Below are 144179 nucleotides of genomic sequence, written 5' to 3'. Positions count from 1 at the left end.
ACACCTCCAAGCATCTCTGATTTATCGGGTTTTAGTGGTTGAATGTTATTTTTTGTGCAATCTTTCATACGAGATTTTGGATGTTAAATCGGATTACGTGCAAGAGCTGAATTCGAAGGTAATTTAATGGTTCAGGAATGTTTTTCTAAAAGTCATGTAGTACGTTGAATCTTGTGGTATCTACCACAAGATTAGCATTTAGCAGAATAATAAATTCTATGACCATATTGTATAGGTTCATTATAATAATAATAATAATAATAATAATATCAGCCCTGTATTATATACTCGCCCACTGCTGAGCACGGGCCTCCTCTACTACTGAGAGGGATTAGGCCTTAGTCCACCACGCTGGCCTAGTGCGGATTGGTAGACTTCACACACCTTCGAAATTCCTATAGAGAACTTCTCAGATGTGCAGGTTTCCTCACGATGTTTTCCTTCACCGTTAAAGCGAACGATAAATTCACAAAGAATACACACATGATTTTTTTAGAAAAGTCAGAGGTGTGTGCCCTTGGGTTTTGAACCTGCGGACATTAGTCTCGGCAGTCCGTTCCTTACCCAACTAGGCTATCGCCGCTTTTACTAGGCTATCGCCGCTTTTCTAGGTTCATTACTAAGGCATAACATTATATAATATGTAGTAATATCTAAATAATGGAAGTTGATGTAAACTAAACTGATGTAATTGTTAAGACGAAGTAACAACCTTTAGTAGTTAATTAGATTATAATATAGAATACCATCAATTTCATATTCATGTCATATAATTATTCAACATTTTAACAGGCTTTTAAAAAAATTAGGAAGTTCTCAATTCTTATTTTTGTATATTTTAATCCTATCTTAGCCTGCTTTTCAACATTTTATTCGGGATTTTATTTGGTCGTTATTTTTTTATTACTGCATCCTTAGTCTGTTTGTAGCTTATAGGGACTGTGGTTCTAGGATCTGAATGTTCTGAGTTGGATTGGTCAGAAAATATTTAGCGATATTTTTATCACTAATTACAGATTCTTCATTCTTCAAAGATATAATTAGAACGTAAAAGGGAATGATAATTTTTTTTCATTGATAGAATGTTATCACTTCCCTTCTTTGGCATTTGATGACTAGTGTAATAAACCTTCGCTTATATGAATAATGCCTTGATAATATGTATACTGTTGAGAAATAAAAAAAATATAAAAACCCGAATTACGATAAAATTTTTACATATAATTTTATGTTCAAAGTCACCAATATAGGAAACGAGGACAGGTCCGTAAAAAATTATAGCGACGAAGAAAAACTGATAATTGCGATAGCAATAGGCGAAAATGAATGCCCTGGAAAAACAAGCAAAATAGCAAGGCTGATTTTATAAACGACTTGTCGTCGAATTAGCAAGCTTAGCGGTGGTAAGCAAAAATAATGCTTAATAACAAGGACACTCACTACTTAGAATCTTGGATTGAAAACTGATGCATAACCAAGCACTGCACTCTTTAATGTGAGATATCGTAGTCTCGTAAAGTCTTAAAGTCTCCGAGCAGTTATAATGCCTAGAATTAGCTTAAGACCGCAACACAAGAGTGCTTATTGCTGCTTTACGGCAGAAATAGATAAAAGTGGAGTTGTGCTAATTTCTCGGACGAACTTTTGTGCAAGTCACACTCCTTACCTAGTCTAAAGTGACGGTAGTAATTAACATGCATTTTCATGTTATTATAATTAGTAAAATGCATAGTCATAGTAAGTATGTAGGGGTAAAAACAAATCAGGGAGAAAATCGTTAACACCAAATTACTGAAATCTCGGCCTGCAGTAGTTAGGTTTAGCAGTAACTTCGAATCAATGGTCTTCTCATGCCTACTTATCTCAACATAAATTCGTGCCACTTAATTTTATATTCATTTAAGTTTCATGTTCTCTTCTACAAACTCTCGCTAAGGCTGTCAACAATTTAAAAGCAGCCCAAAACATTTTAAGAAGAACAAACTTTGAGCAACTAAAATAGCTCGGAAAGCATCATTAGAACTTCAAACACATTAATACAAACGTCTCCTGTGAATACGTTTTCGTTAAAAGGTTTTTTCAGACTGCGTACATTGATATAAATGAGTGTCGTCCCGGCATCGAACAGTGGGCATAAATCAACCGTAAGGGAATGAGGTCCGCTCGTTTGTTTGTTGTCCGTTGTAATAAACGATTGTGGATCGGTCATTTTCTCAATCAAGCCGTTCAGTGTCTGTCGTACCGAATTAACTGAATGGTAACAAATCGTCAACGACTGAATGTTTTGTTTTAATCTTGTTGAGAGCTTCGGCAATTGATTTTAGTTTTGTTACACTAGTCTTTGACATTAATTAAGGTTCAGAACTCAGTATCAGCTTTAATTAAAATTAATTAGGAGCAGATACAATTTTTGTCAGATAATTGATGATTTACATTCTGACCAATTCCGAGAATAAAGCATTACACAGACGCTGTTTCAAAACACTACGCTCCTATGAAATTGACAGATGCTTTAGCAACTTTAGTAAGGCGTTGCGTTGGGCAACTGCGCGGTGCCTATATTATATTATAACTATTACACATACTTTGCTGGGGGTGGGATATAAATTATATCCGCCCGGATAACGATCACAGTACACAAGGTGCTAAAACCTGCCATAGTAGCACACGTAATTGTGTCGCGTTACGGGATCAGCCCAATGAAATTTTACAAATAGACGCGTCATACACTAACAAAATTGCACATAAAAACAGCGGAGTATTTACTATAGTCACAGCCCTAGCGGCTCGCATCGATACGGCCCGAGCGAGCCCGAATGGTTCCGAGGACGAGGAGGAGGTTAAATAGTGTATACTTATTACTAACGTATGAAATGAAACGTTTATTCATTCACAGTTGGAGTATAATTTGTACATTGTCTAAAAGCACAGGAAGGCATTTTATTTATAAAAATACAAAAAGTTAGTAAGCCGACTTGCCGCGACAGTGGTTGGATGTTGACTAAGTGAATGTCGGGCAGTTACCTTACTTTCGTCTTGCCAGTATTGAGCTCGGACAACGTATCTATGTAATAAAAACATCTTAGGATCAGCCTATGTATATCCGGTTGCAACAGGCCGGCAAAATTCTGTCGATTGGAGGGGTAATCATCCCTCGTCAGTCTACATTCTATTGGACGTGGACCCCACTCTTCTTACCATCAGCCGCAGTGTGGTTACTTTACCGTGCTTATAAAAATAATACCATTTATAAAAAATCGTTTTAAACAAAGACAGATCAAGAATATACCATCGCGAATGTTCGCAAATATTATCAAAACCATGTAAGTGCAAAAAAATCTATACTCTATGTTTACTACAGGACAAAAGGCGTGATATGCAAGATTTTAGTTGAAACAATATTCATCCGATATTCTTCTTAAATGTTTTCACAACCAATAAATTTAACTTACTCACATCCGTAGATAATAATATTATACGTACCTATACGTAACAATAAAAAATTGATTAACTCATTATAAGTATTTTAATTTTATAAGATTTTTAGCTTTACCACAAACGTAATGGAATCATATATCCCATCTCGCAATTAGTTTCGCTTCTAAAACTGGTTTATTTGACATTCAAACTTGTTTGTAATTAAAACCACGTTCCTATAAGGAAAATGAAGAAAGCCGTGAATCAGGATAGGTCAAGTGTATGAGTTACACGTTATAAATTATCTATGTGTTTAGAACTTTCGGTAAAACATTTACATTCTAATTATCTTATTAAATTATCAATCCCGGTGTTAAGAAATGACCTTCCCAAGTATCAAATATCCAATTTTGTTCTATTCGGAATAAATAAAGCCTACAAATCACCTGGAGATATTGGTTGTGACCGGAAAGGCCGAGGGCAAAAGACCCAGAGGTCGAAACCCGAAGAAGTGGTCAGACCAGATCTCCGAACAGCTGGCGATCCCATTACCACATTAGTACCACCCTGCATTAGGCGACGGATCGTATCAACTGGAAACATATTTCGAAACGCAGAAGGAGTCAAGATCCTAAGTAATGGGGGATCAATTAAGAAGAAGAAGATAGCCTACACGTTATATAGGCCATGGTCAAGCTGTGTGCTTAATTTCATTCAAAGATAAATTAATTTAAAAAATATGTCGTTTGTATATATTAGTCCATAACACCTAAATGATTAACATTTAGAAAAAAGGCACGCAGATAGATAGAGAGAGAGTATAAGTACTAAAAGTGGTTATGTATAAAACATAGCCACTTTTAGTATACTCTCTTGGGTTTTCCCAGGATGATTCTACGTAGGAAAAGGACTGGGCAAAAAAAAGCTAAGAATTACTTCAGTATCATTGTGTAGGAAAACCCAAAACGTTCAACTTTCGTGCCTAATTAAGACCCTTCCCTAAGCAAACGACCTTGGGTATTCATTCCATACATTTTCGGCGCACGAGTCAACGCGGGAATATGAAAAAAAAATCGAATAAATTATTTTAAAATAAATTTTAAATCTTTCCTAAGCTTTAAAATACCAAAATATTTCTTATTAAATGTTCTATGTAATAGTGTCAGTGAATAGTGATAGTTACAAATTAAAATGTGTACTTTAAGAGGAGATGGACAGAATCAACAATTTTAATGGCATTTTTATTGTGAATTTAATGACACAATACCCACATTAAACACAAATTAATTTCATTTATTAAAATTAAAATAACATTTAAAAATATAATATTTAATTATGTATACGTTTTTTCTATATTTTTATAAATTTCGAGTAGGCAGCTACTAAGAATACGCGCCGTTTTGCTGGGTGGAGCACCTTAAGAGGTAAAATTTAATGACTGTTCGTATATCATTCAAATTCTTTGAACTTGGTAAATACGCGGTTAGTTCATAAACACAACGCTTGGTAAATAAGCGGTTAGTTCATAAACATAATATATTGATCCCAATATTACCTATAGCTATAGATAATTTCACTTGTTAGTTGTTCTTATTTTTTTACGCTCACTCTGTACAATCTGATTTAAAAAGCATTTTGGTAATCATTTCAGGTAGCCCGTGATATATGGTCACCTGGTTTCATTACGTCATGTGTATGTATCATAAACATAAGCTTGTAAAAAAAATATTTGTTTTTGTAAGTAGTCTCACATCCAGGTTCATTTTGACAATGCGTTACAAATGAAACCTCATACTTATCTTCTTGAAAAGGATACTTTAGAAGAAATTACTCAAACTGTAGACGTAAAATAAATATTTAAGTTTGAAACAAAATACCTCAATGTCAATAAAAATATATTTTAATTTTACACAATCTAATACTTTAGTAATGGTGCTACTACTCGAAGAGAATTAGTCGTAGCGAAATCACACTTTTGCTTAAAAATACACCCTCACGCATCCACATTAAACTACAAAGTAAAAACGTTTGGTAAAGAAAGCCTTCGTTATGTATGGATAACATTTGGCACAATGTTAGCAGACGTAAAGACAATTAATATGTGGTTTCATCTAGTACCGCAATCTTAAAATGACCCTGTATTTGAGACTACTTACAAAAGCAAAGAATAGGTACAAACTACTATCCGTACAAGGTTTTTCTACATGTACTAATAATTTCTAAGAACTAATTATAATCTTATATTTACCCGTTTGTGGAACACAGTAATATCTATTCTTGCACCGTGTAATGAAAACTTGTTATTGGCCTTCTTTGAGTGCATATTTAACTACGAATTTTACTAGCTGTAAGTATCCCAATTATAATTAAAACAAAATAAAACATTTCCTTTCAACATGATATAAAAAACAATTCCTATCTATTATTTTTCTTTAATCATAGCTGCAAATATTATATATTTTTAAACGCCTTTCAATTTAAATGCCAGCGCCTAAACCATTGAGAAGAGAGCAACAAAAACTCATATTAAATAAGAAATAACCCGATTTAGCATAAATGTATCTTAGCTGTAGAAATGAGTATACAAACTGTTGACTTTTAAACAAGTCCTACTTTGGATTTTTTTTTTGTCTTTATCTACCAAAAATTATAATATTTCAACATATTTTGTAATAGTGTACAAAAAGACGTCATTAGACTATCAATAACTAAGGAAACTAAGTATTATCCGATAAAATCTTTCATCTTTTACTACAAAGAACACCAACAAAATATGCTTTGCATTTATCATAACATCATTACCTTCTTACAGACGGCTCATAGCAGTCCTATGCTAAATACTAGATGCTAGGGTTCAGCTGGAGCAACATACTCGTCTCGTAAATCAGTTGTAAAAAAAAATAAAAAAAAGTTATTCTCAAATTGTCAGAGATGATTTCATAATGGCTCGTCGTCTATTTATATATAATGTCAATATGTGGATAGTAATGAGGGTTATATTATTTTATATACATTTAGATTAAGATTGGTCTTCAATATTCCACAACATGTTACCGTTTATTGTCCTTACAAATAAAACACTTATTTCGTATTTTCAATATAAAATCACCACATCATAGCGACGGAACCGTAGGAAATAGGAATCATTATTTAATGTCAATGTTTAACTAGATTGCGCGCCGCAAATGGGCCGGTAATGATTCCAGCCGATTCCAGACCGTAATGTTCGGGTAAACTAAATTAACTTTCACAATTTTTCACCGTTTCTATCAATAAAAAGTTTTTCGTGAGAAACAAGATTGGTTTTATTTTATTCGTAACTTAATTTCGGATTGTGCTATGGATTCATTATTGTTATTAAGTTGCTGTGATTGAGTTATATTTCAATTTATACATTTAATAGAAGTTTTTGACCTTTTATTTCATTGGATTCTCGATTCACACAATTCAAAAAACTCGTAATACTATCGATCTTTATATAAGTGATCGTGTATTCTATAATTCTAGAGAAATCATAAGAGAGTGAGAATTGAAACGGAGTAATGCATTTTATCGATGTAAAGTCAACCATAGTAGTAGCTGAATAAAATCAAAACTTACGCTTGTACACATTAACTTAATCTAAATATTATTTTTTCTTTATCAACAAAGTCCTTCGAATAAAAAGAAAAATCGTTTGTAGTATATTAGTAAAGTGAAACTTCTGAAACATAACTTACGAGAGATTGAAATGGATATAGACTCACCCATTTTTTTTTCTCATTGGACCCTTTCACGATTTTGCTGGTTTCGGTGGACCTTTTTTAGGTTTTGCAGAGAAAAGCCCAGTCATCAGCATTGTCTATTGCATCGATAAGTGAAGTCAAGCCAACATTTTAGTACTTTACTATCAAACCAGATAAACTGTCGTGGACTACCTCTTACGAAATGTGGACCCTGCGACGGTGTCCTTCAATAAGAACGCCTGTAATGCAAAAAGACATTGCGGGAAGTTTCAGAAATTTTAATGATTGGTCTGGCAACAATGTCCCTGACTCCCAAATTGAGCGTCTTGATAGTAAAAACTATTTCTAAATTCTAGTTAGCGATGATACAGCTTACCTATACGGACTTTCGCATATAAGCCTCAAATATTTATCGCCAGTTCGGCATTAAATCTAAAATGAATCTCGTTCGCTGCATGTTACTACCCAATATATGTTTAATATGCGACCTAAAGGACATCAAAAGACGTACGGAGGACGTTATTGAAATCTGATGGCTATTTACCGGCGATCGGTGCATAAAGTAGCTTCCAAAATGTTTACTGGTTGATTTTATATTGCCTATAACATGGCAGCGTTCTTTAGTAATATGGCAATTTTAGAGCCACAGTAACTCCATATAAAGTCGAATTTGGTTGATCATACATAAGTTCACGCCTTTATGCTGAAAGGATCAGGCAGAGCAGCATACAGTCTAATATCTATACCATCATTAAGTAGGGCATTTCGCCATATCAGGTATTTTAAACTCGCGTCACGTTTAAGATAAAAAAATAATAAACCTGTATCGTAACATTATCCCACAGCTGGGATTGAAACTGGTTTCCAAATATTATTGAGCCTGGCGTTTTCTATTGTTGAGAATAATACCTTATTTGTCGTGTATTATGCTTTATACTCACAACGATGAGCGAATAAGATTAAGTGCTCCAGTCAAGTCTCATAAAAACTGTTCTTTTTTTTATACAAACATTACAAAGTGACCCAACTGTACCTGATGGTAAGTGGAGTGGGGTCCAAAAGTCAACTGACGAGATATGATTACCCCCCACAGTCGACACAATTATGCCGGCCTGTTGGAACCGGATATACACAGAAATGCCCCCTTAAACACCTTGTGCACGATGGTCGTTATCCTGGCGGATACCAAATATGTCCTACCACCAGAAAATACTTAAACATTTTTAGGTTAAAGCCTAAGTTTGCAAATATACCTTCAAAGTTCCCCTCACGAATCAAGATCCATACGATTTTTCTAAAAAAAAAATTTTATAAAGAGCACGATCCTTTTATGGTTTCCCATATATCTCATTTAGATCTCAACCTATCTTATATGCTGCATAAAAATATTTACACTTTAGCTTGCGGTGCTAAAACTCCAGCGCGAAATTTTGCATAGCCAAAACAATGTAACACAAACAATAAATTGTCTAAGAACATCCCAAAATCCTTACATCAGGTGTGGGTTGCAATTAAAGGCAAACATTTAAGGGTCTTTTAACACCTATATCTCAACTTTATTGTAACATAAAGAAAGCTAGCTGTAAAATAGAACCGTGTGTGCCGCCAGACATAAAAGGGAATTAATAAGACCGTTTCGTGGAGCGATTCAGACAGATAGACCTGTGTGAACCTTTAGATATCTAGATATTGAAAGTAATCGATTCTAAAAGCTGTTTCTTTATAAACTTCAATTTGCAACTACATTGGTAGTCTTTGAAGTTGCGTGTTTTATTGGGATTCTATTTTAATGACGGCTTTTGTTGTTTTCTTTCTTTGAATGGCATCGGGAGTTTAATCGATGGTTAATGTACAATTTGACGATGTGTACTGTTTTGATAATTATCCCCCCGCGCTTGCAAATTTCGATAGCGACAACGTATGTACTGACGTGCCAGTGCTAAATAATCCCGATATGGTTTTTCCTGAGAAAATCTGAACAGGCATTCGTTACTATGAATCAAAGTCATATTTGTGAGACTTCAATTCAGGAATTATTTCAATTTCCTGAAATACAAAAAAATTGATAAGCTATATATAAATAATGTTGATTGTAAACACACAAAACACCATCCCACCCACGCGTTCAAAACATCGTCAGTTTATGTCACAGCAACAATTTAAAAACACTGTTGCTACAGAGAAATTGCTAGGCGTTACGCTGCTCGCTGAGAAATTGTTATTCATAGCTGTTACCTGGTGAGATAAATAAGGTGCTCGCAAACCTTAAATCACCGGCAAAAATTCAGACTATGTTTGTTTTTAACCCTTTCTTTAGAAATAGACGGGACATAGATTTCAAAATCACTGTATAAGCTGAGTTACTAGTTAGTAGTTAGTTAGAACTGAGTATTATTTCTGATTAACGTGGTTGTCTTACTCCCAAATACTTTGAGAGGAGAGATACAAAATATTAAGAACGCATATACTGAGAAACTTACTATATTTACTATCGCTATTTGTGCACCAGTTTTGGAGTGCAATCTATTGTTTTATGATTTAATTGTAAGATGTATGTGTCTTAAATCTATATATATATACAAATGAATCTCTATTTGCCTTGGTCATGGCATCACGCGTAAACGGATCGAAAAAATTCGCTAATTCTTTTTTATTGTATTAATTATTGTTAGGAGAAGGTTCTTATGCAAAAAACAATTAAAGAAGTTGAGCGGAACATTAGAAAATGTAAGGAAACTTAACGACAATATTAATTTTACATAAATGTTAGTTGTTTGAAATAACTGTCAGCAATTGACAAAAAGCGCGCTGCTAATTCATAGTTAATACAGGACAACGTCTGCAGAGTCAGCTAGTAAATAATAAAATTAAGACAAAATTTCCAGAAGAATGAAACAAATTGATAAATTTTAATATTTCTTTTTTCAGCTTCGCGCAATTCGGAAATCACAAACTCGAAATCTCTGTCCCATCCCTAACAATATCCAAATGCACATTTTATAGGCACTAACTATAAAAGGGGTGTAAACGCGAGCCCTCAATATCGAACGCTTAGATTCGACCATCAAAGTATCTGGCACTCAAAAATCCATTTGAAAAATACACATTTTATATCTCAGTAGCTATCCATAAGAGAATTGGCTTGTAAAGGGTGCGTTTATCTTCCACCAAGTACGGATAGACGTTTATAGTACTAAAATCTAAGGTATTAGAGTTACGAGCCTTATTCTAATGTTGGGTTTACGTTCCATTGTATAACAGGCTAGGGTTGGATTTGTTTAAATAGAGATCGTAATCGATAATCGATTTAGAATTATAACTATTTCCAGTCGATTTGGCCAGTCTGAAATTGGACTACAGCTGTGCCATATGCTTGCAATACCTTTTATTCTTTAAAAAAAAGGTATTAAACACACACCATAAAACATAATCTAAATAAGACTGCTTCTGTTGAGTGGATAATATATCTTGTAAGTGGAGGTATATACGATGGTGGAAAATCCGCAATATTGGCTTCTGATAACTCCGTTCTCAGAGCTCCGGGGCCAGCGGTATTCCTCCAGGAAGGTGGCAGAATTGTGTCGTTGTTCAACTGAACCCATTGGGTATCACATTATTTTAACTCACTAAATATTATAAATGAATATATAATCGTGAAAATGTTTGGATTTTAGAATTAAACGCAGTAACCTCTGAACGGGTTTGGGTGAATTTTGCCACGGACAGAGCATTGGAATAACATGTAGGCTACTTGTAATCAGATTTTTAAATAGATGGCGCTGTCTTCGTACAGGTTTGTTCTTCTCTATGCCACGCGTTGTTTTGATAGTGCGTAACAAGCACTGCATCGCGTTTAAGACAACAGAAATTTGCATAATAAAAAAAACATGTTATGCCAAAAGTGTTCGTCATGACCAATTTAATAGAGAACAATATGTTTGTTTTGATTAAAACTTTTTAGACTAAAATCACACGCTGGTCCAAAATAATGTAATATTGAAATCGAATTAAACCATCCCTACATATTAGCCATAAAGTGATGTTCCCCATACAAGCACAACTTTGTGGTTAGTTTTAATCGTTAGTCGTAAACATTTACAATTGCAATAATAATTTAACTTCGCTGAGGGATCTACTACGAATCAAAACAAGAAATTAATGTTTCGCTACGAAATCTTGTTTGCAATTTGCATTAATGCCATCGCTTTTGATATTGTTATTATATTTTAAATGCCGGTATAAGCTTTTACGATAACTGGTTTATTTGGAAACTGGATTAAGATTGTGTTCTATATAAGCGGTTTCGTAGGGGCGAACTATTGTTACAAACTATAATGCATACATGTAACTATTATGGAACCGATACGTAGGTTAACATAATATTTTTTACGCATGAAATATTTCGTAACTTTGCATTTGGCATGATACTTGAAGTACCTTTAGGGTATGGACTATGGACTAAGATTTAAAATGGCGGGAAAAGTGTTAGATAAAACGACCATGCGGTCTTTACACTTAGAGCCGTATCATTGATACGGCCCTGAGTATTTACGTGTACTAGAGATTCTAAAAAAGTTGCCAAATGTAGAGCAAACAAAGTCCTAAGTCTTTGACTGGACTTGCTTGATCGATCATTCCCGTACGCTTAATTACGCTCTGGTCTCTAAATTCTAACTCTATATTTTATCTGCTCTCTATACTATTGTTAAAGCGGGAGAGGAGGAGTGGGGGAGAAACATGTGATTTCGTCTTTACCTACAATTCATACTTTTCTCATTCTCCATATCAACTTGCTCCCCTGTAGGCCATCGGCTAGCGACGTTCTTGGTATTTTTACATAGATGGCGCTGTTGACCTTAATGTGACACTTTGAATCGTTAAAGTGTTTTAGAGAAACGCTTTTCATACGGAAAAAGCCGTGAGCAAACACCTAGTATCTATAATTAAAAACCACATACTCCACTATAAGCTGTTTTAGGATTGTTAAGAAACCGCTGTTGTACATTATCCCGTGAATATTACCTGTCCTGTGTGGCGAGATTCATCCCTCGGGAACTATTAATTTTCCCGGGACATAATCTACTGCGTATATTTGTGATATACGGAGCTATGAGTCACAGTTGTATGGCTCTATAGTAAATTGATAATTAAAAATGTTACGGGCCAAAATGAGTGCAATAATGAATTAATATACATTTTGTTATAAATAATATTTATAGATGTTATTGAAATGGTATTTGGTGTGTTTATTGCTATATGCTAACCAAGTTCTTGAATTGCTTATATATGTTGTTTCTTTTATAGTTTATATTAATGTTTAAATTTGTTAACCATATTACCTTGATTACATAAGCAGTAATTTTTCAGTGTCATACTATTATGTCTGATCGTAATAAGTGTATTTGTGAATGTTGGTACATCTTTATTTGGTAAGCACATAAGAACAATACTATACTAAGAAAACTGAACTAATATTAATTGTATGTGTAAACTGTTGATGTTCCTGTCTATAATAAATAAATAAATAAATTCGTTCAGAAAAAAAATAAATATATTGAAAAATACATAACACCGAATCGTCATTTTATGATTTCAAGGTGGCTTAAATTTTTACGTTCCCTCATTTTTTTCAAATAATTTAAAATATTTAAAATTAAAAGGGACTATACAACATGTTAAAACTGATAGACCGAAAATAAAAGGAAAATTTAAGCATCAACTAAAACTGCTACAATTAAATTATTGATGCAAGATAATATAAAATGCCCACTACATTTTAGCGAATTTATATTATTAAATTGAAAAACCAAATATTATTATTATCATAATATGATGTTTTTTTTTCTATCGACAATATATTATGTACATAAAATTTTCAAGTAAGTGATACCCTTTTTAAAGTATTTTTTTTTTTATTAGGTACCATAATTTTTATGGCAAATTCTATAATGAAATATTTCCCTATCACTATAAATATTAATATTCCGTCATAATGCTTATGTATCAAACGATGACGTCACGTAGGGGTGCGAGATGACGTCACCCCCTCTCAAAGATGTGAGTCAACAGGTCACACCCTCGAAATCACAGCGAGATGAGATACGAGGGATGATCAAAGAGGCCACTTTGTTTAGTAGGTTTTAAGGTTACTAGTTATAAGCAGACAGTTTTAATGACGTTAGGAGTAGAAAGGACTGCTGAGACGAATGTCCAAAGGTTGAAAATCAAGGACAGACATCATTAACTTCTCTAAAGTTGTGTGTATTGTTTGTGTATTATCGCTTGCTTTGACAGTGAAGGAAAATATCGATGCATTTAACATATTCCTTACAAGTTAAACACATCACATACAAGTGCGCTACAATCTGCTCTGACTAAACCGTCAGGCGTAACCATTTTGAAATACGCGAGTGCCCACTCCAATCACAGCTTCATAGATTTAGTTCTGCAAACAATCAAAGCCAATATGTTTTGATGCGAGGATGAAACTAAACTGATATTTTTTTCGTTTTCAAACACAAAATATTGTGAAACGATACTAGAGTTGAGGAATTGAAATTAAGTGAATGAAACTTTATTTAAAAATATAATATAATAATAATATCAGCCCTGTATTATACACTTGCCCACTGCTGAGCACGGGCCTCCTCTACTACTGAGAGGGAATAGGCCTTAGTCCACCACGCTGGCCTAATGCGGGTTGGTAGACTTCCCACACCTTCGAAATTCTTATAGAGAACTTCTCAGATGTGCAGGTTTCCTCACGATGTTTCCTTCACCGTATTTAAAAAGGAAACATTAAAATTTTATTTTACTAAGTAATGCTAATATTTATTTTGTATTCACAAATAAATTACTCAATTCATGTTTATAAATAAACAATACACTGAAAACTATAATATAAATTCTGTAACTATAAATTCATTGTTTTAATATTTCTCACTTATACACGATTGGTATTAATTAACATTAATTGTAATATTATTTCTAGCTTCAAAAATTTTTTTTAGTATTAAATATTTGCACGTCAATAATGAAAATATGCAATTCTTATTTTATTATATACTGCCTATGTATTATAATCACATTCTAGCAAATAAATTCATTCAACTGAACTGTTACTTATATTCTTATAGATAGTTAAATGGCTGACAATCTCACCCGTGGCTAGAATTATTTTATAAATTAAAATACGTTCATATACGAAATACTACCAAAGTATATAGGCAAGTACTTACTTAATTGTAGTTGATATTTAAAAAATATTTATATATAAAACAGCTAACAATTTTCAAGTTTTAATTTCCTAGCTCCCACTTTCAAATATGTAACCATGATTAAGTCTCGGTTACAAGCGCATCGCAATCCGCATGTCGGCAGCCAATTTTCTCAAATTGCTATTCACATAGTGGAGCATGCTTCCTTCCGTCTACTCTAGCTCAGTTTGTACGTTTTCCATTTGGTCAACGTTAATTAAATTTTTAATACACATTATATTTGTTTTTCAAGATTTGTAAGATCGTGGTGGATACGTATTAATATGATCTATATTTTTTTATGTAATAAAGAAGATTAAAGTCGGTCTTTGTAATCAAGTAAATGTATTATTTATTAATAAATTTCACAACTTTTTAAGATACTTTGTCAGAAGACGATACGCACTTACGTATCATATTTAGCAACTTTTTTTTGTCCTAAATGCGAACTGAGATAATTTTCAACAATATAATGTTCTAATCAACAGCATAGGCTTTATCAATAAATAAGGAACATTTTCCTTCATAAATATTATAGTGAAGTGTTGATCTAATAAGCCCAAATGAAAACAGCACACAGTAATACATGCCCGTCTTCGAAATTCGCATTTCATGTTTCCGAGAAAATATCAAGCAGCATCTCGCAGGATTTGTCGTGATAAGCCAGTTCTCACATGCAAATATTGGTGCTCCTCTCATCACTTTTATGAATGTATCATGGGAACGAACAGATTCGCCGGCTTATTGCATCGTACCTGCCTTTTCGTATGAAAAGCGCCTGATTTCCTCATGTTTGTAAGTTGCTGACTTATAGAATTTGAATTTATATTTTGTAGGCTATGAAAAGATTATGTATATATTTTTTGTCGTTTTAAAAGGCTTTAGGTATAATCGGTTCACCTTAAAAACATTATAATCAGCTAATTAATTAACGCTTCTTTCATGGGTGTCATCATCATCATCAGCCACATAAAGTCCACTGCTGAACATAGGCCTCATTCAAAGTTTTCGAGACGGACCTGCCTTTCATGGGTGTGAGTAATTTCACTACATAGTATAAAACAAAGTCGCTTTCTCTGTCCCTTTGTATGCTTAAATCTTTAAAACTACGCAACGGATTTTGATGCGGTTTTTTTAATAGATAGAGTGATTCAAGAGGAAGGTTTATATGTATAATAACATCCATTAAATAGTGGAGAAATACTGCTATTTTGTTATGATATACCCGTGCGAAGCCAGAGCGGGCCGCTATGTTTTTATATACAACGTTCACAGTTTTTCTGTAGTGTATTTAGTATCAGCATTGCACCCGTGCGAAGCCGGGGCGAGTCGCTAGTAAATAATAAATTAAGAGTTCGGATTTTCTTAATGCCAGAACAATGTAGAATGAACAATGTAACCAATCTTAATGAAAATTAAATTGTACAAATAATTATTAGTTTATATTGAAATCCGGCGTAAATGAATACAAAAAAGTTCCCAACGTTACAAACCGCTTTTAAAAGTAAGTGCGCACCTAGAATCACGCACATTGTTGAGCTTCGAACACGTATCTAAAAGTTCCTAACTAGAGATTTCCACTTTCCACGTCCACTCTGAGCTGACAAACGTTTGGGACTCCAAGAAACTTGTTTGAAAAGAAAGAACTCGTTGAGAACATGTTAAGACTAAAATAGGGTTGTTAGTTTCTCTGGGGACCTTTGAAAAATTTACAGAGATATTTATTTTATTTACTTCAAACATTTTATATACATGTATGTATTCTTGGACTTGCATTCTCACCCAGTTAATCTATGAGGGAGATTTTTTTTTATAATCTTACAAGTTAGATCTATTTCATTTATTTTATTAATACATTTTATATACGTCTTTACCTATATGCATTTACTTCTGGACTTTTGAATTCTTACCCAGTTAACCAATGGTGATACATATTTTTAATTATATGTCTTGCATATTGCATCTTTTTTCGCAGTTAAGTTCGCTGCAATGTAAGCGATATTATTTTCGTTCAATATTTGTTATTTCGTTACATTTTAAACGTGTATGATAACAAAATCTGACAAAACACGAATAAGGGTGCAGCGCATTAGACGAAAAAATAACTCCTTACCTAAATTTAATATTATTATATTTAATCATGTTTTACCTAAGTGTATTACAAATGAACATCGCTGCACGATTTTAAGACTAAATTCACTAAAAGATGCGAGTCACGTTTCATCAACGATCTCAAGTCAAGACGAGAGCTAAAGCTAGAATCCAATTGCAAAATCCATTCTGATATTGCCGCCAGAGTTGAATAATATGACCTAAATTATAAGATGTTTAATAATAAATAGGTAGCTTTAATCAAATAACCTACCTAACTAAACGAAAGCAACTAAACAATAGTTAAAATGTTGTTTAACTTTGTTAGGGTATGGTTTTATTCAACACTCATTCATTTATATCATCAATCCAGCCAATTTAATTGTATTTCACGTCGCAATAGGAACTCTTTACTCTACTACTGTTTACGGAGACACTCACCATATGACGAGTGTCTAACTTACCTTGTTATGAAATTTCATGAATAGATTATCAGGGCTAAGAGCTAAGAGCTTACTCGTCATCTTAGACGTTTTATTATATAAATTCGAAAGTTTGTGGAATTTTTTTGATGTGTGGATGTTTGTTAGAAGTAAACATCAAAACAACTGCAAAGATTTGAATGAAATTTCGCAGATTGGTAGCCCATGCCCTGAATTACCACATAGGCTACATTTAATCCCGGTAATTGGCTCCTATGGGCAATAATGGAATTTTTATCCAATTTTTAAATTAGATGGCGCTGGCGTCATTACATTGTTTTAGCGACTTTTGTGGCGGAAAGGCTTTACATGAAAGATGTCGTGAGCGGTGGTTCGAGAATAATAAAATGGCGACCTACGTATATAGGTTTTTATATTCATTCTTAGTTTCAACGTAATCGGCTAAAAACCCGTGTTTGAACACCGTGCAGCCCTAAGAGTCGAGGAGAGAGTCCCGGGCGAGGTTCAAACGAGGCCCGGTCTGCGACATCCACTCGATTTAATTTACATCTCCGCGCCAATTGTTCCCAACTTCAGAGTTCGTCGAACGGCCAGGCACCGTCTCCGATTTATTTTCCCTCAACATTCACTAAATGGATTTTAGTTCCTTCATATCAGGGCGTTAACTTCAGAGTGGGTTGTTAAATATTTTGTTTTGTTTATTTATAAATTATTTTCGTAAAGCTTTGTTAGTTTAGTAACAAGACTAGTGGCGTTGTTAAGCTGTGAACTGTGACGATTTAGGTTCGATTCGCATGTAAGTCTTCTAAAACAACTAAGTTGTCCTGGATTAAAAAGTTTGCCTGGTTTGTTACACATTTATAATTTCGACATCGTTTTGGCATTCGCATTGAAATATAATTAATTCATTCTTCATCGTCATCTGATGAACTTGTATTTTCCTTGATAATTCTCATACTTTTGTCCATTATCAAAAATTTGGCTACCGTAGTCATATATAACATATTAGTAGTCATGAGATCTTTCGTGGCGGTAATAGAAAATATTTTGTTTGTTCGGTATGATCAATTTAATCTTTAAAAGCCTTTCACACTACAACATTTCAAAATAATGTAAGAATCATGGCGCCACGAGCAAGAAACTAGCGCCATCTACTTCAAAAATCAGATAAAATAATCCATACATTTTCTACAGAACAAAATAGTCGAGATTAAAATAACCTGTGTTAATAGAGGGCAAGATCTATCTGTGTGCCAAATTCCATCCTAATCAATTCAGCTGTTTCTACGTTTATTTCTAACAAACATCCAAACGTTTTTGCAAATGTTCGCAATTATAATATTAGTAAGAGAAGATAATTTATCACTAAAGAATCACAGTTTGTGTACTTATCATCGAACGATATCGATTATATACTATCCCGTCAAGACCGTCCTTTAGAGCTATAATTATATTGTTAGTGGCCATTATAAAAACTTGTTGATGATTAATTTGCGATAAACGGCATGAATGGCTGCACGGAGGCGGCGCAAGACTGACTATAATTAGAAATATTTTAATGGAGATTTTGACGTTTTTTAAGTTTAGTTTCACAATGCATTGGTTTTCTCTTACATTGTTTATAGTTAATGCGCACTTAGTCCGCTATATAAGAAACTTGTAAAAATTTAAGAATAATTAACAAAATGACTCAACAACAGTTTGAAATATTATTTTTGGAAAGTGTAGAAATTTGTCTGTCTTGCTCTTATATAAATTTAAAGGTTAACATAGAAGTATGGAAAACGGATATTTAAATAAACATATTTTATTCCTGGACTCAACTTCGCCTGTGGTTCCAAGTATGACAGATGCATTTAACACAAATAACTATGGGACACGTGTTAATTTTCCTTAAATAAAATTCTGATTTAACATGCGTTCGTTGTTTAAAGTGGAATGACATTCCATTGATTCTTTTGTTTTCATTTATGATTGAACTTTTATGTGTTATTTTATTGTTTATTAATGATGTGAGCCTTGTGTTATACGCCGTCCCACTGCTAGGCACTGGCCTTCTCTGTTACTGAGAGGGTTTAGGCCTTAGTCCACCACGCTGCCTTACTGCGGATTGCTGGTCTTCGGATACCCTCAAAGAAACTCTTCAAGTATGCAGGTGTTCTTACGATGGTTTCCTACACCGTTAAAGCATGCGTTAGTTCACAAAGAATACTTACATAACTTCTGAAAAATCATAGGTGCGTGCTCTTCGGTTTGAACCTACAAACATTCGTGTTATAACTAATTGGTATATAATATGTTCTGAGTTATTTATAAAATGAAGTAAAAAACATGTGTTATTGACACGCGTGTTTATTTCAGAGTAAGTAACTAAGCAAACAACAAAACAACAACATTCAAGTACTTATAAAAATAGAACATATGAAAGATAATACGAGCACAACAAAGGTTACATTCTCCAACAATTCGTTTAGTAGACCGTTCCATTCCCAACTCTTTATCTTGCACTTTAGGGAACAAAAAAAATGGCGAATATGCCTTGATTAGGAGACAGTAATTTTATATTTTAGTACAACTACTTTCGAACTACGAAGTACTAGTACTCCATAATAATTGTGTAGGCGAAAGGGAGTCAAGAATACCCCACTGCCATCACAGATGCATAAGATTTTGAATTTGAATAGGTATTAAAATATCTGACTCATTTGCTTATTCGAAGTGAAATCACTGGTTCCCGGATTAAAACATTATCTCAATTAATGTCTAGACTCGCATAAGCATTTGTAAGCTCGAGTCATGAGAATAGCATGCGCAAAGTACTGTTTGTTAATTATATTGTGGGTGTTGTTCGATTGTACTTTTATGTTGTTTGAGATAGTTGTTTGGTATCATGTTTTTGTAAGTTGGTGAAGTTATCTTTACTATTTACATATTTATATCCTACTTATATTATAAATGCGACAGTTTGTGAGGATGGATGTATGTATGTATGTTTGTTTTGTAAGGATGGATTTATGGGTGTATCTATATTTGTTCATCTTTCATGAAAAACTGCTGACCGGATTTGGATGAAACTTAACAGTAATATTGGTTATATATCAGAATAACACACAGGCTGCAATTTATAATGATTTTATGTAATTTGTCATAATATACATATCAAGTAAGTCGGAAAAAAATGCTATCTTGGCGTACGCTGCCTATACCTTTAGCGTTAGATAAAGATGATATACAGTAGATTTTTTGTCTTAAATAGTTCTAAATAAAAGTCCGCGACAGCATATATCTACCTTTTATGTGGGAGCCACTATGACTAAAATAGTGAGCCATAAATATAATTAAATCGGATACTTTTTTAGTGGGACTTTTATCCCGGAAAATTCCTTCACACGGGCGAAGCCGCGAGCAGAAGCTAGTGCTTTATATGCTTTAACTTAAAAACTATTTAAATAGAAGAAGCGCGTAAGCGACGGGCACTTCGTAGTAAGAAATTAAATTATCAGGATATACATATTGAAAGGTATTAATGGAACTTATTCTTAATGCTGCTTTCAATAAAGGATCCCAATCGCTTTATTTACTTGTTCGCGAAAGTTGACCAATTAGAACAAAGTTATTGTTATGCTTACAAATTATTTATTTTAATTATAATAATATAAACCCCAACTAGAGTAATGTATCTTAAAGGGGCCTCTACGTGTTGGATCCATGTCCCCACGCAAGCCTTCCGAAAAAGACCGGTCTTAATGCCGTGATTTCCCGCAGGAAAGATACAACATAATAATATAACAATAATAAATGTTTTTATTTTTGCACAACAAAATATAACAAATAGGAACACATAAGTAGTTAAATTATTATTAGTATGTAATGTTAGTGCTTATAACTATTTTAAAACAAAACATCAATTGACAGGGGGCCCGAAACTAGACTTGTATCTTGAGGACCAAAATATAATATAATTTAAATAATCCTCTTCCCTCTCAGTAGTAGAGGAGGCCCGTGGCCAGCAGTGGGACAATATATAATAAATACAGGGCTGATATTATTAATCCTGTCCCTCTGTTTTTTTTTCTTTTTACATTTTCACTTAATTTATAAATATTGAAAAATATTTTGATTGGTTTACTTTTGGGATCGGATAGAAGATTAAGACTGGGATCGTCGATATCGGCAATTGATCAATCTAGATTACCTCAACAAACCAACTTGACCGAAGTAAGCAGTGTCTACTAAAAGCTAATGGGAAATAACATCTGTTGCGTTTGGTATGTACAGTCAACCTCAAGAGTAGTTGGAGAAATTAAAATTTTCAAAAGGCCTTGAAACTCGTGTCCACATTAACAAACGTTTTTTATTCACTAAAATAAACTTCATAGAGTTTACTTAATTTAGATAAAGCTAAAAGAATATGGCCATTAAACTGTAGCAGTGTTTAAAGTGTTTCATGTATTCAGCTACTTTTGTGGCTGACTGTACATACATGATAATGACAGATGCCTTATTTCTCTCGCAACCGTCCTTCCTTTGCTCAAAGTTCGGCAATGCATTTACTATCCCGCTATTGAAATGGCGGTCACTCACCAACTGATATAGATCGACAAAATAATAACACTAAAAAAATTAGTCCTTACACCACTAAGCAAACGTAAAAAAAATAGTTTACTTTACGTTTCAAATCTTAATATTAGATGAACTAAATTACAGTGTTCAATGCATTTTTTTTATAACGTGAGTAACGCCACTGCTCCTGATGGTACACTTATCATCTTCATTCTGTTAGTAGACATTGTCTTAGACCCCACTTAATGGAGTAGCAACGAATGTCAACTGACGAGAGATGATTACCCCTCGACAGTCGACACAATTATGCCGGCCTGTTAGAACAGGATATACACAGGCTAATCCCGGAACGCGACACTTTTACGTGGGCCTCTATGGCGGGTTTTATCACCTTGTGTACTGTGGTCGTTACCCAGGCGGATATAAAATATATCCTACCACCAGCATTTATATGCCCAACCCAAAATACCACGTACATTATCTACTCTGTCCCAGACCTCTGCTATCAAATTTCAAAGATCAAATTATAGACCGTAATTCGACTTGTTGTCGCCATAAATCTAAATGATCATAGTTATAAATTTTTAATACTCCAACCACGATTCGTCGCATAATCTTGATGCATGGATACAAAGCTTGACAACGGTTTTTCCTACACGATCTAACTTGAGATCAGAAAGATAACAGTTTGGCTCTCAGCTTAAACAAGCTTGGCTTTTAATGTACTGGCATTTTGTCACGCTGTCTAATGCCAACGTTTTGGCATGAATTGGCTTTTTGTATTGTAAACGAGCAATTTGCAGTAACATAATGCACGAAATCGTATTGAATTTCGTCTTATCTTTATCAATTATCTGGATTTGAGCTGTTCTCACGGCTAATGAAACTATCATTATATCATCTATTTTTATAGCAAATTGTTCTGTTTTAAATCTACATTTCGCCATGACCTCTTTATTACAATTGCCTGGTCGAACGATTGCACTTGTGTTAAAAATATAATCAACTTATAATAATTCGAAACATAATAACTCTAGCAGCAATACGTCTTCTGAACGGCCACGTATCGTATAATTCCTCGAACACAAAAGGTATGTTACTTCCTTGTTATTAGACAACAAACCAGTACTATAAATTCATATTATCACAAAAACAAGACACAAAGAAGCCCATAATGGAAAGGTGGAACATTCTCCTAATGAGTTACGCCTCAGACGATTTCACGAACTTTGCCCGCTAGTAATAAATTTTTTTGAACAAAGAATCGTTTCTGTTCCCATTTCGGTGTTCACAATAAACAACGGGGTATAAAATTTGGCTGTCGCGCATATTTCTTATTTTTCTCTGAAACCGATGCGGGAATGATCCGATATTACCCTAGCGTGCCGTAAACGCCGTTCTATTAATTAGGCACCGTGTTTGAAATAAGTCACAGTTGGGTGTTCAGTGTTACAACAACAACTGATAGTTTTATGTGTAGTAGTTCTTGTTGTATCATTTTAATGTAATGCATATAATAAATATCTGAACTTTTAGTTGGTCCATAAACGGAATGTGGCTACGTACCGAAAACAAAGAGTATCTCGCAACATCTGTTGTTTTGCAAGTTATTTTATCAAGCTGTATCTTTTTTAAACTCCCGAATTATTTTATGACCAATTTAGTACCATATATCTGAGTGTTTGCATATAAGACCATATATTTTAGTACTCTCTTTTTATATTTTTTCGTCTCCGTCGTCTCGTGACTACACAAAATATTATAAAACAGTGGCACTCATTCAACTCTATAACGTTCATCCCACATTGGCAACTCATTATAATTATCGATTACGAGTGAATGCGGCTTATAATTTAAAACGTGAAGAAATACCTACTATTTATTACTTTTATAAGTAAGACATAATGTTATATAATATAGTAACATTGCAGGAAGATCCTTTGAGTAAACTCACAGACCCAATCCTATAAAATCTGATTCGCATTAACCAAAACCACTGATCCAAACCCTAATCCAAATTAAATGAATAGCGCAATACATGCGACTGCTTTTACTCGATTTTATGGAGCAACCACTTTTTGTACGTCAGAAGTTAATGATCATTGAGTGCTGTTTTACCTTCATAATAACCGATATACTAGTTCAATGAATGCTAATATTACACCAGAGTTAATTACTATTCATAAGTAATTTGTTACATGTCATTGTTCTTTAAATACATTATTTATTTTTATTATAATGAACATGAATATTACTCTGTACGTTCATTTGTTTCTTTGAATCAATGGATCAATAAATCATTCGAAATCTGGCACGCTTAATTTTAGCGTAGTGTAGTAAAACATTAGTTATTTTAGGTATCAAATTAAAGTTCTTTAAAAAAGTAATTATCGATTGATTATTCCAGAGCTGGCTTCAATAGCTGTTTGAACAAAGGTTTTAAAATCAAACATTTGCACAAGTGGTGCCTTCGCAACTTCACCACTGCACGCGTTTACACTGTGCCCCAAACGGAACGTATGACATCATCGTCAGCGATTTTCGACAAGGCCCCTTTGTCTCCAAACCGACAGCCACGCTGTAAATCAGTCCTGGCGACAGAACCCGTACAAATCTGAAGAAATATTTTTCGCCTCTCTTTGTCTCGAAGTTGCGTCATTAAACATGCTGCCGTTATGTGCTGAATGATGAAATTGTTTCACGGCAACATTTGTTTGTACAGACTGAAGATAAATAACCGCTCGTGAGATTCAAGAGGCGGTTTGATTAAAAGGAAAAAATGTTGATGGCCCCGCTCATAAGTGTGTTTATGGCTATTGAAATTTGTAGCCGTCCGTGTATTGAAATACTGCTATATTTATGTTCACGCATGTGTTGTGATAGGTTTTAATATTTTTTTATGGTTATGACTTATGGTTTGATTTAACACATGTAGTTAGTAGCAAATATAATAGGGTACCGGACTCATTTTTGTTCTTAACAATTATCAAATATTTACATTATATATATTATAACACAGAAGAAATTATTAAAATCCGGTGAAAAATCAACAAGTTATAAGTCTTTGAATTTCGGTGGAAGGGCTAATTAACAAGAAACAGAAAAGAGACGAAATACCCACATGTGACGTCATCGGGAATTACAACGCGTGCGAAAGAAAGAGATGAAGCGATATCCCCACATCGCGCCCACTTCTGCTCATTACAATATTTTAAATATGAATTACTCGCTCATTTTTTAACCAATTTTTATGCAGTTTTCGCAGAAGTGCTCCTTTTTCATATTAAAAGCCATTACATATAAAATAATGCACAAAATCAAGCATAGGCCGGTCCCCTATTAGAGCCCGTTAAACATTTTTTCTAATTTAATAACATTATCTAAAACTCACAAGGAAATTTAAATAACGTTTTTATTTTAATTTTAGTAACTTATTACTAAAGTAACATAATTTTATTAGTAGACCTGTCCCTTCTTTGCTGGATTTGTGCAAAATTTACTAGATTGTTTAAGCATAGCAGCTTTTCTTCATTAATTTAACTCTCCCGATTAATCTATTTGCCTTTGTATATGACGTTTTTTAAACAAACTGACGATACTTTTTAAACTTAAATGCGTAGTAAAGCGATGGAGTCAGGAACTTGGTACATACAAATACAAATATATATGTAAACAAATTTGCGCGCCAAACACGCAGAGAGCATGCGTATCGAAAATGCCTGACTTCCGGCCGCTTGAATAACATCGTGTGTATACGCTTAATGCTATAAATAACCAAAAGTTATCGCCATATTAAAACACTCATAATATTATCATTAATTTTATAATTTTACTAAAGTAATAGTGAAAACAATCCTTATACTTGAGTTTCTAATTATTTCTTAGTCAAACATTAGTTAAAGTTGTAAAACCAATTAGCGAGAAACATAACCTTGAAACCTGACCTATATCAACGTGGACTCATTTCTCACTCATATTTGAGTTGTAAATATTATTTATTAGTCATAAGTACCGTACAAGAAAACACTTGATGTCACGTATACCTATTGTTTGCATTTCAGATCCTTCGCAAGGATCATGTGTGGCTGGTCAATGTGAAGGTCGAACCTCGAAGGGGAACTGTTGTTTATTCCACAAATAATATTCAATTTACGCCGTATTCTCCAGGTATTAAGGAAACTTTATATCGATACCATTACGTGTTTATTTCAAAGTGTAAAGATATTTCTTGACATATTGTTTATTGTCCCTATAATATCTTACGCTCAGTTGCTATTTTATCGAAACATAACAAAATGGTTGATACTCAAGTACAAGGTTACTGGATGTAAACATTCTGCCTGGTCACAACTTTTCCAGAATGAATCACCATTCTCAGGGTGACGAGCGCAGTACGGCGCAATGCAGTTGTTTGCGATATCGTTCAGTTCTTTCTTTTTGGTTAAAGTTGATTCTGTTTGTTGGACATTGTAGGGTTTAGTAGCAAACGAGCGATTTTTTCTTTTTTCTCATTTATATACCTACTTACATTGTTACTTGACCAGGAAAATACTAAGCGTCGCCATGTTGTGATATAATATAGAACTAATTTCTTGTGCAGACGATACGTGGCCATTTCCAGTACCTAGTAGGAGTTAAAATGAATGAAAAGCTATGAGCATTCAATAGTAGAAGAAAGCCCACGCTGTGCCATTTTCATACCAGGATTATAAATATGCGAAAAAAAAAATTATCACATACATTTTTAGAAGCAAACGTAAACATATAAAACAGACCAGACAATTTGTGTGCAAACCGAGCCGCGAACTCGTAAATCCTTATAAATTGGAACCTATTAAAATTAAACTCCTAAATTAGTGGGTGCCCTTCGAGTGTAAGTAATTATAACAAGTTGCGATGTCTGTAACAAAGACGCGTTATCCTGGGGCGTTGTCAAGTACAGGAATAGAAGCGAGGCACCCCGACAGAGCGTGAACCCGAGGTGTTTCCAATTTAAGGCGACGGTACACGACACAAGATTTACAATCGGTATTAATTTAAAAACGTCTGATGACATAAGGGGCTATATTTGTAAATCTCATTTGAATCCCTGACTCGGCTTCTGTTGCAGTACGTTATATTATAAACGTTTGTGAACAAGTGTTTTATTGCGTGTTCGAGATGGCAAATTTAAACAGTTAAGTAAATGAATACTGGTTTGGGGAAGACAAGGACAAATTGCTAAGTATTAAACAGACTTTTGAAGATATCGAACAATCCAATCATTAATCGCAATTGGTCAAAAGTAAGAATTTAAAATTCACGATAAATGTTTGCAAGTTCAATTGGAAAATTTAAGAGCTTTTAAGAAATATAAATCGCAGAAAGCATAAACAAATAGATCTCTGCAGAAAGGTTCCAATTTCACTTAATGTAATGTTCACATTGCTGGAAACAAAAACAAAACTAATTTAGTGTTTTGTAACCACCCTGAAACTCACCTTGTCCAACACAGGGTAAACAGGTCGTCTAGCACACCAATATTTCACAAAAGTTGGCAGATTGTAAATCTCACAATCATAATCAAAGTGCCAACTCAATTTCGGATTCATATTTCATTGCAAGTTAATTTCGTGTATCACAAAATAATACTAGTTGCCAAGTAATAATACATGATAAATAGTTATGTATTTTTGTAATGGTCTCTTGTAACTGAGAACAGCATCAATGCTAAAAGTAGCTATAAATCTTTTTAAAGCGCAAAATCATCGAAAATCTACATGATATGATATGGTATGGTTTAAGAAAAAACTAAGCGTTGGAAAGATTTTAACTGGTGAATTATTAGGATATGAACTATATTCAAATACATTTTGAAATGAAAACTCGATTGATATCTAAATCAATTTAGTAATATTTGCTTAATCCATGATGATATCAGCCCTGTATTATATACTTGCCCACTGCTGAGCACGGGACTCCTCTACTATTGAGAGGGATTAGGCCTTAAGTCCACCACGCTGGCCTAGTGCGGATTGGTAGACTTCACACACCTTCGAAATTCCTATAGAGAACTTCTCGGATTCCTTCAACGTTAAAGCGAACGATAAATTCACAAAGAATACACACATGATTTTTTAGAAAAGTCAGAGGTGTGTGCCCTTGGGATTTGAACCTGCGGACATTCGTCTTGGCAGACCGTTCCACACCCAACTAGGCTATCGCCGCTTCATCCATAATGGGGCACAATTATATACATGCGACTCGACAGATCAATCAACGAATACTGAAAAAAGGTTTATGGCACGATTTTATAAAGGAAGGCGTCTTGTGGCTACTGAATGATAAAATAAGTTCTGAAACAAAGAGCAATTTAAAAACATTATTAAAATACATAAACAAAATAAATTAGTTCAAAAGCGTAATGCAGAACCAAAGTGTTGATGAAGTCTATCTAAAATAGATGAAAGCACCTGACTCAATACCATAAAAACAAACTGAAAGCGAATCTAAACTAGTCTGGAAGGAACTATAAAAAAGCCTTAAAGTAAAACATTATTCACCGCCGCGCAGACGAATCACGTATCCATGAACCGCCATGAAGACGTTTAATTAGTATCAAACACGCGATCTCCTGATCCCACAATACTGTTACTTGGTTATAAAAGAGGAGTGGCGTTCACCGATGCTCGTAAAGTGGTTGCAATGAAAAAATCGTAAAACAAAAGAGAGTGCTGACGCGAAAATATGATTTTTGTGGCTTGGTTCCTTTAAAAATTATGTCCGCGTATAAAAATGTGTATATGCAGAAGATTGCGGTCTCTTGGAAATGTTTAAGTGTGTTTTTACCTTATGATGTCTGCGTTCGTCTTGTGATTTTATAAATCTTTTGGAAATGTATCAGACACTTGATGATGCTAGATATTCAAATTCACCCTAGAGTATTGATTGCTTGTTACAGACTTTTTAAACAACGTACAAAATATACGAGATTTATACTAATACGCAAAGTTAGTATATATCTCTAATATTTTCCTGGTGTTAAAGACAAATTCACATACAAAAGATTGGGTCTGAAAAGCCGTGAATGTGTTTAATAAACTAAACATCCCGCCGTCCTTTAATAAGAAAATATCAAAAGGTTTTCGAACAAATATTACATTTCACGTTAACCCAATTTCAGGAAGGTAACATTTACAAATACGATATTGACTTCACTTTTAAGATGTCTTTTTGATGTGACATCAAAAGGAAAACTGATCCTTTTTCCAGTCCAATACCTCTCATCATTGTCACAGCCGTAGATCAGTGTTGGCCCTGACTTCCTCATTGTGTTCTACCCTCATAAGTTTTATGAATAGACTTATTTCTTTATTACGCACAAATACGTTTTTTCTAATTCAATCTTCTGATCCCATAACTTCATTTATTTGTTCGTTTCAAAGTAATTCGCTGTAGAGCTTGGATTTTTTCTTATTAATAGTCAAAGAGGGAGTCAAGGGAGGGGGTCATATTGTGTGGCCACCTGTATTCCTTAAGTTCAACATAAGTAAATCTTTATTGTGCGATTGAATAGGCGTCGGGTTCCAGAAGGGAGTTACCTCATTCAATATTTATAACTCGTTTATTATGTCTTTTCAAGTTATAAACCACAAGAAGATTGGCAATGTCTAATATGGGTCTGCATTCTGAGTATTATGATTAACATTATATTTATTGCGAAAAACAATGTTATTTTATTTTTATTAAAGAACTAGCTTTTGCCCGCGGCTCCGCCCGCGTTATAAATTTTTTCAGGCTAAAGTTTTCCGTTATAAAAGTAGTAGTTTCCCGGGAGCCTATGTTCTTCCCAGGGTCTCAAACTGTCTCCATACCAAATTTCATCTTAATACGTTAGGTAGTTTTTGAGTTTAACACGTTCAGGCAGACAGATGCAGTGGGGGACTTTGTTTTATAATACATTTTTTAGAACTTTTTAAGAGGAACAATCCCGTCATAAATTATTGTTGCATAACTTTAACCGTTTAAGCAGCGCACGCAACGGAAGCTCTCAAAACGAATAATTTTTCCCCGTTTTTGCAACATGTTTCATTACTGCTCCGCTCCTATTGGTTATAGCGTGATGATATATATAGCCTATAGCACTTCAGGAACAAAGGGCTATCCAACACAAAAAGATTTTTTCAGTTCAAACCGGTAGTTCCTGAGATTAGCCATTACTGCTCCGCTCCTATTGGTCATAGCGTGATGATATAGGGTGCGTTGGGGTTAAATCGGACACTTTTTCGACGTGTTAAACAGTGTTCTCGAATTATTTTTTCACTAGAATTCTATAGGAGTTATCATAACGAATCAATTACTTAGCTACATGTTATCAAATGTACTAAATGGTATATATTTTTTCAATTCCTTAAAAATAACAGTTAATGTTTTATAAGGCTTTAAAAAAGTAACATACTTTTAGAAATGTGTGAGAAAGATAGGACCTTCACAGGTATAGTTCGGACTACTATCTAAAATCTTCTATGATATAGGTATTCTAAAATCCATAAAAAGAGCATATTCTGATCTAGATAGTCATTTATAAATATTCAAAAATCTTTAAAAATATCGTGAGATATTTATAGAAGCGAAATTTGTTTTTTTAATAGTTCTAGGCTCACGGTCTTACCCCTCATGATTGACACTGTAGATATTTATAAAAATATTCGAAGAAATAGTACATACACGTGTAAATAAATAACAAATAAACAAAATTGATCATTCACCTGAGCTAAAAAAAATTACATAATTACTGAGTTCAGACGTTTTCGTGTGTAAATTTTGACACAAACTTGCAATATTTTACAAGTGCTAAATCGAACGATTTTTATCCGTTCTTTAACGGCAAATAATTGTATGCGTAAAGATCGGATCTCAGGGAATATAGGTGTTTCGACAAATTTGAATAAATAAGTCACAAGATTTATTTCCTTTATGATACTATATGACTACAAAATTAATTGAAAACAGTAAATACTAAACTAAAATTAGGCATATTCTTGCATGGGGTTAATCCGGATCTGCCAGGGAACAACGAAATACCAATATTTTGTTTGTTAGCACCGTAAACATTATTTACTTGACGGAATTATTCATGTGAACTAGTGGAACGTAAGGAAGAAAATGGGGTCGCAGGTAGTGTTGTCCAAAAACAAAAATTATAACACAATTGCGAGTTATTTGATTTATACGATGTTATACCTCCTACGATCTTACCCCAACGCGCCTTATAGCCTATAGCGCTCCATAAATAAAGGGCTATCCAACACAAAACGAATTTTTCAGTTGAAACCGGTAGTTTCTGAGATTAGCCATTACTGTTCCGCTCCTATTGGTCATAGCGTGATGATATATAACTTTGAGCACTCCACAAACAAAGGACTATTCAACACAAAAAGAATTTTTCAGTTCGAATCGGTAGTTCCCGAGATTAGCCATTACTGCTCCGCTCCTATTGGGTATAGCGTGATGATATATAGCCTATAGCACCCCACGAACAAAGGACTATTCAACACAAAAAGAATTTTTCAGTTCGAATCGGTAGTTCCCGAGATTAGCCATTACTGCTCCGCTCCTATTGGGTATAGCGTGATGATATATAGCCTATAGCACCCCACGAACAAAGGGCTATCCAACGCAAAAAGATTTTTTCAGTTTGGACCGGTAGTTCCTGAGATTAGCCATTACTGCTCCGCTTCTATTGGGTATAGCGTGATGATATATAGCCTATAGCACTCCACGAACAAAGGGCTATCCAACGCAAAAAGAATTTTTCAGTTTGGACCGGTAGTTCCTGAGATTAGCCATTACTGCTCCGCTCCTATTGGATATAGCGTGATGATATATAGCCTATAGCACTCCACGAACAAAGGGCTATCCAACGCAAAAAGAATTTTTCAGTTTGGACCGGTAGTTCCTGAGATTAGCGCGTTCAAACAAACAAACAAACAAACAAACAAACAAACAAACAAACAAACAAACAAACTCTTCAGCTTTATATAATAGTATAGATATAGAAGTATAGATATAGATATAGATGGTGAAAATTATCAAAATTAAAATGACGTTCGTTTTTGTATTTCATCACTCTTTAATTATCTTTTATTATCTGAATTATTTTATTTTAATATCAAGTTTATTCCTTTATGATGATTTATGAAAACCCCTTAAAAACGTACAAGAGAAGAAACTCTAGGTATTTGCATTAGAAGCTAAATTATTATATTTGCTATATTCTATGTATTACCACGAAAAAATACTACGATTTACTAACTCAAAATTTTCTTTCGTCGAAGAACACTATATAAATGTTAAAAGAACTGGTACCGCAGACAATTCGACCTCGCATTCTACAACACTGCAAAAACGAGCAACGTGCGCTTTAGTCTCCATACGCACTGTAATTACTTAAACACTCAATATTGTTTATATTTTACTAACAAATCTTTAAGTGGAACACAACACTATCATTGTTTATCACAATAAAGACTTTAAGTGGCAGTTATGCTTTATTCATTATACGGTTAATGAAATTGATGGATGTACTTCTTCAATTTTTACTTATTCTCTAAAACCTTTACTTCCTCAGGCTGTGTAATGGCATGGCGTGGGTAATCTCATTATTTGATCTACTTTATCATTTTCCTCTCCTACAACAATAAGTAATTCTTTTTTTTTATAAAAATACACACTCTTAGACGTTTCATACTTCATTCAATGCTCTCATATACAATAATTACTTTCCATTAGTACGATAATGGAAATTAAAAATGGAGTTTTTCGAATTGATACTACAAACATTACCTCAATGGCGTAGTTGTGTTATGGTACGACTTCATTACTGAGGTCTTGGTGTGCTCGAAGTAGCAATAAGCTCGCCCCTATCACATCATGAGACGGAACACACAGTCAAAGTACACATCTTTGCGCCTACCAGTTGTGCCTCTGCCTACTTCTTCGGGGAAAGGCGTGCTATTGGAGATTGAAAACTGTACCCGTCAGAGCTTTAAGCTCGCTACCAATCATCATCTTTGAAATAAGCTCGGAGGACTACTAGTTGCGCTTCCGCTCACCTTTTCGGAGTCTTTTACTTGGCCCTGCTTGTGTATTAGTGACCATTTTACATAGCTATTATAGCTCTGTATTTGAGTTACCTTATTACATGTTTTAGTTTTGCATAAAACAACATCTCGCTTACTCTGATTAGAAATTGGTAGGTAATTTTCAATATAAGTAATTTAAATTAACAAGTTATATCACACGACGAAACTACACATTTACTGGGTTCACATAATACCAATACATAGGTACTTGAATTATTCTTTTTAGTAATAAAATAAAAGTCTGAAATAAGAACAAAGTTAATGACAATGCGTAATATATTTTAATAGTTATAAATCAAAATCTCCGCATCGAAAAATCATTACAACAATATGGTAATCACCTAAAAGTTATTTACGAATTAGTGGAAAAATTCAGAGAATACGAGCCGAGATTATTACGGGCAATAAATCTCGTGTATGTGTCTAGTTATTGGAAACTGAATGCTATAAATGGAAGCTGCTCGCGAACTGATTACGAGTCCCCTCGCATGCTCACATAGATTTTTAAACACAAGCCGTCGAGGGCCCCTCTATTCTTCCTGTTAAGTACACGTTTACGACAAACTCGTAAAGCACGGATCACTGAAAATTTTTGATATGTTACTTTTCTATTCAAATGTGCAGTTTACGAGGAGGCCCATTATGATTTTACTGACATCGTATTTTATCCGACCGTAGTGATTATGAACAGTATCAAAGGGATTTTTAATATAAAAAATGTTATTTCTTTTTAATCACTTCCCTTTTTATTGCGCTCTTTCCGGCTCTTGTACCTTTGCAATTACCTACGGTTACGCTGTATTTTTATGTATACGTCCTACTTAGCATAATTATTGCGTTTTATGGATGTCTTAGTGGTAGTCGTCCATCAGACAGTTGTGATTGTTTTTAACTTGGAACTCTCTGCCTTTCTTCTGTGTGTATGAGTAAATCATTTTTGTATAATATTATCAGTATACATGATATAATAATTTCAAATACCCAATTTATCGACATGGATACATTGTGATCTATAGAACAGAATATGCATAGTCCCCACTATTTGTTCAGTCATACGCTCATACACGCCCTTACAACAGATGACGCTAATGAGCTCAAAAACAAAACAAACAAATCCATTTTTATTGCCAACACGAGTTGATTCAAAAATTGCTCCAAATTATAGTCACATGATGTCATAAGACAGGACAATCGTGCAATAAGAATAAAAATATACGCAATCAAAAACATGTGGTCCCTTACCGTGTGAACGCGATTCGATAACTCACAAAGGATCTTTGTTTATGAAAATGACACAAAAAGTAATCTAAATATTCTTAAAATAGAATTATGTTGTACGAGTATCAAATAACATGAACTACAGTGACTAAAGCACGTGCTGTTTGAACAAGTATCAACGTGTTTAGGAATTCAGAGCTGACGCAGTTTTGGTGATAATATATTTTTAGAGGTTTATACAGCATACGCTATTGATTTTTTTGATCCAAATCTTACTAAAATTATTAATGTGAAAGTTTGTTAAAGTGTTGGATTTTTGTTAGAAGTAAACGCAGAAACAGTTTTTATCTCGTTAATGTGGTCCCATGGGAAATAATGGATTTTTTTAAAAGATGGCGCTGGCATCGTTCAACTATGAATCGCTCCAGTGTTTTGAGAACTTTTGCAACAGGAAAGCCGTTTCACGCGGGCAAAGCCGTGAGTGAATATCTAGTTTATTATAAATCCAACGTGTATTAATTCTTTTGTACACAGAATTAAATACCTATGCGTTGGACCTCATGTTTTTGCTTGTAATGCTTTTTTACGCAACTTGTAATATATTGTTTTCCACGTATTATGTATTGTATTTGTTTCCACATGCCAACCTCTTATTTATATATTTGACTAAAACAATGTATTTATATACTTTAAAACGATGTTAAACTAACGAAATTTGTGTACGTAAGTATATTTATACTGTCAAATTGTTTACTTTAGTGTACATTTTTAGTCAAAGTATAATTCGCTAGATAACGCATTATTTTTAACTACTATCACAGAAGTGTTATGATCACCAGAGCATGTTCCAGAAAAATAGAAGAAAAGGAAGCTGTTTTATAATAAAAATGATTGGGTATAGCAGGGGTACAGCCTGATGAGGAAAATGACAAACTAGCTTTACGGGCGCCTTTTTAGCGTACCTATTCTTTTAAAGTTAACGTTGTCAACAGAAGAAAATATTTTACAACATATAGTTAAGTATTTTTTACTGGTCGCATTATAGGTACCTAAGAATATTCTTACGAATTTTGATAAGGAATAATTGAAGAGTTTTCCGGAATTAAAATTCCACTAGACGGTATTCAGAGATAATAAAGCCTAATATTATTTTAATACGTTGTCTATCAGCCAAATTCCGATCAAATCCAGCGAATTATGAGTTTATGTTTAACAATCTTCTATACATCTTCACGAATTTTCACATTTCTTTATTCTAATATACGAGTAACCGCTCGTTACTTCGCTGGTAAGCGGTAGGTGGCTCCATCTATTTAAAAATTCACATTGAATAAATTCCATATGTGCATTTTTTTCTCAAAACATCCAAATATTTTTTCTCTTTCGCATTTATAATATTAGTAAGATTTTATAGTGTAACAGGAAAGTATTGGAACAAATTACTTAATATAAGTATAAACATATTAAGTAAAACTCCCAGCACGTCATTTTCTGCATACAATACATTATATAGTATGCTTCTATAGAACACTAGTTTTGCAAGAATAATTTGCACATATCAAGTTTTTTGTTCTGTCTTTAGATCTTTAGTTCGGCATGTGTTTACATATTTTACAGCCAGAGAAACAAGTGCAACTTTAGTCTAATTAATTATTCTAAAAAATAAACATACGTACATACCTGCCAACTTAACGACTTTTAATTACACAATTAACATGACTTCCAGTTGAACACATTGCTAATTGCAATTAATATGTTTAAAGTATCGTTCTTCAACCTAATCATTTTATTACTTGATATTTCCTTTTAGACGTTATCTTTGGTATTTTAAAACCACGTTTGTTTGGGAATGTTTATTGCCATGGTTTGTTCACACCTTCCGTCCTGCAAACCTGTGCGTCAAATGTCATCAGAATTATTTTTTTACCATCCTGTGAGTCTTACTAATATTACTAATACTAATTAATATTCGACTTTAAAGCATGCATTGTGTAAATACATGTATTACTAAAGCTTTTTCTCGAGAGTAAGTTCGCGCGAAGTTGTTTATTCTCAAATTACAATTTACAACTTATATTATATACAACTTATAGAACATATAGCTGACGTGAAACATCGCCGCTCTACGAAGTCTGCAGTCGCTGAACACTCTAAAGAAGGCGCCAATCATTATCTGCGACTAGAAAAGCCACAAATCCTTGCCAAAGAACACTGATTCCTGTCTACGATGATTCGCGAGGCTATTGACATTAAAAAACATCCTAATTTCAATAGGGAAGATGGTTGGAATCTTGCACAAGCCTGGGATCCAGTTCTACATTTAATTAAATCGGAATCCAAAAGACCGGCTCCCAGACTTCAAGACACTGTGAGCTCATTCTGCGTAGATCGGACCACCAACAGCTAAAAAATTTAAAAAGTTGTATAATTGTAAAAAGTAGGTAAATATAGTAATTTTGACTTTGCGGATAAACAACACCTCAACCCCCCCCCCCCCCCCCGTAAGAAACGTCGGGAGAAAAAGTAAAATATCAAAACCGCTATAAAATCCGAAAAATTGTTTAATTTTAATACAATTTATATTATTTACAGATACTATAGTACTATATCATTAAAATATTTTTTAAGATTCGTTCACCAGTTCCAACAATTAACTTTTAATTCGTTTCATAGAAATCTTTTTCGGGATTTATTTTTTTCTGTTAATAAAACGATAATTGATACTGTTTTTCCTATTTTGACTATTGTTAATGACAGCGGCATTCCTAAAAGTTAGTCAAAAGCCCAGAAATTATGTTAAGTGATCGATGTCCAATGTTTGTCACAATAATTATATAAACATTAGTGAAAATGTTAACTTGCTTACTCCTCCCTGATAATTACAACTTAAATATGATACAATATTTTGAAGAAATATATTTTGCTATTATTAACCGTGTTTATATCCACTTTTCAAGAGAGATGTTACATTAGCGATGTTTTTATTTTTAATTCCGATGACTTTTGATCTTTAATATATAATTGCCAATTCGCCAATTCTTACATTTCTTCAAAACTAAACTTAAAAATGAATATTATACAGAACGGACTTCTTACGCGGATTTCCATTCTATTTAAAACCGAAAATTATCTTGTTTTACCAATACGTTTATTTTGTACAGTGCCAGTTTAGATATTTATATTAATATTTATTCTTAACAGCATAAGCCCCGTGCACTTAACGTGAGTGTGTAAACTAACCTACGAGATCGCTATACATCGCGTGCGTAATCAAAACAAATGTGGGCGACGTTCGTAGATGGTCTTTCATATAATCACGTGTTTTTGGATCTTGTTCACCTTTGATGAAAAAATTTAATATAAAATCTTAACAAATTACATCCGGACAATTTGATGAATGAAACGTCTGGACATTATGTTATAATTGCTTATTATGAGCCTATTTTGAAGTTCTTTATCTATTGAAGTGATTGAGTCTTGTCTGAGTGAATGAGCGGGCGATACTGAGGGAATAATAATCACGTAGGAAATCTATTGTGGTATCTTAATACAGTAAGTAGGATTGAAGATACCGTACCCCTTCTTTATCCTCGTTCCTTCTCTCTTTGGAGGTCGGCAATGCACCCACAATACGTGATGATCACTTAGATGAACCTACTCATTTGCCTACGCTTATATCGAAATATTTTAAAAATGCCTCCTACATATTATGTGCCTCATTTTAATGGGTCTCTTTAGCATGCTGGTTTCGAGTTTTTGGGTTATCAATATTTTATTACTTGCCTAAACTCACGCATCTTCTAGAGATTGCATAGGGATAACTAGTATAATCACTTATAAAAGTAGGGTAAGTGATTATACTAGTAACTATAGTACTTACTTTTGTAAGTGATTTCCTCGCGGTGCCGCCCGCGTGAAAAAGTATTTCCGCAGTACGTTTTATATTTTCCCGGCATAAAAGTTGGCTTATAGCACTCAGGTGTAATGTAGCTTCCTATTAGTGAAAAAACGCCAAATCGATTTGTTGGTTCCCTAAATAAGCGTGTTCAAATATTAGTAAAGATATGATAGGGTGCGAACTTAACCTCACTAACTAACACAATCGGCGAATGCACGAGTATACTTTTGTACTTTTCACATCTTCCTATGGTTCTAATATGACAGACGTTTGCAGCATTCGGCAGACATTCGAGCTGTTGGCATTGGTCTGAGACAGACACTACCGAAAAATGATTTCCTCTAAAAATATGACTGATATCATCTTGAGTAAAAAAGATTATTAAATACTTATCATTATTATCTTTTACTTATTGCCTACAGCTTTTTACCTTATTAAAGAAATTTTCAGAAAATCAGTAATTTTAGAAACCCTAGACATCCATTCTTCCATTCATAAATGTTAAATCTACTCGTTTCTAACTTCAAGGCGTCACTGAGCACCGGTGTATGCCGTGTGCAATAAACGAGAATCCATCATCAGTTCAAATGTAAATTCCACTCGTAAATGTCTTCAATTTTTTTCGTTGATTTATTCAATTGAACATCTTGAGACATTTATAAGAAGATTGATGACGGAGCAAGAAATTAAGTGGTGTGCAAGTGTAGCAAAAAAATCATATCCGCGATTAAACAGTTCGTAAGGTTATCTGCCTCTTTACACAAAGTTATAAACAGAAATGAGTCACTAAATGGAATTTTCATTATTATTCAACAGTTCATTATCTTATTAAATATAGAAAGTATAGTCACATAAATTCTCTAATGGTTATGCGAAGGCGCAATTAGTGCTCTCGCGCTTTGTCGAGCTTTTAATATTCGTTCTAGGATAGGAGCTTAAAACCATTGACATAAATGTCAATCCTGGACAACTTAAATGCGTTTTGTTATTAGAAAAATACATGAACTTATTTTATTCTTATTTATTTTTACCCATTCTAATTATTGTCATGCAACTAAAAACTAATCAGTTGCAATAAATTGTTACTTTAATCTTTATCACGTCATGACTAAATTAGGCTTAGATAATCTTGCCCGCATTTAGAATTGCATTCCTTATCAAACTAGATAACAATCAACATGAAATTAAAAAGATGACTAAAACACATCATGCAACAATGTGGTTAATTTAAAATTAACCCCTCATTTAGAAAAAATGTTGTAGAGTCCAGATCACCACTTACTTGAACGTATAATGATATATAAGCAAGCAACAAACAAGCCGGCTGAGTATCGACATGCCTATGATATTATCATTAGACAATATTTGGACGTGTGAGGACCCACAGAGAATTCCAATAGGAGGTAGTGAGACAACCTAATGTTATTAGCTAACGTGATATCAGATCATATTTTCTAATGTTTATTTCTATAAAGCCTAATAATTGCACAGCAATAATAACCGAAAAAATAAAAAACTTCTAATCACTTGCGTACTTTTGGTTCCTAACTCATTTTTTTCGCTGCAATAAAATATAAGTATCCACTTCATTTTTGGTAAACAAAGAAATGATCAATTAAGTTTAGCGTGTACATTGGTGTGAAGGAAACTAAATGGATTTAAAGTATGATTTAATTTACCACTTACTAAAATACATAATACACTGTTAAAATCTTCGAACGAAAACGCCCAAACAAGTTCCTCAATGCAAAAGGAGGTTACGTAATATAATGCGGAACAGAACTTGCAGAAGAGTGGTTTCGAGTAACAATGAACACGTTTACAGGTTCGATGTTTCCACCCGTCTTACCAACTGCCATTCTGTTCCTAGCATAATGATTATTACGTCTGTCGAGAATGTATGGATAACCGTTGGTCATCATTTTACGTCCACTTTCAACGTAGCATGAGCTTTAATTCAATAAGTTAGCAACTACATTGCATTAAATTGAGTTTAATAATTACGTATTTCTTTACTTATACCTTCTGTGGCATTAAAACTTACAATCCAACATCCAACTAAAATATTCTTTCTCCTGACACACCAATTACTATAACAAGACTGTTACCCCATCAAACCAAAGCGAGTACAAAACTCGATGCAATCGGCAACAAGTTCTGGACCAAGTTTTTATTATCGACGACATAACAGGACCTTAGTCGTGTTAGTATTTTGTTTCTTTCTTTTTGTTCTCCATATAAAGCACATGACGAACTCTTAACCAAGTATCGTGCCAAGTGTCGATTTAATTTGATACTGTATACTCAAGTCACGGCGTGCAGATGGCACCTAATTTGCTACACATTGTATTGTGTAGCAGTGAGACATTGCATTGGTGTTCATGCTTCGATTATTGTTTGGAACTCGTCTTTAAGTAATGTTTCATTACAAACCTTAAGTAATCATGTTTACATCGATTCTGATTGTGCATTTAACTTTCTATAGTATCACGCAGCCGACTGGTGGTTACTTAAGAAGATTTAACAAGCGTAAACACAACATTTAACTCAAGGACTTTCCTTGTTATCTTTTTGTTTTTTTGTTCAACCCGACAATGACATTATCAATTGGGTTTAAGACTCAGTTTTCATTGTATCTCTCCTTGTTTTTCTTTCGAGATCGCCTTAGACAATTGAGATATTTGAAGTTACAACCTAACATACCTCAGTCTTACTTATAAAAAAATTGCAAATCTATGCTCAGTTAAAACACAAATTTACTCGATCAGCTATAAGTCAAAACCCGCCATCTTGCCTTTTTATTAGGTTTAAACTGGAAACCGGTGATATTTTTACAGTTATTTAGGCAATTCTTAACCACCTCTTAACGCTAAAACAAGTTTATAAGTAAGACTGTTAGACTGCTACTAAAATTACCTTTGCATTACTTGACTAAAGTTCTCCTATAGTCTATCATTTCCTAAAGTTGCATCCTAATTATAAAATCACGTTTTCAGCATTAAGCTGAGTCTCTTACGTTCATATATTAGTTTAGAAGACCGTAACATATTTCTATGTGGCTTAATTGATTTGCAACTAGGATTTTACGAGTGAACCATTTTTAATACAACATTTTCAGTAAGTATATTTCACATTACAGAACCAGTATACCGTCTTCGTGGACAAAAAAATTGCAACAAAACGCGAGACTAATAAGGAACAGAGCCTGTTTTTGTTTCCACTAATTTGAATAAGGTCAGGTCAATAATCGGACACAATGTAATGTTGTTAGACTCGAAGTTATGCAACAACGCAGTGGCTAAGCACCAATAGTTCCGAGAAACGTGCTCCGTACAAAAACACAGGAGGTTTTATTGATTCGAACACGATACGGGAACATAATCGAGATTCAGAACATAGCTTTAATAGTTTGGCGATTTTTATTGAATATGTACTTCATTCCATCACCTGAATTGAGAGTTACTGGTTGGAATAGCTTGACTTATAGAGCTGTAGATATATGTTTCCTGGTATTATATCTTGATATTTATATCTAAAAAGCGTGTGAATTGATTGGGTGATGAATAAAAAAAAAGTATTTCTATATTTGTTAAAACTAATAAGAAAAACTCTACAATAAGTAAGTAAAGAAATGTCTTTTAAAACAGTTGAAAGTCAAATATCTTTCAATCATACTACGTAAAGTGCGCTTTCGTCTTTAATGCATATTCCTTGTAAAATCTGTATTCTGCTCATAAAATTCACTTATAATATGAAAACAAAATGCAGCTAAGAAAATAAACAATAGGATATCCTTTCAATTACAATGTAAATGTCAAATATTGCATTTACAAAGACACGCGATACGCGCACAGAATCAACTCCACGTTAATACAATCATATTTGAATCAGGTGTGTTGCAAAATTCAACAAGACTAAACCAATGGACTGGTATTGGACGAAACGAGTTACACAGGTCTCGAGTATTACCGATGTATCTTTTTTAGGTAGTATCCAATTTCTTTGAGTGTACAAACAATAAAACCGGGGAGGCATGCGGGCTACCGCGATAATACAGTCGAGTTAAATACAACTCTATTTGTATATACTGTATTAGGTGTAGTTAGTTTTTAAGTACCAATTGGAAATACGAAAGTCACACGCAATTCTTATACGCAATACGCATCGTAAACAACCCTTCATCTTCCTTTTACGATTCACAGAAAAGAAATAACCGTGCGTCCAAACAAAGGGTATAAAACCTAAATGACGGGGCCACAAGCTCCCAAGGCGACTGACGAACAAAAAGAAAACTATAATTTCGCATTATGTAATACTCGGAAGGAGTCGTGCGGGGTACGCTGTACGAATGCAGCCCGTGTTTAAAAATAACCCAAGGTTAGCTTGCCGACATGAGGGTCCCTTTGTGAGATCAAGGTCCACTGGTTTCACAGGATGCCTATATCCAACATTCGTGTATGGAAATGTTGATTCGCGTAGGTTGGCCATTGGAGAAATTTTAAGACGTTAATACCGGTTTTGCAGGACTTATTCAATAATCGAGTTTGTGTGCGATGGTTTGTAGAAATGCGTTGTGGGTATGTGAATGTTAATGACAATGCCAGGCAAGTATTTTATTTAACGTGTGCAGTGTTGCATACGAATTGATTTATTTTTGAGAAGCAGTAGATAGTATATTAAGTAAATTAAAATTGTTAATAGTTAAGTATTTCATTGAAGTATTCTTAAATGTGATATTGTGTTTGGTTGATTTAAAGAAATACAATAACTTAAAGGCATTATTTTTCCGGATTTCAAAGATGGTAACTTGAAATAAATAATATATGTTTTAATGTTCATTTATTCCACGTCTTCCGAGTAATATCTTTTATTTTACCATAAGTGAAACATAAATTTAAATTTAAAAACTGATTTGCTTGTGTGATATTATATTCGTGTATTTTTTGTATCTCAGCAAATATTTGTCACTATACAATTTATATATAAATGAATGAACTAGCAAATTTATTTCCGTTAACAGTAACAGAAACTTAGTGCAGTTTCGGAGAATTATTAAAACTTGTCTTTAACGTTTTTTTTTCTATGTCACAATTTGATGCATGGGCCGATTGAATGAATACAATCTTCCGCAAATGTAAAGATCAAATGTTTCTTATGGTTTATAGGTCTACGTTATTACTAATCTAGATATTCTCAACTAAGTTATTTTATGCATTCTACTTGAAGATCCTTTTTAATTAGCTCATAGGTTGATATAACGAGGAGAAGGGGTTTTTTGAAGTTTTACTTACAAGAATCATAGGGAGAGGTACTTTTCTACAAGTCTCTAACTTGCAGATTTTTTAAAAAGGCTAGATTCAAAGTTTAAGACAAAAAGATCGGTTATTATTGTCGGTGACATATATACTGGCGTTACATTTTATCTCCTTCTGGAAAATTAGGTAATAAATCTCTTGCTCATGTAGTTTTATCATTCGTACAGAAAAATGTGATATTTTAATGTGTAACAATTTACTTATCTTAAGTATTTATGTTATTACATAGGTGTTATATATTGTCATATATGATTATTGCTCCTCTAGTGTTGTCAACTAAAAATCAACCGCCCTCAATATGTGTTAGCAAGATTTAGTTTAGCTTATCACCTCCACTAACAATCAAATTTCATAAAACTATCTTCAATGACTACTCTCTGGAAGCCTTCGAAGCTCGAAATTCCATAGAACAATAATCCTCACTCTAGCGACATAGTCGTGAAATAACGACCAAGCTCCTTAAATAAAGATTTAAAAAAAAATGTGCTATGCGACGACAAATTGAGATATATACGTTTGTTTCTTTTTATTTAAATCCGAAATATTATTCACAGTACAAGAACAATGCATCGAAGTACGCCAGCATGCCAAGCATGCATGAATACCCTGGGTTATAAAAGGCGCATTTCGCAGCGGCCTTGAAAAGCCCCACTGCGCCCGCGCAGGTGCCGCTCCGATGCACCTGCCAGCGTTATATGCACTGACCTATAAAAGCAATAATTAAATAATTTATCTCCTAACAATTACTCCTTAAATGTGGGTCAAATGAGGGACTAGTTGGGTTCCTTCTCGATGTCAGTTGATGAGGTTAAATTAACAGGAGGACCAGGATTTGTACGAGAATTTCCTGTCTGGTGAATAATATATAGTAATTTTAATATCATAAAGAAGTTTATTTTGTGTTAGTTTCCTCTTGTATCGACTTTGAACTCTAAGTATTTTATGCTAGGCTTTAATTTTGAATGTTACCCACGTGAGGGTTGTACAGTATTTTTTTTATGTAAAGGCAACTTCGTATCGTACTAAGTATTTCTTCTAAAATTACAATTCATACAAAAGTACGTATTCAGTTCCTCTACCAATAATTATTTCGATAAAGTGTAAATTCTCTGAGTGAAACCGACATTAATTCTACGTGAAAGCTCGCTGAATTGTTACATCTTTTATGAAAGCTTTTTCACAACTCCTTATTCAAATAATTCATACGCATGTTACTACTTTCTAAAAAGCAATTGCTAATGATAATTCTTTCACAAGCTGTCATAAATTACTTGAAGACTTCATATCTATTTGAGCATTAAAGCAAGGAAACCGTTTAAAATGATACCAAACAAAATATCAGTATTTATCCATAACTGTAAAGCATAAAAACTAAAAATCCTCACAAAGAAAGCTGCTTTTTATACGGAACCTTCTTGCTAAACAAAGATATAAGTTGACCAAGAAAACGTGTATTTTTTGTGTGCAAGCAGCCTGTACGCTCCGCTGCGCCGAAGGAAATGGGGGCTTTGTGTAAAATGTTATAACTGCTGTTTTTTACAAGTGTCGGTGCAAGCTCCTTACCCACTTATCTCTAGGTAACAATAGTATCTATACTAACTGTGTAATTGAAGGGTGAGGTGGAAATTCAAGTCTTACCATCCTTGCCTGAACTGCTAGAATAATCGACTAAGAATTTTGAATTTGTAATTTGAATGATTAAGCATAGGACGTGTAAAACTTTCAATATAATGGTTAATATCAGCAGTATCCTAGTTACCAGCGTATTTAACTACCTGGGTGGTATAGTTGTATTGCGATACGTTTACCGCACTGAGGGTTTAGGTTCAATCACTGGATCGTGTAGTGATATTAAATATTTTTGCTGAGTATCAGTTCAGAATATGGAATTTATTCCCTTGCAGAATTTGCCCCCTAGTCTAACATAGGAGGCAAGAAGCATGGCGAAAAGTGGGTGAACGTGTTACACTTCTGCCTGCACGTTGATAATGGACGTGATTGTATTTTGTATGTATTTGTATATTTATTACTTCATGTGATTTTACAGTGGAATATAGATCAGTGGCAAAGCATTCATGCAACCCGATTCCTACCGGCTTCCCTTTTAGATTTATTTACGTTTGTCTTAGTTTTTGTTTTCTGTTAAATTGGCCGCGATATGTTAACTAAGGCAAATTTATTTTACCTTGGGTTACCTTTTGATAAATTCCAACCTTCACCACTGATATAGATATTGCTCTTTACATTCTGTATGATCGTGAAGATTTATCATCAGCCGTGTGAAGTCCACTACTGAACTTACGTGTCCTCAAGATTTCCATGAGAGAAATCGGGAACATTGCAGGACGTCTTACAAATACCCACGCTATTTCCATCCCCCTTTTTCTCTGGACATAATTCCTTTGTTATATCAATCTTTTTGGCGGTGATTAATCGGGCTAGTCACACACTATTTTATAAAAAAATCTAGGTTTTCAACTAATTTATTATCCTGATTCTCACTTTTTTGTCTAGGTATCCGTTTATAAATGATACACCATGCAAATTTACCAATAATGACTTAAGATAAAAGCTTAAGAAAACACTACCTACAAGATTATTTCGAAACAAGTCATACGTTTCGTTCAAGATATGGTAATAAAAGGTCAGCAGTAATTCATTCATAAATATTTACATTTTTTACAATACGCATTAAATCCACTATAATTACAGGTAAAATAATGGATTGCTATCCTGTTTTAAGAGTTAACATTGAACGTTCAAATTATAATAACCGTGTGAAATCAGAAATTAATTTTAGTTGAATACCAATTATTGATACGTATTGCAAATCACTTTTAGGTAAGTAATTGAAAAAAATATAGGTATGCTATTACTGCACTTTGTAATGATGTAGTTTGAAGGATAAGGTAGCATAATAAAGTAATTATTTATCGTCTGGGAACAAATAGTCTTACATAATTTCACTCAAAAAGGTAGGTGTAACATTTTTAGCAGTCAATTAGTATTTAGAGCGCTCTAAATAGTAGCCACCACAAATAAACTCAACATAAAAATAGAAGGAAACCTTTCAGTCAAATCACTCAATTGTTCATAATATTTACATAAGAGATAAGGGAAAACATGCACAATGCAAGTACTACTTAAACCAAGCTTACACAAGTCACACGATACGCAATAAATGAAACTGCGTATTTGAAAACCATCAACTACGCAGTTCCAGAAGGGATATTTTTACAAAGTTTGCCATGCGGCTGGTGTACCGCAATTTACAACGTAGGTCAGTACAAACACCATCCACTTTTTACAAACAAATCATATTTAAGATATTTTTTAACTTTGTTTTATTACTAATATTCGTAACACGTGTTCGTCCCCTCACAAATGCATATCACCTGGCGGGAATAAAGTACAATTGGGTCATACATTGCGTCACAGTTTTCTTTATTCTCTCCCGGTCTTTCCGATCTCCTTGAACCGGTTGGGGAACAAAACTGTTGTGCTCTTTCACAGGATCCCCTGTTCACACACGTGCACGCGTTCATAATCGTCACATTTGATTCACGTGAATGGCCGGCCCAGATTCGGTACTTTAGACAATACCATCTTTAAAAGCGCCGTAAAAAGCCATGTCCAGGGAACAAAAGAGTTCAAGACAAATGACGAGTCATTTTATGTGAAGAACACTTTACATAGTTATATAAGTACATAATATTATAATATGGAAGGTACCAGTATTTTGAACTACAATATAAAATCATGATGACCGATGACCACTCAGAACAATATTATAACTTAACATTATGAAGGAGTAATAAAATTGAATGTAGGCGTTATTTCAATTACTTATATAAGAAACGCACAGTTTAAATAACTTGAAGAAATTTTAAGCACTTGAATCCGACGTCGCAGGCCTTGGGTAAGTACATTTTGGTAAATACTGCCGGGTAGCCGGCGCGGCGCGATGGCGTGGCGCAGCGGCGCGTCGCGGTGGAGGTGGCGTCGCGGTGGTGCGGCTGCAACAGACGCTGTCGCTACTCGCTTCCGCGTTCGCTGCCGCTCCCGCTACCGCGCGAAAGTGAAAATTGCTAGGCACTTTCTCCCCACCGCCGGCGTGTCGGGCGCATCGGTCCGCCCCTCGCTGCACCCGCCCGCGCCCCGCGCCGCCGCCGCGCCGCTCGCCGCGCGCCGCAAGGTCAGCCCCGCGTGCAGGCGGGCGGCGCGGCGGCGGCGCGGCGACGCGCTGCGCTCTTGAAATTTCGCTTTCGTTCACTCGCGGTTATTAGTCGGCCGCGCGCGCTCCGGCAAGCATGTGTTTCGTGTGACGCGCTCCACTACTTCCGCGCGGCACGTTCGATTTCGTTGGCGATCGCGGCATGGCCCCTCGTCGGCAAGGAGCGACCGGCGAGCGAGAGGCAGAGGAGGCCCGCGGGTGCTGCGTGCCCGGCGAGTGCCTCCGGCCACGGGAGCCGGTGCGCTTCGAGGACGCTGTGCGGCTGCTATGCAACAACGACACGTGCGCCGCCGGCCGGTACATGCACAGAGAATGCTTCGAGCAATGGGAAGCTGGCGTGCTCGCCTATCTCAAGTCTTGTGGACGCGCGCGCTCATGGTCCGAGAGGCAGCGTCATCAGAACCTCTGGACGAAAAAGGGCTACGATCTGGCGTTCAAAGCTTGCGGCTGCCGCTGTGGAAGGGGACACTTAAAGAAAGATCTCGACTGGTCTCCGCCGGGAGCGGCGGTGCGTGCTGAGGAGGACAAGAAGCGGCGGCGTCGCGCCCGCTCGAGCCGCACTCCGGCAGCGGTGGACGGACGCTCGCGGGCCTTCAGTCTGTCCAGCTCAGGATCTTGTTCGCCGCCATCGGCGCCTTCGGAGCCCTCGGCGAGCCCCACACACGCGCCGCCGCACGCCCTCACTCCTGGCAAGAGGAACTCCAAGCCGGAAGTTATCTCCGACAGGATCAGGTAAACAAATTCTCTCCGCTTTATAGATACGACATGTCAACACAAGCTGAGAGCGAAATCGCCTGTTGAATACCACGAAATAACCTACACCGGATGCCACTAGATAATGTTTTTGGATGATTTTAATAATTTTGTTGCGTTTAAAATGAATCTTATAAGAATTATTAATTCATAAAAAATTACAAGAATCTAATAGGTATGCCAAGTGATAAGGAATTAGATCTATCTCCTTATTATGTAACTGGGCACAATATAATTGAACGTAGGTAATGAGTAATGACCATAACAAATAAGTATATCCTCTCATACTGAAATACATCTTAAGCGGTTTACATTTATATGAAATTTCATCAATATTAACGCTGATAATTATCGTACCTGATACATATTATGTACTTAATAGATACAAATTAATATAATAATATTTGTACCTAAATAGTTCGAAATAGACTTATAAACAGCTAGGCAGAGTTTCAATACGTATAGTGTAATGTTAGTCATTTTAATAATAAATCAACTTTTTGACATGTTATGTCAGAAGTATTAACCAGTTGTGTTACCGTTGTATTTGATAATACTATTGTATACCCCAGGAATTTATCAAGCGCCCATTTAAATTAACATAATAATATCACTATGCGAACAGATTTATCACTCATGCAATTTATTCGATAATTTAAAAACTATTGGAATATTATGCATTGCAAATTAGATAACAATTCCCGTCTTATATACGATTAACTAAACTAAAATTATATTTAATTATGCGTGTATATTTATTTATTATTATATTAATCAGTTATTAGTTAGCTATGCCACTAGGAAAATATTTAAGTATATTTATATTTCAACATTTTTATCTATGTTACCGAAAAACATTATAACTCACAAATGAGTTGGTAATATTTAATTGAAAGTAAATAAACACAAAATTGTAATTCAAAATAATGCTTTAATAAATAATTGATGCTTGAAAAAATAACACTCCCTAAAAATTCCAACTTAATTTATCATGTTGCGAAAGTCTAAAAACATTATCTGTAAGGTAAGTGCACGAGTTTTTCTATGTTCGGTGGTATAGCCCACACCTACAGGTATTGAATGCATTTCTTGTCGGTTGTTTATATCGAATAGCAGGCCCACATAATTGGCGTGGAACTGGTTGGAACGCTAGTTGGGCGGCAGGCGGGAGGCAAGGTTCGCTCCAAAACCGGCCGAGCTAGAGTCACCGGCTATTGAATTTAGATAAGGTGCTAGTTGCATGCTTGCACCCGAACGAAAGGTAATATTCTGTGTTTGCCTTTTGAGGCGTCCTTAAAAAGGTACGCTGAGATTGCCCATTTGATTTTTTATTTAAGCTGTTTTCGTACCAAGCCATTCAAGGATATCTTGAGTAAATATATATTTTTTAATGTTTATACCATTATCAGTTAGGTTTGACTGTTTACTATATTTATTTTTTTCCTCGTCCTAATGGTATATTTAGTGTAGTATGTTTACGTTATTAATTTTCTATGTGGCGTTAACTAAATATTGATTTATAATTGTTTTTTTTTTATCATAACGAGTGGTTTAATAATTAATATTTGATTTCTGTTATATAAAAAAAAAGATGATCTCTTTCTTGCGTTTTGAAATAAATATAACAAAAATTATATCTCCTTATTTTTATCTCGCATTTTAAGTCATTCTAGTTGTAATACACTAACAGTAGGTAATAAAAGAATTAAGTATTTAGAAACCGAACACTATATTAAAAAAATATGAGGACCCATTTAATGTCATAATTAAATATATTATATAAAAAATATATACGCAAAAAATATTTCATAATCATTAGAACGATAAAATATACATGAAGTTTCCGGCAAAACTGCTGATAAATAAATTTTTAGAAATAGGAATCTATACTGATTAACAGGTAATAAATTATATTGAAAATGTTTGATAATTTTATGCAAAATAGATTAATGTGGCATTTTATGCAAAAAAAACTAACATAAAAAATACAGAAGTATTTTTTTCTCTAAGAGTTGTGTTTTTTAATGGTCAGATAAAAGTTATCGATCAAAAAAATTATAAACTCTGTGTATGAAAGTGAAACAAATTGACAACTTTATACACACAACTGTCTTTATTTATCCTACGAAATTTTTGTCCCTCATGCCTATGGAGGTTGCAATCTTCGAGTCTTCAGGAGAAAATAATAATAAAACAAATCGCGATAAAATACGGAAAATAGTTTTATTTCAATGAAATCTGTCCTTAAAAATACAAATTGGAATATTTTATTCGTATATATTTTTTCTAGCAAAGGAAAAAAAATTAAAAATTCAAAGGATTCTTTTAATAAATTAAAATGCAATGCAATTTAATAAATTATCATTTTGGTATATTCGTTGCCGTCAATCGCATTATTGTTACGTCGCGCCAAAGTTTGTTTACGTTTTGATAGTCGAGAAAAACATACCATTCACTTCCTGGATTCTAATGATTGATTTTTTGAACAGTGTTTACGATGTAGCCTTGATACTTTTGCGTAGTAGTTTAACTGCATATCAAATGGCCTGAAGACTTAAAAATACATGGCCTTGTACTTAATCCTATTGACAATAGCAACCGAATATTAAATGATGGCAACTTTTAAATAAATAATGTTGAATAATGATATTTTTTGTGTACGTAATTATATATTCTTGTTTACATTTGGGCATATATTAAATATATTTATTTTAGCAATATAACTAATTTTTTATTCCGAATATGTAAGAGGTATGCATTCTGTATATTCTTGAAAGCATATTAAAAAAAAACAAAACTCTATGGTGTTTTGTTTAAATATTAGGTTAAATTAAATTCACTATGTATAAAAAATAAATATAAAGTCCCCGATTTAATGTCACTTACGAACACCAAACTAGGAAAACAATGGCTTACCTTTTAAGTAAGACCTAAGTCATCTTTGTTGGTATTAGTCACAACTCTCGAGTCAAAGTGACTTGGAAGTTGTGGTCCAAGTGAAAACAATATAGTTTCTGATTCGATATTTATATTTTAAAAATACAATATGGAAATTATATGTAATAAACTTTTTTACATATTTTTTTTTGTATTTTCATCGAGAAAACATAAAAAAACAGTAGCTTATTCTCCGCACTGAATTTTTATCCACAAACTAAAAAAATAGTTCACTGAGCCATTTCAACAAAGTTCTAACAGGAATTTGGGCTCGAAATCACTATAGGCAAACTACGTCGAATTTTAAATTCACACAGACTAAACGAAATGTGGTGTAGCCCTAAAAATGCAATTTCGCCGGCTTAATGCATTAACCGCGCTCCCTTGCGCAGCTGGTTTCCGTTTCCTGGCTATAAATGCGTTTTTCCCGAAATTGCAACAGCTGCCCTATGGCCAAAATTACTTGCGGTGTCTCTGGTAAGTATTTTGTTCTTAATACGTAATTTCAATTGGTAATTGTTGGTAAAAATTTTAAGGTTGCCTTATCAAAATTATATAAATTTATATGTTAGATACTTTGAAGTATTAAAATTAAATTTAGACGTTTAATATGAATTCGTTTTGTTGAGATTTTTTTTAACGATTTACAAATAGTTTTTAGGACATACAAACAGTATTTCGTTTTAAAAAAATATAGCTACCATTTACGGAAGGTCAAACCGAACGACATTATGTCCTACAAAATTTTGTTGTACATCAAAAACGTGTTTAGATTGCGAAACTGGTGTAATTAATTTTCTCGATAGGTTAATTCGTCTCTTGTTGAGTTTTAAAGTATTTCTAGATATGCGCGAATGATCTTTTATCGTCGAAGAGATAGGCGCAGGCGCAACCTGTGCACCGTCGGTCGTATGTATTCCACATCCCATGATTATCGCCATATTGGGCACAAATTCCATACTCCCGGCTGATTTGAGCTGAAGCTGACAAAGTGTTACAGATTCTTGCAATGGTGTTGAGAGCAGAATATTATCTAGAGATTCAGTTCGCCTTGGTACATATTCTAAAAAATCAGTTTACATAGGTACACAATTTTTTCAAGTGCAAAAATGTTGGTGTTGATAAATAAAATTAGAGATTAACTAAAGTAATGAATTCTTCTTTTCCACTTGCATGCTATATGCATATAATTTACATTTATAAGGAAACCGATAAATAAACGAAAAGATCATAACATAGAAAATATTATGCAACTTTCTTGAGAAGATATTACATACAGAGACAATTTATGTCGTGGAAAAAATTAGGCATTTGAGCAAATGCCTAGGACGGTTCAGGGTCATTTTTATAAAACATAACACAATATCATTTGCATAATGATTTAAATGTGGTCATAAGAACTTAAAATGGCCTCACTAAACTTGTAACAAAATATTATGTTTGGAAGACTGCTGGAATGAATCGTCAGGGCCTCAGGTTTGCTTTTGGTTTTGGATTTTTTTAGATAGTCCTGTATTGGGATAGCAAGACTCAATACGGACCTGACAGTACCTTACATAATACACAATAAATTATTAGTTGAAAACAGGCAAAATGCAATACCTTGATCACATAGTCGAGGTTTTATTTTGCTATTTATAATTCTATTAAAATTTCATACATTTATGATTTTTTTTTGTATTACGGGACGAGCTTGCCGTTCGCCTGATGGTAAGCGATACGACCGCCCATAAACAGTAGAAACACCATCCAACACCATGAATTACAAAGTATTGTTTGGTATTCCACTGCGCTCGCCATCGTAAGACATGAGATGTTAAGTCTTATTATGTCCAAACACTGGCTACAATGTCCTTCAAACCGGAACACAACTGTAACTATACACTGCTGCTTGGCGGCAGAAATAGACATTGCGGTGGTATCTACCCAGGCGGACTCTCACATACGAGAGACCTACCACCAGTAAAATATTTTATTAAAAGCCCCCGTTCCTCGTTACGTTGATCATACCAACTTATGTAGTTAAAAAGTCGTACGTGTCTCGCGGCACAGAGGAGCCAAACGATTTCCTCAAGCCAGATAATATTAGCTACTCTGTAGGTACTTACACTCTGATAAATAACCGCGTACGTGACTCCAGTAGTGACTAATTGAAGAACGCAGTGCGAAAACCGCAGTATATTAACAAGGGAAATGCCTTTGTCTTGAGGTTAACTATGTTATGACTTGATCGGAATTAGGTCAGTGACAATGAACTAGAAAAAATGGAAAAAAAAATTAGAATTCAACAGCTTACCACTTAATTTTTTTTATGAAAAACCCGATTGTATGTTTAACCTATAAAATTTTTTTTGCGTTCATAAAAAAAATGTTATATTTGAAAATGTAAAACATTGTTACGTGCGTATCAGATCTTGTTTTATATAATACTGTAAACATTGCAAAGGTCTCGTGAAATGTTTTATTCGAGTATAGTTGTGTTTCGCGAAACAATATAGCATCATATGCGAATATGTAACAAAGCTTACAGTTCAATTGAACTCTTTTAGAAGGAAGTTAGTTCAAATCTTATATATTTTAATCTAAATTGTAAATCACCAACCACAGATTCTAAAAATATCTGAACACCATACTGATAAATAAAAGGAATTTACTTTCTCGTTGGCTTAGTTGCATTGCGCACGCGGTACAGCTGTCGCGCTGAAATCTAGGATTGGAATCCTGGGCCGAGCCAAAAAAAAATGTAACCGGATTTTTTTATCTTACATTTTTAATACTCAGTCGGAGCTCGGAATCAGGAAATTCGCGGTATGATCATGACCTCGGAAAACACCTGGAGTCATTTGGTCCTGCGCTTGATCTCTTTCCAGTTATATAGAATTGCCATCTCACCGGATTACGAGAGTGGAGGAAAGGAGTGTCCCTATGTATTGTACACGCACTGGTGCACTATAATAACTCCTGCGTACCTACCTGGCTGGTGTCCGTGAGATTGGACGCCGTGGTCGAAATTTGGCTAGGAGGTTTTTAAATACATAATTATATCATATGAAATTATTATTTATTCAAGCAGTGAAAAAAAGAGCGGGAATGCATTCCCTCTCATTTGTTAATATTTTTTTTAAATCGTTGCATTAAAACTCCTATTTAAAAGCAATACAAGAGCGGGGTCTAGTCCGAACGTGGGCGACCACTGACGTGCGTTTATTGCCTTATTTTCGACTTATAAACATGTCATGATGCATAATATCACAGATAATTTTACAACCGAATGTTTCACTTTTTTTTATTTATTAAATTCTTTAGTCACTGGCTGCAATGGAAACTTTTTTGAATAATCTTTAGTCATTTAGTGCCGATTTCAATAAGCGATACCGATAGCTATGTTCGATTGACCGCGAAAATGCGCCAATCAGAAACAAGTATTTTTGATACACTTACAAAGGACTTATTTTGATTAGTTTGTTCTCACGATCGTATCGAAGATTAAGATTGGGATCGTTTATTTAAATCAGACGTTATTTTAACAACAATAAAGCATATATTCACAAGTGTACTACATTAGGTGATGGACTAGCCCAACTTCTAATCTTAGGAAAATTTACTGGCATGTTATCATCAATAGATTTAAGAACTTGTATTGTGTTTATCTGACTTTGCCTTAAGGATCGAATTCGGAACCTCACCGGCCTCACAACCAAGATACACCTTAAGAATGATGTTAAACATATTTCTAAAATTCTTTCCGACTTCAAAACCGTTGGAACTATAACGTAGTTTTTATTACGAAGATAATAAGGACGAAAGTAGCAGTGGCGAAGGGTCTATATAACCCGGTTCCTATCGGCTTCCCTTTCGTAATTTATGCAAAATGTAATTATCATTACAATGCTTTGCAGACTACATTTATGCATATTAGTACCTATATCGGGTCGGGTTTTCTTACAGAAAATTTCACTCTGCCACTGGAAAGTTGAAAAGAAAAGCAAACTTTTATTCCACATATCTATTGTTATTAATTTCAAAATTAATTTCAAGTTCAATAGAATTACTCTTTATTGTAACCATTATTAAAAAAAAAACAAGATTAATACATTTTGTTAAATCTCTTGTGGGCAATGCTTTATCGCTACAAGAGATCTCTACTAGAAACCAAAACAAGTATAAACATTTAAATAAAAAAATAAACTAATTATATCATCTAGGCACACTAATATATTTGTAGAATTTATAACAAATGTCGGAATGAGCGAACGAAGCTCTATCAGACTCGGTCGGCCATAATGTATGAATATTATTACGCTTTTAAACATTGAATGCGAAATGCGATTACTAAAGTATTCATATCTCCATAAAACGAAGTAAAAAATATAAATTTTTGTGATCTTGAAAGGCAATGTATTTACGGAGATGCATAGCGATTCGTCGGAAGTTGTTTAATTATTTTTTATCATCTTGTATACTTTAAACGACATATATTGATATTATACCTAAAAGGTCGTTTGGAAATTTTGAAACTTGTTTAGGATGTGCAATATACCATGATAATAATGATCATACATATATAATATACAAATAAATTAATAGCATGCATATGTCAACTTGTGAATAAATGACTCCCCAAATGGCAGCGATAACAATTTTTTCCCCCGAAAAAAACTGACCATCGAGCATTTTATGCGTGTACCTACTAGCCGACCCGACAGATGTCCCATCTTAACAATGAATTTGCAGCGCGCATTCTGTCAATCGCTGACAGTTATTTCAAACAATTGTCAGTTATATAAAATTAATATTTCCGTTAAGTTTTCTTAAATTTTCTAATTTTCCGCGAAATTTTTGGAATTTTTTCTTTCATAAGAACCTTCTGGCAATAACAAACACAACAAAAAAAATAGTGAAATCGGTCCAGCGTTTACGCGTGATGTGACCAAGGGAAATAGGGATTCATTTTTATATATATACTTAGATTCGTAAATTTGGCAATGGGTATGTGTTCTCAGTCCTATTCAATTTGTCTAGAGTATAAACGACTTCGCGCCAGTATCGAACCCAGCTGAACTAACAACCGCTTTACTATTTGTCGAGCAGTTGTAAAGAACGAATGGTAGCCTAAAAATACAATCACGTGTTCTTTAAGTTAGTAGGTAAATAACACTCGTAAAACGTAAGCCGAGGTCGATGACCCGCGTTTATATTCTTACTACATAATCGTTTTAATCGCATTAAATCACGAATGTGTACGTAATCTTGTTAATTTAACGCCTCCTTTCATATGATTACGTTTTAACTGCATAATTACAAGGCCTTGCGTATGTTTCATTGACCGTTTCAAAACCCAAAATATGGTAATTAATGTCATAATAAAAGATATTATTTTTTTAAATTAATTAATTCTAATTAATTTGTTTCATGTGTAGTTTCGGAACAGGTATTCTATTTTCAAATATTAATCTTGGTAAATTTAAAAAAGGAACACAATAATTTATTGTTCATCGAAAATATTTGGTTTTATGACGGAGTGAAGCAATATAAACTGGTTTGTCGATTAACGATCGATTAAATAGTAGGTGTGTGTCGTGGATCTATAAAAAAAAACTATGATTTACACTAAAGAGTTTGAATAAAATTATGCAGCTATAATTTGTTACTAAAATATGAATTCTTAAATTTGTTAATAATAATATATACGATGCGGATTTATTTTATATCAATACAAATATTAGGTTAATATAAGTAAATAAAATAAGGCATTTGTGCGCGATTATTTTTTTCTGGGCTAATCCCAGAAGTCATCGATTTTAACATGACATTTATTGGTTGATTGATTTCTTAGAGCATAATCGAAAGTAAATATAATTTTATTACGTAAAAGATTGAAGTCAAACAATTGGTGTAATTATTAACATTATTACGAATTTCACTCAATTTAATTTCGCTTCGAATAATCATTACGTAATACAGTTGTATGCAGACAATAAAAGAATCATAAACAATTTTCGCTCAACCCATTTCGATAGACAATAAATCAGATAGCATAACATTACCCATGCCAGGGCGCAATAAAGCTTGACAATAAATCGCTATCGTGTAATCTATGGTGTATTTATTTCGTGTTTGAAAATAAATGTTATGATTAAAGTAACTATGTGCTATAATTTGTAGTTAGTGTTTTAGTTGTAAAATGTGTTGGCTCCCGTCTCGCTTGACCTTGGGAAGAGTCGGACCCACCGACGTAAACATTGGCTAAGGCCTCATGCTTGGTAAACTCTAAAGCCGATCGTGTATTTTTGATTGTGATTTTTCTTTGTCTCCTTACTTTAAAGGTTATTGGAATATTTATCTAGTTCGTTAAACATAAATTGATTGACAGTCGCGTCAAAGTTTGTAACATTCTTGTTCTTTTGCATTAGTTTGATAGTAATACTTATTGGTCTTGTTGGACCTATTCATATTACCACTCAATCAGGTTTAATCTCTACTCATATTTAGGAAAAACTACATAAAGGAGCTTTTTGACGCAAGAGATATTTTATTGGGGATGCGTAATATACGGATAAAAATTATATTTGGACCCAATTGCACCAAGAAAAATGTAGTTTCCTAAACCAGATTGAAAAGATATTACCGGTTTATAAAAAGACATAAAGGGATCTGTACTTTTGACTCTATAATAATATAGCATGTCTTGAGAAAAAGAAACTATCGCCTTTTGTATCTACAAAGTATTGAATTTCTCTCGATGCGTGAATCAAATCCACAACCCCTCCGATATAGCCAACTCACAGCACAAACAGAGGAGCTGCCAAACATCTAGATGCTTTTTAAATCTCTAGTCTAGCTTTAGCTAGGGTTTATTGATCCAAATGGCTCTTAGACGCAACTTCCCAACTTTTATAGTTTTGCAACTTTTATTAAGTGCTCCTACATCATGAGGTTTCAGAGATAACTTGTCTATATTAAAGACTGGTTTACGCATGTCGAAAAACATGCAATAATGAAATATATATGGCGAAATAATTTCTGTTGAGAATTATTTTATATCCAACCTTGACCTTTCGGTGTACTTTTGATTCGAAATAAATTGCTTTCATGTTCGATGTAAATAAATCATTAATGTGTTATGGATCATATGCTGCCATATTTTTAATAGTTTACGATCTTAATAAATCTATCCTTGTGTATTCTGTTCAACCGTGTACACGGTAAACATCGGTTGTAATAGGTTTGTAATGGACCTTTTTTTGCTGCTTTTCTAACTGCGAATCGGAAGATTTCAGGTTCGGATCCTGGCAGGGTCGCCATGTAATGGAGGATGAATATATATATATTGAGACGTCTTGACGGTTTTAGGCTCTTTATTTGATTGCACTCATAATACTAACTTAATACTATACATAACATGTCTTATATACTAAGTACACACACTATAGGTTAATCGAAAAATTATCGCGTTAAGAAATACCATAAAAAATCGGCGAAGTCAAAGTCGAAGTCGGTCATCGATCGATCACTTTAACTTTAATAATTTCTATGTTTACGCGAATATTAAACATTAAAATAAAACTTTAATTCAGATTTTATCGAGTTTTTATATTATAATTTTTTTCCACTTTTCGAAGACTGCATCCTTCATGGTCACAGGGCGGACTGAATGAAGCGTCGAGAGAAAATTAAATTATAAACACCGCGATTAAATCCGAAAAATAGTTTTACTTTATCTTTATCATTTCCTGTTATCTACCATAATAAGACATTTTATTGAAATTTATATCCGTTATACAATTTAAAAGATAGAGTCTTTTATTGCTATGGCAGTAGATGTTGAAACTTTATCGTAATAATTACGTTAATACTCTGGGTGTGAAACGAATAAAATGGCGGACCGACGCATTTCAACTGACTAGACCAAAATTTAAGTCATCAATAAAAAAACTGCATGTTAGTCTAGAGGACTCACTCTGTGATTGCGTTTATGATCACAACAGCTGTATCTATACCAATATTACAAAGAAGAAAAGTTTCTAGATTCGTAGGGCTCAATTTCTGGAACTACTTACTGAATTTAAAAATAACAAACTAACAAAATTTAAGTTCCTGCGTGCTAAATGCTACTTTTATCTCGGAAACATTTTTCAATCATAAGTTGCCGCGGACAGAAGCTAATATATTATATCTACAAATAAATGGCTCTATTGTAAATGATTATCATTTTCTTTGCCATTCATAACACCAGTAGTCGCCTAGCTTTATAAGAAGTTCGGCGTCATTATATCAAATTATTTGATTTCTATTCCAAATGCACACTTATGCTTTTTGTTAAACTGCTCTTTGTGGAACAGCATGCTGTATGATCGCTTGCGAAGCGTCTAAAGCCCTTAATGAGGAGGTGTGAGGCAGTGTGACTCACGCGCTAGCCAAGCGTGAACTGCGCTGATAAAGGAACTCGTTAGTGAATTGAATCATTTCACTGTACGCCATTTTGTGGTTGTACATCGTAGTTTTCATTCTTGCTTTGAGTTAGATGCTGTTTGAGGGGTAATATTTTTGAGAATCAAACAAGTCTATTGTCTTGCATTGTTTATTTCCCGATACTATATAAATAAATGTATTTTGTTTATATGCTGTTTGAGTGGTAATATTTTTAAGAATCAAACGTGTCTATAATCTTGCATTGTATATTTCCCGATATTTCGTAAATAAATGTATTTTGATATCCCTTCATATTGAATCTGCGAGTTCCAATAAATCGTGGGCGTTATTGTTTACTAATGTGATGTTAAAACATCGAAGTGTATTTAAAAGATTTCATAACCTTCAACGCACACCGATAAATCAATACAATAAATATTTTTTGTCTATCTACATGTTGCCTGCATTAAGCTCCGTGATATCTGAAGCAAAGAATTGACTGTAAAAAATTTGTGTTAAAATAAATTCAAATATTATGAGCAAAAAAAATGATGAATGATACAATTCGTATTTAGATTACATCAAGTTAAAAAACAGCAGTCTCGATGAGTGAGCAAATCTAGTCACAATTACAATGTCGAATAACGAAATTACTGGATTTCGGCTGAAAGTTAAATATTTGAAATCATAAGTAGAAATAAAAGTTAAAGAACTACTACTACCTTTTTTTACTGCATTTTAGGAATCTTATTTTAAAAAATCTAAAAATGTTTCTATTCCAAAATGAACCACGTGAAATGAATTATTAATTGTTTTTTTATTGGTTAAAATATTATATTTGTTTTATTAATCGATCCATACGTCAAAAACACATCAACGATCTACCAATTCTCCTGTAATAACAGTTGCTTTTAACAACCCATCCATTACACTTAAATCGAATTTGTCTAATATAATTGTGATAAAGTGCTTGAATACTTTAAAAAACAATAATATTGATAGTTAACATCATCGCTATTTCGTACAGAAAATATACAACAGCCCACGCAGCGGAGCACGTCTAAAAATTGCAAGACTATCTTCAAACTGCGGGTGGTAAACAAGGCGTATTCACGCTTCAATACGAAATTATGCTCTTTTGTAAGGATTATTTTATAATTTACTGTATGCCAAAGTTCAAAGATGAAGTTAAGAAATGTATTGCACCGAGAATTCAAAGAATCTCGGAGTAATTTGAAATCATAAGGAACTTATATTATGTTTAGATGCTGTGTACTAGATAAAGTTGTAGTTGTTTGTAGCTAGTGTATACTGGACAGTGGTCTGGTGGAATTTATTCTCTTGGATTGATATCTCACCGAACTATGACAGTGAAGGAACAGAGAGTGCACCTGTGCATTGCGCACACACTTGTACACTATAATATACCCTTCGTACTTGGTTGATTTACGTTGAAATTGGCCGCCGTGGCCAAAATACTAGTATATAGTATACTATACTATAGTATAACACAGAAGGAATTCTTTCATTTTTAAAATCGTAAATAATTAATATTTGGTATTGTTAAATGGCAGATTATATTTAAATGTCATGATTCCCTCATTTAATATGTTAATGTATGTGCGAACTACCGAAACATTTATACGATAAGGTATTTATGGCTTACATATTTTTGTTTTGTATTTTTCTTATCTAATAAAATTAACATAAGAATAACAAACACACATAAAACACTTTTAGAAAAATGCCAGGCAGTATGAAATAAACGTATCGATCGAATACGATATTAATTCATTAATCTGTATTGACGATCAATCTGTCAATACAGATTAATGAATTAAGTCAGAATAATTTTATATTACGAATATTCCGTCAATTCGAATGACTGATTTAACGTCATGCCGGAACAAACTTAGCAGAGTGAAACAAACATAAAAAGTCAGCCAGTTGTGGCCTGCGTATAGTTTAAAACACTGCGTCAATTTAGGCGGATAATTCCCAAATCTCAGTGGGCTAAAACATTCTTTATTCCGCGTAGGCACGTCTTAAAGTGGCGACAATTGTCTAACGCGTTTATTTCCGTCAGTGAGAGGTGGTTTCCGTTCCCAGCCTGCGTCGACATTCGGGCACGGTTCGTTAGCGCGGTTTTCAGGGCGTGATCGACGCAACGGCGCATGCTTGCATAAATTGCACCAATACTAAGCCCCCGCTCAACCCTTTTGTGTGCATCCGAAATATTAGTGCTCGTCTCTCGCCTCTTTGTAGTTTGAGAGCATTTCGATTGAGTGTTTTGGTGGAAATTCATTTCGGCTATAACACGTAGGGTTTTTGAACGAATATATCTGAATAATTTAAGGGGTTTACTCACATTCCGACTGTTCGGTGCGGTTACTTGATGGGGTTCAGTTGGTATGGTAGTCGGGTATATTTACATTAAAGGCAAAATTCTGTTATCATAATATAGTATTGAAACTCATTAGGTTAAAATACAGTAGCTTAATGAAGGATTGTGTTTAAACCAAAACACAAGACGGACCTTCGCTGACCAAAGCCAGGTTAGCCGAGACAATGCTGTTTTTACATTTGCAAAGCTCAAAAAAGTGCCGTGTCTCGCCATTTAACTTGCAAATTCTCGTGATTATGCATAGTGGAGCCGACGAAGATATATTTACGTGTGCATTGTATGCATTGTACGCGTGTAAGCAAGCACCAATATGGCCCTGTGTTGCCATGTGCCGCGATTTACGACGTTTCGATTTTCAGTCGTGAGTTTTGATTTACCACTGATCATTTTTAATCAGATTTTTGAGTAATCAATATGAATTGTCATGGATATTTTTTTGTTTATTTTTAATAGTATTTAGATTTTAAGATACTGAATTAACGACGCTGTGTTTTAGCTATGTAATAAGTGAAACACATTTTTAAAATCTAATCTAAAATATTTAAGGTTTCGAAAAGGCATAGTATACCAACGCCACCCTTCCTACATGCAGTACACAACTCCCCTCGCATTCAGCTCAAACGCGACAATACCAAATGATCGATTCAACCCCAGGATGCACTTTGCAACTCGAAAATATTAATGGCTTTTAAAGGTGTTAGCGTTTGCCATTTCGTTCTACCGCATGCCTTTCCCTGCTTGTGCTTTGCTATAAATACTTTTTTTTTTACTATTTTGGAATATTGTATCGCTACTAAGTACTGTGATGGAAGTTTGCGAAATTATGGGGCATTTTATGGTCGTCCCACGTAGGACAGCACATTTGATTACGAAGTCGAGCGTTGAAGCTAGAACATTGCATAGAGAACTATGCATAATTCAACCATTAATTCTCGAAATGACTTTGAAGTTCTACGTCAAACGATGTTGACCGCCGCTGTATTATACAGGCTCACAATATTACCATTGACCTCACACAGTTTCTGATATTAACCACTCGATTAAATAGTCGGTTTATTGCCGAGGGAGAAAGAAAATTTCTCCGTCTCGCTTCGGCGAGTGCATCACCGCGCGGCCGCTAGTCGCGGCTGAGTCTCGTTTGAAAACAAACTAACAAATATTTTCACAGCACATTGCGTCGTGAGGGAGAAAGTTCGGGTAGGTTCAGGGACGAGTTGTGGCTATTTGCATCTCGCGGCGGGCGATCGTCGATGCAATTAAATTTGTAAGCGAAGCTTTATGTTCCGCGCTAAAAATATGGCGATCGTGCGACGTTGCCGTGCCGACCGCGGACCGGCTGCAAAGGCCATCACATCACTTTCGTTCGTCACATTCGACCGGCTCCGGCGCTTTTTACATACAATTGTCCGACGGGAATACACGTCGCTCTCCGACTGTTCACACAATTGACGCGCTCAGGATTCACTCGCATCATCTGTGCGACGTGAGCTATTTTCCCTAAAGGGCACCGGTTATCATAATGTGGCATCAAAGAGATTTCGCTCGAGGAACAACGTTTGTTGGGCAACGTTCCAGTGCTTATAATCGTGTACGTTTTCAAGCTTCATTGTGTCCAAATTAATCTTTAACTTGCATCACATTATCTTTAAAGTGACATGATTTATTACACTTTTTAATTAGAGCTGAGATTATAACGTTTGGAAATTGAACCAAATTGAAATTATAATCTAGCGTAGTAAAAGAGAATGTCATTAAAGCGGGAATGTGAGCGCGGTGTAGCAATCGTCAGCCGTAAGCAAAGTTCAGTAGTTCAATGTATTTGAACACCTATAGCGTTCATTGTCCCTTCGTAAAGGTTAAACATATTGTTACAAGAGAGAAAACGGGTGAAATTTGTAACAAAAACCCGCTTTTAGCAATTGTAAGCAAAGGAGCAATGCCGAAAATAACTTTCAATTATCTCCGTTTTTCATTAATGATGCGCAGTTAAATATAGTAGTGGTGTGCTCGCGCCGGATGCTCTGGGGGTTTGTGTGTGAGCAATATTTCATTTACAGGAGAGGGCTAAACGAGCTCCGTCTGACTTGACTCGGGACTCGGGATAAAGCTTTGTTCTGCCATCGTAATTACAACTGACACGGGAAATAATATTTTACCGAATCAATTTATGTTTGGTTGTGTGTCGTAAATTGCCTTTTTGGTTGCATATGTTACTCTTGTTATCTTTAAAACAGGTTTTTTATTACGATGATATTGTATTAATATCTTTAATTTAATTCCACGAGGATCTATCATGCAAATTATGTTTTTGCATTAAGATTAATTGTGCATAGAATTACAATAAATTTGCCAATGAATATTCATGACATGTGAAAACAATGTAATTTTGACAATTAATTTTTAGTAAGTATACTTGTCGAAGAATAAAATAATATTTTTAATCCTTTACACACGTTTATTAACAAACTATTCGTTTAAAGAAGTTATGAATAATTTATGTAAGCTTCTTACATTCTGTTATACGGGTTATTTATCTACTGATCGTAGATTTGCGGCATTACCCGAGGTTCAATATTCTCATTGCTTAGACGATGTATGGTCTTGTTGCGATTGTTTGCAATATATTTGCCACAAATTGCTCGTGTACTGTGAATGACGTCGCCGCTAGATTTATAGTTGCGTTGACTCCTGCCTTGATATCATATCAAATGTATGACTATTGCAGTTGCATCTCGATCCGGAATAAGATCGTTGCGAAGCAGAAATCTGGAAATAGAAGATATATTTAGAACAGCTCACGAGAATCGTAAATATTCGTATGTATAAAAGTGAAATAAATCTGGGATTGGTAAGAGATAAAAAATCTTAATTCTGTGTTTGTTTCATTAATTTAGTTACGGAATAAAAACAGCTTTATACCTAGACTGGTTGAGTCAATGCTCTATGTCAATAAAAATGTGTGCTTCAATCCTTACCGGAAATACAGTGGTCAATGCGGGGGCAGAATAGTATCGTGCTGACTAGTACTAGGTTATTATAAGTTTCATAGAAGAAAATAAACAGAGCATATAATTGACACAAAAGTAAGTTAGCAGAAGATATTGCCTGCACCTACTAAACCGACGCTTAAATGGCCTAGCCTAGCTAAAAAAGCAAAAATGACCTTGAGTACTATTGTTACGCAATCATGTACCAAAGCGAAGTCAGGAGCAAAAGCTACCTTATAAAGTCCTTGTTATTTTTGTAACACGTGCGTGATACCATGCTCAAAATACAGCGCATTATGAATCTTATTTCCTGGTACATAGGACATGACCTCGCACCGCAGGAAGTTCAGCAGTGACTGAATATTAGTGCGCATTCATGAATGGCAGATTTTATTAGTGTAATTAAAATAAGTTGTCTAGACAAGTTTTAGTTGGAGCCATCGATGTTTTTGCTGTGACCAAAGTAAACACCGCATTCATTTTGGCAAAATTTTCGATTTTGAAACTTGCACTTAAAGTTCTGCACATAATGATTTAAAGTTTATAGTCAATTGTTTGCTAATTGGCCACTTAGTTCAGTTGCATTATTGTTATTAACATTTTATTTTTAGCGAAAGATTGGTGTTTTTTTCATTTGGCTATATAAAATATGCCTACGCATGACGCACGTGTATAGTTTTGGGTGCCTTAAATATAATTAATTATAATATAATTACTTATGGAAAGATCTAGGTCCTTGCAAAAATACTAGTTATGCAAAAATCGTATTTTTTTGCTGGCAATAAAACGCAATTTAATGTTTTAATTATGAGAATTTTGACGCACGTTAATGTTATATAATTAAAATATTTATATTTTATTATAATTATATGTTTAGTGTTAGACTATCTATGTTCAAATCAAGTTAATAAATACTTTTTTTTATTACTTTGAATGACGAGACGAGTTTGCCATTCGCCTGATGGTAAGCAGTACGATACAGTACAGTAAAAACACCATCCAATACCGAGAATTACAAAATATTGTTTGATATTCGCACTCGCCATCCTGAGACAAGAGATGTTAAGTCTTATATTTTATACTTAATTATCCACTCAATAAAATATGATTTAATATCAACGTTTGCATGTTATTTGCAATCAGAAATAATCACTCGTAATAACGAACTATTATCTAAGGTTTATACGTGTTTGCGTCACGACGGGATAGTTTAACAGTCCGCTTAGAAGACTCGATGAGCTATCAGCCCAAATCTCATAGAAAGATAAAAAAAAAACATTAATATTTAAAACTAAAATGTCATGATGATGGTTAAGTCTTTAAATGAAAATCAAAGAAAATATTCATGAAATAAATTTTATCCGACTGAATAGTGAATAAACAAGTCCAGTAATTGACGTATTACTTCTACACTTTCGTGGTGTATATGAATAGATTGAGACTTAAAAGTAAAACTTAGAGAACTGTTGTTTGTTTTAGAAGATAAATGAGTTGTTGAGCGTACTTAGCATTTATTTACAAAATTTAAAAAAATAATAAGTCAGGGTTCCGCTATTAATCACAGTATTTATGTCAGTTATGAATTTGTAAAATTTTTAACCAACAGTTTAATTGATTGTGATTGTATTATTTATTCTCGTTTAAAATCGATTATCGACTCTGTCCGAAAATGTTACATTAATTATTCAATTTACTTCCATGATAATTATCAGCATAAAATAATCAGTCAATGTCCTGTTGAGTATTGACCGGCTCAAAATATTATATGACTTATTTCACTGTTAATAATTGCGTTATTCATATGTGGTTATGCATGAGATTATAAATAACATGATTTTTCCACTTCTAAAATAAATAAATATCCCAAAAGTAAATATTATGAAATATTTTATTAGTTAATTTTGTTATGTCATTAATATTGGATAAAAATGCTTATTTAATATAGGTTATAATGCGATTTAATTAAAACTACTGCACTCGTTAAATTATAGCAGGTAGAAAAGGAAATTTAATGTTATTAAAATAAATCAAAACGATAAAATAAACATAAAAGAATTTAGTTAATATGTTCCAAACAAAAATAATTGTAAAGTTATGTCATAATGTCTTTTTTCTTCATGTGGTACCAGTGTAATTGCTAAAGTTTGTAAAATATTAAGGTAGTTTGACCAAAGATAGCTCCGTTCCTAATATGGCCCACCATTTGTGTTTCTTCTTCTATGCAAAAAACGCTACAATTGTTTTTTAATTCTTTTATTATTAAATTTTATAATATTCAGTGATATGTTGTAATTTAATCAAAGGTTTTATTTATATTTATTAATCACACGAATTTATGAAGATGTTTAAATTAAGTGGGCTATCGTTCCGTACCTTCTTGAAATCGCGAAATAGGTCGTAAATTTTACCGTTATATTAACATTTAAAATTCATTAAGAAAACTAATTATTTTTCCAGTATCAAATTCAAAGTTGAATTATCGCGTCTCTCCTAAAGTGAACTTGACAAAGTAATTTTCTAATTATAGTCAAAAATCTTGCGATTATCGGTCGTCTGTATCAGACTGGATATTTCACAAATTCACAGATAGAACTATTAAATTGTATCAAAATTACACCCGTGCCCAATTTATCAATTTTCCGTTCAGTGAGCATATTGAATGGTTACCATTATATGTATGCGATCACAATGCACGCTGGTTAACCTTCAAAACGAATTTGACATTTGGATGCAGGCATGGCCGCTGCAGGCCTCTCTCCGGTTAATTGGGTTTGACAGTTTTATATGTTGTTGGCGCCGGCAACAAAAGGTTTTGAGACGTGAAAATGCAGACGATAATGTAATATACTATATATGATATGGGTATTATTTTCAAGTATTCTTTCTTTGTTCATAAATATAATTTACGTCATCTTTGTCAAGAGCCCGTCGTAACCAACTTTATCGGTTTTGCAGTCTTTGTTTTCGATTCTCTCATTAATAATCATAATGCATCTTTTTATAGTTTTCTAAGTTGCATTCAGGACCTATAACATGTAAGCATGTTGGAATTTGATCCCTTCAGTTGTCTAGATTTCTCCGATCATGATTCCGAGTATTCCAAAGAGGGTAGGACTTGGTACTTGTCAAAGGTATCTGTTGGGCGTATTTTCATTCCGTCACGTATGACAACGGAGGCCTTACTCTTTGACGACTGGAACCAAAGGCTTAAGTTTACTCTACCTTGGAACCACTGAACTGTGACGTCACACGCAAGCAATCATGGCGATTGCGTTCGAAATTTAAATTAAAAAACGTTATTCTTTTGTACGAAATTGAAATGCTATTTTCGAAACTGACCAGTAGTTTTATATTTCAAAACAACAAATACTTCCTCTCATTTAATAATGCATAACATTTCCCACAGAAAACATAATACACAGTGATTTAAAACGTCTGTTTGTATTACGAACCGTACATGTCTTATTAATTCATAGGAAACTCATTGTGTAGATTTAATGTCATAATTAGCATAATGATTCATTTGTTATAATAAATATCGAGTGTCATGTCTGGCGAAATAAAGCCGAGTATTATTACAGTAGTCTAGTAAACACAGTCGATATTATGTACTTATATAATGTTTACGGCAGTATAAATAAAATCAAGTTACTAAGAAGTCTTGAAAGATATCAGGAAATTCCTGTTAGGAACAGGAAGTCCCATTATACGATATAAATGTGTGGAAATCGATCTAGATTGAATCGACGTTAGAGATTTACTGAGTAGAGATCACACAAGTCTTAATGCACCTTGATTTCATACAACAGCTTTTATCACTAAAATAGCTACTACTTCGTTTTTATTATGCTTAGACATGACAACCGTATGATAACTTTTGTTTGTCAAAGTATTCGTCCATTCAGAGAACGATCTCTGTGACTCACAACTATGTTTCGTCTTTGAATAGCCTATCGTCCATAACTCAATGTGTAATATAAAATATTTAATGCCAAGTTCCGTACGTAAACACAAGGAAGTAACTCAAGCATCCTGATTTATCATCCAGTTTAAATTTATATTATTGGGCAGACTTTTAAGACTATTGGCCAGTGTCAGAATGTTTTAACTGGCTGTATGATTTATTACATGCCTTAACGACTGCTGCCATTTGGCAACCGCGCCGTAGTGAAGTAAAACATATTTGTTACAGTTTTGTTCGACTCTCGATACCTATCAGTTACATATCAGTTGAATAGAACGTTCATTTTAACGCCGCTTATGATCGATGTTGTCGTTTATTGAATTTTGACAATATGACGGCAAGCGTCCTCCATTTTGATAAAATGGCGCGCAAAAATCTTTACATATTATAAAACGAAAATCCTCGCCGCGTCGAGTTTCTGATGAAGGCGAAATTAAAAAAACAAAACAACTATTAAATGCGGTTATAATAAAAGCAGTTCATGTTTACATTTAGCTATAAAGTAACGTACTTATTTCCTTAGTGCTGACTGCCGAGTGTCCGAACCTCTGACATTTGTGTCGTCCAAACGTTTGTTATCGAGTTAATGAGCCTACCAATTATCGTAAATGTTAAGGATGTGACTTGAGTTTGTAAGCGTAGCAGTCTATTTGTTTCTGATTGTTGTGAAATGGAATGGCTTTTAGTAAACGATTTAGGTATTTATACTGCTTGTATTTAATGGTTTTGAAAATATCGTTTATTTGCTCAACTTTCATCTCTTCCATCTATTTCGTTAACAGAATTGCCTAAAACAGAAGTAAATCGAATTTTAAAACCTCAATGTCTCTATTTTATAGATAAAAAAATATTGGAGCTATAAAGACAATAGTGGTGTTAGCTCCTCATCTATAAGTGTTAATTGTATTTATTCAGTACATCTCTATTCATACAAAAATTAAATTATTTTAACTAATAAAGGCCAATAAAAACAGTACAAAAACGTCTCTATTGCTTCATGTAAAGTTAATTTGTTTATATGTATATTGGATCAATTTGAGATATGCCAAGGTTACGGATTATAAATGCATGTTATTTATGTAAAAAATATAATTCGATTTCACTTGTACCAGACTGGGAAGAGATAAGTCATTAGATATAGCAAAAAATATCTTGGTCTGTTTATAAGAAAAATATTATGTATTATATTTCTACAAATATAATTAAACTCTACTCTAAATTTTAAATTATACTCTAGACACTTCATACATTTCTGAATTACAATAATTCTAATTCATAGTCTTAAGGCGATACCTCAAGGTCCATTTTCATACATTTTGTTTCACCTTTAATCTGGGTAACTAAACAAGTATTGGCAAGTAAAGAATTTAATTTCGTCATATTAAATTTTAAAGGCCGAAATATCCATGATTATTAATTATTTTTACGTTTTTCTTTCAACTGCGAGAACTAATCACTAACTAGACGTGAATTTAAATTCTTTACTTGCCAATACTTGTTTAGTTACCCAGATTAAAGGTGAAACAAAATGTATGAAAATGGACCTTGAGGTATCGCCTTAACAGAAATATTTTTAACACAACAAACTTATTTAATACTTGGTGAATCCGCTTATCTAGATTACCAACACATAATATACAAAATATTAATTTTATCGTAACTAAACCACACCTAATTTTGTGAAACAGCTTACAAACTTCCTAATCTTTATTCTTTACATTTAGTACCACCATGGCAGTCAACGTTTACTGCTGTTGATAGGATATACATACAACCAACTGACGAGACGAGCAATTTACTCGTTTTAGGGACTATGTAGCTTTATGAAATGAAATGATTTATTTGAATCCGTAAATGTTATACATTATTTAGATTCCGTCAAAATTAACTCTACCACCAGTTCGGAAAGCAGTTCTCACCAGTGAAGAACGGGCAGAAAACTCTGTTGTTGCTCTTTTCTAAATCAGTTTAAGATAAAGACTGTCATTTACCATTTCCAAGTCTGAATTATGAAGCTCCGCAGTTACTTTACTGCATCCAAAATACTGACTGCTTCGCTAACGTAGTATTGGTACGACTGCAGTGCTGAGGTCTCGAGTTCGACTCCGGCTTGGCATATTGGGTTTTTCTACCCAATATCTGCCAGGAGTCTGGAATTGTGACTAATATGGCGATAGGCTCGCCCCCTATCACATGAGACGGAACGACGGCAGAAAGTGGGTGCAACATTTGCGCCTCAGCCTACCCCTTCGAGAATAAAAGGCGTGAGTGTGTGGATCCTATATCCTGAGACAATGTCTTAGTCTAAACTGCCTATACAGCAGTGCTAATTTCTTGATTCAGAAAAAGGTACCCAGACATACGCAAACTAGAACTTCCTATCTTAATTAGTTAGTCTTGCCCAGTCATTCGCAATCACGTGCATTTTAAGTATTTAATTTGAACAATAAAATTACAAAAACAGCGCTAGTCATCCAACTAGGTAAGTAGTCGTGTACAAGATTGGTATAGTTTTTAGATCACACGCTGTAGTGCCCCATTTATTTTGGGCGTGGCCTTGGCCCCACTCAAATCGCAATTTATACAAGCGCTATTAAGATGTACATTAATCTTCAAATCTTTTATGAGGCAACCAAAAGTATAAGATAAATAAATATATCTACATGAATTATGATTAATACCTTATGCTTTTGAAAAGTCATAATACCCAGCAGTATATAATTTTTGGATCACTGATATGCTTTTATGGTATTGCAATTATTTGTAGCCGGCGCCAATAGTTAAAAAAATAAATTAAAAGTCTTCTAATACGATGATTCAACAGTGATTTCGTCTCATACTTTTGAAAAGTTATAATACTTCGCAGCATACAAATTTTTGATCACAAATATGCTTTTATGGTACTGCAATTATTTGTAGCCGGCCCCAAAAGTTAAATTACAAGTCTTTCAATTACGATGATTCAACAGTGATTTGAAAAATGCATCGATAATCAAAACAATTTTATTAATAAACGTCTATTAATAACGAATCGTATACATTACGAAATGTTTACAATGCTGCACAGTTGATTGGTTAAAACTAAAAATATAACTGTTTTGTCCGACGTTTCGGTCGGCTGAGTGAGTCAGCTTTACTTTTTATCGATTAGGGATGGTACTTCGGAATTTCACCTGAACTTTATAACTTTTATAATAATAATACTTTAAACACGATTTTTAATGAGAGTACTATAAATTCTATATGTTAAAATATGTCGTCTCTGTACCAGCTAAACTCTCATTATAATAGTTATGAATTTTTAAATTATACTGCTCGAGATTTAAAGTAAAAAACCAGCGTTCAATTCGAGAGCATCTTAATACGAGTTATATTATAGAGTAAACTACCGAGCTTTCCAAGTCTCCAAATCTGAAAGGTGGCAGCCCTGAGTATAATGAAGACAGCACGGGTTCGATTGTCACGCCCCCGCGGACAATTGAGCTAAATGCCTTATTATTTTTATTACCCGTTTGTTTGCAGCACGGTCATTTCTCATCCAATTTTTCAATTAAACTGTTTAATTTAAAAAGTAAGGTTGGTGAGACTAGTATTGGTATAAATAGGGAAAAATGTTAACAACTTTGATAGTTTTTGTTTCCTGGACAAGACAAATTGTCTTGGCCGTTACGCTAATGCAGGGTTGTCAAACATCGTGATTTATGAAAATATTGCGAATTCCAAGTCTTAGTAACACCAAAAATGTTTTTATAAATTGATTCAAAATACATAACATTATACTTGAGATCTATTTCATACGAATTTTAGCACATTTAGATATTTATATTCGTAACAAAATATAATTCATTCTAACCGGATTCCGTCTCATACATATGCATAGATTTTATCGTGTCAATTAATTAGTTGTAACCTATTTCTTTATACCATAATAAAGGAGAATGGGATTGGTTTATGTGCTTCACGCTGCGCATATCGGAATTTTAATACAACCTGTTTTGGAAAGGTCTAAAGTCACATATGTTTATGACGGCTACTTATGATATTTCATAAAAGCTTATCTGAATTATGTTTATATCCAGGAGAATATTATACGTACCTAGCGTTACGGCTTAATACAATTATTATTTAAGGGTCAAGTTGCACCTTAAGGCTAATACGATTTGCCTGCAGGAATGTCAACCCTAAGAATAGATAAGCCAAAGTTATCAGTGTTTATTCGCAAATACATGCATTGTTTCACGCAATCAACGTCTAGGTACGCAATTCGTTTTTTGTCCAAAATTCTAAACGCGCAGTTTGCTTTTATGGCAAAAATCGTGAGTGAAATAGCCGAGACTGTTAGGTAATCGAATCCAGCGGGGCCGGCGGGCCCATTGTTCGTCGAGGCCAAGGTCTTGCGTGTTTACGTCGCGAGTTTCGACGATGATGCATATTACATCGGCGAAAATCGCACGTGAATCTTTTGCGTTATGATAAAAAACTATATTTACATTTGATTTAGGCCCGTCATTGACCTTGGCGAATGTGTAATGACAATAGTTTGAACGCAAAACCCATTACGTTCCAGAATACAGTCATAAAATACGATTACGATCTTATTTACAGCGATTTACATTTTAGTGCAGTGTTATTGTGGAACTTGTTAATAAATGGGAATTAACATTTTGTTAATTTAATTAAAGCTTCGCTTTTGTGATGCAATAGAAGGAACAATGTGACGGGCGCCCACGACCACTGCTCACTTCGGCAAACGCGTTTATTGGTTAAACACAATGAGACGTTGCTAATTCTATGTATTTGGGTGTCATTAAACTGAATTGTAATATCAATTATGGACATTAATGTCGTAAAATCTTTTGTGGATGTTGTGTGGGTGGATCCAGTCTATCGGCAAACAGCCGAGCGTTTGTTTAACATTAAAAGTACACATAGCACATAACTAGCCTCGCCTCAGACGCCTGTCATGACACTCGGTATTGTGGTTAGTCGCCCCGGGCATGTGAGGCATTAGGGTTGGCACTTGGCAACCTTTCTAATTATAGTTTTGATATTATGCCACATATCAACATGTATATTAAATAATATAGCTTTTAAATATGCTAAACAGTAACAAATGTTACATGAAGAATAATGAATCATAGTTTAGAAACGCGTTTATGAGCGTTTGATCGTACACTGAAATAAAAATACTAATTTAGAACGCTACACACTATTTAGATACTACATTATATGATATAACCTAACAAAAAAACGGTGGCACACATATCTATGGTAATTTTAAAGTTGACAACCCTATCGGTTACAGGGTACTGCAACATCGATAAATCAATACGTGTAATGCACACACACAACGTCCATACCAAATGTCTACAAATAATTACGTAAGCTGGGGCATCATAAAAAATTTCGAGGCACGTTCGTTTATGCACGCATGAATGGCGCCTCAAAGGCACCTTGGTGTGCCTTTGTTTTTAAGCGTCAGTTTCCTTTGTCATATATTATGCGTTAATTGTTCTATTATCTCGATCCTAAATCGGTGGAATGTACATCTTTGGAATGACTTTTTTTTTACCTTGAGTAATACATTTTTCAAATAGGACGTCTTGTTGGTACTAATTTGAAGGATATTTAAAAAAAAAGTGTCTTATAATTTTGTTTTCTGAATTTTCAAGTTCCTGCTTGCCGTTAAATGTCTAGAACAACAAATTCTAAATATTTAAATTTCAAAAAAATTCAAATCTCGAAGCACCAGTCTCGGCTTTAAATCCTAAAGCTAATTGGCCACTAATTTAAAAACATCCAATTAAATTTAGAACAGACAATCACCATAATTTCAAACACAGTCCATTAAATACGAAACACATTTTCAAACGTTAATTTGGCCACGACAAAATGTTGATTAGATATGATCTTGTAATTATTTAGTCCGCACATACATTTCGGTGTAAGCCGCTCCGCCGATCCGGTTATACGTGGGTTGCATGAATGAGAAAGTCGGGAACCGGTCTTGGTGCTCCCTCCGAGGTGTCTACTTTCAAATCACAATAGACGCACGGCTTATCTGCTAAACTAAACCGACGGCTACTGTGCCACATAAAACCTCTATTTGTGCCCATTTATCTGACCCTAAAACATTTTATGTAAACGTTTTATTACGATTTAGTTTTGGAATTTTAAATGGGCTTGTATTGCGCTGATTTTATTAACATCAGGGATAGGTGTGATGACACTTCTTACGATGTTCTCGTTCTGAGACGTGGTCATTATGAGCCAATAATATTGAAAGTACATTTCTTTGTTTTCATGTTTCTCTAAATTCATAATTCTATAATGTAAGATCATTTGCTGCATACACAATATTACGAACCATGATGAAATCAAATGAAACTCCGTACAGATATAAAACAAATGAAATTATGTGACAGTTGGTGATTCCATTAAGTGTTATCTATTACGTACTTCTCGTAAACACGTAAACAATTTAAAATGACCAGAAATAGAACTCAATAAAAATCAACGTGTTTTGTTATCACGAAATTAAAGTTTGTTGTGTTGTGTTGTGTTTAGTCGTTTTTTAGTATAATACTATTTGTTGTCTGCGGTTTCACTATGTTATTATTAGACTGGTTGAAACTCTTTTAAAAAAAAATATTTTATTTTTTTTATTTTTATTTTTTATGGATTGCCAACAAAATTCACAATGTTACAATTATAATTAAAGAATAATTAGAAAACAAAATGCACTATTGCAATTTCGATTACAGGCAACCACAACATACTCTGTAAAACAATAAAATTAGAATACCAAAAACGAACTTAATAAAACTCTACACAATCAATTAAACAATTAAAAAAATGAATTTTATTAAAAAATTAAGATTCAAATTACCGTTATCAGAATACTATAGGTGTTCAACATTGTCAGATAATATTTTTTTGAATGAGAATAGAGGGTTACCGTAAATGTCGATGTTATGACAAATGATAAGAAGGCAAACCGTTGCTTAGGACATTTATAAGTTTGTAAACAAAATCTCTACAAAGTTTTAGAACAGAGTCAATCTGTTACGTGGAGAATTTAATAATAAACGGTTAGTGTGCTACTGGCTGATCTCCATGGGCTTATTGATTGTGAATATAATGATTGATAGTCATTATGCTTGAATAACATAATTTCATGCAATCTACCTCAAACCAAAGACTTGTCTTAGCCATGATCTCGCTTGATGGTTATCAACGATAACAATTCTAAAGCAAAACATTAAAAACGAAATAAAAACACCATTTATACAATTATCTAGAATCTAAATGCAATGCCAAATCTTAATATACCAGTTGTCCTTGCACCTCGTTTGTTAAACACAAACGTATACCATAAACAAATAGTCTTAAATAAGTATTGTTCGACAATTGCTTTTAGCACTTAAGAAATCAGCAATGGAATTTGTATCGTCGACCGTCCACTTATTCTAAACAAACACTTTATTATACAGATTGGTTGTTTATTTCTCTTTTACTTTATAAGTAACGTCATCGATTCATCAATAGTCACCAAATGTAGCAACTATGTGTGATGAAGTAATAATCATAAAATGTTATGAAAAAAAGTTAAAAACAGTCGTCAGAAGCTGTTGGTAACACGTTTTGAATTTAAAAGTTGTTTGTGCAATTGCTGCAGTTGTTTTTTATAGTAACTTTTAATTGGTCTGCCTGCCTCTAACTATAACACGTATCAATAATTAATTCTTAGTTTTTATGTTTTATGAACATTCGAGCGATCTGGATTTTGCTTCCTCACACGGCAAAACGGCTCAAAATCAATATTTTTTTAAACCAAAAATGGATACGAACAAACAAACCAACTATCGGATTTATATAAAGTTTATTGTGTTATTTTGGATGCACACAAACATCGGCGCACGTCCGTGCCCGCACTCTGATATAAAATCAACTCGACAAAAACATCGTTATTTTTATTCAAGAGCCAAGGCCAAGAGCGCCATATTGCATTCGCTGTATCGGCACTGCTGCTCTTGTAAACAAAATATTTTGTATTGTTCCTTTATAATACCTATTATGTAGACGAGACTTGTGTCAATATTGCGTGGTTATTTTTTTAGTTTAACAATTATTACTATTGTTATTACTATGAAACTGGTTTTGTAATGTTTTGTACAATAATAATATGTAGATGATTTCTGTTTCGACATTTGCGTTTTGGTCATTCTGATTATCGTCCATAATAATTATTGGAACATTTCTAATGCGTGTAATAAATATCATTGCGCTATTTATTGTTTATCTTGATTATTTTGTGTTAGAAGCTGATTGCTTCATTACAAGTTAAGATTATACTAACACATGGATACAAATTAAATTCTTGTACTATTTGTATCCATGCACTTCAGTATAAGTATAGGTTTAAAAAGAAAAAAAATGACTAAAACTTACTATTTAAAGACGAACAGTCTCACGCACGTGCAAGTAACTTACTTACCGTAAATAGGGCAGTGTGTGTTGTAGATATTTTTTATGTTGATGAAATTAAAATAACCCATTGTGTGTCCAAGGTTACCCTTATTAAGTCGACCGTACTTCCGCTGACGCGGAGTCTCGCCGAATTTGAATATTAACGTTCTGATAAAGGAATACCTATAAGTTCGCTTTCAACTCACGCTTTACATATGAAATACGACGTAAAATACGCACTACTTGATCATGTAAATTTCCAAATAGGTAATCGATATTCGCATCGCAAAGTATCGAATTAAAAATACGTAATCTGTGGACCAGAACAAAATTTTAAAATTCTATATGCGTTCACGTTATCTATGGTTTTCGGTTTTAAATATCGAATACGTCGATACCATTTAAATAATGTTGATAACATGACAAAATATTCGCGGTGACAATATAATCGTTGGTTTTTTTATCTGCACGCGAATGTAAACAGAGCTGTGTTGACACGCCTGGACGAGATACGAAAGCCGGTATCTAATTCGACTGACCTTGACAATGAAAAAACAAGTTCTTTTTTTCGCTACCTTGAAATTCTGCATTGCTTTTTGCACGGCGCTTTAAGCGGTTAAAAAAACCTTTGCGTCGTATTGTTTTGTACCTACTGAGAAATAGATTATTTAAATAGAATTTTATTTATATTTTAAATCGTGGTTTATATGTGAATGTTGTTTATAGAATGCAAATCATACACAGAAGTGACATTTTTATGGATTCCACATATACGATGGCATATGATGTGATAGGAAATCAAATTTGGGTACTAAGTATGTCTAGACTAGTATAATAGAATGCGTCATATTATTATTAGTATCCTTTGCATCCTTTGAATAAGATTATTAATGTAAATGAGGTTCAGAATAGTGTAATCTTCCACGCTTTTTAGCTCAAAATAGCAATTGATTTATACGTGTTTATGAGCTGCGAACATTTATAATCTTTTTTGATCGTTCTTGAAGCTGCAATTAAGTATATAAATATGTATATTATCAGGATGAAATGATCGCGATATTTATAAAGAAATCAATCGAACGAGTTATGCTCATTTTGTGCTGCTATTGTAGCGGAGCAAAAAAGAAACTCGGGCGAAATGCCAGTTGATTAATAAAACTGTGTTGCGTTCGCATCCGCATAAAACCTGCGAGTCGGCGTGCTTGCTGCGAATCCACGTAATCCGATTAACAACAAAACCATTTTACTATAGAATAAAATAAACAGAAGGTATATCGACACGTTGAATAAAACTCAAAGGGTTTAATCCAAATCTTTGTTCAGCATGGTCCTTCGAGCCGGATAATACATTTTTGTCCATATTAGTCTTTAGTAATCCTTTCGTATTTTGTGCCTGCCACATAACTCGTTCAAGGCCAAATTGGATTTCGATTCATCAGTGCCACGCGGATTATAAGTTGAAAATTGTCTGAGAACGAGCCACGAACAGATGGGAATGAAATTAATCGTCTGTACCACGATGCCCGTATTTAGCCAGATGAAAAATGGATTTAAAATGGCTGCCGATTTTTCGTGCTCTGAATAAATGTAGTCTTGTAATGTGGATTTTTGTTTTTTTGACAGGGCTGGCGCAGGCGCCAACGGGATATTCTCCAGAAGACTGGACTTCTCAACTTTCAATCTCCTTCCGAAGCACAAAGTCAACTCATATCAGATCAAGGTAAGATTCCATGTTGTTTGTGAATGTTTTTCTTTATGTCATGTAACGACTCGTATGTTACGGATAAAGCAAAAAAAGTATTATGTAGTGCAAACAGGTACTATTTGCGCAAGCACTCATGCTAATTATTATGTGCATGTGACCATGTACTTTGAAGATAACACATTAAGATTCTTTAGTCGTGACACGGTCAAATTATTTGCATCATGATTTAAAAATTACTGAGAATCTTGTACACTATGTTGGGAAACAGGCGGATTTTCGTTGCTAAAATAATAGGTTTTTATTTAGTATTCGATACGAATGTATTACCCATTTGTTTAAATTATTTCTGTGAATGCATGTCATGTTTATCGAACGACTGATTTATGACGACTTTTTGATATTTATTGGCCTAACAAGATCTTAATTATAAAGTCTAATTCAGACGTGTTGCTGTAATAAAATGCTGTTATATTTTTGCACTTATGCAAACATGGCGAAAAACTCGACACGCTAAGAGCTAAGCTTTAGTTTCCCTACAGTATTTGCATAATTGCCTTATATTTTTGGCTGTGAATGTACGTGACGCGGTCTGCAGTTACATCGGGCGGAGCACACGCGGACTGTAAAATATTTTTATTTCTGAAAATGTCCTGGAGTGAAAGGTTGTTTTTGTTCCCGACGCCATAAAATACAAGGTGACAGTTTTAGAGATAACACCGCGTCCCGGCGCCGGCTAACGGGACATCGCCAACTATGCAACTGAAAGTAATTCCTCTGTAATTTAATCGCGTTTGGTTACAAGACATACCCTTTTATTCACATCCTGTACAGTCTACAAAGTACACTCGAATAACACGCTAAAATGCAGCTTTTGGTTTTAATAGTTACGCAGAAGTACGCGGTGTTCGGTGTCATTCTTTCGCTTTTAAAGATATAGTTGACGAGGCGATAAAAACGCAGTAAATATGTTTCAATTCTCACACATCGTCATAAGTGCGATATACACAACGTGTGTTCTCGGAATAAGGTTTACATTTCACGTGTGTTACTACATTTAAAAACTGGTCGCATGTATAAATATTTACACGTAATATTATACATACACTTTAAAATGTACATAAAAAAATGTTCACTAAAAACTCAGTTGGAGCTTGCCCGCTAATGTATTGCGCAAACCGATATCATACATCGCGTAATAACGTGAAAAACTGCCAACCGGTTGTTACAAAATTGTTCAAGAATGCACGGGAATCGTTTACGAACTCGCCGCTGCAGACATTTTTCGAAAACAGACCAATAATAAGAAATATACGAGCGAACCCTAGACGTGACCTCCATCAATACACATAAAAGTTGCACAAACTGCATTTTAGTTTATTGTTTACGTAAGTACAATTGCAACTGCTGACAGAGATGTAAAAGCTAACGTAGAAAATGAAATGAATCACGAGAATTCAATTATATAATGCTTTGAGAAAATAAAATTCAATCTTATGTTGATGCTAAATCGAATTATGAACCTGAATACATGAATATGTTTTCTTGTACAAAATTGTTAATGCACCTAACATTGTTATTTTCGTAAAAGTATAAAAATAACATGTTAAAACTCCTTTGAAGGGCTATTAGAATTACGACGGCTTGGGAGCTAGACTAATTTCAAAGCACTTTCAATTCCAGTTGGGACGCCATCAAAGCCATCAATCTAAGCGATGTATCACGCAAGCTTTCAGACTCGTTGATGGCCAATGCTCTCCTCTTGACATTTTTAATTCAGATACTCCAGATAAAAATACAGGCAACAGACCTCTTTAATTCGAACAAGTCTAAACGATTCTTTATTTCACAAACGATGCGCTATCAAATTTCATTCCATATAATACGACTTTGCAATCTTAGTACTCGAAGTACCTGATCGTAAACAGCAAACATTACTTTAACTACTCAATACGTAAGTCTGAATATGACATAGAGTATTTTTACGTCCATGTTTACGTCCCTAGCATATTCTGTGTTGGACGTGCGAGTGCATATTCTTTTTCCTGAATACCTAACAATGTATCGTTGCATTCTCCCCAGTGAATTGTTCTCTCCGCAGATTATTTTGCAATTGCTGTCTTTATGTATATTTGTTGTGCCGGTATCTAATCTCAGTCCTTGAGCCAGTTGTGTGTCAACCGTCGGTCATTACCCTGTTGCCGGCCGCTGCTATTTTTACTCGACGTTTGTTTGTTGTTTATTACTGCACATACGCCTATGCGGTACTTATTTTACTGATGTCGATTGAATAATTGTTTTCTGCTCACGCCTTATCATTAGTCGGTTGTTTTAATCGTGTTTATTTCGTGTTATGGTGATGAATTAAACATAAGTTTTTGTTTGATATACGTTCACTTGGAACGCAAGTTTGTAAGATTTATATTGTTGTTTTATGTTAACGTTGTTTCAAAACTTTACTTTCAACTCGGAGTTGGTCTTTAAGAATTTCGAATTATTTTAATGAAGGGTAATTGTTTTAAGTTTTAACATTTGGTCAAATATAAACGTAGTTACCGTTACAATACAATGAATATAATTGCATCGGTGGTGCACGCGGTTCATTAGCAAGCGCCTTTATCCTGTCACGCTATTTGTATTTATGAAGTTAATTCAATGTCTGAGCGCAATTTAATGACGTCTATTGTCATGCGGTTATTACTTTAAAGATGTTTAATTTAGAAGCTTGTTATTTCGCTCATCCGTGCCTGAGAGTTGTTGCGGTCGTTTATCGAATGAAACCATTTACGTCAGAAGCCCTATACTAAATTCCTTGAACTAATCGTTATTTTAGCTTACGGTATATTAAGTAAAAACGGTGAATCAATTACTTACTCGTGTAGTAACAAAAACTAATCAATACTGATAGTTCTTATGGATCCATAATTCCATATTTCAACTGAAACCCTCGAAATACACATCAACAATGCGAATATTTATTCCTTAGTAACATTCGTAGTGCCAGCTATCGCGGTGGATAATTTAAAACATTCACTTCACTTATCTTTCACGTAAATAACTCGGCCGGTATTGTCTTGTAGACCCGTTTCGCTCGGCGTCGCGTGACAGCACCCCGTTTCGAACGGGGGAAACTTCATAATTCCAAGCATTATTAACCCGATATATTCTTTACGTGAACTTTGTGTCTGTTATATTACTAAAAATATATATCGGCGGTTGAAAGGCTTCAGCTATACTTTTTCGAAAAATGTTAGGTTTAAAAAAACAGAAAAAGAGCTGATTTATATGTATGAAACAGTGTTGTAAAAATATGACGCTTGAGTCGCCTTGTCGATATTACAATAGAATTTAAATTGTTCTAAATATAGTTTGTCAAACTTTACAATTGAATTGATTTAATTTCCAATAAGAATTCCTATTGAACGTTAGTCCCAATTCACGACTTAAAGATCTTAGGTTGTTTCCATTCTGCGCACTAGAATACATTTCCATAATCTCGTTAATAGATTATTTGTTATTCATTTTATGAGAGCAAAACTTAATGCCAACAAGTACTTTTACTGAATTGGATATTGCAAATGAACTGAAATCGCATCCGAGACAGACCGGAGGTAAAATCCAGCAAATAAATTCTCATTGATTCTGAGTGAAACCGTACGATATACACAGCCGTAAAACATGATTGATAACAGTGACAAGCGAACCACGTTTTCCCTAAGATGGATCATTAAATATACAGGCTATTCTATTTATGGTGGCCTGCTGTCTAGCATATTGATTGGTCGGACCGGTCATGGCTCACGTGAAACGTTGGTCTTATGGATTTATCTTTGCAATCTTCTTATCCTCTATACCCCAGTTATATCTCTCAATCAACGAGCGTCAATGAACGTGTTCGTAAACGTTTGTGTGCCAACAAAATGCCCTTTGTGAAGAATGTTTTGAATTTCCTCCGGGATTTGTGTCGTCGGCTGAATAAATGTTTTACCGTTGCTTTATGCCTACAATTTTAGCTTTGAATAAAGCTGTGTCAATCACGGTCTTTAGAATTTTGAAGCGGAAAATCGGGAAAATAAAATGTGAACTGTTGGAACGTGAATAGGCTAGCTTGGCTAGGGTTACTCTCACAGGAAATTGACTCGTTGTAGCAGCTGGCACGAGATTCAGTCAGATGTCAAGTATTCCATTATTTGGGGCCATTTTTGACTACTCCACCAAATAATCAGATATCCTAATAGTCGACATAACAGACCGATAATGCTTTGTGAAGTTAATGCGAGAAGAGCGTCGGAAGATGTGGCCGGTCCGCGGTCGCCGGTAACCGAACACGGGGCCCGCTGGTAACACTACACCCCGCTCAAGGCTTCCCGCGCGGATTAGCGCCGCGTTTCTTTTAAATCGTCTTGCAACCTTTGCTTATTAAACTTTTTCGATGAGCATGACGCTGGCTGTCGTTCTATTTTTAAAGTTGTTTTATTTTTTTATTATTTTATAATCATTTTTTTCTATAATTGGCGTGCTTCCATAATGTTAGTTATTTTTTTAGTATATTGTAGGTTTTGTATTCCTAATAATACTTAGTGATATAGATTATAATCAAATAAAACATGTTTATGCGTTGGAATTATCAAGTACTTTTAAATACTCTTGATAATGTTTATGTTGCAATTTATTTCAGTCAGACGTTGATAACATAAATCAACAGTTTTATTACATCTCTTAATGGCGCATATGGCCGGCCACCGAGTTAAAACTACGCTTTCGAAGCACGTACATAATAAACGCATAAATATATGTCAAAGGCGTCAACTTATCCTATTAGAATGGTGTAGTTTTTTCAAACATGCGTCGTACATATTTTTTCACTCGCTGTCACACCATCCAATCGGCATCCGCTGATATATTGCAAAATGCATCTCGATTTTCTCAACGGACCATAAATGGCAAGAAATGAGAAAGTAGCCGGCTAATAGATACAATAGGGCTGGGGGATAGGTCTCGCTGCACAACTTTCCTTCTGCAATAAAAACTTGTAGAACGATAGCACGTTGCAATACATTCTTACTAGTGCAGATACCAGCATTTCGTAAGAACCGATCGCCATAATTACTCCATTAGATGGTCGATAACTAATTACCGATAAGTGCAACGAATCTCCTTAAATCACTTAGGTTAGGAACTCGCGATGCTGTGCTACTGACACTCGGCGTTGCGTAGTTTCTTCGCATTATAGACCGCTTTCGACACTACTTCGGTAGCCTAACAGAGCTTTATAAGGCGAACAGTCGTGCGAACTTTATTCAGTAACTTGCGAGATCGTTTCGTACACTTATGATCAAGTTTTTATGAACTTATCTCAAGTAATGCAGGACACTATTAACGCATAAGGCCCGCCCGTCAGACTGGTTCTTGTTCGCCGCTGAATTCAATCTTGATAAACGTCTCGTTTGCGTACATTTAGGAGTTCGATCGCAATTCTCTGCAACGTGAATGTTAACATTTTTACGGGTAGAAGTGTCATAAAACTTTCATCACCGTAACTGTAGTGATGAAATTTATTATTATTGTGGTGGATTAATTTTGAGTGAGATAGGAGTGGTAAACAGTCGGCTTTGGGTGCATAATGCGTGCCCACGCGGCGGTCGCGTTGCCACTTCTCAATCTCACCCACGCGGCGCCGCGCCACCGCCAATGCGCGGGCGCAGACTCAGTACAGCCGTGTCCTCACAGATAATGCTCAGGGTTGTCAGGGTCTTATTTTCTCAATATTTTTGCCCTAATTTATTATGTTTTTTGAAACGCGTTTCAATGAAAACCATACCTGTAAGTTTTATTGATATTTATGTATAATAAACAATTTATTTCCGCTTACATTTACAGATATTTGAGAATGCCGTAGTAGAAAAGTTACCTGTTTGAGCGATTATAGTCCTATCAAGAGACTTACGCCCAGCCCTATACATTATCATTAATAATTTAAATTTATGTACCAGTAATAAAATATAGATTTATTGTTACCTGGAAGTTAGAATAAATACATAAAATTAATTAAATCTTCCGGCCTCTCGCTGTTTTTGTTTAGAATCAAGCAACCCTGGATATGAGAGATGAACGAACTGCATAAACACGCTCCCATTTATCGCATACTTCCTTTCGTCTATTTCTATTTTGCTTACTAAATACTACAAAATTATAACGTACAAAGACATGATAATGAGACCAACGTTTTGCATAAATATTATTGAAGATCAATTATACAAAAACTAGTTTGTTTATTAAATAATATTATTATGCTACTTATATTCATCACTAACATCTACAGGGCGTAGTTTTAGGTACACAATAACAGATGGCGTTAAATTAAAAGAATCAAAGGTTGACATTCTCTTAAACACAACGATTACGCAAAGCGAGGCAATCACCGGTATTTATGAAATATTGATAGCAATTGATGATACGAAACGGATTAATTGGGAGCAATCACTAATCGTCATTGGGTACATATAAATCAACAGGGCAATAGAAACACAGTTATGTATGAAAGAAACAAAGTTGTAACACTAGTTAGATTAGAACTAGAGCGGTCATTGATCCCCGCTCGCTATTATTATTTCGATAACCACAGTAATGTTTGGAAAATCGAGTTGATTCAGAACTTTAGTTACTTGGATATTAATTTGTTTATTTATAATAGATGATTCAATGATTATAAGTATAAGAATGAGTGGTTCGTGTGAGCTCTCGACGGTGACAACTGAAGACTCGTCAGCTCGCTTCGTTACTACGTTGAGCATTTACATGGAAAAAAATAGGACAATTATTTTTTTATTACTTAGTATCTTTTACGATTGTGCGTGTTTGCTTTCAAAGTTTTAATTCTTAAATTTTTATGATTTCGTGGTAATACTCTGGTTTAATCAATAATTATGTATTGTTTATTGTTTAATCAATAAATCGTAAAATGTTAAGTCATGACCAACTTCAAGAAATTAATATTCATAGTTTTCGCAACATTTAAATTATTTTAAACGTGGTCATTAGCAATTATGAATAATGTGCATATTATATTTATTATGAAATAACAGAACTGTTATTTTCTCATTATCAAATAATTTTAAATGTCACACACTCTTTTAAAAAAATACTAAATCCGCCATTTTTTCCTTCCATCTTTATACTAGATTATTTTACCTTTTGATCTCTAACTTAAAATAAATAAAAGTTGTTGCCCTTCAATAATGAACCTAACAGTTTTAATTTAATTACACGCATATTAAAAATGTATAAGCCATATTTCATGGTTTTATGGCAGTCTCATTTCCCGTATAACATCTGGTGCTCACAATATGTAGAATATATGTAAAATGCGCTTACATACAAGTTAAAGCTAATCGTTTTGACTTTGGTATATTTTTTCTTGTTGCTTTGAATGACGAGACGAGCTTGCCGTTCGCCTGATGGCAAACGATACGCTCATAAACAGTAGAAATACCATCTAATTCCTTAAATTACAAAGTATTGTTTGGTATTTCACTGCGCTCGCTATCCTGTGATATGACATGTTAAGTCTTATTATGTCCAGTAGCTACACTGGCGACAGTGTAAACCAGTGTAATGATGAGATGAACAAGTGACATGGCTAATTGGTATAACATAAGGTGTTAAGTCTTATTATGTCCAGTAGTTATACTGGCTGCAATGTAAACCAGTATAATGATAAGATGAATAAGTGACATGGCTAATTATTAATTTACACCTACACAGAAAAATTAAGATTATTCCGTACTTTACAGCTCTTTAAATAATATGCTGCCTAAGGCCTAGTACATAGGTTTCACTACCCTTGATCGGAATACATAAATGCGTGTATAGTGTTTGACGGAAATTTATAAATCAATAAAATAAATGTTTTTAATGCTAATAAATTTTGATGACCTTATGTCTTTGTGATTGGAATTTTCGTTACGTAACTAAAAATTGACGTTGGGAATAGCACAAACAAGGTAATAAAAATATCTTCAATTCTGTCAATGCTGTCAAATTTGAATAATTTAGCAGTGAACATCTAAAATTAGCACACATTAACACGTTCTCAAATCTTCATTATCGAAAAATAAATGCGTTTAGTAACCCACAGTTAGCATATTTTCATCCAGTGGTACTCCAGTGAATGGTCTTCTTGTCATATTACGGAAATCCCTTTCCTTTTTAGTAGAGGAATCCAAGGAAAAACCATAATGTTGATTGCTAGTTACGTACTATCGAATTATAATTACAATGTCAGGTTTTGATATTAGAAACTCACCGACTTTACAAAAATATACTAGCATTTTTACTATCTACATAAAATTACCTCATGCAATTCAAGACAAAGAATATTATTCTCAGATCAGCGATGTGTATTTCTTGTGCTTTCAGTCTGCTAGATGCCGTTTTTATAGTATTCGAAATTTGAAAGTAAATCATAACTTTTTGAACAGAGAAATAATAAACAGTTTAATAATAAAAATCATTAATCGTTGTTCACTTATACCATGATGTCATGGTAATAAGTATCCTGATGAAGTCCCCAGATAACAGTGGAAAACATGCTCAACCTATTGTCGAGCACTTGGCGTTAACCCTGAAGTCGGCCGCGGGGTCGACGCACGCTCGCGACCTACTTACAGTGCACGTCGCAGGCGCAACGCTTGCAAATCTAGCATAGAATCGCAACTAGTGCCGCCATATTGTGCGATTTGATTTGTTAAATTAAACACTTTTTTATCGCGCGTGTATTTAAATATTCTTTATTCAATTTTATTCTTCATTCGACCGATTCGATATTTAAAAAATATTGTAGAATTTGAATGAATAATCGTTTATTGTAACGATTAAACTGTTTTTCTCGTTTGTAATACGTACCAGTCAGACTAATTGAGTACAGCAATTAAAAATGTACTAACAGGTAAGAAAATTGATTCAAGTATAAATAGCTGTGACACAGTCTGAATAGTTATTGCGTTGTAACAGAAAATAACAACGTGAATGATAATTTATTGTAAATTTAGTATCGATTTAAAGCGATTATTCTGAGCTTATTAAAGGCAGGTTTATAACAAGCAAATTCTGGAATGCGCAGATTACAATTGCCACATGCACGTTAACGCAATAATATTACAAATAGGTACAACAAACCCGTTGTGATATTGACATTTATTTGACAAATTATGATTTACTATTATTGCATCCGTATAATATAAAAAAATGTATTCATACATTAATTTTATTAATGTATCTGTTCTGTTTCATACATAATAAAATTCAAGGTTTTTAAATATTTCATACAATTAAAAATAATATTTTAAAACCACACACAATTTTCATTCCTTTTTTATTTTTTAAAGCGACAATGAGTATTACAATTGTCGGACTAAATTAAGCAAGGTCAACATGAAGGGTCAATTTTAAAGATCTCAAAAGTCAACATCGGATGGTTGACTATTAAAGCTTACATCGCGGGTTGATTGCGGCCGCGCATCACTTGATTGCGGTTGACCAAGGTCTTGCATGGCTCGGGTAAACGACCTGGCATAGAATAATAGTGAGACCTTCCCTGTAAATAGTAATCATTAGAAGTTCATTTGATACGATTAAATGTTTAGAAACAAAGGTTAGACGTTAGTTAAGGGAATGTGCAGCCAAACTAAAGCAATACGTCTATGCTTGAAATGGGTGGCGTCAGTCCCGCAATATATAGAATTAATGTGGGTAGAAGATTTTTTTCATAGAACGATGCAGACATTTTTTGGGTGGATGAAAATTTGAGATACGTCTACTTAGTACAGTGTTCGCTTCTGAGGTCGAAGATGTTTCCACCGAGACTTAGCATTTATTAAACCTATAGCACCAAAGTAGGGAGTAGAGAAGCCCACATTGTAAATAGTAAGTATATTATGTCCTATGCACTGGTGTGAAATAACATAACTTTTCGTATGGAGTAACATTTTCGGACAGGCATAACTCCTCCTTCTTTTCCTTTATAAAATTGGCAGTCGAGATTACATAACATCAGGAGCCCACTTACTCGTTTACCCGCATATACTATAAAAAATAAAATACAATCGTTTAAATCGACACAAACTAAACGATAATGCAAGTTAAAGTAAGATTATCCAGCTTATTTATAACTTATCATTGAACCAGTGTTGAACAGTATGTGACTAACAAGGCTCAATGCCAGAAGGCCTTTGCCCCGCGCCGTGCTACCAAGATGAGCTCGTTTTTATTCAAACACCGAGTTCGAACTTAGAACGTTTAGTAAATATCACCACTGCTATCGTATAAATTATACTTAAATAACTAATTAACATTCAAGAAATGTAAAGGCTCGTATGCGTTTATCCGCCACATTTCCTTGTACGGGTTATGATGTTCTATAATAACTTTGTTATTTATATAATCAACACGTAATTGCGTGGTGGAGTCATTATTGGTTTATAAATTGTTATTTTTATACAGCAGATAAGTGTTATGATAGATCATCTTTTGTCCTTATTCGTCCACGGTTAAATAAAACATTGTCGTTAATCATTACATTAGATACGGCATTAATCGTCGGCACATTTGCATTTCGCGTCTGATAGGAAACTCATTAGCGTATTTAACATGCAAATAGATGTAGTGTTTACTTTGTTGCTTTTATTATTTTTTATTATAAATCACAAAAATACATATATTTAGTGCTGCATATATTTCGCTGGGTTACTATTACAAGGTTCTGTAGTATATTTTTTGCACAAACCTATCATATATCATGATACCTAGCTCCGTTTTACTAAACAAATTAATAATCCCGAAAAATAAAGAAATGAATTATTGTCTTTTGTAATTTTTACCAACATGAAAATTTTATATCTCATTTTTTCATCATAAAAAAATTACATAGAATCTCGTATTCTTGCTTATTATACACATATAAACATCAGATAGATGATAGGGTAAAATGCCACGAATTTAGACAGCAAACGAAGACAGTAGATGCTTAAAATAGCTATTCATTTTCTTGCCGTACAGGGGCTGAAAACTTGGTGCTTGATTTAATATCCAGATCCAGCACCGCTTTGTTTAACTTGATTCACTTGGAGGAGTTGACGTCAGAGAGGCGGGTTTAAAAACTTATTCAAATTATGTAAAACATCCTTGAAAAAGCACCTATCCCACATTGGATAGGATTGAACCTACACTGGCTCAATAAATAAATCACCCTAGCAACATCACGTAATGTTTTTACATAATATAATTACAGTTTACACTCGAAGATGACTCTAGAAACATTTAATTTTATCGCGCCAACGCTTGAGGCAATAGCTAATGGTCAAATTTTAAAAGACCTCTACGTAATATGCAACAGCATAGAGTTTAAGGGTCTTTTCTAACTGGTTTCTTACCTTAACCATAATAGCAAATACTTACGAACTTAATGCAATATGCAACGGTATAATATTAGATATAAAATATATTAAAATTTCTTATTCGAAAGCATTTTTTATATTATAAACTCACACCTGGAGACGATATGATGAACAAGTTAGTAACGCATCGTAAAACTGATCCTGTATGGTATTTCTCTAGTGAATCAAAGTTCATGAGATACTTCTGTTTAGTTGTATTTTAAAGTTACAGTACATTTACGACAGAAACTATTATCTATATACTGACGATAACTCTACGTAAAACCTTTTGGACTTATCTTAATCAGGACGGGTGTTCTATCATTCATAAATCCAAACCAAATGTATAATATGCGACCTCGTCTCCTAATTGATTGCAAAAAACCATTCCAGTACATTTGTTAAGATGTTTACTATCTAAGTTGTATGTGTTTTGTATTTTCAATGCCATGATGTGGGCGTATGAGTTATTCCATTAGATAAGGCACGCTTGTCTCAACGATTTCCGAATCATTTTTCTTATTGCACTTCAAATGTTGAGGCCACGTTATGGTTAATATCTAATGCTAATAGAATTTAATGAAGCGTATTTTTATACGTGCACTGCATTAGGATTCCATTGCATCTGACATTAAGAAGTGGTGTCCAATAGAATGTCGACTGACGACAGATGATTATCCCTCAACAGTCGACACAATTATGCCGGCCTGTTGAGAATAGATATACACAGGTTGATCCCGGATCGCGACACACTTACGTGAGCCACTATGGCGGGTTTTAACACCTTGTGTACAGTGATCGCTATCCTGGCGGATATAAAATATATCCTACCACCAGCTAATACTGCGATACCATTACATCGTAGGCATTTATTTGGGAACCGTCTCCTTCTTTAAATCGTTGACAATCGTATTGCAAATGAACGCCACCTAAATTGAAGCTTCTCAATTAGTGCAATAATGCTTTAGACGTGAGTGTAGTCACAGCATTAGACGATGAACGATACATTGTGTATTGACCTAGAAACTTCATTATCTGCTGAAACAATGTTGAATGAAATATAAAAATACATTGCCTACGTGACCTATCCACGCACCAACACATTGAGATATCCATTGGTTAGGTCACGACTTCAACGAGTCATAGATAAAGGCGTTATATAACTTGTTTACTATATGTATGCAGGTAATAAATTTACGTACATGCACTTAACCGATTTTATTGCAGTGCACAATATTGCGACGAAGAATCTAGAAGCTAGATTGTAGTTGATTGACTAGGTATACTAGTATTACTGACGTGAATGATGGTAGTGAAGGTATTCTAATTCTGGCAATAAGTCGGGATAATATGACAGAAAGGAAATAGGAACTTTATGTTTAAAAAGCTGATTTTAAAACAAAATTGCCAACAAATAATCAGAACTAAAAGATCTTTATATATTATATCAAACACATCTTTAAAACATGATAAAATCTAAATATATATTAATTAACCGTTTATATCCTTCCAAATTAAAAAACAGCCCTTCTAAAAGTATCGAACGGGCAATCCCGATAAATATGTCATTTTAAATGACAGCCACTATCTATAGTATAAACCAAGACCGGAGTATCTGTCACGTATCAGAATTAAGTTACAATCCAGCTAGTAGCCACACATTTCCAAGACAGAGAGAAAAGACATTCCCCTCTGCTCTCTATCCCCTTGCAAATTGATGGCATCTAAGGTCGAGGGGAACTTTCTCTGCAGTTGACATAGGTCTACGGATATATTTGTCGATGAAACATTTTGAAGCAATGTCATAACTGGCCGGGGTAATTTTTTTATTAGCGTATATGCACAATTGTATACTTTGTAGTAGGAAACAAAGCGACTGTGCGGCCTGTATCTGTCTCTTTTATGTAGTTTATAGCATAGCATCTATGTTCGTGGGCCGCATGATTGCTTTATCTCTTTCACACTTCTGTGCCCGTATTCACTTGACAGTCGCAGGATAAAAAATAAAAACTTTCTCCTAACATCGTACTCAACACAGTCCATTATCGTTTTCTACTGTCTACGTTATAGATAAATTTAACATACATTTCTTAAAATAAAAAGAAAAATTTAATCAAAAACGTACTTATTCAAAATATTTTATTCTTCCATTCAACTTCTGACTTCTGTTATATATGTACTTCATTTGAACAACGCTAAAATATAACTGAAGTTAAATGTAATATTAATGCATAAAAAACATTCTCATTTCCGCGGGATTTGTATTTGCGCTGATATTTTTTGTCGGAGCTGGAATCTAGACGATCGCAGCAAGGACCATTAGCTGTATTGTTATTACCGACGTTCAAAGTAATGAACCGCTCGTTTTCGTCCTTTAATATTACCGCTTTTACCCGCTTTACTCACGGTAATGGCCCTCGAGCTTGATTTCGCTTCTCACTCATCGGTTTTGTACTCAGACGATTAATTAATTCCTTTATTTAGTCGCCGATTTTTGTGTTCGATTTTTCGTTTTGATTTTTTCCTGTTTCGTGCAGTCTGTTGCAAAGTTTTGGCGATATTGGCTTTCGAAGTAGCTCTTGGAAGTATAAATCCTTTGGGGTTGTTTTTAAGTCTGTGATATTCCCCGGCGGTGCTACGCTCCAGCGTGCCCGACGGAGCGCTATTTACATGGTAACTTAGTGAAATATTCACATCACCCGCCGATTGTCACGTTATATTGAGGTATTCAAACTTTCTCTCCGCCGGGACTCGTGCATCTTATTTACATAATGTGATTCTTCACATTGTACCGAAACTTCGACGGCTTATCAACCATAATAAAGATAATTTACAGCTCACAAAAGACACTGGTTTATTGCATGCATGGTTTATGACAGTACATGCGTGCGGTGACGTAACATCCAGACTTTCGCTCACAAAGTGCGATGGCGGCCGAGGTGAAGTTCAAGACTATTTATAAAACGAGCCGAGCCTTACTTAGCTATTGATCGCGCACGGGGCACGCACCCCGCTGTAGATATTACGGTAGGTTAGTATGCCCGAAGCGCCGTTCGTAGCTCCCGGAACGCGCCGAAAGCAGCCGAAATTTTACATCCCCGGCCGGTATTGATCGGTCTTGACATTGAAATCGTAATAGACACAAACAGCTGGGAAGCGAGGGTGCGTGCGGGGCGCCACGCAATCCGATGCTCTCTTTCCCTCGCGCCGCGATTTCGTAACATTCCTTTTATCCGTCTGGTAAATCTGCAATCGAATTAAACGTAACAAACAGAAACGACTTCAATGCACCAGTGAGTTGATTTTAAACGTTCATTAAAGTTATTCATTGGTGTTCAGTTGTAGTTGAACGTTAGTAACGTCTAGTAATTATGCACAAGAACCCTAAGACGAGCGCTGCGGCGTTCTAAAATCTCATTTATATTCAGTGCGGTCGGAGTTTGAATGTTATCTGAAATCCGTGTTTAGGTGTTGGTCGGGATTGCTCTAATCTCGAAACTAAACACATTGTTGAGTTAGCCAAAGCTTTGTTCTCTGTGACGGTATTCAAATTATATTTCTTGAAATTCGTACAATTGAAAACGTGTCGGTAAAGAGCTCTGTTGAATATATTAGAGCAGAATCGAACCGCGTGCAGAGAACGTGACGGGTACTAGAATGTCTAGTTTCTGCGGCTATTTTTATAGATGCTACTGCATTTTTAACCTTATCGTCTGTGTGATTGCTGTTGGCATTCTATCCATTGCTTATTGAATTCTGTATAAATAAACAAAAATAGTATATTTGGATAAGTCTTAGTTATAGCTAGCTTTTGCTCGCAGCTCCGTCCGCGTGAAAAAGTTTTTCCGAGATAAAATTCCCGCTCAATATTTTGGCGGGATAAAATGGCGCCTATATTTTAGTTAGCTGTCTTTGCATTACAAAATACGGTTTGCAATGCGTCGGGTTGTCGTATTTTTGGGCTTCGCTATAAATCGACATAATCATCGTTCCTTTCTATTACCAAGACCAATAAAACAAAACCAGAATAAAAGGCGTAACAATTTAACATTTAAACATTGAAGTTACTATCAAGTACCTCGGATAAGATTAACACTTCCCGCAACGCTATCGCCGCTGCAGTTTTATCACTTATTTTCCTCGAGTGCGCTATTGTTAACGTAAAACATAAGAAAATGCGTTTCAGATTAGATACGTGCTTTCACATAGTGCGTACATTTTTCTTATCAGTTTCAGTTAAACGTTTTCCAACTAGGTTCATTGACTTACGCGTTTATGTGCCTACTTAGGTTAGGAGCTGGTTTAGAAATATGGTTTCATGGCTTTACTATGACAGGGTTGGAATTCTTGTTGTGAAATGTTGGTAAAGCTTTCGCGAGCATGGCTAATGGCAAATACAAGAGAGCTGGAAAAGTTGATAGAAGAAAATGATATAAGTTCCTTATACTGACCTTTCTGTTAATTGATGATTGAGTAATTTGAAGTCTAATGTAATAAAGTATTACATAAATATTTTATTAATTATTAAGTAATATCCTATTCAAACCACATACATTCATAACAAAAACCACGAGTAATGTTTATTTAGGTATATACGTCTATTTTCATACATAAATGATAAAATTAATACCAATAAATTATTGAATAGTCATAAATCAATTATAAAATAATCCGTCGTGCTAATTGCAAATCCCAACCGCAAACTCGAGGAGCACAATATCCCGCTGAATATAAATAAGTTTCATCGAAATTATTCCATCACCCGGCATCTGATAGAAAATTTCATAAATAAAAAATGCGAACGGTGTCTGGTCGCGATGTGATTCTATGGAATCACGGCACCAGGCACCTCCAAGTTAAATAAGTGATCACCGCTCGCCGACGACGTGATCCGAACACCAAGTGTATAAACACCTGATACTTCGATTATCACCTGGGTAGGTGTTTTTTACCCCGACCTGAACACGACATAATATCGACATAAAGTTTCTTGAGATCATATTTTATTTTATGTACTACAAATATCTATCTATTCGGTTTATTTTGTTTAGAACATAAGGGATATGATGGCGCCAGACGGCATAATGAATACCGGTTTGTTTACCAATTATGATTGAAACAATTGGGCGGTTATTTTGTAATAGGAACGTAAAGGTCGATAGATTGGTTGTGCGCGGCAGGCGGCGGCGGGCCCGCTAATCGATCGATGTCTGTGTGCACACTGCTTGCTGGCGGCGGCTGCTGCAGCCGTGTCCGATCATTTGTCTCATTCGCCGCCGGGCCATCGGCGATACACCATCCTTTTCGCTTCGTTACTCATCGTCCCTAACCACCCGGTAGTCGGCCGCCTCCCGGTGTTCTCCCGTATTTAGACACTGCACTATCTAATTTATGTTTTAAATAGTCCGCTTTTAAACTGCACCGGGTGCGCGACGGTAACGACTATATCTACGGTTATCGTTACGAGTCCGCGGGAGCTAATGGGCCATATCATTATAAATTTGTCTGGCTTGAAATTCAAGTTAGTTCACGGCACCTGTTGTGGATGTGGCAACGCGCCCTTCGGCCAGCGCGACCTCTGTCGTGCCGAGTTTTGTGTATCAATTTGTGAGCTTTGTTTCGAAAGGTTCATTGGACATCTACTTTCAATTGTTGCGGGGCCTTGGCACGAGCTCGGCGCTTGCCGGCCAGCATAGGAATAGCGCGGTGGCATTTGGTATCAGAAACGTGCGCCTGCGCTGCAGCGCGCTTACATAACGCACCTGCCATATCTGGCTGCGCACCGCACCTCACGTTCACTCGCCCATTCTATGAATTACTTATAGGTCATAGACCTTCTCCATTATTTAACTGTGTTGTGCGAGTTATCGATCGGAAATCCACTCGGTTAGCTAAAAACACGCTGAGATATTGGAACTGTTAATCGCTCGAGACATTTTATTTTTATGTCTGCAAAAAATTGTAAGACAAATAAATACTGTACAGAATGAATTTTATGTTGAAATAGCCGGCGGAAATACTCGGTTTTCTTTCTGAGTGCTTTGTGGATTTGACAGAGCCGTTTAGTTTTCTTTTTTCTGTAAATGCGCAAAATCCTTGGATATTCTCGTGGTTGTGGTGGATGTTGATAAAACTATTATTGATTCCTTAAATGGTTTTGAGAGCTTCGCTTAATGCCTCTTGCTTTTATACATTGATTTATCTGAGTTTTGTAAACATTTGTAGATATATTTAACCCCCGAAGCAGAAAAAGAGGGGTGTTATAAGTTTTAAGTGAGAGTGTCTACTAGATCTGGCGTTCCGATCGTATGCGATGCGAAATATACCGGTAAGTTTGTTGGTATGGTTATAAGCGCTTAGCCCTGCAGTTTAAGTTTCTTAACGAGATTGCTGAGCGCTGCAGCGAATTTTATATGTACTCGAAATTTGAAACAGTTTTTAGACGTATTATGGGTCCGCAAGTTATACGAAGGTACTCTATGTATTTATTGTAAATGGTTATAAATGTGAACATTAATATTTATTTATGGGTTTTAAACAAGAACGATTGCGACATTGTAACGTTTGTATAATCTTCCGAACCAGCATGAAGGCCTTAATACTCAGAAATGGAGACCTCGTCTCAAACACTGCGATAAACAACTTATTTAATTATAATTTAACTTAACAAGAAAATAAAAATTACTCTACATTCTTAATTTCATTATACATATACTGAAATGCGTATTAGATTTGTCTTCTCTTCCTATGATCAACTAAGTTACTGAATCAGAGCCAAAACCATTTTAAAATACTTTATTTGTTTTTATATTTAAAGTTTGGTTAGACGATTGATGTTTTAGCGCTGCAGCGAACTTTAGTTGTAACTCGAAATTTGAAAAAGTTTATATAGACGTTTGTGTCCATAGAATATACGTCAATGCTCTACTATTTATTTAAATTGTTAAAACGTGAACATTAATTACGTGGGAGTACTTTATGAATTTTCCGCCAGGATTGCGAAGGTACGTATAATCTTCCGACCAGCATGAAGGCTTGCACCTCAGAAATGGAGACCTGTGTCAAACACTACGATAAATATTTAATTTATTTAATAATTTAACTTACGTACCAAGAAACGTAAAAATTACGTCTACATCCATAAAGTTTCATTATTACACATATTAACAGCGAAATGTTGTTAATAATTGTAATAAGTAATCAATGTTTTGTCCCTCTCTTCCTAATAAAATAATTTGAGTCAGAGCCAAAACCATTATTAAAATATTTATTTGTTTTCTGTATTTACGAGTGTCTCTCCCACTGCAAAGATGATGCTATAGCGATAACTTATCAAATTGTAATTATTTTTACATAATTGTCGATATAGTTGTCAATTTTTAATAATAGAGGCATTATTATTATTTTGATTGTAGCCAGATTTGTCTATCATGAACGTCAATGAAGATGGAAACCTCAGTTTGAAAAGTATTAATTAATGAAAAATATGAGAAACATAATAGTTAATACCCCTTTATTTAGACTAAACGTGAAATGAGTATCGCGTCATATTTTTATTAATGGTTAAAAGAGATTCCATTTAATAAATGTTTACGTCATACATCGTTCAAGCAAGTATTTAAAACTCGTTATATACGTATTAATAATAAAAATAAACCGGATATTATTGAATTATTATATTTATAGATAAATGGGTATTATAAAGGACATTAAACTGTCATTAAAAATTTATCTAAACGCTAACTTCCTAAGACATTAGAATAAATTAAATAAAATTTGTTAATTTTTTGTTGGGTCTACTGTGTATCTAATAAAGATTTTTTTTCAACAACATTGCCTTTAAATTAGAATAGAGCCAGGAAAAAAATGTCTAATTTTTTTTTAATAAATTGACTCTACATGGGTCCTTAGTAATATATCAATAACTTTGAGATGAGAGTACTGCCCTTACCTTATTCGAAGACGCTATGGTACTCCAATAATTCCATCGGCTTCAATATCTACATAACTGCACACTGCTTAAAAATATAATATGGCGATTCCTAGCAAAATTTAGCACACAAGAAACTTACTTAAATTTCAAAAGATCTATACCTTACTTATAAACTACAGCAGGAAGGCTATAGCCGGCAATATCTTCATAATAAATACCTCAGATCTCTGTACATGTCCAACACAATAGCACAAAACTGGATCCTAAATCCTTTGAACCGATTTGTTGCTTTGATTTGCATATCAATTTTATAGCGTATCTATTATTATGGTAACGCTATGCAAATATTCTCTCTAATACGAAGGCTAACTGCTTTAATGTATCTCTAAGATTAATATCTTCAGAAAAAGGTTATATCGTGTGATCGTGGCAATGTGTTTTATCGTCTGAGTAGTTTTATATACTAAACCACTCGAGCACAGTGTCCCTCTGTGCTGTTTAATGGATTAAAACACTGATCGAGCAGATATTGAACGCAACACAGTTGGAAAACCTGGCCAATGGCTGATAACATTGTTCGAGATAGTTCGATCTGCCGCATTAAATCAGAACTATCTCATACTTCAATGGATGGCCATTGAAGTTTTTATCTTAAACCTATGTAGCTATAAACTATTGTTACATAACCGCTGCACTGTGGTACAATGACCGATAGAAGCTTGGTGACAGCCTGCATGCAGGTTTTAGTCATTTTAGTTTAAATCGATCGATGTCTTGTTTGTACATCGATAAGCGATGTTTGCGGAAAGAAAGGTCTGGGCCAGCTTAAATAAATATTTGTCCCTTTGAAATGATTAGGGAATTCTCAGTAAATGTTCTAATAAAAACATAAAGTTAGTAGTTAAGCGTTGGTATGATCGTATATTTCGCTCTTCTCACAATTACAAAGATTTTTTTCTGACAAGACTTACTAATGTTATTTCACAAAGTATTTAGTTTATAATACATAATTGAAGTAGTTAGTAATTACTACGTTTAAAATATGTGTTAAGGATTCATGAAATAAGTACCCAATTTTGTGGTTGTTAGCACGCATTCAAATTGTTCTTACAACTCTGATTAATAGGCAAATGTACTGCTAAATTGTATGATGATTTAGTTGAGAACGTTGTAATTTTACTTTATGCATGTAGACCTTTCGTATACGACAGTTTATTTATCTAGGTATATGTATTAAAATAAATGTATGTGTTTCCTATAAACTCTTAAAACAGCTGGTGCGATTTGAATGAAATTTTAGGTATACTTCACATTAGTCCAGCGGGTGATCCTGTGAAGTTTGGTAGGGTGCGAACTACCAAAAGTCGCCTGTCTATAAATAATTAGCGAGTAACTAACTGCTCACTCGTACCTACGTTATAAGGGTGCACAAATATTAGTTTCGTTACCGTTTATGATCAAGCCTTTATCGAGCCAGTGAAACAAAACAGTTCCAAATTCTCTCTATCCGAATTATCAACATTGTACATCTAAATCAACTGTAAATCATTTTCATTCATTATGTCAATAAATCTTTGGCACACATCTGAATACGACTTTTCATTGAGTTATAATAAGGTCGCCGGATGTGTGTGCTAAGTGGAGCATATTTGAATGGTTGGATTAAGGCGTCTCAATCCAAATCAACGAGTGCTTCGATCTCATGTCCCAACATTACTTAGCAATATGACCCTTAAAGAGGTACGTTTAAGAATTGTGAAATGAACAGCTTATTTTTATCTTAACGGCTATAAAATGTGTGATTTATGTTTGTGTATTATGAGAATATTTTTGTACCGAATAAAATTATTATTTTGATACTTTAGATCCGAATTTATCTCAGTTTACAAATATTTTTACTTAATGTAATGCAAAATATTAAATTGCTAAAGCATCTCATAATGAACAACCAAATAAATTACGAAACACCAAAATGGCGTCTTGGTACTTTTAAAGGGTTAAGTACTCGGACAACAAAACTTCAGTAAATTATTATTCCAAATACATAGTATTCCACAATGTTTTTCCTTGCCGTTCAGACGTGTAAATGTGTGTTTAAGTTACGAAAACATTACAAACAGTGGAGCCGATACCATCAATACCTCATAACAGCAGATGGACTAAACAATATTATTTTAAGATTTTTTATTTATAAATTTTAACCACCAAAACGTAAAGCCGCTTTTCGTTTAAAAACACAAGCGTAGATTAAAAATAACCTACTACTTACGTATATTATTTTTCAACAAAGTTCTCTACAATTTTCTACCACAAATCAATGACTAGCCTAGAGCAATATTTAACGTGTTATGTAAGGGCCGTCCGTGGTGTTTATTGTTGGGCTGATAGTTTCGCCTTGAAGCGGCCGTTATCCCCTGACCGCAATACTGGGTCGGGGCTTATCGCGTGCGTCGCTCCTACGTAGCCGCGACGATAGTGATTATTGACACGCGTTTTAAATAACGTTATGTTTGTCACTGTAAGTAAATTAGGCAGTGGCTTAGCTATGACTCGCATAAGATAAAGAGTGGCGTGACAAAGCAAAGGCTCACTCAGCAGTGGATATGGGTTGATTAGATAGATTAGCTTTATCCCTGTTAGTCTACGCGTGAGTTGTCGGTAACAGTGGCGAAAGATGAAGTCTTCCGAAAGGCAAACCGCCACAGCAAAGGTAAAATGTATAAATACGATCTTCAAATCGTTCTAATGATGCTTCATTTCATTTTACATACATTACGTAACGAATGCTGACAGAAATCGGGTTATATGGATCCTCGGCCACTACGGTGTGATATCCCCGTGCCACGTAAAGCCGTTGGTCCTGCGCCTGATCTCTCTCCGTTCATGTCGGATCGCCGTCTCACAGGACTATGAGAGTGAAGGAACAGAGAGTGCACCTGTGTGGCGCACACTCTTGTGTACTATAATATATCCTGCATCCCTGGCTGATCTCCGTTGAAATTGGCCGCCGTGGCCGAAATTCGATTAGGAAGGAATCAGTCTACGCGCCAGTCGGCTCTGTCCACTCATGACATTTGTTAATTGGTTTCTCAGTTTTGTCCGTCATTAAACATCAAGGGCCTTATTCTCTATCCCGCACGTTATTTTGACAGTGCGTAACAAACACGTAACACAACGCATCATGTTTAGGACTATAGACATTTGGCTTACAGAATACCATTCCACGCACATTTCTCGAAGATAACATGACACGGCCGCGTTATGCGTTTACTCTATCATACAGAATAAGGGCCCAGTAATAGTTAAAACATAATCATAATACGTTTAGCCGTTTTACGTATTGCTCGAAAAATCAACATAAATATTTGATTGAACTGTCCATGTTATTCAAATCGAAGTCATACGTAACTAATTAATCAATAATGGATGTATGTGATCAATCAATTTAAAATACGTTTTATCTCTATGCTGATTAAGATCCATGTTTAATTGTACTTTATTGTAATATATATTAGATAAGTGTACTTATATGTATTAAGATAAAGTTAAGCTGATTGTGTGGGAAAACCATATCCAGGGGAAGCGAGATGTTATTGACCTTTATATACATCAATGAGTTAACTTAAAAATACAATATTTTTTTGTTGCTGACCGGATAACAACTAACACTGCGTTAGACCAAACACCCACTAAAATAGCTTATTCCGTCAAGTCACGTGCGAGGTCAGTCGACAAAGTGAGACAGGCCGGCATAATCGTAGCGACCGTCGTAGGACGCAACGTCTTTCCACATTATAAGATTAGAATTGAAGCTCAGAGTGATGACATTTAATGTGAGGATAAGAAATGACTTTATTTACATAACAACTGAATTCATACTTTATTGCATACACAAAAATTGTGATTATTAAATTGATCCCCTTAAGAAATATTTTCTTTTAATCAATCTGTCCGCTTATCGCTTCAATGTGTGCGTGGCCTTACACTTATTTACTCATGCATTTGTGTGCAGTCAATACGTGCGATAAAAAAACGAAACGCACGACGCGACGCGTAGTTTAGTTTTATAACAGAAATTTCTAGATTTTACTATAAACGGTTTCTGTTAATGTAAGTCAAGATAGTCGTCTTATTTAAGTATTCATTTTGTTTGTAAACAATGGTGTGATTCACATGCTATATTTATTCGAACCATATGGACATTGTTAAGGAAAACAGTGTCTTATTTACCTACACTGTAATGTGTTAGTCATTATATTATTTTAGGGTTCCTTGGAAAGAAAGAACCATTGATATTTTTGTTTATCGAATCTTGGGTCGCATATAAGTTAGGTGAAGTGAGTGCACTACTTGCGTGTCCATGTCTTCACGGAATTTTCACCCTTCCTGACTTTTTGTCTAAGGCAATATTTCGTATCGGGGGCAAGAGGTTTCTTAATGAAAGAACTGTAAATAATAAAATGTGGTCTTATGATGCTATAAATATGGACCTAATTAAAGAGACTTCATAAAAGTCTACATCATTTATGGAGTAAATTCATAATCAAAACATGGGATAAATATACTATCGTTCCAAAAGAATAAAAATCCTTCTAACAATACGTTAACATTATGTAACGCAAACAGTTCTGTTCGCGTTAATTAATCGTGTGCATTGTTTGCACTGGTACAGAGTTTTGTTAAACATTTAATTAAGCAAATTAAAAAAGCTATTTCAAGCATATGATAATTACTTTATTTATGTTTTTATTTAAACACCGCCGTCACAGTTGTGTCTAGAACTTAAAGGTATTTGTTATAATAAAATTGTAACAAGCCGATGTTTGTACATAACAGATATTGAAGAACTAATATGGGGGTTATTTATTAAAGTAACAGAAGACAAAACAACAGTTTTGAGACTTCTATCTGTTGTATTTGTACAGGCCTCACGCAAAAATTAATGCATGGAATGTAGTGTTTAGCGATGCATTTCCTTCATCTTAAAATATAGGCTATGTTATCCCGGGAAGATAGAAAAGCGAGACTTTTATTCCGAATTTCTTATTCACGCGAGCAGAGCCGAGATCAAAAGTTTTTCAATAAATATACCCTTAATAAAGTTGAAATTTAATGACTTACATGTCAGTCATAACTGCAAGAGACAAACGGACATACGGTTTTATAAACAGACGTTCAATTTTATATATATCGCGTCAGTTATCGTGTAAACAGAGCAGTAAAGTTATATATAGTTTGATTGAATCACTGCTATTATCTAGTAGCATAACATAATGTTTATTATCTTAATGTCCTGCGTTAGAATGATTTACAAAACTGATTTTGTATTGACATTATATGTTTTATTGTGATTTACGATGTTTTGTCTATGTGTTTGTTATGAAAATCTTTTATAAATCGTGAGAAAATTGTTTAGCTTTAGGTGAAGCGTTTGCGGCTATTCTTTTCATTTATAAATGTATCTTAATCTACAATCCGATCCTGAGAGTAAACCAATCAAAATACGTCAAAAAATACTTTGTTCTGATTGGTCAGTTTTCACGATCGATCGATAAAAGTGATTGGAATCGTTTATTCAAAACGACAGCTAATAATCGACACTATCTTTGTTATTATCTTTGATATTTACACATCTTTTTTTCATTTCATTCATTTAATATATAAAAGTGAAGAGTTTGTTTGAACGCGTTAATCTCAAGCACTACTAAACCGATTTTTTTTTCACTACTAGGAAGCTACATTACTCCTGAGTGCTACAGGCTACTTTTTTATCCCGGGATAAATTATTCCTGAAAAACTTTTTCACGCTGGTAGAGCCACAGGCAAAAAGCTATGTATTAAATAAATCTTATAACATTTACTTGAATAATAAATACATCGGACACAAATTGTCACCGACGCCTGGGTAGCCACTGTGACGGACAGACACCGTGATATGTAGCGTGATTTGAACAATTATCTAAATTATACCCGAGATAAACTGAATTAATTCATTTTCACTTGATGACAGCTGAGGGTGCTTGTTCTTCGAGGCGTAGAGATTTGAGATATCAACTACTAAGTACTTTGTTATATACCTCTGTTCAACGCCTTGGATAACGGAAAAAAAAATTGGCGCAAAAAATAATATAAAGTCAATGATGATTAATATTTTTTTTTAGTAACAAATAATTTGTTTTTCCATATTTAAACAAAAATATAAATATTTGATTCTACACTTGCATTTAGTCTATAGTTATTATGCTTTTAATAAAAAACAACTAGGTACTCTGAAGAAGTCTATGTTTATACTTTATCACATATCATTGGAACTTTGCCAACGAATATAAAATATTTTTTATGTCTTAAATCGTGCAAACAAGCCAATGAGTCATCTGAGGATAAAAAGCATCTATTACAACCACAATAGCAGCAGAATTAAATATGCACTACAAGCTTTTAGGGGAAAAATCATGTAGAATTTTAATATACATATTAAAGTATAGGAAACGTATAGTATAGTTGTTAGTTAACTGTCTTTTTCCGTAAGACCGTGGTTGTAACGCGGTCAAGTTGGGTAATTTATTCTGCCCTGGCTTTAGTACGACTCTACCAATAGGTACATCTAAGTATTTTTATAGATCTAATGTGAATGATAGGCTCTGTCCCTAAACAAGCAAAGCATCAGAATAATCATGGCGACCTTAAACGAATGAAATAAGGATAAAGAAGTATTAGGGACTTTGTATAATTGACTCTCGTTAGGAACACACAATAACAGGCTCTATTTTTTTTGTTATTATTTTCTTGTACATAAATACATTTTACTACATAAGCCTTTAATAATATTTACTAAAAGTTCATTGGTGGACTTGATGCCAAAGGCATTTTCTCTCAAACTATCTTTAGGTGGTGCAGAGATATAAGGTACACGAGAGAATGGAGTAAACAAATCATTAATATAATATAATAAAGGCTTCTATACTTATATCACATTGGTCAAGTGTTACTATGCCGATTAAGCTGGCCATATACAACAATAACCTCTCAATACGTCCACATCTCAACAAATGCATCAAATACTTTTCACCCTATCACTATAATAACAAGGTTGGTAGCAACTTTGCAAAACAGATATAAGGGGCTCTTAGGTGACCGAGTGCGGGGTTATCGGTGCATTCTGAACTGCTTCGTTCCCGTATCGGGGCTGATAGCGTGTTTTTATACCCTCAGCTGACAAGCGACGGCACTCTTGGCATTTTATTTACAGGGTTTGGAAATTATTGGTAAGAATTTATTATATACGTATCTGATACAATAAATGTAGATTTTCTGTGTGTTTTCATTAAATATTTTTGGACCCGAGGTATGGGTAACGGAACGCAAAAAAATATGTAATGAATTGTATAATTTACGATTTTTTGTGTGAAGTGTTAAAAACCGTTTTCAGGATCAAACACCTCTTAGGGGTAATGCGACTTCGTATTCAAAATAATTTTCAACATCGAATAATGTAGTTCCAAAGATTAGAAGAAATTAGATAATTCTATTTAGGCTGTCTTAGCCAGATAAAAAAATATTATTCGGATTCATCCTTCATCACATGTAACCAGAACCAATTGCAGTTAATGTAATAAAAAAAAAGATATCTCATCGCTTTCGGTAATTTCTACCGTAGCGAAATAACATTGTGTTATTTAATAAAAAAAATGTTTTTTTCATCCAATGATACCAAAAATATTAATCCTCTAATATCACAACATACGCCACGCATGCTTGCATTTGATTTAACAAATTCCATCCGTTATAATAGTATCATATTTTTCGCTTGGAATTTGAGTTGATTGGTTATTTCAAATTCTGTTTGAATATTTTGAACCTTAATGCCACTATTCGTTTATTATTTTCTTGTGCATAAACACATTTTACTATATAAGCATTTCATACTATGAATTCCTTAATACAATTCACAGGCCACAATAGCTGACATAACTAAAACCTTCGCTGTCTAGACAAGTGGAATGTAAACGCCTATTCATTAATATATAAATACTTATCGCGATGATTTATGTTCAGTTTACAATAAAGCATTATAATCTGTTTATTATTAACGCCTGGAAGTTTTGGTTGTGGATTTAATTGTGGAACAAAGGCTCTCGTGTATTCCGAGTATGCTTACAGAATTACGTCTAAAATTAAAATTAATTTTGAATGGGTAATTATACTGAGTTTGTCCGGGTCTATCGATTTCTGTTTTGTGCTCTATTTAGAATGTTTAAGTATTTACTATGTAGAGGAATAAAATACAAGTATAAAATCAGTCATCGAATTGAACATCATTTAAAATGTGCGCGTGCGCATGCAATGTGTCGATTTATTCATTCCGACAAGACAAATTAATTGCAACACTACCCGATAATTAATTAGTGTTCTCGAAATATAATATCAATCAACAAGACCATTTACATGTCATGATGGCCAGTGTTTACCAGTTTTTCTTCCATTTTGAAAACAAACTGACCCTAGAACGCGGCTCATAGGAACAAGCCACTATCGCAGATTTTTCTACAGATCGTGTAAATGAACATCAAATATTCGAGTTCAACTGTATGACGCTCTTGATAACAAATTACTAAAGCTATTTAAGTGCATCAACCCTAGATTGATATCAGGAGACATCACGTGTTTATTTCATTACCCTCATATCACGTAACAAAAGTTTTGACGTTTCAATCGAACTAAAGGTTATTCAACCGATATCGGATCGATACATGTCGTTCCGATAAATTCTCATAATCGTATCTCAAAAACATAATTTTACGAATATAAAAATTTATTAGGTATAATGTAAAGTGAAAGTAACGTAAAAGGAAACGACAATGTAAGTTAAAGAATACCGTCTTGTAAAATTCATATTCCGTTCAAATTTACCAATTATGCCGAATAGAATGGAGATCATTAAAAACTGGGTAGATATTTGGTTACATTTTAATTTTTTGCTTGTTTGTTTAAGAATGTGGGAAATCAGCCGTAACACGCCTCATTGTTGTCTCGATTTTTGTCAATATTGTATTTTTCAACTAATATTGCATATCTATACGTTATTACGCAAGGAAAGCATTGGATGTGATATTTTTACACGCTATAATGCATGTTGACTCAGCTGGGAAGGCGTCTCGCACGTGGGTCGCCCCGTTTCTGTCGCATGTATGTCGTTCTGTTTGTCATCGTCTATAGTATATGGTATAACATAGTATATACTATAGTAATACATGTATTATGACGAAGTAGGTAGGCAGCGATGTAACTAAAGAACATGCCTTTTACTTTATATCAGACCTATGATGTGATATGAGGCAAGCGTATGGCTAAATTCGCCAGAAACGTAAATTCTGGGTAACTCAGAATTGTTTTTAGAATCGAAATGTTTTAGTTGTCAAAATAAGAAATCGAATCCGAAAATGTAAGGCTCATTGCCAGGTACTCAATTGTACTATATATATTTATGTATTCAATGTAAATTTAATTGTTTATCTGTTTAAATGCGGCAAATAACAGATTTAAACTTAATCGCGGTGAACCAGGATTGATAAAGGAATTAGGTAATTTATCAAAGAGATAAACATAAACTGACAACACTAAAAAAGGAAAACGAATCCTAATTTATTACTCAATTTGGCAGCACATTTGGAATGTTGTTTATTATTTTAAATAAATACGACTATAAGGAAAACATTGGCTCGTTAAGTGCTTTTAAAAAAAATATCATTAACGTTTTAATATAAGAGAGATCTATATATTAATAGACTGTGGGACAGAGTATATATTATTTTTATTGTTTTTAAGACCGTGTATTATTATTTTGTCTCAAAATACTTCCATATACGTTATACAGTACTATTTGAGAAGCTGGCAAACACAGACTGTTGTATTTTTAGTTTACAACTGTGTACATATTTTTGTTACAATTTATACCAAGTGAGTCTTGTTGCTTCGTTCCACGGATATTTATTTATTACCGATAAATAACTTAACACCCACATTGATTAAGATTAATAACCAAATGATTAAAATGCATAATTCATCCTACACAGATGTAGAGACGACATGTTTTTTTTTTAAAAGCTGGCTAAAGTATTTCAAGTTTTCAAAAACTGCCATGTGTACCTGTAGAGTTAAAATTACTAGTACCTATGTAATTCGAGGCAAATGTAGTTAAACATTTTTTTCCCGAACGGGGAATAAAATCCTTGACGTAATAGCCCACAATTTATTTATATTGCTAAGTAGGTACATCTACGCCCGTATTGACAGCTTTCACGCTGGAAAAATCCTTAAAATACCGTATGACGTCAGCGTTATCTAATTAAAACGTTTCCGACGGGAGTAAACCGGGATAAAATTAGCCTATATTTCAATCCAGGATAGTCTATCCCTGTGCGAAATTTAGCTAAATCCGTTCAACGGTTCCTGCGTTTACTTGTAACAAACATCCAAACATTTTCACAAACTTTCGCATTTCTAATATTTGTAGGAAGCATGATACCAAGAAGGGCGAGAGAGACGCAACAATTAATACATTACATAAGACCAGACTCAGTTTAGTTTCAGTGTAGCCTCTGAGCGCTGGGCATCCTTTGCTCGATATTTATTGAGTCTATTTATTTATTTCATAATTTTATTATACACCAAAAACAAACACTGTGCTTAAGATTATAACAATTAAGGCTGCAAGTAGGTACAATTGGCGGTCTTATCGCTTGAGACAATATCTTACAAACAAACTTTAAAAGAAATGATGAAAAATCTATGTGATACTCTAGCCAATAGACACGTGAAATATTAACACGAAAATAATGTTATATTAAACACAGTTTATACCCCGGTGAAAACAATTTATTATCACCTAAATATGTGTTCCGTATGATGTTTATCGCATCGAATAAAACAGTGTAATTATAATGTCCGATGTTTCTTTACGAGATAATTGTCCATAAACATGTGCCAGCGCATTATCTACGGCTAATGACGCTCAGCTCACTCACTGACATAACAATAAGACTAACGACAAAACGAAGTTAGGATAAGTAGTTTTCCATGTACTCCTAACAGTCTCGTCTGTGGCAAAACACAAATATCGAAGCGAACTTCCAATTCTTTCAACAATGCCCTTTTTATTTCGATTGCAGTACATGTTCAACAGGACCGAGTAATCAATTACTCTCAACTGCTTTACGGCATCCATTCATCGAACAGGTTTTGTTGTCGGACATTTTAATAAAATCGTCACCGGTCTGTCTCGGGCGACCGAGGGACGTCATCAAAATCGCATCAAAACCCTCACACCCACTCAGTTTGCGTTGGAGCATTTTTAACACTCATTTGTAACAAAATAGTTCGGTGTAGAGGCGTACCTCGCGTCGTACGCCCCCGAGATAGGGCGCAATAAAATAATAACGACCCGACTTTGTTGCATAGTTTACATCGAACAGGTTTTTAGTTGAATATCTTCGTGTAATATCGCAATAATTCTAGCCATTCCGTCAATTTTAACGCCAAATTAAAATGCCGATGAATTTTCACAATAACATCTTAGTATGCACGTCTCACAAGTGCGCTGCGCGACCGCGCGATATGGAATGTTGGGACGCGCGATTAATTCACGCGAGAACATATTTCGCTCACATGTTAAATTTCATCCAATATTCGCTTGAAAGCATGTAAGAAATATTTTGTGAATACATGTACACGACATTCTTTCAATGGAGCGTATCTTTCCTGTTTTACTAAATGATTAATTTATTGAGGAATTCCTCACGCCGCGCCGGGCCGTTGTTGTGATGACATACAAAGCTGCGAGAGAATAATAAGCATTCGGGATTTACGTAAACCGCCTAATAATCTGACGGTTGCAAACTGCGAGCAGACGAGTGCAGTTGAATGCAACGTATAAAACCATAATTTCCTTTAGAAAGTGATTGCGTAAGCGGCTGAGGTTGGTAGCGGCAGCTAATTCGATAACTGCTAGTATCGTTACTTTATAAAGTTTACATAAAAATCCGATCACCAATGCCCTCCAACTCATAATAAAGTTGTGGAAATAATAATATTTTGCAAAGTCTGGCTGAAACAATTTACGTGAATCGTTCAATTGCATTACTGCAGAATGCATTTTCTGATACAAAGAGCAAAGTATTAACATGAGGCACTCAGACAATGGCAAACACGAGGCGGAACGTAACGCAGCCGTCAGGATAAATGTATCGAGCACCGCAAATACCATCCGCTCGCAGACTTATTGTTTGAGATGGCACTGTTGAAAAATTGCTACTCGTGCCGTCAGCGACGTCCCATCAACTCGGAAATGTTTCTGTCTGAATGGATGCTGTAGCGATCGCGATTATGACTTATCCGCTCTTACAAAATGGATTTCTTAAAAATTCAATTAAACAATTTGGCGGTTATCGGATCTCCTAGTACTGGATAACTCGTCGAGACTAATTGGATTTGTGGTGAGGTTTCACATTTTTCCTCCATCTTCCACCACTCTCAGCCGCGTCGAATTTCTCTTTTTGTATTTAATTTTTATCTCCACTAACTATAGTTGAGTGTGCAGGGCGTGCCGACGACGGCACAATATAATAGGAAAAGTTTCATTTGGCTAATTAAAAATAAGCCACCGTTGGGAACAATCCAGATTTATTGTCGTTATTCAACCTTCGGGTCGGCGAGATCCACTGTTATAATAAAAGCTCGTTTGTGAACATTTTACAGAGTACAGATATCAAGAACAATGGGATACAACGTTGACATTGTACTATGAATAAACTGTAGTTGTTTATTAGGAGAAAATAACGAATGGAATACGCGAAGTTTATCTACTGCATCCACGTTGACATTAGAGTGCTGGTGGTGTACGTTTTAATTTTTTTAACAATTTAGACTACAACTTGGGTTGAACACAGCCAATTGTATACAAGACTAGTAACATGTATTTTTGTATCGGATTTTCGTGTTGGCACCGGTCCCGCAGTAAAAGCGCGCCGTGTGGGGTGCCACCCCATGGCGCTCTTTAATTATTGCGTCACCTTCAATTCGGAAAGTTTTAATGTGTGTACATTCGTTCCGCGGGACGCCGCCTGCCGGCTGCCGAGTACTGACGAAGCTTCGAGCGCACTTGTGCCTCTCGTCTCCTCGTTCAAATGAGCTCTTCTCGCTTTTGTTGTTTGAACACCGAAACAAACGAACGGAACCGCGATTAAATTTGTCCGGGAACAAATCGCAACATTCGCATCACTCCGCCGCTGTTTGCTTTCCTGAGACGATTTTACTTGTGAACATTCCTACGTTATGCTTTTCAGAATGTGCCGGAGGAAGTATTTAGGTACGATTTGAAACGGGCAAGTTTGCCGGCTGCCAAGTTTCTCAGCACTATGTAAATTCAGTCGACGTAATTAGAGGCGGCTAGAATCGTCTACGGCGCACGAATGGTTCGCTCCGCTCATATTAACTGGCTGTAGATCGGAGCGAACTGCTCTCCAGCTCGTTCCTATATTTGTGGGTCTTTCGTCGCGGCCATTAGCTCCTCCGGCCACGGCACTCACCTAAACTCACCAGAAAGTTTTATGTGACGGTTTACTGCTCTAAGTCTCATCGTCGTCGACCGTAAAAGGCGACTATTGCGAGACAAAGCGTGATCGGATTGAGTAAAATAAATAGTCTGAGCTCTAGTGCTCATCAATCTTGCAGTACAAAAGTAAATTGTGCAAGTTTGCAGCACTCCGCCGCTCGGAGTTCGTCGGCCGCGACCTGCAACCTCGCTAAACTGTCGTGAGCGCGACACTTAACAATTTAATTGTCACTCATTAGTCCTGAGGTGACGACTCTAGCTAGCGCCGTTTTAATTAACTCGGTAATTCATAGACATTTCATTAACCGCGAGCCGGCTGCTTTCGCATTCAACATAGAATTCTAGCGCTCTCCTGTCGACTATTATCAATCAAAAGGCGCGTGTTCGCAACGTGTGTCGGGCGTCGGTTGTTCGTCTGTTCGAATCAATCACCCGCTCGCAGGCGGTTCGGCGTCTGTACGCAGTTATTCATCATTAGCGTTCCGAAAATCGACGACAGAGCTCGCACGATTACAATTTACAAATAGAGAGACGTATTAACACTCGACCCTACGAGCTAAATAACCAAATGTTCGACACAACCGGAATAGACGGCGTTCATGTCGGAGTTGGGTGGCGAGATATCGCAACGCTGTTTGCAATGCCGGATGGCCCGCCCCCGCCACAGTCCGCCCGTCTCTTGGCAAACTACACTGCACTACACTGCAAATCATACTAAGTTTGTTTGCGTAGGTCAACGCACCCGCCGGGTACGTTTTATGTGTTCCTGGTGTCACGACGTCACTCTAATAATAGATAGGAATGCTTAGCATCAATAAAGGCACGTCGGTATGCGAGAGTTCTTCGCGTATGCATTTTACATGTGCGCTCGGCACGGACCACTGAGCCAATCAAGCGCGCAATACTGACGTCATAATTAAATGACTCCTGTGGGCTGTATAAACAATTCCAAACCTGGCATTACTTTATTAATTGATGCATCAAAAAAATACGTTAATTCTTTGACAGTGTGTAATATTATGTTTAATTAAGGCGTGGCGCCTATGCAGCAACAGCGACTCGTTAAACTTTCATTATTATTCGCTCTTACAAATTGCTCGTACGTGAACGAATTGTGCTCACAATCGATCTCTGCGGCGCTCGCGAGCCTTTGTTTGACTTCGACTCCGAATTCAGCGTAATTGCCTTTCAGCCTTTCATTATTCAACTTTATGCAGTCATTTACTTGTGTTATTACGAAGGGAGAGTTGCTGCGGTGTCGTGGGTGGATGCATTATTCGTAATATGTAAATGTGGGGATATGAAAGATTGAAATTGTGAACTCGGTTTACCATAACCCCGACTGAGTGTGCCTCTTCGTGCTATTAAGTATGAAATATTAATGTGCGAATGTAATTGTTTGGTTGTAGATCGAAGACGAGGGTAACCATGGCAACGATGATACACGGCTGTTCATCCTGTCGACCCTCGCCGGGCAGCACAAGCCTCGTGTTTCGTGCGCGCTGTGCAAGGAGACGCTGCACGTGTTTGACCGCTACCCGCTGGTGGACGGTACCTTCTTCCTTAGCCCGCGTCAGCACACCAGCAGCGCGGTCGAGGTGAGTTTAATATAATTTCTATGTTTACCTTTTGTTGGAGTAGAATACGATGATGTAAATAAAATTTTTAATGTTGGTTTTAAAGAATAAATTTTAGATGAGTAATTAAAGTTACTTGACGAGGTACCGATGGAAAAGGAAACATAAACGAATGCCAAATGGATTATAATGGTATTTGGGTTAGTAAGCAAGTGTATGTTAATTACACAATATTCAATAACCTTTATTAACTTGTTTAAAGGTGGCGTGTTGACCATTATATTCAAATACAACAAAGTAAAAATAAACAATGCACTGTAAAACAAGCCATACAAATCATACAGGCAAACTCGTAACAATAACAATATATTTACATTGTTCAAACGCAACGAAATAAAGTTTATTTCATCACAAAGTTAAATAAGATTCCACAAAGTTTATTTAAGCATACAAAATAACAGAACGTGTCCCGTCGAGCGAACTTGCCGACTGGTTTTGTTTATCTAGCGAATTAGGATATGTGAAACGTGATCAGATCTTGCTGGATACTTGACATTAAATGCACTGCGCACTCTGTCTTACAGACCTGTGATTCAGTTCCCAATATTCGTTCACATTTAAAAGCTACTTGAGTTTGAAGACAAAAATTTTGTTACTATGACTTTTGGGATACAAGGTTACCGTATTTTTGCGTGTTTAATAATAATTGATGGAGCGTATTGTTCAAAAGATTATCTTGAACCAGCACTTCCGCGAAATATGTGCTAATATGATTGCTATGACATGTCCGACAGTTACAACAGCATTTACAAATGTAAACGACGTGATGTCATTGTTCGCAGGTGAAAGTGGAGGGTCGCACGCAATACCTGACGTGCGTGTGTATGGGATGCCTGGAGCGCTGCGATCCAGACCGCACAATACGCTGCCGCTTCTGCGGCCAGAAGTGGGACGGCTCCTCGCTCGTGCTCGGCACCATGTACTCCTACGACATCTTCATGGCCACTCCCTGTTGCGCAGAAAGATTGAAGGTAATCTTATCCTTTGACATTACGATAAATCTACATATATATTAGATTTTTAATAGCGTTTTGTTACGTACGTTCTAGTAAACAGCCATTACCTTCACAATAACAATTTTACGACGTTAACTTCACGATTTGTAAATACATTTCAAAAAGTACATAATGTTTATTTGTCGTACAGTGCAACAACTGCTACAAGCCGCTCCTGCACCCGCAACAGCGGCTCAACTACTCGGACTACTCGCATCCAGTGATGTGCCCGCAGTGCCGCGTCACGGATACGCACTTCGTGAAGCCGCTCACTTACTGCTTCACGAAACGGGTCTTCCCGCTGTTCCAGCAGTGGCCATAACAGTCGGCGGTGCCAGGAACCTCTCCTGGCACCCCCCCTTCTTCGGCAGACGCGTGGAACCTAGCCCCGTCGCCTCCGCGTCGCGCCTCGCCCCCCGCATTACGTCCCGTTGTCAACACGAGCATGGCGTCCCGAGCGCCCGAAACGGTAGTAGAAGAGCCGGCCTCTAAGTATCTGACACCGACGTTAGCGAGTATCACTGAGTCGCTGTCGCTACTTGGGGTGAGTCCAGAGACGCTCGCAATGAGTCTCGGCGAGTCCTTGGCCGAGCGCTACCTGGCGGCACTGAGGCCGAAGCCGGTGGAGCGGCCGACTCTGGGCGGCTGCGGCGTCCCTCGCCGCACGCCGTTCACCGAGCCGTCGCATCTCCAGCTCTTCTCCAACGACTTCATCGAATACTTGAATCAAATCGCGTAATCGTAACGTAGCGCGTACAGTGCGGGTGCGGAACAATCAACTTGGCGACGAATGGACTTATGTGTTTTCGATGTTATTTCTGCCGAACTTTTTTTCGCGTCAATTAGACGCTAGAAATAATTTCTGTTAAATTAAGTTGGTATTATTGAAAATAATTTTATGTGTCGGTTTAGATCATATTATTGATTTTATTTTAATTTTATTCTGAACTTTGTTGATTAGAAGTTGATTTTTATCGAAAATTATAATTAGTGCTGTGTGGAGTGATGCCAGAAATTGCATTTTTTTTTTCAAATTTGGGGAGCAATTCTTCTGAAGAAGCTAAGGGGGAGTTTTCTTTTAACGATTGATTATAATCTTGGATTTCAGTGATACCAGCCCTATCTGATAGGGCGTTCGAGTTGAGTGTTGTTTAGTTCAATTTAGTTTATTAGTTATGTTTTATTTTAGCAAAATTTTAAACCTAACTTAAGTGTTATACAATTATTTCGTAGGTTTATTGTAAACTTTTATTTCCTCCCACCAAAATGGCACGTTATCACGTGAATGGACTTCTTGTACTGAAGACGCCATGTTAGGTTATTTTAATATCATTTCTTATTTACTTACTACGTATTTCGCATCTCTTAATTTAATCAATATTAATGGTAGAGGTTTTTAATTGTAAGCGATTGCTGTGTCTCCAATAATATGATTAGCTGTCTATATCTCTCATAATTATTATTAACGTAAGGTTTGTATTGCGAACTTGTTATTTTATATTTTTTTGTTTTTATTTTGTGTTTAATTCACATTATTGATTCTCGGTGGTTAGCGGTTGTTGAATCATACTGATATTTCGGATGAGTGCCATATCAAAAATATTAAACCAGATTATAATTGAAGATTTTATTCGATAAATGGAAGCACATAGGCCGCTAGCCATTGAGACGATTTACATTATGATTTAGAAGTGTGTTTTTGTTACTGTCAGCTACTACTTCGGCTAACATTATGTTAGGTTAAGAATTTTCTTATTATCATGGATGTCTATTTATTTATAAGTGAATAGCGCTTCGACATTTAATAAGCGTATAAGTGATGTGCACGATTACTCATTAACTGTTTAACGTTAAAGTTTTAGGTAAGGTTTTTATACATTTGATACTTATTACTCGCAAAGTGATTACAAGTGATAAAATTCTTAGTAATAATGCGTGTTTAGTGGTAAAAACTAAAGTGGTGCGGATTGTTTGGCATGCCGTGACGCGTCGGCAGCCGAAGTAAAGTGATAAACAGAATGTTAGGCAATAATTCAAACGAAGACTTGACACTTTTTATAGGTAAAAATTTTTGCATTGTCCTTCTTAAATTGAATAACTGCCATTTACCTTTTACTAAACTAATCGATGTGATTCTCGTGTGGAATTTTATATTGTGATGGATGTGCAATGTCTGAACGTTCGCAAACTCGCTCGAGCGAGAGATAAAAACGCTACGAACCAACCATTCGAAACGATAGAACAATGAGAATAAAATTCCACGTCGAAAATCGCTATTTAATTTTGGACTGAACGCGAATCGCGTCTGTTGCGTAGTAAGTAGATCATCACACGATCATCAGATCACGCGATCATAAGGTCATCACGCTATCATCCGCATCACTGCACCTCATCTCTGTCATCAGGCACGGTTTGAGTGGGAGGCGACTGGACTATATTCGCGTTGGTAACATGGTATAGTTGAAAGGCGTTGCCGGACCATGGTTGTATAAGTTGTAGGGAAACCCTGGTCCAGTAGACGTCTTTACTATTAACGGATTTGCTCTTTCTAGATTTTTTATAAAGCAACTGACTTCTGCTCTAGGCTATGCTCTCATTTTTATATGAGAGAAAAAGGAGTCTATAGTATTCAAGAAATGTAACTTCCCAATGGCTTTTTCAGTATTGGAACAGTAGCTAAGATTACAGCGATCAAATAAAACAGTTTTATAACATTCATATAGGTAGTACGTTTCTAGTTTTGGTTTCTGAAAAACGCCTACGAAATATTTACACTTTTCCACTCGGTTACCGCATATATTAGGTATTTATTAATCTGTACATTTTTAAAATGCATAACTTATAAGAATACGTATAAAACTTATCTAATTTTTTTTGTCAAGTTACTTGTGGATTAACAGTAATTTTGAATCAAATATTGGCTCCAGTAAAAAAAAATGAATTTGACATATTGAAAGAATACTGTTTTTACATATTTCTTATATTCATTCCATATTCATACTATTTTAAACTTAAAATCCTTACTCATTGACTGACGGATTATAGCACCTCGTTGAAACTAGAAGGCCAAAACTATGAATTTGTAAAAACATCACGTTGCGACTCATTTCAATACAAAGTACTGATTAATGGTGCATTTTATGGTCGTAACGCGATGCAAACGTTTCATGCAACATTGTTGCGCAACAGTCAACACCGACATGTTGTGTCAGGTCACGTCACACGTGCCATTGCCGACGCGTGACCGCTGACTATGTTTCAAAACGTACCATGGTTGTCAAAGTATTTTATTTTTAAAGCGTTTAAAAATGTTACCTTGTTGATTATAGTTACCAGTCGCCTTGTGTGGTTGTAATACCTCTTAAATATTTTTAAATTAGTATCTTCTGCTTACAACTTACACTAAGAATGAGAATATTATATCTAAAACAATATCTTTATAGCATGGCGTATTGTAAATATGCAATAACTACACGCAGATGCTTTACAAGAAGTATTTAATGAGATATTATTGAATATTTTCTAGTTTAGCCGTAAATCGATAGTACATAATTTCAACAATATCAAAAATCCCTAATTATTTTAAATGGTACGCGGCGCGGCGCGATGTCGTTTCATATGTTATACAATTTTAATTTTATCGAAGTTTGCTCGTTCGTATATAGAATTATATTTAAAAGTTAGTTAAGTTATATACATTTAAACTAAATGTATGTGTATCCATAAAGTATTTGAAGAAAAAAAATTAAGACGAGCTGTTGTTGGTATATTTAGAAAAATATTAAAAAATGAACCAGATCATCTGATGGTGTCCATGTACAAATGAGTGAAGTGAAACGACATCGCGTAGCGCGCGCTTTAGCGAAAACACACAAAGTATATTGTTTAATAGTCAAATACAGAGCCATCTACGAAAATGTATTCATAGAACACTTTATAATGACTCGTATAATATAACAAGTCATTGAATCCCAATTTCCGGTACAAAAAAATGAAACTCTATTTTGGAAACATTAAATCCAATATAACGAATATATCAAAGTCCCACGACTCGTATAAGGAAGTTTATTTTATACATAGATGTTTCCATATTGAAAAAAAAAGTCTTTGAACATTACCTATAGATGAAAAAAAATAGTAAATTATAGTTAACCATTATGGCTTCTCATTTACACTTTTAGACAGTATTTAAAGCATTAACATAATTTTCAGATTGCAATGAAATAGTTTACAGAGATTTAGATTTGGTGTCGACCAGTTGCAATGCACGAAACACTTGAAAGGTTGTAAGAGGCGTTGTGGGTAGTGTGTGTAATGGCGCGCCACAGCGGTTTGGTTCTTCCCTAGCCTTCTGTGGTACAATACATAATCTGAGTATGTGTTTGATTATTCATATTTTAATCACTTAGTTACTTGTTCAGTTTTAATGATAAATTTAATTACACAAACGTTGCCAACTTTCTTAGTTTATTTGCACATATTTGTTAAATTTTGTAATTAATAACAATTATTTAGACACCGACATTCAAATTTCTTCATGTTGAATTTTAATGTGGTGTAATTTAGTGAATTGCTTAAAAGTACAAAGAAACAATTTGTTACTTTTGCAAATTTTATAAAGTAAATCAAATACATATTAAAGGTAAACTGGGAACTAGATAATCTTTACGAAATAGTTGCTGTAATCCTAATATAAACAAATCGCAGTTGTTTTTAACTGAAGCAACAATTCTATTGAGTTTGTAAAGAAATTTTTATTTTCGTTATTTAAAATTTAGGAGCAAAAATTGTTAATTATTATAAAAAAAAAGCTATATCTTTTATTTGAATCTTAATTGAATTACTTTAACATATATACGGTATTGTAATTCTTGCGTGGTACCTCTAGACCTCTAGCACTCTGTAAGTAAGGCATCAACTGCATAATACACGTTGGTCTAATGATATTGTCTCGCTCTTGAATATAGGTTAATCACACATTATTTCGACTGTAGCTCTTATTTAGGGAGGTAGAATTTCCTTTAATTATAAACTGTGTGAGTGTGGACGGATGCATGTGACCACCTAATCATTAAGTTTAATCATCGACTCATTATTTTCATTAAAATACTTATCGGTATTGATAATCTCGCGTAGGCGAGTATTGTTATTGAATCGTGTACATTCTGGTCATAGGCGGTGCGCTCTGCGTTTACTGCGTTGTAAGTTATTTGAAATTTAACTTAAAATGTCATATGTTTAGGTTTACTTATCGCACTCTGTATCATGCCATCACTGCCGGCTTTACACAACTGCTAGACTGAGTTCACGCGTCCAACATTATTTCGTCTGCAATAGATGCAGGTGAAAGAATCACGCCGTCAACCGAGAGACGTGGAATTCGATGTCAAATTAACAATTGGTTATAGCAGATGTAGATGTGAAGGTCTTTGTGCCTCGCTACTTTTAAGTCGCGAGTTCTCGGTCGCTGTCGTGGCCGACCCTCAGACTCGCAAGCCCGAGGCACAGACGATGACATTCAACATCCAATGATGCCCGGTGTCAAGCTCAAAATTCTCCAAACGCATTGGCTGATTATAGTATACGGCTGTTATTGGTTAGTGAAAAAAAGCAAATCAAAAACATGTTAAGTATATTTTGATACTCGATGTTTTCTACACTAATGTAGTAATTAATCTTTTGTATTGTGTAGATAGGATTTAACGTGACGCTCGTTCGCATTTACTAGTTTCGGATCAGTACGAGTAGCGGTGTGAACGGTGGACACTTCGTGTGCAGTCTCTAACTCGACAGACTGAGCTCAGCGTAGCATTTGTTTCGCATTTAAAGCTGACAAATGCGCTGCGACAGTGAAAGGTGATATAACACTAATTAGCTGCAGAAAACGCACAACTACCGGGGCTATTAACTCGCTAGGGATTGTCGATGAAAGTTCACACAGATCTCACGTCAACGCATACTTCGTGAATAGACCCCCACATTAAAATCAGTCAAATGGACGTTCTAAATTGGTGATAATATAACGAATTGCTTAATGATAATAATTAAGTTATTGCGTGGCAATTAGAATAAACAATTTTTTACTACGTAATGCGCGGGGTGCATCAGGGTATGAGTGTCATAATTTGTAATAACATTAAATAACTTTTGTACTTTCATAAAGGTAACAAGTAATTTAGTGATAACGTTTTTCTATTACATATTAATATGTATAATGCGTAAAATTAAACATCAAGTAATATACGTTTTTTTACTGAAAATGTAGATGTAGTATTTTTGTAAGACAATCGAGAGAAGATCTCGTACGTGTATCACAGCGATAATAAATATTGTGTAAGACCGCTTGTTTGTCCAATTTGAAGGAGGAATCTCGACGTGCGGATCTGATCACGTTTAAATGATACTTGCAGCAAGTAAACCCGCGAGATTCCTTCTCGACGTTGGATGGACAAAGGCCAGGTCGTTATTGTATCTAGGCAAGTAAGTCTTTTAACTATCTATGCATTTTCTATTTGATCGGATGCTTTTTAAGAGTTACTTAATTATTTTTTTAAGAAAGTATATAATAATCTCTCGTTCCGCTTGATATCGGCGCTATGAATATTGACGCCCGAACTGCCGCGATAGACTTTCTGACAAGTGACATTTCGCGGCAGCCTTCATCATGGTTGAAGCTAAATTACCTTTATTAATTTGTTCCTTGACAAAATTACCATCACTCGTTTTTACGTAAATTGTAATGTATGTCTGAATGGATGAGAATATGTTTAGTATGATTTGTTTTTCGTGTAGTGTTTACACAGTAATATTAATGTGTAATAATGTGTGTGGTCGTGTCCTATGTTTTTCTGTGATCACTTGTTTACTTACAATTTCACTGAAATATGGTACGAGAGAGGGTTTAATGTCGAGATGCTCAGATGGAAAACGCCAATTGATTAATTTTAAGTATTGTAAGTGCTTGGATTATTGTAAGTGTCGGTTTTATAAATTCTCTATGACGTACGTTCGTATTTTTATGCCATTGAAAATTGATATTATTTTTAAATTATCGGAACGCCGAGTGCGTGTATTTTTGTATATTCGGAATCGATGCGTAAGGAATTGGCACAAATAAATTATAAAGATTACATAAGTTTATTCTGATAATGTTTAAGATGAAAGTTCCATTTTGTAACGATTTAAAATATTGGAAAGCTATTAATTTGTAACGATAGTGAGCGTTGTATTGTCTATATAATGTTGGTAAAGCGTATCTAGTTGTAGGTTGTTTCAGAAAATTGTAATAAAACTGGGGAGACGAAAAAACGTTATATTTTATATGGATCCTGATATTGGTCCGGCCGCGGTCGGCTTTGTGTTACTTTACGAATGTAGTTGGTAAGTTTACTCTTTAAAAGAGTTTTCGCAGGTAGTAGTTTTAGTAGGCTTAGTGTTTTTTATACCGGCTTGATGTTGTGACATTTATTATTAATAATGATATCTTATAAAGCAGAAGTAACGAAGAAGCGGCCAACACTGATCAATAGCAGAATGTGTAGTGGGTATTCGATGTGGGGAACATTACGTTGTTTTCGTTTCTGCGGACGACGAGCGGGCAACATTCCTGCACTTGTGATCATAACCAAAGTGTTGCTGTTCGCAAGCATATCATTTTAATACGACGCTAGATACATTTCGGTACAAAATCTTAGCAAAGTTTTTTATTCTATTCGATTTATAATTATATTGTTAGACAATTCTGTGTTGTCAGTTTTGTAGTGGACAGTTTCGTGCGAGCACGCTGCACGATCTCCGATGTCCAGTTCCGTAGCCGTGTCCACTGTCTAGTCGAAGCCGCCGCGTCTGCTTGCGTCGTCGGCTTGCGGCGGCTTGAGCCCCGTCGCCGATCCAAACGATTGTTCCATTACAACTCTGGCGATAGACTTGAATTATTTCAGTTATTTAGCAGAATTATATTATTGTCTAGTATTTCCGATTATGTTACGTTTTATATTGCTTATATTATATATTATGGATACGATGTTTATTAAGTATTTTAATATTCATTTGATGAGGACCTAGTCGATTCTCTATATATCACATCTCCCAAAGTACAAATTCCTTGTTGTTTAGTCCAATTTTGTTTGACTGTTATTGAATGGAAATTATTTTAGCGAGCGTTCGCCCGCGTCGCGCGCAGAGTCGCGCGCGAGGCGGCGATGTCGTGTCACTGTGAAAATTAACCTTGCCTATGTCGTGACTCGTGGATAATGCATTTATACACTCTATTGGCAATTTAACAACTCTTCGATACATTATGAAGCCGGCAAAGGGTCTAATGTTGTATGTAGTTTAACATTGAAAATATATGAAATAAACAATTTCCACAAAAAACTTTTAACGTGCCGACACGGCGCGTCGTTACGATTATGTTTAGCAGCTTTTAATTTTAGTTTACGTTAGAATAATTTTTAATAATTTTACCTACTTTAGTTAATGCACAACTAATAACCCAATAAGTAATCTTTCATTTTTTTTTCTTTACTAATTCTCGCTGTGTTTATACTTTACAGTTTTTATTAGTTTTCGTCACTTATACTTATGTTCGATAAATAATTGTCATTATTTTTTTTTATTTACTTATCATTGTCTTAGTTATACGTAATCGCCTACTACACATTATTCAATGGGAAAGCTAATTTAGCAATGAAAATATATTTCAAATGACACTATACCTAAATAAATACAATGAAACCTTTATAAAAATGAAAATTAAAAATAAAACATCTGTGTTTTAATTATATCATCTATACCTGAATGACCTCTTCCTACCCACCTTCGAATATCTTGTCATATATCATTAAACATAACCTATAAAATTTATTTAAATCTTAGACAATGTACTATAAAGGTATATTGTATCATCTATACTTTTTCCAAAAATATAAAAGCAAATACTCAGGCACGCATGTATAAGAACTGTTATAGTGTGCGTAAAACAAATTAAGATCTATGTATGTGTGCGTTTATAACGCCATACATCTGTATAGTACTTATGTGTGAAGCAATTTATATGTACTAGTAACATTGAAAGTGACAAATTGTTCGCGGTAATAAGCACATGGGACGGTCTTTCTAAATTGTCTAATATTCAAATACATTAAAGGTATTACCTTAAAGAATAATAGAAGTCTTAATGAATAATAAAATATTTTTATATTTTATCTATTTCTCTGCCTTCTGGTTCAGAATTTGTAATGCATCGTAAATTTGTACATAAACAAGGAGTTTAATTGATTTAACATTTTTCAGATTTTATTGAAATTTTAAGATCAGGAAATTGATTAATAGCATCTTTATGGGTCTGTAGAAGATCAACAACTAAAACAAATTTTGAAAACAGAAATTCTATTGAAAGATATATTTATTATTATATTGGAGTTTAAATAAGCTCATACGCTCATACAATCATATTATACTTCTGTAAGGGTAACCATTCATAGACAACACATAAGTATGAACCATAAAGTCTTGTTCTACTGAATCATGAAATGCTTGAAATGGTAGAATAACGCGAAAATAGGGAAGTACGCATACCTCTACCTCGTATTGTCCTTAAATATATGTATTTCTTACCCTAACATAGTATAGGGAGCGCTGTCAGATCAAAACTTGTTTGGCTATAAATATACATGTAAGTATAATAATATATTCACTTAAGACTTAACAGACTGACTTCAGAGTCCAGTAGTCCAATTTGTGTACCTAATTTTTTTAATCGTTACTTGATAAAATGTCTTTTTTTCTCTTCATGGTTATTAGGTACTGAAATCCATAAAAAATAACTCACAAACTAAATATGGCGATTTAGAATGGTATCATAAATTTAAGTCGTCACTATAACGCGTTTATTAACATTGTAGTAGTTATAAAGTGACCTACAGACGAAATAGCAATGGATCTCTACATGTTGCAGATCGAATCATTGTGGAGATAAATCTTAAAACACTATATGTTTATAGATGATCTAGCTACTTGATAACACATAAAGATAACGTAAAGTAGTGAGAAAAATGTTGCTAAAAAAATTACAATTCAGGTACAGATTAATTCGTGCAGAAGAGAGTGACGCAGAAGTCTACTAGAAAACTCCAGCGAGCATCACAAAATAAGTATACTTTTGTGGATGAAATATTAGCGTCTTCACTTTTAACATTGTGCATATTTCTAAACAGAAGGGAACAATACCCAATATACAAACTATAAATCGACGAGGTTCCGAAACTCCTTCTCTTATCGGAAGCTCTACATCTATTTAATGCGAGTAATAAACCAAGCCGGGCTTACGCTGCGATGGTCAATAAATACTAACCTTAAAGCTAATGTCCAAACAGACCTGCGTAAGATGATCCTTTCAAAATTATATTCACGTAGGTAAGAAAATTTAAGGTCAGGGCACTATTCCGTTTATATCGAAGGACAGCTTCGATATTTGTATAGGTAAGAGAGCAAAAAAAACATATGTACTTATGAGGTTGTATCTCATACTTTTTTATGTATAAAAATACGTCTTACGTATTTATAGCAAAAAATAATAAAATTATAATTTTGATATAAGAAAAGAAAAAGGTAAAGTTTTTTGTGCAGGTCATCCAAAAGCATCTTGTAATATTTTTTACTAATTGATGCCCAAATGGTTATAAACGAAAAATTATATATAAAAGTCATTACAATAATTGAATCAAGTGTCCTTTTACCTACCTTACCTAGTACCTCTTCGCCTCTGTAAACCGTTTCACAATATTAATGCAAAAACAAATTAAACGGAACTTGTGCTATACAAGAAAGCCAACAAAATATTTAAATCAGCCCCAATTCACTATCTAAAGGCATAGTAACCAACAAATAATCCATATATAGAAACGTACTAAATTTTGTCGAGCAAGGCACTTCTAATCCCTCTGTTGCTAAATTAGAGATAACGGCATTTCCTTGAGAATGAACAGACATTTACTGAGATTTAATTTGCATTGGAGCGTTAAATATATCGGAAGGATTTGCTTCATCCGTAATTATTAAATGCAGTAAAACTGTGCCTCGATGGCTTAGTTGTTTCATGGTACGAATACATTGTTGAGGTCACGGGTTCAGTCCCTAGATTAGGCAGTGATATTGGGTTTTTTTCATTTTCAGCCCGAAGCATGGAATTTGTGCCCGGTATAGGTTCGCCGTTTATCACATCATGGGACAAAATACGCACGGTGGAATCTGGGTGCACTTGTTGCGCCTCTGCCTACCCTTTTGGAAATTAAAAGCTTGAGTGTGTAAAAATGTCTGATAGTTTTGTTGCTTACAAATTAATCTAGGTAAATTATGTTATTTTATGGCTTGTAAATCACCTTGATGAACTAGTGTCTGTATTCGGGTGTTAAATGTGTGGTTCTGGGTTCGATACCCTGGACTGGCATTTAATGTGCTTTTTTCTATTCGAAAGGATATGTGTGAGTGGATTTGAATTTATGTTCAATAAAATAGTTCTAGGTTCGTTCCATAATATGTTAGACGGCTGTGACAATGGTGTACTTATTAGTGATTTTTTGCCTAGGTTTTGGGGGAAGTATCTGATATTAAAAGTAAATGTTACAGTTTTAAATACTATAGGGTGCATTGGGGCATATGATTTTAAAAATGACTGGTATGATCCACAAATGAAACAGTCCAATTCATTATTTTGCATTATCATAAAAACACTATGAGGTCATATCAGTCTATCTGTAACAATATACGAATTACCGTACACCGTACCCGTAGAGTGATCGCCTCGTATAAATGTAGCTACATCAAATCAATTAGCTATTTGTAGCTTATTCGCTGTTAGCTATTTAGATAAATCAGGAGGCAGCTTTCAGTTAGACAATTATTTCCTGATGGGATTCGAGAGATCTAGATTCTTAAGTGGATATTTAGATGTTACGTTCTAATGTACACTATTTGCAAACAAGAATCGAATATTGTATGTAAATTTTACTTTAGGTTCTATTTGAAAGTACATCGCAAAGTAATTGCTATCACTGTTAGTATGTAACATGTGTTAGCGTTTGCTTAAGTTTTAGTTTACCTAATTAATTAGATGGCTAATTTTTGTGATGTATTAGCTGCAAAGATAAGTATCTAATTGTCATCGTCTAAGTTCAAGGACTACTAGAATACCTAGATATTTTACAGTTAGAAAACATTATTTATATCCTTTTTGTAAGCATAAGGAAGGTATGCAATTAATTAGTTGTACTACCTTATGGTCACTATCACTGAGCACTCAGCCTATCAGAAAGTAATAAATTCTGTAGATATCACAATTTAAACACCTATTGAAACCACTGCCAGACACAAAGATAAATAACTCACCATCTCATCTATGGATGCGATTAAACTCAAATACTAGAGTTTAAATAAATCTAAACAATCCTATAAAATTGTAATCAACTTTGTTTCGAAATACGCAATAGTATTAATTTCAATAAATTGCTGCGAGTGTCCGAAACCGGACGGGCTAGTGATTAATGTGATCCTACTTAATCTGTTTATGGTCAATCCGTATTAACGAGGCTAGCTGAATGTTCCAACTTATACAGGCTTATCTCACCCATTTACATGCAACTGGTAGGTAATACTTGAGTTTATTTGTTACTGTTGACATTTTAAGACGTCTTATTAAATAGTACGGTGGTATTTTGTATGTAAATTGTGTAATAAACATGCCATGATCAAAATCACAGTTGTTTAGTTGACTGCCGTCTAGAATACAGTGAAGCGCAACTTAGCGCCTCGGAATATTGTTTGAAATACCAATATGCATTTGCGACCGATGACATGAAGATGTATTTTCATAATAAATTTGTTGTTATTTTTAATAGTAAATGTGTTTACACTCAAGGTCATGTTAGTCGCATTCAACGATGACATAAAAAAATAAAGATGATTGAATCTCGGAATTGATTAGTATGTTGCCTTACTATCTTGCTTTGGTAGACGAAGAAACAAAGGGACTACAGGAGAAAATATAAGAATGCAATCCACAATTCAAGACCGCTAATATTTTAGTAGCATCGTACCTGATCGATAAGTCCCTGAAATAGTAACCGAATATATCTTCGTGTTAAAATAAAACTGACCGAGACATACGAGTTATTATGACTAGACGCGAATATGAAATATAACATGGAATTTGAAAAATTAATGATACACGTACACCCATAAATAACAAATGCTGGTTTATAGAAATTTGACAATCATAAAGTGGACGGTTGTAAGCTCCGGGGCGTTTCGGACCTTACTAGACCATAAAACAATTTTATTGCGTTTCCAGCGCGGTGCGTAGGTAATAGGTTTTATGCACTTGTCCACTCTCCCCACTTTGTTTACTAAGTTGATTGGATTCGTGCCTTTTTTATTTACAATACCGATAGTTTAGTCGTATAACAGAGCGGTCGTGCGGCGGCCATTGTTCATCTATCCTGCAAAGTGGAAAGAAAGTCTCATTGCAGCGGCAGTCGTGCGTGAATTTGAGTGGAAATCTCTTTAAGGCTCTTTTATGTGTTATCGTTTTGATCTTTTATTATTCCTTGCGAACTGTGCTATAGTTGCGGTGCGCGAAGTCAGGTGTGATAGTGTTTTGTTTAGTAAAAAAGTAGAATTTACTAAGTATATCAGAAGAAGCCTTAAAATATCACAGATGCCTATTGAATTCTTACAATAAATTTTGGTATAGATATAGTATGGATTGTTTATGGCGAAAATTTAACAAGTCAAATAAAATTGTATAATAACGTACAAGTATATGTGTCAGAATTATTAGGTATTAACTCATAAAATATGTCTTTTTTAAATTAAATTAATACTAAATTAAGCTTTGCATTGATCGCTTTTTTCAGTTACATCGATTATGATGTCCTCTACAGCATGTTCGCTGATGGGGAAGCCATTGAGCTGTTTCTTGTCATGGCGTTGCTTAAAAAATACCACCAAATAATGAACTCTACTAAACTGCTAAGTGCTAAGCTCAAAAGCGGTATCTCAAAAAAAAACAATATCTTGATTTTTATGTCGTCAGTTAGCTCAAAGCAATACCCATCCAATGAACTTGCCTAAATAGCGGTATATTGTTTAAACCTTGTTAAAAAAACCTTCAAAGTGTTTCCCTATCTCAGTTTTAGGTACATACAAAACTATAAAACAAAACTTCGATTATCTCGAAATAAGGTTTTCCTGACATAAGTATCACTTTTGCGCTTAACACGGCAGTAAAACTCTATTAACATTTTTAATTTTCTTAACTATAAAGAATTAAAAACTAAACTATTTCGCTTATAATTATCTGAGTGGTATTAATCATGTGTTAACCATTGGATATCGCCGCTCGCTGGTTACCACAGCCACGCCCCAAGATTTGAAACTGTTACCTTCCGCTAAAACATCAATCTTTCCCATCAAAACTAATTACTATGATACCTCCCTTTTAACGTTTTATTTTTGCGATATGTTTTGTACACTTACCCGGAATAAGTTCCATTAATAAAACTATTTTCTGAAAAAGAAATTGCCAGTTTTCTTTTGGGCAGTAAATTAAAAACATAGCGTTAAGAAAGAACATAATTGAATGTGGCTATTGGCTTGTAGTAATAATAATGTTATATGTATGGTTCATAAATATTTCATTTATTAGCGTAATGTAGGAAGTTCAAAAGAATAATAAACCAATCTATCAAATAGTTATATAAATACATCTGCCAGCTTCGAAAAGCAGCACTTCCTGGGTGGCCGATAGGTAGACATCTCAGCCATGTTACGTACATTATTATTGTAATCAAGAATCCAAGGTATTTACGATTGCGATAATTCCATGCAATAGATATAAATAGATGAAATATACCCTAGATATATTTCATCTATTTATAAATATATCCGAGTTTTAGGATTCGAAAACTGGATATGCTAAGAACATATTCGATTTATCATACACTTATTAATTGCACTACCTCAAGGATACATACTTTATCACACATATTCACACGAAAACAAAAACAAAAATTGATACGCTCTATCCCATTAAACAAGTTTTACGTGCCACATCAAAACGGGGGCATTATCAGTAACCGCCGTCCCGCGTGTTTATGAGCCGTAACACGCAATAAAATTCGGGATCCCATCGTTTTGCAATCACCCCGTGATGAACCTCCCTAAGACTTTATATTTGCCTATAAAGTTTTTTTTCATATAGACACGTGCGGTCAGCGAAAGTAATGACTCGAGAAGCTTCCCGCAGGTAGAGGGCCGACGTAATCTATAAATAGTTTGTAACGTAGTACTACGTAGTTAGATAGTACACGTCTGACACTAAAATATGTATATCAGGTGAATTTTAAAAGTTTTGAACATCAAAATGAACGTTTATCGCTTCTAATTGGTAGATGAAAGTGATGTAGTGAGTAGTGATAGATGTGGTAGCTACATTGCAGGTAAAAGTCTTCTAAATAGAATCGGTATCTGTTGTGGTTGTTTTACAGAAAAGTGACGTGAAATTTGCTCCCCTGCCCCCTTCAACTCTGGACAAACACGACACGAGAGTTCGCGTCGTTTTATTGTGATTGGTCGAGAGACTGTCACGTGACTCATGCATTAATCTCTCGACCAATCACAATGACACGATATAGACTCTCGTGTATTAATTGTTTTCTCCTTCTAAGGACCTGTTGGGTTTCGTATTAGTGCAAATAACGGATGTCAAGAAATATCTAATCAGCGTGACGTATCCGTATACAATTACAATATAATATTGATCAGGCTAGCACACCGCCGCAGACCACAGGCTCCCCTCGCGAGGGGCCAGACTCGGCCAATAAGGTTGATGGATGCTGTTAGACATGCCATCCGTATATGCAAATTGGTATATTTGTATTGATACTTGCCTGATGAAATCGGCTACGAATCGTGTTAATTTTACGCTACACGGGTAGAGTTAATTTACCCACATAAATAACTACTATTTAGATAACTTATTCTTGTATATTAATATCGTATGTTGATAACTACAGTATTGTTTAGTCCTAATTACAAAACATGTTTTAGTAATAGAATCTAAAAACAAGATTATCCCTTTATTCAAGAAAGCAGCAACAAATAGTTTACAAACACAAAAACTTTAAGTAAAAAGATTCGAAATAAATAAACAATAAACTTGAATAAACCTTTATCCTGTAATTTTAAATTCTTTTTTCTATGACAAAGGGTCAGATTAAAAATAGGGGTGCGTCAGATCTCGTCGCGCTGACGGTATTAGCCGAGTCAGGCCCAAATTAAAAAAGAAATCAGCCGAGAGTTAATTTCGAAAGTTTTAATTACGTTTATTTTAGTCATCAAGCAATTCGCCGTTAATTAATTTACGGAAAGTATGGCGAGATTTTTTACTGGGGATGTTTTTTTAAGTAAAATTTTATTGCGGAGACACGCGTAACACGGATTCTATATTAGTCTTGAGAAGATTAGGGAATAATAGCAGGTAAAAAGCACCGCCCTATTCCACTATCGAAGGGATTTCGGTCTTAGTCCATCATACTGGCCTACTATGAGTTCTCATACTTTCATAATTCGAAAAAGATTTCTCTGACAACAATATTTTAGTACAGCCCCAAATATTTTCCATACTACGTAAAATGCGTCATGTTTAACAAAGTAAAACTTAAGAATTGCTCAATCTTATACTGCTTTCATAAAATCTGTGTAAGATAAAACTTGGCTACTTTGTATGGATACCGTAATATCGAGCCGGGAAACAGGCGGTAAACGTGTTCCCTTATATCGGGCTCTCCTTACAATGTTGCAAAGGATGAGTTAATTACTAGGTGGTCTTTAGTTTTTATTTTATTAATTCACTAATCAATATATGGTTTCACAAAAAATATTTAACAATTATTTAGAGCATGTGATATATAAGTCGGATGTCGGAGGGGTCGAGTTTCACTATTTGATACATAGGTGGCGCCGATTGTCTTTAGTTTGAGTAACCACGCAATGCCTTGCCACCAGGTGTTTTATTGTGTTGTTCTGGAGTAGGAAATTATAACTATCATAGAACAAAAAGTAAGTAAGTAAAATCTACTTAAAATTTTAAATTAAAATGACACACCAAAACAAGTGAATGTAACAGCGTGAAATGAAAATATCTTTTAAAACTTAGATTAACAGTAAAAAGATTTTTCAAAGTTTATTCCCAAAGGAGGTTAAATGTCAATAGGCTCACAGCTATTAATAAAATTCCGATGTCATAATTTATATACATGTAGGTGTTGCTCGCTTTCCGGCCGCGTAACAATCCTTTCCCGCTGAAAAATGTCCTAAATCTGAGGCGATCTATTGCGCCATGCGTACGACACTGGCGCCATCTATTACAAAGTGCATATTACAAAGTTGAATATTTTCCAACGGAAACAAATTCTCTGGATAATAGTAGCCTATGTGTTAATCCAGGCATGGCCTATGCGTGTGCTAAATTTCATTTAAATCAGTTCAGCTGTGTCTAAGTTTACTTATAATAAACTTACCTATCCAAACGTTGTCGCAAAATTTCGTACTTACTATAATAGATTACCTACATTTAAAAATACAATGAACACGTATATCTATTTATTACGTATTCTAAATTCAAAATAACTAATTTTCGCACCGTTCTGATTTTAAATGTAAACGATCCATAAACAAAGCAGACGGATACTTTAAGCTTGCTTAAGGCTGAGGGTGCTTAATTGCGCTCTTTACACCTTTATCTCTTGTTTCCTCTGAAGTTCCGCTTTGACGCCTAAAAAGTACTCTACCTGGTTAGTATGCTACTGAGAAGCCTTGCTGTAATTTTATACCAGTTTGATAAAATGTTACCTTATTTTTACGGTTCGATTGATGTAGTTTTGGGATATTTAATATTTAAAATAAATTTGACGCAATACAATTTGAAAATATTTTTCTAAGAGTCTAACAAGATTATGTTATTATAACTATTTAATACGTACACGGCAAAGTGATCCCACTGCATCTGAAGGTAAGCGAAGTGGGGTCCAAGGGAGTGACGAGAGATGATTACCCCCAGCCAGTCGACAAAATTATGCCGGCCTCATTAAACTAGATATACAGACTGGTCCCGGAACGCGACACACTTGTGTGTTATCCACACACCATGGCGGGTATAACACTTTCCGTACAGTGGTCGCTATAGCTCTATATTCTTTTCCTTCCAACTTTTTGACTTTATGAGCAATCCACCTTAAAGGTTCGTCACCTATAAATTCTTTGTAATTTGACTGTTTGTGGAATGTAACATAATTTATAAACTATAGAACACAGGAATATTCAGTACAGACTTTAGAAAAATGTTCGTAACTTGTAAAATTGAGTGTACGGGTTGTGTATTCAAATCGTAATTTATTAGTTTTTTGCGATTTGGATTTTTATGTAAAACTTAGTACATTATCAAATTCTTTGATAATTTTCAAGCCCTCATCAAGCGAAGTGTACAGGTAAAGTTTTATTTAATTAATTATATAATTACCGAGTCGGGAGCCATAGTTCAATGGTTAACCCAAGGTGTAGACTCAAGTATTCCAATATGGAGCCCCGAGAGGAAATCACAATGTAAGTAGGAAGTTTGGTTTATGAAATTTTGAACATCTCTGTACCTTAGTACGTCGATTCCTGCTGTTTTCAGACAGGAGTGGAATCATAAAACCTACAGTAGCTTAACAATTATAAATAATAAGCGGCGATAGCCTAGTTGGTTGTGGAACGGACTGCCGAGACAAATGTCCGCAGGTTCAAATCCCAAGGGCACACACCTCTGATTTTTCTAAGAAATTATGTGTGTATTCTTTGTGAATCTATCGCTTGCTTTAACGGTGAAGGAAAACATTGTGGGGAAACCTGCGTACCTGAGAAGTTCTCTATAGGAATTTCGAGGGTGTGTGAAGTCTACCGATCCGCACTAGGCTAGCGTGGTGGACTAAGGCCTAATCCCTCTCAGTAGCTCAGGAGGCCCGTGCCCAACATTGGGACGGTATATAATACAAGGCTGATATTATTAACAATTATGATACCAGACCCTATATTTTTCTCTTTATAAGTCCATATTTCCGAAATGGTAGCCAGCTGACTAGAGAGAAAATAGCAGGGATAGAGTATTGTTGATATGTCTAATTTATTTCCAGGCCTTGATGAGTGAGCTAGTACTAAATTGATAACAGATTTCAATTCCGGAAACACACGTGTGATTATGTAATTTTAGCTAGACATGTACCCAGGCGTTGTACTACATAGATCTTAAGTAAGTTGCCACTAGATACGGAAGTAATTTTTTTTATTTTATATTATATTTATTTAAAGAGCTCCGTCTACTTTAAGACTATGCTGTTCTGAACAATATTTATTATCACATATAATAAAACTGTAACAGGCTATCGCTATACATATATTACAGAAAAAAAACAGTTTTTAGAATCTTCGTTAGTCTGTCTGAACGCATTTTCATATTAGTAGAAACGGGCATGCCAAAATTACAACCAATAACAATAAATTGTTCCGCAGTCTTTCATTAGACTAATCATCTCCAAATAAAACCAAATATAAAGAAACTCAGCGAAATTACACGTAATAAAATAATTGTATTTAAAACCTTATTCCAAATAATCGTCACATATCAAAACCTTTATTCCAATAAGTTACGCGTCCAATATAGTCTATTTCCGATAAGATTTAAGGTTCAGTTTGGAGCGATATGATTTTTTAAATTCAACGTACGACATTATAATATATCATTTTTACGATCGGACGTCTGTTCGCCGCGTCTGAGTCTAGTGAAGATGGTAATGGTCGTTATCTTTCACCATCTAATGGTGACTGTGGTAGAATTAACTGTCATGAATAGAAATGGCTAGTTTGCTTTGGAACTACTGTGACCTGGACCTTTAGACATCAACTAGAAATGAAATAAGTAAATGGCAAGATTGGCAGATTGGCAATGCATCAACTTTACGCTGTTTTCCGTCTCATGATATAGTGGTTTAATTTGACTTGAAAACTAGCATAGGTTTTTTTTGTCCGATCTAAGAGTAGAAGCCTCATGTTTCAAAACCTTTGGACATTGGTGCTAAACTAGTCTTATAATATTATTGTTTCTAAAAGGGCAAACGAATGGTTGGATTTCTTAATTATAGCCACCCTTAAGTATTCACAAAATTGAATATATTACGTGCAGTAAGTTAATTAAGATATATAAAAAATTCTTTTTTAAGTGTGAATTAATTAAGCTTCCAATCAATCTTTACAATTTAAGAGAAAATCACCCGCTAAATACTCAAACAGTAAATCATAAATACAAGTAACCCTTCAGTCTTTGACCTCGCAATACAATCCAAACGGCACGGGCGTCAATTAGACACCATTCCGTTCGGAGACGCTAAAAAACGCTCATAACATAAACTTTTTCAATTTTCACCTGCAGTTATAGTCGCGTAAAGCGGGAATAGAAGAAAATATATCTGAAAGGTTGACGACGCCTGGAGCGAAAATGTAGCAACTTGATAAGGGGCGCGCTCGGTATAAAATGCATGTAAACACTCCTTTGCGGAGTGCTCTGGGACCAAATGTTGTCGACTGCTCACTGCTCAGCTCGCAAATTCAGACGTACCTATCTATTGCATACGACGTGGAAATGAAATTGTAATAGGAGTGTTTATTTGAAGAAAAATGTTTTACACCCCCGACGGGAGGTGGCGTTCTGATTATACTGTTCTTAGACGCAAATGTTACTGTTTGGCTGGCATACATGAAGAACTTTATATATATCTTATGTAGGCTTTCTTAAGGTTCATAATGCCAAGCATAGTTAATGAAAATGGGAGACAAAATAAACTTAAAGATAATTTGACTGTTACAATTACCGCACCATTTATAGTTTTCGTAAACACATACTCAAAATAAATATATGAAATATGTACTCGGGTCGTATAAAATTCAATCCGTTAAGAGGCTCTCTGTTAAACTTCAGTTTGCATCAACGTTACTGCAATGCGATGGCCCGGCAATCACTCTAATGGATCAACTTGCCGACCGAATTAGTTCTTTTCAAACAACCATCATTGAATTGAAAATATCCAGACGGTCTGCTCTATTACTTATTAGTACATTTATAGACCCTTTTTGGAATTCTTTGAAATTAGAGAACGCTAATTTAATATAATTAACGTTTAAAACAATGTTTACGCGTAACATCGCGTCGTTTTAGACAGCAGGTGTTATCCACCACAATAAAACATTGCATAATATTTATAGAATATAACTTGTTTCTATCATATATTCTATATTAAAAATTTTAGCTATGGGTACTTCGTGTAGGTGCGTAGTTATACTTATCGCGCCGCGTCACCATTGGTTTTGTTTACTTGATATTGAAATCTATGGAAACTATTGGAGATAATGTGTTGTTTAAACGTTTTTAATTAAATGTGTTACGTTTTTTCTATAGTTTTCCATATAATGTGAAATAAAGTATATATTTTTAAATTATATCGAACGAAACTAAAACTTCCAAACAACAAATCAATTTACACCGCAAGCAATAAAAGCCAATTTCCATTAACATTTTAATAATCAAAGTTAATTTAAGAAATTATTTTGATTGCTTTAATGGGACATTCGGGAACATTATTACTCAGTTAAATCATAACGCTCGGTTCTCACGTATGGATAGTACGATAAAAACTTCGTAGACGCTCTAAGGTAGTCATTATATGGAAATAATTTACCACATAACATAGCGAACGAGTTCAGACACGTACTTTTGGCATACGTTACAATTTTAATACGAACTACGTTTTAGATAAGGATTCCGTATCGAATTAATTTTGTTGATATCAAAATGGCGACTGTTATCTCAGATCCAAATAGAGGTTATTTAAAAACGCTTGAATGTAAAAAATGAGCGTTCTAGGTAAGTATCGTGTTGTCCTGGGTTGTGATTGGGGTTACTAGCTTAAAAATGACTCAGTCGCAATTCGGAGCCAGGAAGTTGGCGCTGTGATGCCCCCGTGCCACGGAAAGCACGTAAAGCCGCTGGTCCTGCGCCTGATTCTCCGGTTATGTCGGATTTGCTGTCGCAGCGAACTGTCAGAGTGAAGAAACAGAGTGCACCTGTGTTGAGCACGCATTTATGCTCTTTAATATATCCTGCGTACCTGGCTGATCTCCGTTGAGATTGGCCGCCGTGGCCGAAATTGTGCTTGTAGGTTATTATTATTATCGTGTTGTCCATTCCTACCGTCAAGCATTCGTACCTAAACTGGTGTTCTAGTTTGAAACAAGATAGTCATTGCGCACACGCTCAATCTTATTCTTTTTAAAACTATAATCCAAATCCGTAGCTAAGGCCTTTTTGCAATCGCTAACGCTAATAGAAAATAGAAAGATTGTATAGGAATGGACATACCCTATCGGAAGGTAGCATGGCGTAGTGGTATCACGGTAGTAAGGCTTTAATTTGTTATAGAATAAATTTAAAAAAAATATCGCTAAGTCCATGGTTAGGTTAGTCAGGTTGTTAGTTTAACAGGCCGGCATAATTGTGTCGACGAAAGGCTGTTTATTCAGTTCAGTTTAGGTTAGTAATATCATTGTTATACATAACGTTAGCGTTAACGATTGTAGAAAGGCATACGGGTGGCCCCAGGGCTTCTACACTTAAAAAATATACTCTCATCGAAATAAGCGCTATCAGGCTCCCTTAAAAACATTATCTCAGTCCAAACAGAAGCGATAAACCTTACATAAATGACGCCAAATCAATTGACTGATAACGGACCCTGAGGAACCCTTCGTGACCTTCCATGGGTGTTAATTACTCTGTCATAAACAACTTTAACTTAATTGTTGGTTGCCTATTGTTAGGTTGACAGGTTCAAGGATCCTCTGACTCAGATATACTTCGTTTCTTTGTGTACTGTACGATAATTATAGGTGAATAATAATGAGTCAGATTAGTTATAATATATGGGGCATTCCACGTGAAGCGGGCACGAAAAAAAACTCGTTGTCTCAGATTTTCGTAATATTTGATTATGTTATACCTGTATATGTCCTCGAACCAGATACAAAATATTATTAAAGTATAAAGACTGGTTAGCGAGTAAAAGGACTTTGAAGTTTTGACTGGCCGGCTGGTATACGCCACTTCGAATCCAATTATCAAGTTTTTAAATGTTACAATAAAATAAATAAAGCAATGAAATAAATACTTCATTTAATGAGCTTTTTTATTGTATTTTGGAAATTGAAAAATGATTTTTTTTCTTTGAAAAAATGTGTTTGAAAGTTTCAAACTTGAATTTCACAAAGTTGGCATATTTATATATTTTTTATTTTTTTTTCAAAAAATAGCTACTAATGTATAGATAATATCTGCGAAGTTTTATAATGGGCTGAGAAGTAGTTTAGGAGCTAGACCGATTACAGTGCCGAAGCGCGGCGGTTGTCAGAAAGAGCGAAGTAGTAAAAACTTTCAATTAAACTAAATACTTTCGATTAGAGTATTTTATCATGTTTTGCATCGCGCTAACGATTCAATTACATCTAATTATAATATAAAAAAATATATTTATATTACTGACGGTGCACAACAACATTTTAAAAAGATTTAATTGTATTAACTTGTTATATTTCAAACAGGATTGTGGTAAAGATGCAGAATTTCATTTTCGTGCCACTTCACATGGCAGAAGGGCAATTTGACGGTCTCGGTGATAACCTAAAACGCCTGGAGACACAAGCTAGTTTACATAACGTATCAAACAAAGTCATCACGATACCCGACCGCTTATACATATAGGCTAGAACATCAATGCCACAAACTCATATTTATTATTACTACTACTATTTATTATTATTATTCATATATATTTTAATGTCTCAAACTTGTATTTCACAAAGTTGGCATATTTATATAATAACTTTTTTTTACTAAAATAGCCAATATTGTATACAGATTATCCTTGCCAAGTTTCAAATGTTGTTGTGCACCGTCAGTAATATAAATATGTTTTTTAATATTATAATCAGATGTAATTGAATTGTTAGAGCGATGCAAAACATGATAAAATACTCTGATGGAAAGTATTTAGTTTAATTGAAAGTTTTTACTACTTCGCTCTTTCTGGCGACCGCCGCGCTTCGGCACTGTAATCGGTCTAGCTTCTAAACTTCTTCTCAGCCCATTATGAAACTTCGCAGGGATTATCTATACAATAGTAGCTATTTTTAGAAAAAAAATATATAAATATGCCAACTTTGTGAAATTCAAGTTTGAAACTTTCAAACACATTTTTTTCAAAGAAAAAATCATTTTTCAATTTCAAAAATACAATAAAGAAGCTCATTAAATGAAGTATTTATTTCATTGCTTTATTTATTTTATTGTAACATTTAAAAACTTGATAATTGGATTCGAAGTGGCGTATACCAGCCGGCCAGTCAAAACTTCAAAGTCCTTTTACTCGCTAACCAGTCTTTATACTTTAATAATATTTTGTATCTGGTTCGAGGACATATACAGGTATAACATAATCAAATATTACGAAAATCTGAGACAACGAGTTTTTTTTCGTGCCCGCTTCACGTGGAATGCCCCATATATTAGTTTACTATAGTATAAATTATGTATAATAATAGGTAGGTAATGCTGGTTATAATGTTATGGGTATTTCTTGACTGCCTCGGTGGCGTAGTTGTATTGCATGCCCGGTACAATAGCGCTCTGAGGTCCTGGGTTCGAATCCCGCGTCGGGCAAAGTGATATTTGGGTTTTTCTGCTCAGTATCAGCCCGGAGTCTGGAATTTGTGCCCGATATGGCGATAGGCTCGCCCCCTATCACATCATGGGACGGAACATACTTGGCGAAAAGTAGGTGCCCTAGTTGCGCCTCTGCATACCCCTTCGGGGATAAATGCGTGATGTTATGTATGTATGTATGGTACGAGTACTACAACCGCGTTATGGTCCTGGGTGCGAATCCCAGGACGGGCGTAAAAAAAATGTGACTGGGTTTTTACATGTAAAAAAATTACTCAATCGCAGCTCGGAATCAATTGGGGATGTGGTACCCCCGTGTCTCGGAAAGTACGGGCATGTTGGTTTGCTATTTCAGACTATGGGAGTGAAATCAGACAGTGCACCTGTATATTGCGCACAAACTTGTGGACTATGTCTCCTGCGTACCTGGCTGATCTCCTTTAAGATTGGTCGCCGTGGCAATAATTTATAGTTTTAGATAATTTAGCTTTAGCATATACAATCAGTCACAAAAGTAGGTAAACAAATTCAAAATTTAAAAACGCTTTTTACACATTAACTTCAGTATTCTTATGTGCTCATCTTAAATAAAGAAGCTTATTTTGTGACAACAAAAAAGGATTATTGATATTGATATAAAATGTTAAAGGTCATTAAAACATTTTGAATTTTTTCATCTACTTTTGGGGCTGACTGTACATATACTTAAACACTATATTCATACACATACGTACGTATTTTGATTCACCGTAATTAGATTGCACGAATTGTTGTTATTGCAACGATTATCTTGCGACTGCAACTCTAATGTTCTTATTGCAGTGTCCAGGCACGTATTCAGGATAAATATGGGGGTCAAATATCTTAGAAACAGAGCGTCGCCGCGATACATCTGGGGTTCTATTCTCTAAGACATTGTCAACTTGTAACACAGCCGTGTTATCTTCGTGGAATTAACCTGGAATGATATTCTATACGCTAATTTCTCTGGTCTTGAACCCGACTCGGTGCGTTAACTGCTTATTAGGCACTGTTAAAATAGCGTGTGGCATAAAGAACAAAGCCCCAGAGTGGTCCCTAATGTGTGGAAAAGAAATACAGCGGGTTTTGTTTCGTAAACGGTGACTCTTGAGTGTTTCCATGTTTCCTGAACATTGTAGATGTACGGTCGCGTGAGAATCCCAAATAGTAGGCACTTTATAAACCTTAATGGTAATTCCAGTGTATCAATTTATGAATAATATGAATAGTACTAAAAATATAAAGGAAACTGTGTTGTGGTATAATGCAACATCTTTTCTAAGTTGGTAAGCATTAAAATTACACCACGATAAAATATATAAAATATCCCCCATCCTTAATACGGTCCTGGCGGTCTGTACTATAAGCGCATCTTATGGCCGCTTCAGGCGACCCCAACAAGATATTATTTCGTTAATTGCATTTTCATTGCGACTAAGCGAATGTTAGAAGCCAAGATTAAACAAAAGACGGTTTGATTTTACTTAGTACTATTAAACTTATGTGTAGTCACGTGGAATTTTTTTTTTATATAATATCACACTGTATTCCTGAAGGAGTTGGAAACAAGCATTTAATTTGCATCTCATGATAGGAGGGAACTTATAGATGTAGAGAACATAAAGTTAAAAATTATTTTAAATAAAAATAATGACTTAGTTACTTTTTTATTCAAAGGTCTCAAATGTCAAGTTTTCAAACTGAAATATAAAATAAAACTCTTTGTTGACACTCAACATTTTTAATAATTACACCTGGGGCCTTATTCTCTATCCCGCACGTTATTTTAACAGTGCGTAACAAGCACGTAACACAACGCATCATGTTTAGGACTATAGAAATTTGACTTACAGAATACCGTTCCACGCTCATTTCTCGAAGATAACATGACACGGCCGCGTAACGCGTTTACACTATCATACAGAATAAGGGCCCTGTACATTTTACAACAGCGAAGGAGGAAATCGTAAGGAAACCTGCATACCTAAGAAGTTCTCTATAAGTATTTTGAAGGTATGTGAAGTCTACTAATCCGTACTAGACCAGCGAGGTAGACCAATCCTTCTCAGTAGTAGAGGATTCCTTTGCCCAGCAGTGGGACAGTGTATATAATACAGGGCTGTTATTATTAAACTATTATTATTTACACCTGTACACTAACTGATCAACTTATAATTCTCACTTTTACAAAATATCAATCTTAAGAGTTGTTTCTTGTAGGGTGTCTTGATCATTTATGCTTCGAGGACAATGAGTTTACTATAATGTCAGCTCGGCCGAAAACAAATGGCGCCACGACGATATCAATAGGCTGTTTGTATTAATAGCTATTTAGTCAATACACTATCAGTACGAATTGTTAATATTATATATTTAATTTTAATATAAAATTAACTACTACATCTATAAAAATCTATTCTAAGAACATATTGTCTTTAGCATACAGTATGGAGCAGATGCTCAAATAAATTTTATCGCATTTGGCAAGTGATCATCTCACAAATTAAAGTTTAACAGTTGTCTAAACTTCATATTCCATGATACATATACGATAGCTTGATTATAAAGACATAAAATGCAAACTCATTACAATAAAATTAAAGTGTTGAAGAACATAAATATAAGAAAACGCTTTACAACCACCGAATAATTCGAAACGTTCATCCTATTATCATAGAGACGTGAGATGTAAAAAGGTCAAGCGAAAGATCTTGACACCTCAATTTAATCACCGAGCGAAATCACTAATAAAAAGTACAATAAAAAAACGTTTTTACGCACGACTTAACTATTAAAACGTGATGCAATTATGCATCCTTGGTTTGGCGCTTTGACCTGAAGGTCCTGGGTTGTAATTGCCAACAAGTGGTTTTGGTGATAATGACCTAATACCTTTTGTTTGCAGCTGGATAATGACTACCTAGATGCTGAAAAATTACTAGATAGTTAGTGATGATGAAATTTTTCGAAAGGAAGCCTGACCTAACATATAGGTACTAATATGCATAAATGCGGTCTGCAATCCGTTCTAATGATAATTAGTTTTAATATAAGATACGAAAGAGAAGCCGGTAGGAATGAGGTTATGTGGACCATTCGTCACATAGGTGCCTATATGCATAAATGTGGTTTTTAAATCGTTCTAATGATAATTAGATTTAACATAAGATACGAAAGGGAAGCCGGTAGCAATAAGTTTATATAGACCTTTCGCCACTGGCAGTTAGATATCTAGAAGAATGTAGACTATGACCAACTAGCAACAAGTACGGGTAAGATAGCAAATAAGACTAACTGGATTAAGTACTGGGTTCCTTAAAATGTAGAGCTCTATATCGGGCTTTCTTCTATCACCTATCTTTGCACTTTCTACTAGCGTGGGGTCGTCGCAATAACATTTTTCACTAAATTGCTATTTGGCTAAATTGCTATTGGCTAAATTTTAAAATATGCTACACCCTTGATACCAACGCCCTCTCGGCATTTAATTTCCAGCTAATTTCGTTAAACTCATGACTTATTTAAAACCATGGTATTATTGCAATTTTTATTAAAATTAGGCATTATCACCTATCCAGCATGTTTATTTACATGCATGTCTAAGTAAGAATTGCGCATTTGTTTTGAGAAGGTTCGCGAATAATTGCTATTAGCTATCTATGTTCACTTATTAGTTCAAAATTATATCACAAAGATATTAATTATATTCAACTAGTTCTCTGTATGTATACAATATTATTATAATACTGTAAAGTATACTAAAATATAGGAGTGATTTAAATTTTATTGTTTTTCAACAGGATAATTTTCACCGAAATTATCTTAATAATATATTTTTAAAATCGATTTCGACACAAGAAAATACGTAACTTTTCTTGTACGTATCCGTAATTTCAAAAAAATATGAAAGCAATAACTACTAATATTTTTATCGCCAATAAAGGAAAAAACACCGTTATTATTTATTAAATTATTTATATTATCTATAGTGTTATGTTTGTCCATAACACTATAGATGTATCACCGAACTACGAATACATAGCCGGCTTGGCTCGGACACAGCTGTTTTCCACTAAATAACTCAGTTTATGGGTCTGTTGTCGTCGGACTATTAGTTTAACGCGTCTACTATCTTTACTACGGTATTTAGACGGCTGATGCGCCCGATCTAATATCTCTCGGCTACCTTAAGCTTCGTAATGGTACCTTTTTTAGGGTACCGTACGTAAAAAAAGAAGAATTACTTTATTTTCTGTCTGACTGTTAAAACCTTTTTTTGAGTAACGTGTAGAAGTATCAAGTTGGAATTTATTTCTTTTAAAAGATGTTTATTCCGCATAACACCTCAGCAAGTTGAGGATATGCTGAAAACCACCGCTTCTCGAAACTACTGTCCGGTCATCATAAGCTGAGCTACTTTCTTTTGCCTTTATAGTTATACAATTTTACTGTCATTTATAATATATGTTAGTAAATAATAAGGCAATAAACGATTTTTTATATCAATTTCTAGAGTCTACGGTCTGTATCAACTGTGAAAAAATCGAACTTATAAGTCCATGCGATCTAAAGATATGATCGGTTGTTACATATTTTGTGATTTCCCAAAGGAATAAAAACTTAGAATAGGGTACTTCCCTATGCCCGAGAATCATGAAATTTGACAAGAAGCAATGTCGCAAAGCACATGCAAAAACATGTACAAAATCTATATATTTTAATAATAAAAAACGCCAGTTTATACGGAACCCTTGATACGTGAGTCCAAGTCGCACATGACTT

The 144179-nt window shown here is 34.7% G+C and overlaps 1 protein-coding gene across 1 annotated transcript; it reads left to right on the top strand.

Annotated features, from left to right (window-relative positions):
• Positions 1–47283: 47283 nt before the first annotated feature.
• On the top strand, positions 47284–123279 carry LOC115443901 (headcase protein). The gene is made up of 5 exons (XM_030169494.2): positions 47284–48015; positions 78833–78929; positions 113295–113483; positions 114305–114493; positions 114669–123279. The coding sequence occupies exons 1-5, from the start codon at positions 47426–47428 to the stop codon at positions 114837–114839; spliced, it is 1236 nt and encodes a 411-aa protein (XP_030025354.1). The 5' UTR covers positions 47284–47425; the 3' UTR covers positions 114840–123279.
• Positions 123280–144179: the final 20900 nt, after the last annotated feature.

This window comes from Manduca sexta, chromosome 24 (assembly GCF_014839805.1).
Source record: "Manduca sexta isolate Smith_Timp_Sample1 chromosome 24, JHU_Msex_v1.0, whole genome shotgun sequence".
Classification (NCBI taxonomy): domain Eukaryota; kingdom Metazoa; phylum Arthropoda; class Insecta; order Lepidoptera; family Sphingidae; genus Manduca; species Manduca sexta.
This window is presented reverse-complemented; position numbering and strand designations above follow the sequence as displayed.

Excerpts from the sequence above, each read along its gene's own strand:
- LOC115443901 (XM_030169494.2), top strand. The coding sequence starts at position 47,426 with ATGGCCCCTCGTCGGCAAGGAGCGACCGGCGAGCGAGAGGCAGAGGAG. Across the intron at positions 48,016-78,832 it reads GTTATCTCCGACAGGATCAG|GGCTGGCGCAGGCGCCAACG; the intron begins GTAAACAAATTC and ends TTTTTTTGACAG. Across the intron at positions 113,484-114,304 it reads ACACCAGCAGCGCGGTCGAG|GTGAAAGTGGAGGGTCGCAC; the intron begins GTGAGTTTAATA and ends CATTGTTCGCAG.